The sequence below is a fragment of the Lagopus leucura genome, unplaced genomic scaffold, assembly GCF_019238085.1.
Source record: "Lagopus leucura isolate 7727_CA_CO unplaced genomic scaffold, USGS_WTPT01 Super-Scaffold_100004, whole genome shotgun sequence".
In the NCBI taxonomy this organism is placed as follows: domain Eukaryota; kingdom Metazoa; phylum Chordata; class Aves; order Galliformes; family Phasianidae; genus Lagopus; species Lagopus leucura.
This window is the reverse complement of record NW_024962264.1, coordinates 7,217,064-7,326,108: the sequence shown is the minus strand read 5'-3', so window position 1 is coordinate 7,326,108 and position 109,045 is coordinate 7,217,064. Positions and strand designations below refer to the sequence as shown.

The 109,045-nt window shown below is 37.5% G+C and overlaps 1 long non-coding RNA gene across 1 annotated transcript; it reads right to left on the bottom strand.

The window, feature by feature from the left end:
- Positions 1-16,031: 16,031 nt before the first annotated feature.
- LOC122180373 lies at positions 16,032-96,239 on the bottom strand. The gene is made up of 3 exons (XR_006179037.1): positions 96,201-96,239; positions 94,982-95,067; positions 16,032-16,483 (listed from the first exon to the last, which is right to left on the bottom strand). It is a non-coding gene; the product is annotated as an uncharacterized LOC122180373 (long non-coding RNA).
- Between the last annotated feature and the right edge of the window lie 12,806 nt (positions 96,240-109,045).

Below are 109,045 nucleotides of genomic sequence, written 5' to 3'. Positions count from 1 at the left end.
TTCCTTTCCTTTCCTTTCCTTTCCTTTCCTTTCCTTTCCTTTCCTTTTCTTTTCAAGAAAATAACTTATTTGGTTTCTTGAGGTATCGTAAGTAATAATTAATGCAGAGCTGTACCTTCTACCCTATAGCTGTTGCTATAAGGTAAAAGACAGCAAAAAATGTGGAAAAAAAACCATGTCTGGATAAACTAGATGGTCTTATTGAGGCCTATCAGCTTCTGAAGTCGCATGGAATCTAGTTCAAAGCATTCAAACACAAAATAATGATAGAGGATGAAAAAAATGGAATAAAACACAATCCTGTTTTCTCTGGGAGCATAAGAAAGCACACAAGAGCATAAAGTCTACAGAATTCACAAATCTTTTGAAAAGGCATGGATCAGGATCTACAAAGGTTATTCTCCTGCGTAACTCTTTGCAAGTCACTGCAGAATTCACACACAGCCCTGGTATCTTGAGCGTGATGATAAGAGTCGAAGTCCAAATTTATAGCATGAGATCTTCCCCCTTAATAAATACACTTCACTGTACAGATCCTAAACTTTCTAGATACCTCTTTCTTAATCTAAAATCATTACAATTGTTCTGTTTCCTGAGAATGCAACTCAGGTACATCACAATTCCAGTATTTTCTCATGTAATTAGATTAAGCTTTCTTAAAACTATGCCCTTTAAAGGTCCCCAGATGGTAGTTACGTTAGAATTGGGTTCTACACAAAATGCAGTAGATGTCACACTAATCATAGAATCAAAGAACCATAGAATGGCTTAGGTTAGAAGGGACCTCAAGGACTACTGACTTCAACCTCCCCCTGCCACAAACAGGGTTGCCAGCTGCTTGACTGAGTAGTAGATCAGGCTGCAGAGAGTCCTGTATAACCTGGCCTTAAACACCACCAGGAACAGAACATCCACAACCTCTCTGGGCAGCCTGTTCCAGCACCTCACCACTTTCTCAGTAAAAATTTTCCCCCTGGCATCTAATCTATTTAATTTAAAATCATTCCCCCTCGTCCTATCACTAACTACCCATGTAAGAAGTTGATTTTCCTCATGTTTATAAACTCCTTTTAAATAATGGATGGCAGCAATGATGTCTCCCCGCAGCCTTGTCTTTTCCAGGCTGAACAATCCCAATTATTTCACCCTATCTCCGTAGTAGAGGTGCTTCAGCCCTTGGATCAACTTCGTGGCCTTCCTTTGGAGCTTCTCCAAAAGCTCCACATCTCTCTAGTGTTCTGGGCTCCAGACTTGGACACGGTACTCCAGCTGGAGCTTCACAAGGGCAGAATAGAGGTCAATAATTGCCTCCATCGCCCTGCTGACCACCCCTCTTCCGATGGAACCCAGGACACTGTTGGCCTGCTGGGCTGCAAGCACACACTGCTCATCACTAATTGTGATTTTCTTTCCCTACATCTCTTCTCTCGAGTGGAAGATTCTTAGTACAAAAGGAGAATAGCACAAATGGATATAACTCCAGACAATACACGTTTATTCAGCTAGAAAGGGAACTTCAAATTCTGCCTCTTCTTTTCCAGAGTAGCTATGTATTTTTATTGTGATTTCCAATTTGCCATTGGAAAAAGCAAATAATAATAAAAAGCAAAGGAAATAATCCAGAATGCAAATGCTATTCCACCTCTCTAATGGCAGGTTACAAAATACACCTGTGGCTAGCGCTGGTGTCACTGATGGTTATGATTCCCCATTAGAAAGGGATCATTTTTAATACCTTAAACAGATAGCAGCTATGTCACTACCTGTACATCTCAGGAGTGTGTGCTTCATGTACTCTTTACCCCTAACGGCAATCTCTCCTGCTTCTTACTATTGCTGTCATTTACTAGGAACTGTTGAGATCCTGAAGCCTTATTCCACTTGAAATAAATTCCTGCTGCCAAAATACATGTCTTGGCTGAATTCTGATTTCATTGTTGCCAACAGCTTGCTTATTCCTCTTTCTCATATATTATCTCTCTATTAAACATCCTTTGTGACAGCAGTTAGTGACATTCAAGTTGGTCTTTGTCCACAGACACTCCCTAGACTGCTTGTATCAAACAAACGAAACACCCTTCTGTATGTGTATGAGCAAGTAGGTGACCCCATTTACAAATCTTCATTAAAACATAAAAAAGGATGAAACAATTTGAAGTCATTAACATATTGGGTCAAATTATGATCTCAATTATAGAGTAAATGTGAGGCAATTACATAGGCTCAGAATATGATCAAAATCTGGTGCAAAATAATTAGAACATTTCAGTTGCTCTTGGTGAAATTTCATTAGTGGAATAATATAAATAAATAAAGACTACCAAAATTGAAGTTGTCAGAAAATTCAATGATAATGAAGTCTCAGGTTGCACTGTTAACAGAAAACCTATCAAGTAAAGTAGACAAACGGAGCCTCAAGGTCCTGGTGATCAGCGATAGAGCTACTTATGATCTTCACCCTTTTGGTGGGATCACGACTAATCCACTTGATAAACCGAGCATCAACGACCTTTGTTAAAATTTAATCGAAACCTCAGTGAGTAAATGATAATTATTAACCTTAAATTATGTGGACATATAATTATCTAGACTGGATTCTCTGCATACCTATTTCAGGAGCACAACCTTTCTCCCCCAGATCCTTTCTTCATCACATATTCACATTAGCAAGATCTTACTCTAAACGCAATTACAGACATAAATACATTAAGTAAGCACTTCATTAATGTAAAAAGAAAAGAAAACGAAACAAAACACGACAATACCTTCTTCAGACAGGAAACATCAGATTTAAAATTGCAAATAAACATACACATCTCTCTACTAAAACATGCGCGTGGCTGCAGGTTCAGGCGTTCTCCCATGGGTGCCCATTAAGTCAAAAGAGGATGGATGGTAGACACCCTAGAGAAGTTTTTTTCATTTTCTTGTCTTCTATACTATTGCTTATGACTGCTTGCATTATTACAGATAGGAGGATAGTGACATTACGTCTTGATTTCCATAAAAATTCATGTACTTTGTCCAGAAATTTTTTAATGCTACTGGGGAACTGGAATTTCTGTCTAATAAGAAATTAATGTATCTGGAAAAAAGTAGTTATTCCTCAAAAAACAGTCAAACTTTGACATTCTCTACACAGGGAAGCGACCAGAGAATGCAAGCTTGTAGATGTGTCTGAAAACGCCAGTTTCAGACTGCCAAGAGAAGGATGATGGATCCTGTTCTCACACAAATTCTCAGATTCTAACAGCTATTCTCAGACTACAGCAGACCATTTAGCCAGCTTCTGGAATAGCCGATAGCTCCAGAAGATTTCTCACCTACCCCAAGAAAATCTGAAGAGGTTTGATGGTTAACTTATTTTTAAATAATGTGAAGTGTAGGGTAGGGGGACCCACAGACAGCTATGACTCACTGGAATGGCTGCCCACTTGTCAGATAGACAAGACACAGGTGCAGTGCTGGACATGGCATCAGAGAACATAGAAAACCTCTGCAGCTCCAGTGTGTCTCAAGGGAAAGCAGGGAGTGGAGAAAGCAATCACTATCATCAACTTTAAAATGAACAACTGTTGGACAAAGAGATTGAGGTAAAAATACGCAATAAATACATCCATGATTTTTAAAGGTGGTGATTTTCAGCCCTTAAAGTTATTCAAAACAAATTCAGTAGCCTTCAAAATGTCTCGTCAGCCACTTGGATTTTTAAAATTACATTTTTTTCATTTATTTTACAATCATAATAAATTTTTCCATGAATAATTTCACATATTTGCTTTACCTGCCTACCTGGCTTTTTTTTTTTTTTTTTTTTTTTTCTTTTTTTTTTTTCCTCCAAAGCATCTCTTTTTTTCTTTACTTATTTCCAATAACCCACAGACACTACTTTGTCTTCATGGATTCCAGTCTTTCTGTGTATCTTTCTACTTTACAACCACCAAAGCAGACATTTTAAAGACTGAAGTTTCCACTGTTTCAAAGAACAGTGTGTCCACTTTAAAAATTTACTGAAATGGACATATGCACAGCAGTTAAAATTATGGTTACACAGGCAGTCTTATTTGTGGCATTTCCTAAATGTTGCAGGTTTAAGTTAAACAGCTCAGTTTTTAATCCAAGATAATTTAAATATTGCCAACTAATAGCTAAAACCTAATATGAAAATGAGTACCAGCAGTGATCAGTGCTGGCTTTTATTGCTGTTGATCTAAACAAATAAAAAGCCAGCTTCCACACAATGCTTTTCTATAGTATTAGTGATTAAGAGCAAGCATCGTGTCCCAGCTCAGATAAGAACATTATAACTAGCACTTCAATAAGCTCGACTTTTTTTTTTTTGTCAATCATAATAAGAAAGAAACAAAATTATTAAGTTCATAGAAATACAGGATGCAATGTATCATTTGAGGAGAATGAATTTTTGTTCTTTGATTAGGAGTGCCAATTCATCAATGCATTTTTGCATTGTTCAAATACTGAGGATTCTCACAAGGTCTTTTGTTGTTGTTTTTGCTTTTTGTTTTTGAGTGTGTTTGTCTATTTTAAAGGAAAAAGAATTATGAAGAATGCTCAGAGTATTGCATCAATCAATGCCACAGTTTCCTGCTTAGAGGCAAACAAGGCAGAATAAACCTTATCCTCGTTCTGGCTATACGCTGCACTTTTTTGCATTTTTATGTAAATCACTATCCAAAAACAATTTGTCATCTTTCTTGAAGAAAACCATCACAAATCTACAAGAGATGCATTTTTAGTCATGAAATGAAAAATAAAAGCACTAAAGGCTTTAAAAAACCTCTGCTTTATGCAATCATCAGCCCTTCAAAGTCAATGCACACCTAGGCAATAATAAAGTTCTGAGGGAGGAAAGTAACAAAGCCCTAAGCAAGGGTGCTACTGAACTTGATTTTGCCAGAAAACGAAACAAAAATGGGTGCCAATGTAATTTTGTTGGCATTCCCAAATCTTATAATCCTTTGGTAGTACAGTTTTTTCACCTATCTTGGTAGAAACCTGACCTCTGTGTAATGATTTGTAGATTAAATAATATATATATATATATATACACACACATATAAGTACAAGTACACATAATTAATATAAAATATATAGCAAAGAAGTAGTATTATCCTTGCTCTCTTAATTAAATATGTCACATATAAATACACACTTACTCCAAAAAAAAAAGTTTCCTAATTTTTTCCATACAACAGAGAGCACAATAACATTATTTGATAAAGAACATTCTCGACTACCAAACATTATTTTATTATTTATTATTATGCACCTTTGCACTATCTGCATTTCCACGCCAGACATCATTTCTCAGACTGCCTCTCTGCTGCCATCTCTCATTCAGAAACAAAGTGCAATGAAATACCGGTGGGAAGGTTTATCTTCTATTCCCACCACCACCAACTGTCTCTGATGTCATGGGCCAACATAATAAAATGGGAGGCATTACTTTTGGAGCACGCTCACACACACACGCACATTTATTTATATATACACATATACACACACATACACGTTCTTTATGTATATGTGTGATTACTTTTCCTTTGATCATCTGTATAATATAACACTCTTTATCTTTTCCCATCAAAAGGGTTAAACTTGTTGCTCCTACCTAATGCCACAGTGTCTTAGCTACATTTCACGAGCTACATTTTACTGTAAAACTAAGGCTGAGAAAATTACTTTTATTCAATGCTTCTGCTTTAAAAAGAATAATGATTTCATCTGCTTAGAGCTGTCTGTCCCTACTTAGTTTATTGCAGGGAAGAAATTGCCTGTTCACTCATGATAAGATAATTTGTTGCCTTGGAAATTAAATTATCCATCCCAGTTTACCTTGAAGAGGAATACTATATAATACCTATTTGTTCCATTACACCCTTTAAATCAGAAATACACTTTACTCCACAAATATGTTCCGTGTAATCAGAGGCATTAAGACAAGGTAAAATAGCCTCTGACTGAAACTTAATTAGGCTCCAAAGTTGTCAGTTGTGTAAGACTTGAATCCAGTGGAACTAAAAGGATTTTAAATAATTTCTTTTAAAGAATAAAAGTAAGCCTGAAATACATCTTAATATTAGCTTTTTAAATTTATTTTTCTATATATAACTCTCAGGAAAATTTACCACAGAAAGCCGAGTCAAGCGCATGTATTCTCTCAATGAAACCAGAACAGTTATTGATATCTTCACAAGACAGAGCAATGGGAAGGGTAAAACCTTATTTTTCACGTAATATTTTTAACTCCATGATGTAGAATTAATATAGGTATGTAGTCTAACGTGTTTTCCCATTTCCAGCCAGTTGTACATGAATATTTAAATATAAAGTGATTTTCAGGGTTACTGGTTTGTAACAGTATCATCTCTTAGCTAGCTGTTAAGGCAAAACGGAGTGAAGGGGGCTTAAAATTTAAAACAGGTTTTTGTAATTAGCAACAGCCATGCTTTTAAGCTAAGGAGAGCACATCACAAATGATGGGTAGGGCATGGTAGGGTGGAGTTCTTAAGGCACTTTTTGACAAAAGGCATAGGAAACAGTTCAAATCTTTCATAAAACTCATTTATGGAACTGCATAATCCAAGTGATTCATTAACTTCTTTATATACAGAAAAAAAAAGAATAGGCTCAGAAAATTAGATTTTTCCATAGCATACTTTTCCACGTCTTTGCGGGTGATGAAGAGAAGCTGGTTTTATGATGGTTATAATGGATTAAGAAACAAAGCTTTCAGCAATTGGCTTCTACACAGGCTTGGAGTTTGACCTTGAACAAATTGTATAATCCCTCTGCTACTGTTTCTCCATTTCTAAAACAAGCATAATTCTTACCTACTTTGAAGAACTGTTCAGCTGATTAATTAGATGTTTATGGGATGCTTTAGATGTGGAATATATTAAATCATCTACTTTAACTGAGGCTTATGTATATTTATGCTTAACTGAGTTCTAGGCATAGAATTTTTCCAACAAAACAGAATTCTGCCCCACCAACCCTCAATAGAAAAGGTTTGACCATAAAAAAAGTCACAAAAGCAGACAGTTTGATGAAGCTCTAAGGAGAAAGATTGCTCATGTTCCTTGGATTTTTGCATCCATTCTAGCCCAACTTGGAAATCTCAGTTTTCCATTGACATACATGTTCACTAGGCCCACTTTCCAATTAAGAGAAAGTATACAACAACCTTTACTATAGCACTAACACTGAAATACTTTCTCTAAGATCTTGCTATCTAAAGTCTCATTTATTCTTTAACAACTGCTATTTGGAATATATCATAGATTACTATTTTTCATCTTCTTTCATCTTGCAAGTATGCACTGCATTATGAAAAACTTGGAAAGACTTCTAGAAATTCAGTAGCAGAAATAGTTCAGTCCATAGGTGGATTGAGGGCTGGAAAGGGGATTTCATACATCTTGGAAAGGTCCATTTTTAGGTTCACTTAGTAAATTAATAATAATATTTATTGACTTGAATTTAACAGGCGGGAATGTAAATAAACATGTTTAGATATAAGTAATTAAAATGTCAAAGCATCTGCGTGAAGCATAATAACAAACTGGACCAAAGAAGAAAAATTAAAAAAAATAAAAAATAAAAAATAAAATTAATTCTTCCAATGAACAGGACTTCTTCACCTCAGGATAGATAGCAAAGCATGCACACTCTGTAAGTAAGGAGAATACTTTATGGAATCTAAAAGCAGGAACAAAATGCATTGAATAAAATCACCTTTGGACACAAATACAGCTAGCCCAATTTATTTTGTGATAGCCATCTAGTGCATACGAGTGAGTGACAACAGTGGCTCAAGGAGTTACTCCAAATTTTTTATTGGATTGCTAGGAAAGGTGAACATCAGAGACTCATTAAAAAAGTCACAAAAGATCACAGATCTCAAGCACGTTGTTGCTTCATAGGGGCATTCTCTTCAATAATCACTGTGTTATTCAACACTATATTCATCTGCATTTTTGCACTTAAAACACTGCTTTTCCATTCTGAGACCACAATCCAGGGACTCTTCTTTTTTTTTAAAAAAATCAAAAATAAAAAATAGTTCAATTTACTTTCTTATATGTATTTATTTTTCCTAAGACGTACCAACATCAGAAGCATGGCATTTCGGTCTCAAGCAGTGGCTTTAGCAGTCTATACTGTTGAGTTACAATGGTTTGATGTTCATTATTTTTTTGTTCTGAAGCCATCCTGCTGTTCTCACCAAATGAGAAGCAGGTCAGAACTAAGCTATTTAATTAGCTGGGAAGGCAGGTGATGTTTAAACACATTGCTAATCATTTTCCAACTGATAATAATTTACCATCAGGGACAGATTGGCAACAGAATTTCAAAACAACATTCAGAAAATGGTAATTCATGACAAAGAGGTTTGAGATATAGATTACAATTGGATTTAGAAAAAGGAAAAGCTACAAATGAACAGAATATACAATATTAAAATTGTGGTACGTACACTTTGTTATGCCTGAACAGCTCTCAAAAATCTGTATCCAAATGAACAGTAACAAAGTAAAACAACAGATCTGAGTTACTTTTTTTTTTTTTTTTTTTAAATTTTTTAATTTTTTATTTTTTAGTCCCCTAGTAAGATCTCAGATTATGGAAGTATACAAAGAAGCTCAGCAGCAGATGCAATTTTTGATTTGCTAGATGGAAGAGAGCATGGACCAGGCCCTTAACAGAACTCCAAATGCAGACGTACTGGGCGGGCTATGCTAAATTTTGCATGATTTCTTCCAGAATAGTATCTGTATTGTTCACATTTTTCAATAATAAAAATATAAATAGCTCATTCTCCTTCAATTTTTCTCTTCAAAGGTCCCACTTTCAATATATCACAAAAGCTATTACACTCAGAAATTTCATTTTTAATTTAAGTCCGCTGCTCTTAGGGTGAAGTATTTCTAACCTCAAGAATTTTTAGTCTCCTATCCTGAGCGAAGTGGGAAAACAATTCAGGAGCATTTTTGGATTTCTAAGAGGAAATACAGAACTAAGGACTTTAATAATCAGAAATTAAATCTTCTTAGATGCAGTAACTTCTCAAGAGTCAACAGCTTGACTCACAGATAAACAAAAGCAGCTGATTTGAAATAAACTCACCACTACTAAACACACTTAAAAAACACCTGTGACTGATAAGTTTCAGTTAAGTGAAAACCAAACAAGTCTCTGTGGTGAAGAACTATTTTTCATTAATCAAAGATGCATATTTAGATGAAAAATAATCTTATAAACAATGAGGCCCTACCTGGTATAGTAAAAACAAAGTCTTTTCCCTGTAGTTAACAAAAATCAGCTAGACAGCTACACGATTAATAAGATTTTCAACATTTATTTGCTAGGTTAAGATTCCTAGTAGGTGATTCAGTTGGTAGTGTTATTAAAGGCCGGATGCAGAAACTTAATTTAACGCACTAATTAGTACCAAATCATGGAAGATTATTCTGTAGAAACAGGTATTCAGCATACAATATCCTTGTCTGTAAGGATGGTAAAAGCCATATCTGCTCATCTGTGGACGCAGGATCAAACGCAGATCTTATTTAGTCAGCTAGCAGTGCTTTAATAGTTATCAAAAGACTCAAATTTGAGGATAGAGATTTTGTCTTAAAAAGCAGTCCTCTGGGAGAGAGGTTTCGTGAAGATTCAGGGTTAAATAGAGCACTGCTTCTAATCTTGTACGTGAACTAAGTAACTGGGAGAATGCTAAGAGAAAGTTTAGGTTATCAGATACAGTATTTTGGATACTCAGATTATTTATTTTATCCACTGAATTACATTGTCATTTTGATTCCTTCATGAAAGTTTTTTTTTTTTTTTTTTGAGAGAGAGAAGAGGCATTGTTCTAGAATTCACAGATAAAATTATAATCCATTACAAGAGAAATTAAATGCTTGCGAAGAAGAAAACAGAAACAAAACAAAACAAAAAAACAACCATGCCAAGAAATTCCAATTCCAAGTTATTCAAACATCATAAACTCATTCATACAGACACACAGTTATACAGGTCTTTATTAAGTATGCTCCTGTATCTTTACAAGCTTGCCCCATGTAACTTTTACCTCCAAATCTCAACCACGCTACACCGAGTCATGATAATTATTGAGTCTATGGATTTAATTATAAGAGATTTTCACCTCACAGAGTAAAACCTACCTTATTAAAGTGAGAACTATTTGAGGATTTTTTTTTTTTTTTTTTTTTACTTTATTTATTTCATTAAAATAAATTTGCACACCTTTTAGTTGGTAGAACACCATTTCCATGTCTATTGGAAAACTGGGACCTTTAAAACTGTGAAGATCTTTATGGGAGAAAATCAGAAATAGCACAATTTTCTTCCTTTCAGGACGCTAAAGAAAACACTAGGACACTGCATCACTAGCAGACAGTAAGCACCTATTAACTGAGAATATGCCAGATATAAAAGAGAAAAAAAAAATAAAAATAGTCTTCTTCCTGGCCTCTGAAGTATGACATAGCTATTATCACTAACTTGTCATCCTCAATGTATATATCAGGCCCTTACAGCTTTCCCAGTATATTCATATATACATACTGAGCCTGGGCCTACAAAATAATAACAATATTTTTGAGCCTTCTAGACAAGTAGTTCATGCAACACAACAAATATTTTAAGTCACAGCCTTTTGAAACTCAACATTGAAGTTCTTCATAGAAAATTAGAGATGCTATTGATCACTTATCTCAGAACAGCCAGTTTCTGATGCTTCAGGGGAAAAGCAAGGTCTCACGCAAGGTATGTTAAACGATGATGTTCAAGAGAAAATTATATTCGTAGCTACTATCATTGTGTTCTGCCCTACTTCTTACTATTTTTAAAGCCCTAATAACTCTGGGTGTTAAAATCTATGTGAACATCCATTTCCTTTTCTAATTTGACTGAGCTCTTGACTTCAACAACATGTTGAGGTAACGACTTCTGTTAGCTTAGTGTGGGCTAAAAAAAAAAACCAACAAATCTTCATATCAATTTTAGATTTGGTGTCTTTCAATTTCTCTGACTACTACTTTCCTCTAATATTATGTGAACAGCTAAGTAGAGAGCCTGCTCTGACTTCTCTATAGTCATTGCTACTCACCATGTTTTTACTAAGTTATTTTTCATGTCCTATCTTGTTCTCTCTATTCTAAAGTAAACTGCTCCTGTCTTTTCAATCTTACTTCATATGGCTGTTTTTCCACTTCTCTAGGCACTTTTATTGCTATTTTCTGACCTCCTGCTATTTTTCCTGTAGGTTTTTTTTCAAAATAAAATAAACAGAGCTGAAAACAAGATTGCAGAGGCCACCTAATTTACAAGTAGCATTATAATACCATCAATATCAATTTATTAAAAATCCTAGCTCTAGATTTTTTTTTTTTTTTAACCATTACTACTCACTGACTAGAAGGGACTCAGAACTGCTTGGGTTTCCAAGCTGGAAGTCACAACTACAGTACATTTTATGCTATGTGCACTGTACCTAATAAAAACCTTTGAACATATTTCTCGATATCTGTGGATCTTACTGAATATAGGGGATGACATTTTTTTTTTTTTTTTTCTACTTTTTTATACTCTACAGCTTGAGTGTAATCACATGCACTGAACAAGGAACAACACTGTTTTCGATTCACTGATGTAGGTACGTGATGCCCTAGGCACTTCTCAGGTTATGTTCTTTTATTTCAAATAAGAGCCATTGACATTGAGTTATCTTTAGGACAGGCTATCTTGACTGATCTCCTGAAATACAGTTAGGTCCAGAGAAAGCATCCAAGTCCCTCTTACGAGACTAGACAGAAAAATTTACTGTTACCATTTTCACATGATAATGCACAACTGTTGTCGTCATCTTTTTGTATAGTACCAGTTCAGAATGACTGCTGTAAACATGATGGAAATATTGCCTGGAGCATAACCTCTCACAGGGGACATGTTTGTTGTCATTAGATCTTATAGTAGATCTGAGTTTGTGAGATTAATTTATTCTTCATAAAACAATCACAACACATCACTTCATAGGTACAAAATGCAGCTCTACATTGAGGTGCTTTGCCTTTAAACAAGGAGACTGCTGTACATAGTCCAGAAATAATTTCATACTCAGGGAAAACAATTGTGGAATCAAGTAAAATATTTTCCTGACTCTCTGAACTAAATACGATCACACCTCTTACGTTTAGAGGGCAGGCAGTTCTAAAACAGGCTTAAAAATTTAATCAAAGAAAGGGACTCATAAAACAGAATAAGTAATAGAATTTTTTTTAATATATAAATTCAAAATTTGTCACCTTGAGAACGCTAATTATGAAAGAACTGAGGTTCCCAGTCCAATACTTAGTCCTCTCTAAACATCTTGCTGTTGTGTTAAGCCATTTAACATAATTCTTTATATTCAGTTCTAAACACTTCGGAGCAATCTTGTGCAGAATTTGGTGTCTACCTACTTCTAGCCAGAGAAAATCAAAGAGATGGGGAGATCATAGAATCACCAAGGTCAGAAAAGACTTCCAAGATCATCCAGTCCAACCATCTATATATCACCAATATTTTACACAAAACCATGTCCCTCAATACAACATCTAAACATTTCTTGAACACCTCTGGAGTCAGTGATTCCACTACCACCCCGGACAGCTTATTCCAGTACTTGACCACTCTTTCAGAAAAGGTTTTCCTAGAGTCCAACTCGAACTTCCCCTGGCGCAATGTGAGGCCATTCCCTCTCATCCCATCACTTGATACGTGGGAGAAGAGGCCAATCTCCACCTCACCACAACCTCCTATCAGGTCCTTGTAAAAAGCAATTAAAGTCTCTCCAAAGCCTTCTCTTCTTCAGGCTGAACAATCCCAGTTTCCTCAGCTTCTCCTTTTAAAGCCTGAGAACCAGATCCCTCACCAGCTTTGAAACTTTCTATGGACATGCTCCAGGGTCCCAGTGTCTTTCTTGCAGTGAGGGGCACAAAACTGAACACAATACTCAAAGTGCAGCTTTCACCAGGGCTGAGTACACAGAGACTATCACTTTCCTGGTCCAGCTGTAACACTATTTCGGACACAAACCAGGATGCCATTGGTACTCGTGGCCACCTGGGCACATTGCTGGCTCATGTTCAGCTGAGTGCTGACCAATACCCTCAGGTACGTTTCCCCTACAGTCTTCCAGCTATTGTGCCCTAACCTTGTAGTGTCACCTGGGGTTGTTGTGGCCAAACTGCAGAACCCGGCACTTGGTCATGTTGAACTTGATCTCCCTGGCCTCAGCCCAGCTACCCAGCCTGTTCAGATTCCAGAGATGCAGCTGACCAATGGAGATTGCTTAGTGGAAACATATTGTTTCTACTCTGTGTTACCATTTCTGATGTATGAAAGTAATATCATTGCTGAGTAGGCTGACTTCTTAGAAATAAAGCGGGTGGTAAAGAGAGTCTGTGACCAAGTAGGAATGATTATAGTGATTAATACATTTGCCATAAGAGAAGAAAGAAACTGCTGCAAAGGTGGAACTAAGGTATTTTTAGGTAGATGAAAAGCTTTCTATTTGTATTTTATAAAAGAAAGCAAGAGGAAGAACAAAAACAGCTTTTTTTTCTCCAATATTCTTTGGAATTTTTTTTTCATCTGCAGACATGAAATCGTACAAAATCACCTTTAAAGTTCTTTTTGTTTCTCCCAAATTTGAAGGATCAAAGATCCAAGCACCTCCAATCACATCCTCTTGCTCTCCTTGAGAGGAAGGAGGCAGGAGAGGCACAACTGATTCCTATCGCTCCCTGGCATCACTCAAGAGACATAGCACATGTACGGAGATTGCTGCTCTCTCCTTGGATTCACGCGAGGAGCAGCACAGCTCAGGTGAGAGCTGAAATTAGATGCCTGGCTTTGTTACTGTGGTTTTTTAATTATTATTTTATTTATACTTATTTTTGCCTGTGACAACCTACATACAGCTCTCAAGTAGGTGACTGCTATATCATCTAACATTATCCTAAATAAAATAAAACTTGAAAGCAAAGAACATAACTGAAACCTGTTCATTTTTTAATGAAAATCCAAATTGCAATCTACATGTTAGCTTTGCATTTGGAAGTTAACATTGCCCAAGTACATGGATCTATGCCAACAGCTAAAGCAACATTACAACTTTTGTGGCATTCAAGCATTTCAAGCAGTTTTAAAATAAGCTAAATAAATTAAAACCTCACTCCTTTTTCATCTACGGCCAACGGTTATTAGAGAGAATTTGCTTCCTGATCAAAGAAATACAGAGGTGTTAGCAAACAGGGACTCTTTTTGGTTTTGGTAAGATTGTCAATGACAATTCTTTGATGTTATGATTGGATGAAATACAGTTTGGCTGTATTTCGCATCTATAATAGCATGTATATTTTTTCCTTCCAAAAACAGAAATCTTATAACATATTAGTTTCCATTTTCAGACAGCTTTAATATAAAAGCACACATTTTTTTCATGTCGTTTTCTTTCTGGAAATGACTAAGTGTGTCTGCTCCTGAATACTCTGTGACTTGTCTGCCAGATGCCTGATCCAGTTTCCATGGACCAAAATGAGGCTTAAACTACCACACTAAACACACACGTGCAATTTTGGCAAGCTCATGATATGAAGAGAAACAGCACTGAGCACTTTCCTACTGACCTGGGACAGAAGCTGTACTCTCCTTTATTTACGCTGTACTGTTTCAATAGCTTGCTAGAGATTGTGCTTATGCTGCCCTTCCATATTCACAGGAAAGCTTCTTCATGTTTATATATTCTACCTTCACTCTCTCACACAACAAAACTTAAGAAGCATCTGCACAACTGCCTGACTTAATCCTTTGGAGTTAGTCACTCACTCGTTAAAGACAGAGGATCCAGTCAGCTGCAGATCAGGTACGATCATTTTTCAGCTCTGGGCTTCAGGCTCTCTCCTTTACCTCCTTTGCCTCTCCTTTATGATTTATTAATCCTTTATGACTATTTCACACCAGTGGGGGAATTTCTTTTCCTCACCTTTCCCTTTTTCTCGTTCCTGAAGAGGTGGTTTATTCTCACCCAATTCCTTCCACTACAAAGCATTTAACAAGAGAGAAACTGCTACTGAGGTGTTGCTAAATCTGGGAAAAGTTCAGTATGATGCTTTAATAGTAATAAAAATTAAGTGCCAGTGCTTCTGAACACCAAATTAAGTGATATCCAGAAGCACTGTGTCAATAGAAATCATAAGAAGCATCAAAAAAAGGCAGTTTTGGTAGTTCTCTACACCTTTGCATTCTCTGCATCCTGCATTTAAATATACCTAGGAATCTGGTGACACATATATAAAAATAGATATTCCAATTAACAAATACTCCCAAGCATCAACTTCACATTCATTCTATTGCACATTATATAGGGCTAATGTTGCTGGGTTTTTTTGTTTGTTTGTTTTTGCCACTATGCTGCTTCTTTATGTTTATATACAGCATCTGGCTATATTTTGTAGAACCAGAAAATATGAGGCCAATTCATCAATGCCTTGCACCATCTGTAGTTAATCCATTTGTGTAAAGTAAATGCAAATCAAAGATCTTTCATTACAGTGTTAAACATCAAAGTTCCTAAATCAGATTTTGTAAAATTTTATTAATTTCTAAATACTAGAACACTTATATGATGACATTAAGAGGTTATCATAAGTACAGTAAATGTTTGCACATCCATAAGCAAACAGATTTAAAAGCAGTGACAAATTTCCTACCTTTCAGGACTTATCATTTGATACAGCAATGAAATTTTAGTCTCCCTTCCACAAAAAGCACAATGCACAAGAAAATCTAAACAAAGACAGAACTTTTTCAAAAATCCCAGCTCTTAAAGATGATTTTTTATAGACACAAATAGTACGTTCGAATTGAATTCAACATCAAGATCAATATTCTTACTTCCTAAGATTTCAGTATTTTCCTTGCAAAGCAAGTGCAGGAAGGCACAAGTGAGGATAGAGTCTGAATTATAGCCTTTATATAGGTTCAGTGTAATCATATGTAGTGTTAGCTCTTCAGATACATGTCAAGACACTTGGTACATTGCTAAAGATACAGCTCTTATGGGAAGAGAGAAAAGCAAAATAATTTATTTGAGTGATAGAACAGAGACAGGATCTGTTATTTCAGTGTCTACTACTCCCTTCCTTCCTAGGGCAGAAAAATCATTTCCTGATACAGAATGCCAAACTCATGTTACTCGTTGTCCACACCCCATCTTCCAATATGAAAAGATTTCTCTAGCATAATGTGACAGCATCATTAACTGCGAGAGAGACAACCAAGTTTCCCATATGGGCAGATACTGTCCTGATGGTGTGGAGTTTGAAGTCCATTTCCTGAAGACATAATCTATATCCCAAGGTATACCAAGGAACAGGATGATGAAAGCATTGACCTGGTAATTAATAAGCACATTTTATTTTTGACTCTACATAGAGACCTTGTACTACATTTCCCTGTATTTAAAATGAATATAATAAAATGCCTCCCATGCAAATCTGCTCCAAGACCATTTCAGAAAAAAAAGGTCTAGCTATTAACATTGCTAGATACAAAGTGGAGATCCTAGCCATGGACACAGTATAAATAACTAGTATGCAATGTTGCGAGCAATTGGATACCTAATTGTAAGCATTTATTGTCATTTTAAATGTCCTAAAGCCTTCTATATTGTCTCCTGCTTCAGCTCTGAAGAAAAAGGTCCTAACGTTGTATCTATCAGAATACCCTGAAGTTTTCTATACCACGGGGAAATCTAATCCATCAATAGAAGCCTATATTTAAGTGCCTACTTTGCAGCCAAATGTCGCATCATTCAAGTTCATTTTTACCAAGATAACTCCCTCTTTGTTAAAACTTCTTTTTGTTACTATGTCCTTCTTAGTGGTTATTTCTCCATATAAAAATGCAATGTATTAAGAAAAAGAACACCATTATTTTTTCTCTTCAGGTATGTAATCTTCATCAACATTAAAGGCACTGAAGCCTCTGCAGAAAGCACGCACAGAACAGACCTCCTTGAGGAGGGAGTGTATCAACACTGGTATCAACTAGTGAAGAGACATCAGTCTCCCTTTAATACAAGGACGTGGTAAGTTTTGTTTGTACTCTCTATGAAGGTAACTTCGTAATGAGCTAACAGTTCAGAAAGACAATCTCGTTGGAAAGCAACCCTCAAGGGAGATCCTACTGTTACATTACTTGTACATTATTTGTCATGGCAGTATAAACACTACTGTCAATCTGAATTCTTCACTGTAGTTTAACACATTTCTGATCTGATTTAAAAACAAACAAACAAAAAACAAAAGACAAAGTCTTTATTAAAAAAAAATAATATTATAGGTTATTTTTTACTACCTACTCCAAGAAGTGATTATGTTGTCTAAAATCATGAACTCCAACCTTCAGAGGAGAAAAGCCGAGAAAAACACTGTCTCTACCTCTCTATAGAAGAGTATAATCTACAAAGACGAGCTTTGCAGCAAATTAAATTAAATTTAAATTTAATTAAATTGGATGCACTTGGTCTGGATGATCTTACAGATCTTTTCTATGGTCCTATGACTGTCTTCATCTTCAACAGTGACTAAGACTTGTTCACAGCTATCTTTTGTGTGCACCTCCATTTTGTTAAAATAAGATAACAGTGATGACAGGGAAGAGTAGGAAAGAGTAGCTGAATAATAGTAGGAAAAAATAAAATGTACAACCAGCAACTCAAGACATATAGAAGGATTTTTTTGTCTCAGTTGTTTGTAGAGATAGAGGATCATCATAGAACACAATCACAGAGGGGCTTGGGTTGGACGGGCTTCCAACTTCTCCGTCATGAACAGGTTTATGAGTTTTAATCCTTTGCGACCAAAATCTTTTCAGTAATTTGCCAAGAACTGTATTTTACAGTATGAGAAGGAAATAAGTTATAGTCCAGACAGTAGGAGAAGAATATGCACCCCTGAACTGTAACTAGACAATAAGTTCAAAAAAACAATCACTAAGCCTTACCCAAAAGTACATTTTTGAGCTATTAACTTTTGAAAGTGGAGGCACCCATAAGTAAAACCACAGATCAGTGAGCATTTGAACAACTTCACATTCACACACAGAATATTACATTGTATGATCAACATACAAAAGATTAATGTCCCATTTTCTTTATATATACTGAGTTATTTTTGTAAACAGACAATAATGGCCAACCTAGTGAGTAATTGGTAACATGTCCCAAATGAGCAGTTGAAGATCTTGTTGCTTTGTGGCATCTCAGACTAATAACATGGCATTTGCAGCAGAGTGGCAACCCTGCAGTAACCAATCCCTTCTGCAACCAATCCCTTCAGCATGGTAAGGGGGCTGGGTGTTATGAACTGTTGTTTGAAAGGGTGATGGACTCTACCAGAATTGCAGCTGTATCATTCCGTTTAAAAAAGAGAACAAAAAAACCCAAAAAAACCTTCTGAATTTACTGAACATTTTCTTTACATATACAGGGACAGAAAAGTTGATTGTTGCTAATATACAAGTTCAGGTGTTTACTTTCATGAGAGTATTTATTCTCACATAATGCTGTTCTCCCTGAAAGTTATAAGGGAATAATCATTGTACTTTTAACTCCAATTGAGATAGGACTTTTCTTAGACATTCCATTTTAATACAGCACTGACTCAATACCTTATATAAGTATTACCAGGAAAAAAAAAAGGAAAAAAAAAATCCTACTACCTATTACAATACTAATTTCTCCTAAGCTCTATACAGGTTGCTTTTCTGAGTTTATTTTGCTCATCTGTAGTAAAGTACATTTAAATATTTAGGAAAAAAAAAAAAAAAGACAAACCCAAAAAGCAGTATTTCTTTAGCCTTGTTTTTTTCAGATATATTTATCACCAACAGCACTTCTGCATGCATACACAGGAGTTGCAGAAATTACATATTTGTTTTTTTGAGTCAGAGCAGTAAGACAGTGGTAAAACTCCATCTGGCAAGCAAGCAAAAGTTCATTTTTGTGTTTCTGTTATCGTTAAGTGTTATTCAAGATCCTCATTACGCTTGTCATCCTAGTGCAAGGTTAATTAGAATTAATAAATGCTGTACTGATCCAAAAGAAAGAAAGGGCAAATGGAGAGAAACATGCTAATTATTATCCATCCAAAGTAAAGAAACTTGACACAGGGCATGCTATGCAGATGGACCAATCTTGAGCTGAAGAGTCAAAATAATGTATTGGAAAAATTACTCTTCCTTTCGATATTGAATTTAAAAGGCATATTCTGTATCTTAATGCTCTATTTTAAAGAAAATATCAACCATAAATCTCAGCATAGAACACAAAGAGCATTTAATCCATTACTGAACTTCTTGGCAACTTATAGATATTCAATTAATTTTTATGTTTCCCTTGTTTTTCTTATCTGTTGAGGAGAAATGATTATGATTTAATCTACAATGTAAGATATTTTGAAGTTTATGGAACTTCAAAGAAAATTAGATACTGTATCCCTACCTGCTAAAGCACCACAAGAATATTAGAAAGTAAGAGTTAAGAGTGTGTTTAAGACTTTTTTTTTTTTTAAATAGTGATTGGTGTACTAATAATACAGAGATCAATCTCCCTAGGGCCCCAAATTCTCACACTTTTTCTATATACATATACACATGTATGAATACAGATCAAAACTGGGAGGCTGTTATGAGCTTAATACTTCAGAAAATAAGATTGCTTTTTAAAAATGTTCTTATGTAATCTTCCCCTTTCCACTGACAATTTATGCATGACTTTTTTGAAAAGAAAATTAAAACGAGAAGTTTCTTCTGAATCAAATACTCTCTAATCCATGGAAATATTTTCTGTTTCAGGAAAAAGAGCATAGCAAAGAGTTATTATGCTCAATTTTTTAAAGATCAATGAAGTTTACTCTAAACCAGTAGAAAATTACAGAGCCTACCTTTCTTCGCCAATACACTATCCTATTACTCTCCTGAATGGCTTCGTTTCTAAATAAGAGTTTAGTTAAAAGCTCCATGTACATATATGGTGTTGAAAATTCAAACAAAGACTTTCAAATACCTGAGATCCTTATCACTGTGCATCTCTCTGCATAAATGAATGTACTTTCTAGAAAAGTCTAATAAATTCACATTAAACTTTTAAGAGACATTGACAGCATAGTTTTGTTACCCAGCTCCTGGCTAGCACCATCATAGAACACCATTTATTTCATTTGTGTTTCTGTTGCATCCCAGAACAACCCCAGATTTGGATTGTAGAAATGTACTCTGAATTAGGAAGTTTACTGGGGAACAAAGTTGATTTAAAGAATAGCTAGAGAAGTTTTAGAGAAATGAAGAACATTCTCGTACACTGTATGAAAGCTTGACAATTTGGGGGTAAACACAGTGAAGTACAGCCACAGGCAATCAAAACCAAAATGAGTAATGGCAAAATATTTGTTTTTTTGCATTAAGATATGAACTCTCTCTTGCTTACTTGTGACTAGATACCATCTCAGTAGAAAAAACAAAGTCATGTATTTCACTAATACACTGTTTACACAGCATGCTGGAAAAGAAACTTACAATGCAACTCTTGGTAATATTTCAGGTGACACAAAGTGTTACCTCTGGAGCTTACCTGCTCTGTAAGCAATTTTTTCTGTGTTTGCCTTCAACAAAATCAGCTATGACTCAGCTTCATTGAAGTGTACACATCAAATGTCCAACAGATCTGGTATAATCAACTCCACACATTCTGTTCCTTGAAAGTTTCTAGTTTAGATTTATGACAACTCAATAATACTGATCTCTCAAACATATATTCTTTTTTTTTCTCATTTTAGACAAAATGCACTTTATGTAACCTGTCATACTGTATAACAGTCGGTGAATGACAAATATGCATTTCTACTTTAAGTAAAGGTTTGAGATCATCAACAACACATGCAATCCTGACAGATTGTTCTTCTGTGACCCTCTTCAGGGAACATATTTCAACTTCCATAAGTAACCAAGTGGAATTTTTTTTATTTATTAATGTTTGTGAGTTTGTATTTTAGGATAAACAATACAAATAAATGTTCAAGACTGTCACTGTGATATACAATTATGTTTTCATTTTTGATATTTGCAGTACTTCAAAGATAAAGTATTTCACGCAATGACACTTTTTTTAAAAAAAAAATTTTTGATAGTAAATCCAAATGTTCAGGAAAATCTTAGTAATTAGATTATTCAACAGCAGAACAATCAACTTCAGAGCCCTACAACAGGGTCTCCAGTCTTAATAATCCAATAAACCTCTACAGATTGCAGACTACATAGCGAGAAGGCTGAGATAACAAGTCACATGGCATTTTATCTTTGCATGAAATACTAGTTGGTAATAATTTCTGCCTATTAGTCACAGCAAAGTAGTACATTTTATTATGAACCCTCTCCTTGGAGATACCACCAACTTTCCCTTTCTATCTTGTAAGAAAAATAAGAAATTCCTCTTCTGAAAAACCCTATTTTCAGTCAGTCTTTACCTTGCGCTACCCCTCCCACACGTGTGATTATGTCACACTCACAGATGAGATCTCATTAACCTGCCTCATCCCTACAGTGTCAGCCTCTCATCCACTTTTAAGATTTTCTCACATAAATATTGATGCCGACTGTGGTGTCAGACCTGCATGGAACACAATTTCCCCTTAAAAATCTCCAAAAATATTTCTTGACTCCCTTTCTGGGATGTGCGCCATTAACTTTACTGCTACATTTGCTGACCAACAGCTTATTATATTCTCCCCATTCCTTCCTCTAATTATTATCTTTCATCTTATAGCAAGACCATCCATCAACTTATACAAATGGAAATTGTTTCTTTGTTCAGTATTGTGTGCAGCAGATAGTTAACTATTAAATGTCAGGATAATGCATAAGAAACAATTCTTAAGTCTGCTGAGTGAGACACCAATGTGTAAGATGTCAGACTGGGAAGTTTACTTGCATGAAGTTAAAATGTGCTTGAATCAAACCTGGAGTCATGTCATATCTCTGTCTTTTGTTCTCTAACTGAAAGAAATGCAATTTAGCCTCAGCTCGTATTTAGGATTTAAAGAGCAAAAACCTCTTTTCCTTCACAATAAGACAACACTCTTGCAAGATACTGGTGTTTTTTCTCTCTATATTTTGAAATGAACATTGATCTAAGCATTTACCATTTGCCATATCATGCAGAGAAGTTATCAGATGCATGGAGTTTAATTAAATATCAGGCAGAAGCCAAAACAGTGCTCAGAATTTTGGTAACAAGCTCTGAAGCAATTTACTTCAGGTAATTGGGAGACATTTGGCTCCAGGCTTCTGTCTAAAAGCCACATGGTTGACGTGAAATGAGCTAATCAGTGACTCAAGTCCAATGGCTAGAGTCCCCATTACCATCACACCCGCCTCTTTGTCTGCTGCCTCAGGATGAATCCTGGCTGTGAGTGGAAGCTAAGCACAGTGCAGGCTCTCTTCCCAGCTTGGTAAAGAAGAGACAAGCTGATCTGCGGAGGTACTGGTGGCAGCAGCTCAGACTAAAGGCTCCGTCCAATTTCAAAAGCCCACATCTTCCATGGAGGCTGGTAACAGGCCATATCATTTTAGGGAAGAGGGAAGTAAATAATTTTCCTAATCTGCTGATTTTATTTCAAGGAAAAGCAGATGGAATAGGTAGAAAAATACATAGGCTATTGACAAATATTAGCATGGAGCTCAGTAGTAGTTTTTCCTCCAGAGCTGTACGCATCAAGTTGTGATGAAGACACAATAATAATGAAATTCACTCAAATAACTGCCAATGAACTTGTTTTAGTTGGTTTCTGCCATACAATTTAATACCAGGTGCCCTTTAACAATATGTTAAAAAACCAGAGTTTATTCTAGAGTATCCGACTTACTGAATTCTTTTAACACCTCTCCTATAGTACCAGCCAAAATTTGTCAACTGCCTCAATCAGACACACCAGAGAATACAGTGTCTAAAGCCCACAGAAAGCGTCTGTACTGATATAGGTTGGTTTGCTTAGCAATAGCAATTAGTACATCAGTTTAAGAAACAATATATTAGTTTAGTAAAAGGAATCAATAACTGATAGTTCTAAAATTTTCCATTTCAGCTTTAGCGGGTGAACAGTCATTCTTCCTCAATAATTTTGCACTGGGAACATAATAGAATATTTTAATCTTTCACCTCAATGATTTTGCCTCACGAGAAGTACTAGTCACAACAGAATACTTTTATCTTTTGCCTCAAAATACGCAAGGATGTTTTCCTCAGATTCCACATAAATTGTTTTTAAGGAGTGGTTCTGTGGCCTAATAAGCAATGGAAATCTTACAAACTGGGGAAAAGCGAACAAAAGTGGATCTAAGGGTTCATTGATGAAGCTGATGGTGAAAAAGTTGAAGAAGTAGGTGGGCACTCGATCATCCTGACTACAACTGAGCATGCCCAAAGGGACATAAGCACATATCTGTGAGAAAGAGAGTGAACATGTATGCCAAAATACTGCATAAGTATGTCTTAGCAGTCTTAATGTAGAACCTGAAATCTGAGAGTGCACATTTGCTTGTCAAGTCGTTCAGTGCTTACTGTGAGGAACAAACGAATGCCACATTCTAACACCACATTGAAGTTAGAGAGTTTTCTTCCTGGATTTCAGATGACAATTTGGCAACCTGGATGGCACTCGAACCCAAAATCACCAGCCTATATCAGCACTCAGTCAAGGCCAGCTGAAAGGGAAACGCTTTACCCCTGGATCCAACCTTTCTCAAAAAAGCTGTAAATAACATGTGCTGGTAGGTCCTGTAAGCTTCTGTGATGCAATATTACTGCTTTCTCTCCAGACCTCCATATGCCAGATTTCCCTTAAAATTAATAATTTAATTCTGAACTTAACCAGCAATTTTAGTAACAAATCTTCAGAAAAATATACGCGTGATTATGCCAGTCTCTTTCTATTTTATTACATAGACTGATCAAAGAAGAGCTGCACCATGGCTGTGCACACTTTTAGCAGTTCTTTCAGACAAAGCTTTACTTGCTTAAAAAATGAATTTCGCACTTCACCAGAGGATCTAACTCAGCTGAAGCTAATGTACAAAGAATCTGATAACAACACTCCCTAAATGTAACATAAATTAGTACTCCACATTTATTGCTTTGGACAATTTTCATATTTGCAAACTTCAACAGAACTAGCATAAGCGATAAAATCAGGAAGAACTAATTTGTCTGTAGATCTCTGCTTAAATTATCACCATCAAGATTATTATGCATTATGAAAAACTCCTGAATGTTTTGCTATTTTTAATCATACCAGTTGCTTATTTAAAAATACACATAACACACAAATCAAAATATTCTTATGAACAATAAGACCGATGTGACAGGGTGATAGTCAGATTTCACAGATTAATTTCAATAATGCCAGCTCCAAAATTGTGTCCATCAGCATGAAATGCACAGTTTCTCAGGCAATTCCATTCTCAAGAGTTCAAAGCACCATGACTAAGATGTTTATAATAAGGCAGCCAAGATGAAGTTCAAATCATAAATGAAAATGTACTTCTCTAGAGTTTTTCAGAAACACAGCTTGACAAAGTGACCAAAATAAAAACGTCATTTTTTGCAGATCTCCTCAGGGAAAATCACTAAGATCCTCTTTGCTGTAATTGTAGGTGTTCTGAATTTTCTTTAACCTCTGCCACTGAGTAGGATTTGAATATATACATTATTACTTTGTTACTAACTCTGGAAGCAGCATCTTCTGTCTTTCAGAGATGCTACATTCAGTTGCTACAGATAAAAACACAACTCACAAAAAACACTTCGTACAGAATAATAAACAAAAGCGAAATAAATAATATAATTCCACTTCATAATTTTGCAGTTTATTAAAAGAATGTATGATTCTAGTGTATAAAACTGAATTTAGCTAAAAGTAGACCTGAATAGATGCAAGGAAGATACACAAGCTTATACAGATCTTTTAAGCACTGCTGAACTTCTAAAATCACACATCCAACTTAGCTAATTCAAGATAAATGTGGTTAAAACAGATCTTTAGTGTTATGTTCCAAAGGAACTTAAAATTGCTTTCCTTTAATCATTATATCAAAATACATTTTCAGTACTAGAATAATCAACATTGTTTAAAAGAAGCATTTTTTTATTTGTGTACTTAGTTTCCACCTCAATTATGCTTCATGTTATCTAGTTCTTTCATAGGTCTCTGTATGTAATCCAATTTTTAAGCAAAATATATTAATAAATGAGTGAAATCATATGCATATTCACAAACAGGAAAGCAAAGCTCAGACTAGAGCTGACACAAATCAGTTCATGAAACAATGAGTTTACAGTCCGTGAAACAGAGGAATCGATGGTTAGGATAAGAAATTAAGAATTCATTATCTAAGAAAGTAGATAAAATCTAGGAAGACAACAGTAATTACTTAAAATGGAATTAAAACTGGACTCCAAGGGTAACATATCGACTTCCAGAAAATGAAAAATTGCAATGAGATTTTTAATGATCATAAATATTCAGAATCTCAGGTTTTAATTGTCACTGAAAGATAGAGAATCACAAAGAAATTGGAAGAAATGCCATCTGTGTAGATCAGGGGTATTATAATGGGAGAAAAGGGTCAGGGTGGAGGGACAAAAACTAAAGAAAGCATTGCTTCAATTGAGAACTACACATTAAATTAAAGAAAAGTGACATTAGTCAAGGCCTTGTTAACTTCTACCACATTCGCACTAACCCAAACTTAATCAACATAAAAACGAGTTCTACATTAAATCTAATTCAACAGCATGCTCAAAAGTCTGCTCTCTCATTGACTTTTGTCAACTCTTACAGCACAGAGTTAAAACAAAAAGACTTCAGAAGACAAAAATTTACAATCTCTTATATATCCAAATATTCCTAAAACAAGTCCTAAAGACTATTTCAAGCAAATGATGACAAAACATGCCTTCTGGTCAGTTAGCCTAAATCTCATCTAAAGATTTAACTGTCTCAGGCAGAGCGATCATTAAAGAAAAAGAAACAAGGAACATGAAGACAGAAGAGAATAATCTTGTTCTTTTTCACTAGTCAGAAAGCAAAGATGTTGAAGAGCTGTTGACTATCAGCTTACACCAAGAACAGAGCTTGATGACACCAACACATTCCTGAGTTGTCCCGGGCTATTCAATGTGGAAAAAGGAAGGAAAGACAATTATTTTTCTTGGGCTTTGAAGTCCTTAAGACAGTTGCTTAAATTCACTGATCACATGGGCACCTCACTTTATAAACTCTTGAGCAGTAATACAGGATTCTGTTGTTCAGAGAAGTTTCTCAGAACCAGATCCTTCTAACTCTGGGAAATAACTGTTGAAAATCTAAAAATTTTTAGTTCTCATTTTTATTTACTCGTTTTTTAACTACAGGGAGATGAAGAAAAGCTGTTTTCAAGTGCTCTTCTTTACTTACGTCTTCAGGAAGGTTATTTAAATTCACTTTCTACATGCCTCTATGGACTTGTCTTCATAGTTCTAATCCAGAAGAGCTGTAACATTTTATTTAATTCATTGATAAACTGGGCATGGAGTTCTTGGCAAATTCAGCAAAACTGATGCAGCTGCGCAGAATTGAAGTCTGGCTTAGACTTTTACTTTCCTTACACTGGCATTGAAGATTATTCCAGGCTGCCACAAAACTGCTTTAAACTTTCATTCCATTCCTGCCCTTAGTTATGCTGATTGTTAGGAACTTGCCTTCAGCAGAGAGCTTTCACCGACTCCCAGATTGGCTGCTTGGATTTACAACATTATTTGGCCCCACAGTGTAATGTTTTCCTGACTTCTTTTCCATGGTAGGTTAGTCTTTGGTAAGGCTGACATAAGGTTATTTAGAGGAGTTAGATGTCAGAATGACAGGTAATAGCAGGATCCCAGGAGAGATCCAATTTCACAACCATTAGTTCCTTTTCGTACATTATTATAAAGCAATACTTCTGATGCCTTGAAGTAGCCTCAATAAAGCACTGTTAGAAGAGCTCCTTTCTCCTTCTTTCTTGCAACTCCCTAGCTCCACTTCACATTACCAGAAGTGAATTAAATCTAAGAGCAATGAATTCCAAATACACCACTGAAATGCCCAATTTATGTCTCATTCATTCACGAAAACTCTAGTTTTGTGCCAATATGTTTTCTTACTACCAATCATTTTGTCATTCCTTTCTTATTCCTGCAGGGTTTTGGGACAATATAGAATAGAATGAAGGCGTATACCTTGGGAAACTCATGTTCATTCTTTATCACCATCAACTGTAGAAATTTCTCACTGAAATTCAACATTTCACAAACATGCCTGGTATTTTACCAACTGTGGATATTATATGATACTATATTAAATGAGAAGAAAATATTCAGATACAACTGTTTTCATTATGAAAAAATTTAACAGAGTTGACAAATACCACAAATAGGTGGTTACTGGATTTTTTTTTTCAGAGACCGTAACAAAAATCATGTCCTACCAAAATAACTTTTAATTAAAGCAGGTATCCTTACAAAACTTTTTTATTTTAAAAGTAATGCAGACATCAATCAACTTCTATTCTATCAAGATATTTGTTCCAGATACTGGAAACTAAGAACTTTAAATCCTTCCGGTTTGGATTCCACAGACAAGTCCACACCCTAGAAGCTACTTCTCTCCTGTAAGATATACAGAAGGCAGTCCACTTGCATTTTAGACAGTATTTGCATAAATACATTATTTAAGTTTAACACACTACAGTAAGGCTTAGGATTATGCTGAAATTTTGTAAATAGTTTCAAAATATGCAGTATTTAAGGTTCTGCCACTAGTAATTAGAGAATACATTAATTAAACTGATAACTGAACAAAGTGGTTAACATCATAACAAATAAAATATTAGCAGCAGAGAAAATTAACGCTTTCAATTGAATTTCAAATTAGAGAAACATAAAAGGGGAAGAAAAAACTCTTCATGTGCCTTCATAAACAAAAGAGAGGTTGGATGTAGAAGTAAAGACTGAAGTAAAATGGAAAGGAACTATTATAGTTCATAACAGTTCTGTATAAGTTTCCTAGAATAATGAGTTTAATTGAAATAAGCAGGTTAAATTTTTCATTGTCTTGCCTTCCTTTGACTATTAAAGCATTTTAGTAACTTGTTTCTCCCTCCTGCACAACACTCTCCAAGCCTGGTCACACACTGAGCATACATATTATGTCACATGTATGCACAGCCTCGTTTCTCCTACTACCATCTGACATGACAAAAGCATAACAACCAACTGCATTCTCTGTCACTCATTTTCCAAACACCTCATACGTTAAGAATCACTAAAAAACTTTAAGTGGGTACTCTCACATTTTTGAGAGTGAGCAAAACTACGCATCCATTCAACCTCTGCTAAAACAAAGCTCCTCCTAGAGTTCTATGAAATGAACACCAAGATCAAGACTACCAAGCACAAGGCTACCTCCTGTAGTGCTCCTGGTTGCAAAACAGTCTTTTATGTTTTTTAAAATAATATATTTATTTCCCATTGCTGCATGAGTGCCTTTCATTGGAAAGATGTTTCAGTCTCAAGAGAAGCCATCCTTCTGAACCAGTGCAGAAGGAAACATGAGATGAAATTCAAGTAATGAGGAACTCCTTCATAGGATAAGCACTAGTTACCAGATTTCCATTTGCAAGTAAATCATGGTTTCTGTAAAAGGATTTTCTGTATTTATGTATAAATACTTTTTTAAAAACATAATCTGTGATTGTATTCTAACCCATTTCAATCGCTTAAGAAAGCCTTTAACTCAAATCATTTAAATCCTCTTGCAGAACTATTATTTTCAGGCTTCTGTTTCTAAGAAGCATAAAAATCACAGCACTTGCTTCAGCACTGCCCGACCCTGCTGCCCTACAAAGCAAATACTGAATCAGTAACAGGAGAACAAGTATACTTTAAGTTAGTAACGTTATGTGAAACAAATTTTCCCTCCTCTGATATTTAATGTTTTAAATACAACTGTTCACATGAGACATTCTGGCAAAACAGATTCAATCCACACCACAATGTAAAATGCCAGCGAGCTTGGAAACACTACCACTAAATCTGCTTCATCAGGCTTCCTTTCTGTGCCAATCTCTTTAAAAATTCAGCATTTGCTAGCCTGGTTTCTACATTACTTCAATCCAGCTGAAACAATGAAAAAGAAATAGCATAAGAAATGCAAAAAAAAAAAAACCAAAACCAGTATTTCTCAAATTATCCCCTTAAGTACACTATATCACTGACCGCTTGCTAACCAGCGCATTGAAAATTATCACAGCATCTTTTCTATGCCTAAATTCTCAAAGAGAGGATTTTAGTACAAAGCAACAAATAACGTCTAGCTGGGCAGTTCGACAGGCTTTTCATTGGTATTTTCACATCTTGGGAGCCAGGGGCAGTAATGCCTATTGTTTCTACTTTTCAATCTACCAACTCCCAGTATGCAACTCTAGTAAAGAGACTTTCTTCTGTATCAGTCTCAGTGTGAAAAATAAAAATAAAGATTGTTACTGTATGTTACACACAGTCATACATCTTAAAGGAAAGAAGAAAAAAAAACAGCAGATATTTTTTCACACAAGTAGTTCAAATAAGGAACTTTTTTCTACAGAGCTCTTGATCCAGGGCATTATAAATGCTTTACGTTACAAGGAGTAAAAGACTGAGTGACAAAATGCATGGAATAGAAAAACACTGAGGACCAAATCACTTCTCTGTGAAGTCCATAACCCACCAGTTTTGAAGGAAGCAGTTCCTAAGCCATCAATTTTGAAGGATCATTTTAATGCACTGACATAGATACTTTGTTTGGTTTACCGCGTATTCCAAATGCATATCTTCCTGGTGTGATCATTCCCATGACTAGGGTGTAGTTATTGACAGCTACAAGCTGTTCAGATGGGAATGGTGAATAAAGAGGGGAGTGTTGCCACATGCATCAAGAAAGGAATAGAACATGAAGAACGGTCCCTAAAGAATAGTCATGAGTAACTTGAAAGCCCGGTGACAGTTAGAGAGTGAGGCAGCAAAGGAAAACTTGTGATTAGTGCCTACTACAAGCCATCCAATTAAGTGGAGTCTGTCAATGAGGCCTTTTACCTCCAACTAAAGGAAGCATCACAATTGCAACTGTATGTCCGGCTGGGGGATTTCAACCACCTGGACAACTGCTAGAAAAGTAGCATGGGGAGCAGTAGATAATCCAAAAGGTTCCTACAATGCATTGAAGATAACTTCCTGCATCAAATAATAGAAGACTCCGCTAGGGAGGATGGACCTATTGCTCATCAATACAAATTAACTGATTGGCGACATCAGGATTGGAGCCTGCCCAGGCTGTAGCAAAACAGAGAGAAGAAAATGCACAAGCAGTGGAAACGGGGACAGATATTGTGGGAAGAGTACAAAGAAAATGCTAGGCTGTTCAGTGATGGGGTCAGGAAAGCCAAGGCCCAGCCTGAACTAAACTTGGCAACCAAGCCAAGAAGAACAAGAAAGGCTTCTACAGGTACCTCACCCAGAAAAGCAAAATCCAGAAGGGTGTTTTCCTCCTAATGAGCGACAGAGGCAGGCTGGTAACAACAGACAAGGAGGAGGATGAAGTACTTAACTTTTTTGCCTCCATCTTCTCTGATAACTGCTTGCCACACAGCCCTCAAATGTTTGGTTTCCAAAATGGGATCAGAGAGGGGATCTTACCACTGTAAGCAAAGACCAGTTTTGTGACCACCTGAGAAATCTGAACATCCACAAATCTACGGGTCTCAATGACATGCATCCCAGAATGCTGAAGGAACTGGCTGATACAGTCACCAAGACGCTCTCAGTGACACTTGATAAGTTGTGACAATCAGGTAAAGTCCCTGGTGACTGGAAAAAAGACAACATCACACCTATATTTAAGAAAGGTAAAAAGGAGGAGCCTGGGAATTACCAACCCGTCAGTCTCACCTCCGCACTGGAGAAGATCGTGGAGCGTATGTTCCTGGAAGCTACGCTACGGCACACAGAAGACAAGGAGCTGATTCAGGAGAACCAGCATGGCTTCAACAAGGGCAAATCCTGTCTGACCAACCTTGACCAACCCTGTAGCCTTTTATAATATGGTCACTGCACGAATAAAAAAAGGAAAAGCTATTGATACCATCTATCTCTTCAGTAAGCCCTTCAGCACAGTACCCCACAACACCCTTCTCCCCAAATTGTAAAGATATGGATTTGATAGACGGACTATTAAACGGACAAAAAACTGTCTGCAGGACTGAATCCAGAGAGCAGTGGTCAATGGCTCCACGCCTGAACAGAGATCAGTGATGAGTGGTGTCCCACAAGGGTCAGTGCTGGGACCAATACTTTTTAGTATCTTCATCAATGACACTGACACCCTCAGTAAGTTTGCCAATGACATCAAGCTGTGGGGTATGGTTGACATACCACAGGGACAACATGCCATAAAGAGAGACCAGGACAGGCTTCAGCAGTGAGCCCAGGTGACCCTCATGAGGTTCAGCAGATCGAAATGCAAGATCCCGCACTTAGTCCAAGGCAACCCTCTCTACCAATATAAGCTAGGGGTTGAAAGCATTGCGCACATCCCTGCTGAAAAAGATCTGGAGGTGCTTGTGGATGGGAAGCTGGACTTGAGCCAGCAGTGTGTCCTTGCAGCTCAGAAAATCAACCATATCCTGGGTTGCATCAAAAGAAGCACAGCCAGCAGGGTGAGGGAGGTGATCCTGCTCTGCTTTGGTGAGCCGTCACCTGCAATAAGGACTCCACCTGAATTCAGATGTGGAGTCCTTACGACATGACATGGACCGGTTGGAGGATGTCCAGAGGAGGGCCACAAAGAAGCTCCAAAGAATGTAATACTCCTCCTACGAGGAAAGGCTGAGAAAGTTGGGACTGTTCAGCCTGGAGAAGAGAAGGCTATGAAGTGATTTGATTGTGGCCTTTCAGTATCTAAAGAAGAGCTCCAGGAAAGAGACAGACTCTTTAGCTGGAGAAGAAGGGGAAATGGCTTCAAGCTTAAAGTGGGAAGATTTAGGTTGGATATCAGGAAAAAGTCTTTTAAAGAAAGGCTGGTGAAGCACTGGAACAGGTTGCTCAGAGATGCAGTGAATCCCTCATCCCTGAAGACTTTCAAGGAAAAACTGGATCAGGCCCCAGGCAACCTGATCTAGCTGTAGGTGCCTCTGTTCATGCAAGGGAGTAGAACTAGTTGACCTTTAAAAGTCCCTGCCAACTCTAAGGATTCTATGATCTTGCATTTTCCTTCATCAGTAAATTTCTACACAGAATACTCTGCTATGATGCATAATGCTTCATGGCATTTATTTAAAATTCACATCTTGGTGGTTTTTTTTTTGTTGTTTTGTTTTTGTTTTTTTTTCCCCAAAGCAGAAAATGCAACAGTGTTGCAGAATAATAAAAAGCTTTTTTTATGTATTGGTATTTAAAAGTACTAAACAGAAATTCACACCTCACTTGTTTAGCACCACCAAAAGTAGGCAGAGAAGGGAGCTCTTCCACAGAGCTCAGTGCCTGCAACCTTTTCAGCACATGCCCCTTGCAAGAAACAGAGATGGGGATAGTAGTTAAGATAGTGGTGAACAAAATTAACCTAGAAATACAAATCTTTATTCGCCATAGCCTCAATTCTTTAAACACAAATACATTAAAAGTTCATGTTACCACAACACCACCATTTGCAGATAGCAGAACAGTATTAATTCGAGTAACAGTTTTTAAACTAGGCTATCTTCTGTTTTACTGATACACAGTATTGCTTACCAAATTATTTTTATCACTTCCTTCTATTCTCCCCATTTCTACTTCCATTTGTCCATTAATTTGTAATCCATAATCATTGACATGATATATTATAGTAAGGATGCTGCTTTTGACCTTAAAATTACAGCCATTATTTTGGATAATGATTTACAGTTACAGTTGAGATATCTATCTCAACAGATAGTTTGATCTTGCAGCTCTTAATTCCTCCCATTAAAGAGCAACAAGACAAACATATATGAACTGAAAAAATGCTTTACTTATTATAGATGACTGAAGTTTTAGCAATGATCATTTTTATTTAAAGAAAATATGTTTACAGCAATGGTGTAGGTGACTAATGAGACTCAACTAACTACCAGGAGGAAAAATAGCATTCTAGTCTACCATTTACCTTTATTATCTCTACAGATAGCAGTTATCTCGGCATACAAATTTTTAGTAGGAGACATACATATTAAGAACGTTAAGAAGTAAAAGTTAAGGAAAGTACATCTGAAAAGGTAAGTCAAATCACATATCTAATTGCAAAATTTCATTTTTTGAAAGACTGCCATAAGGATAGTTGTTCTATACTATCGCTGCCTGAAATTAGTTAACAGTTTTGATTTATTTGTACATTGCTATTTAGAAAATTGTTTTCTAAGTATCCCAATTCCTATAACTGAAAAACTTATATTTGTATTGCTACGTGAAAAAACCATTCCTAACTTGATCTGACACTGGAAAAACGTAGACACTGGAAAACTTAATAAAGTGTGGTCTCTTATTTGACATCTGGAATTTGGGTAGAAAAATAGGTGATACCAAGTCCTTTCTTTTTACTTATTGCCAACACTGCTGTTACTGCTTTTTAAGGAGTTAGTTAACTCAATTCAGTCTCTAAAGAATTTGATCTTAAGCAATATGTCCTGTGAAGATCCCAGCCTTGTGTACTATGGTCTTATTCTGTACCGTCATTCAGGAATAGGATTTTCTTCACTGTAGATATGATGGATGTAAATTGGCCCTTGTATTTTCTTACAAAAGCAGCATGACCAAGTTTTATTCATACAGAAGCTATGTCGCACAGAATGGCATGGAAAAAGACTATTTCAGGCAATAAAATTGGATCTGAGTCATGGATAGCTAAGTAGAGGTGAAATAACAAAATCTTTCCATCTCAGAAATGTCAACAAGTCTCCTAATGTTTGCAAGAGCACAAATAAAAACTGGCATCACAGCAAACTGAAAGTGCAGCTCTGATGGAATTTGGACATCTTTTAGCACTTTCACATTAGAACTTTCTGCAAGAGCTTAACTATATCATGTAATAAATAAATATATTCTGTCCCATTTGATAATTCTCATATAAAAAAAGCTTAAAACAAGCCTAAAATAAAACAAGATTCCTTAAGTCTACCTGTTTATCCTAATATTTTGTTATACAAAAAGGTGTTTAAGGATCTCATAAGTTAAAATGTGTTGAAGAAAAATTAAAAGGAAAAGAAAACACTGGAGGAAATGCTATTGATGAGATCAATATTGCAGGAAGTGTTGATGACATCAAAACAAGGGTAGGGTGTTTTTTTGTGTGTGTGGGTCTGGTATTTTTTTTTCTGTTATTCATTCTTCAGAATCTACTTTTTCCTTTAGTTGTCCTAAATTTTCTTCTGTTTGTGATACAAGATTTATGATCCGATTTATATTTATTTAGCAATATATTCACAGCATAAGCAAGCAGAAAGTCTAGGCAATTAATATGCTAAAACTTAAGGTATTTAATAGATGGGAAAATGATATTGTGAATTATTTACGTTATTTCACAAAGCTGAGACCAGTTTTTTCAGTTTATCTCTAAAAAAAAAAAAAACACCCGAACAGAACATAAAATGAAAAATATGAAGAAAACATAGCTTTAATCCCTCAGCATTTGCTGACATTTGTGTAAAACAGCTCTGAGCTTCACCTCTGAAGGAAAGGCTGTGGAACACTCTGAAGATACTTTCTTTTTCTCTTTCATAAGAGGAAAAGGTGAGTGTAGTAGAGGCTGTTCAAAATATTTTGCACTTTTGGAATAATTCTGTAGAGAAATAACTAGACTAAGTGAAAATACTACTGATGAGGTATTTTTAGATGTGGAACAACGAGCAAAAAACATAGCACAGTCTTAGGGAGCTAGCAGCAAAATCAGTGCAAAAACTTGCCAGCTCTCAGTCACAACAATCTATGACTCTTAGGCCCTTTTCAACTGCAACACAGTTGTCAAAAACACTGCTAAGCAAGTTTGCTGTTGTACATAGCAAATCACTGCTGATTTCAAAGTTACACTAATTAAGGGATTTCCACTCCATTTCTCTCCGAGACGTCATTTTTCACTATATATAAACGAGCACATACAGTCACCCATGCACATTCCCAAATCAGCCAGAGGGTACTGTTAATGTAGCATGAGTGAAAGGCTACCAAAAGGCTGCTAGAGATGACAAACTACATCTAACATAAGAACTAATCTCTACTGCTTCCCATTACTACTCCAAGACATGAACAAGGAAGTTGGAAATGCTTCCAGACCCAGGAATGTCGCCAGCCAGGCGCCCGACTTGCAGAAGCCAAGGAGTTTCCCCTCAGAAATCATTTGCTAATTGTAGATGTACAAAATCACAGAGTTAAGCAGATCTGCAGAGTTATTTCATCCAAAGCATTACTGAGTTCTCACTGAATTCAAATGCCAACTAATTATCCATTGTCAAATATTTATCTAAAGGACCTTAAAGAAAGAGCAGGAACTGAAATAAAATAATTGATGTCTGAGATCCAAAAATTATCTATTCATGTGATCCAGAATGAAACACTCCAAATATAGTATTAAGTGTGTATATATATATATATATGTATATCTCAAAATTCTGATATTGCATCTGCAGGCCAGATAGCTCAGTGTCATCAGTCAGGACTACAGGAGGAGTACTGTGAAAGAGAAGGCAGGTTACTCTAACAGTGACCTGAGTCTCAGCAAAACACATCTGCTGAAGGTCTTCTGAAAAGAAATGGAAGCAGCAACCCTACCTTTCCTGTGTCACTGCCCCTCAGAAGCCATGCAGTCTTTGCAGAGCCCAGGGGGCATTACCCCCTCTGGGACTCTTGAAAGGAAAAAGCTGAATGCTGAGGACTTCCAGGCAGAAGTTAATACAGTCTGAATCCCTTCTGAGGAAACATATCTGTGCTCCCTCCAGTTGCCATTTAACATTAGGCTGTTATTTTCATCCATATTTTGCACACAGTTGAGAGACAGAAATTAAGACAGGAGTCAACAGTGGGTTTCTGTGGAGGACAGACTAACAGTAGGGTCCAGAACGACCTGGACTCCTCAACAAGCTCAGAAATGTGGGGAAAGCAGGTAATTGGAAGACACTGATAATAGTTAGCTGTGAAATTAAGATAAACTAAAATCACACCCAATTTACTTTTTAGTAATTCTGCAACATGGCACCTCTCTGCAATTCCATTTAACTGCCCATTCTTTCACAAAATATTTATTCAAATAAATGTGTATATTTTCTCAAACATGAAGGTGTCCCCGTACTAGCCTACATGGGGAGAATATCCCTGCATGCTTATGGTTCAAGTATTTTTTCCCCTTGTACTCACTGCCAGTACCTGTCAGAAACAACACTGTGGCTCTTGGTTTCAATTCTTAATGTGTTTGATGCCCAACTGCAGTTTTAACAACTTATCAGAAACCTTCCACCTTGAGGACAGCTGCAAAACAAGACACTTCTGCACTGTTCAGTCTTTTTCTGCCTAAAATAGTATTTGGATAAGTACAGAAAAAAAATACGTATTTTTTTCTAATTACAAGCACACTTTTTGTTCCAAAATTTCTTAAGCAAACAGCTCTAATATCTCACAGCCTTAGAAAACTTTTCTTCCCCCCTCTCCTCTAAGCAGTGAACTATTTTAGTAGCTTTGACATTGATGCATGGAAGTCTGACCTAATTTGACAAAGATATTAGGTTTGATTCAGTGAAGGCTTAATTAAGGGGGCACGTAGGAAAAGTAATATCATACTAGCCCAAGTGATTTTTTTTCTTTACATGTCAAGATTATGCTAAAAAGAATGAGAAATTCATTTGCATGTTTTTAGTGCAATTTTACACACATCTCTTAATGAAAATTACTCTGTCACTTACAGTAAAACCCTAAGACATACATGCAACAGTGATTACTTTTAAAGTGAACATAACTTTCAAATACGGAGTTAAGCAGCATTCATTTACACAATGTATATAGAAACCATTCTTTTTCTTTTTTTTGTAGAAGTAGTCAAATCAAAATTAAAACATTCACCACTTCTTCAATTGAAATACTCCTACAGAATCAGAGTTTAGTATGTAATTTCCCCCTCCTCATGTTAAGAATATCAGCATAGCTCTCAGTATTCCTGTATTTTGAAAGACCTTCCCTAGCCTTTTAGACAGATATTTAAAGATTTTTTGAAACGGTACAAGCCACAAAGAATCACAAACTAGTTTTCTAACAAAAAGTAAGGATACCTAAGAACACTTTAATTCGTGGTCCCTTGTGTTACTTACTGCTATTAATCCATTCAAACTGACAATCAGAGGCTACAATTCTATTTTGAGACTTTTTCCCAATACTTCTCAGCATTGGGAAGATTTCACACTCAATTGTCCTACTCTATTTCTTTGAGTTTCACTTTCTTACCAATTATTAGATCAGTTCAAGCAATGTCTCACTATCTGTACTCCCAGGAATGTCAGTGGGCTTTGTTTCTCTGCACAGTACCCCTGCCATCTTTCTGCATACACTGCGGCAGACCTCCACTTGGTAGAGGTTGCCACGATCCCATTTATTTTAGCAGGGATCTACATATTTGTATCAGAAAACTATTCACCCAAACTTGTCTGCCACCACTTAAGCCACATTCTGAAAAACATTTATTCCTCCAACTCTCGATACACTGATAAAATGAAAACCTATCAAATCTTGAGTTGTCCTAATTGCTGACCTACCTCATCATGTTTCAAGGTTAAACATTAAGTTTTAGATGCTCTTTTTCACTTTTTGCCTTTAAAAAACAAAACAAAACTGAATCTTGATTTTTCTTAGCAGCTCCTCACACGATAGTGTCTGTACTCCAGCAAGCTGTTTTAATCCTTGTTCTGAATCATTAATCTATTTTATTATGTGAGTAATGTAGTTCTACATTATATACGTACCTCATGCCCAAGGAAAAACAAAGGATAACTGGGAGCATAGTAAAGGATGGAGAGGAACATAGTCCTAACTTCTTCACTCTTACTTGTAAAGACATTCATAACAAACCAATTCCAGGACTCGTAGGGGTGAAAACGAAGTTTTGAACAGTCTTAACCTTTCTCTTTAACATGGAACAATGGGAAGAAGAAGGGAATCTAAGACTGAATGGGGAAGGAACAAAAAATTAAACAGCCTCCCTTAATTCAAACCAAGACTATTTCAAGTTTATTCATTTTTTAACACAATGACTTTTACGAAAAAAAAGTGAAAGAGTTTTGATGTTCCTAATTTTTTTTACGTACAACTGAAAATAAAAATTTGGACATAGATATGGTGACCAATATGGCCTGCATAGGAGAATTTTATAAAATTTCAGTCCGTCGCACCTGACTTCAACTGGGTCTTCGAGTACTTGTGCCATATTAATATTTCCCATTCTAAAGCAAAAGTTGCAGTGAAGAAAGACACACTTAGTTCTGAATCCCTATCCCCATCAGCCTTTTTTTGAGGGGTACAATTTTGGTAATCCAATATAAAATCTGCGAGAAGCATCCACACCAGTGAAAAACTGTTGGATTCAGCTAAACTGAAAGGATGAAAAAAAATCAGGCAAACAACAGATTTTGAGAGTACCTTAAAAAATGAAGCATACAAGTAAAAGCACTGGGCTGACCCATAAACTGCAATAAGCTATATTAAAAAAAAAAAAAAAGAATCGGAAGTGGCTTCAAAACAAGAAAGCACAACAAATCCTTTCAACTTAAATAATGCATTTCACCACCTATTAAGCTAATTAGTCTCATTCTTCCACTACAAAAACTGTATTGAGTGAATTTGTATTCACCAGAAATTCTCCACTGAAAGAATACATTCAATACTCCAAAGAGACTTGAGGGCACATTTTATGAGGCCATTAAAGTATTGCTTGGGTAGAAGAGGGCACTTGGCAGTATCTACAGAGTATGCATTAATAGTCCCATAAACCATGCCCTGGACCACATAGCTGCTTTTGGATATCAAGTTATCATGAGATCATATCAAGTTCTGTATCCACCCTTTACAGATGCATGTTAATTCAAATAGCACCTAAGCAATTAGAAATAAATGTTTGGAAAGGATAATTATGTTTTTAACAGATCTAATTATTTTGCATGAATGAAAATAATTTAACGTTATTATTTCATCTTATTTTCAATGAATGTGTACATTTTAAAGAAATTACTTTAAATCAAATTAAACATGCTGCTTCCAGCTACAGAAACACAACATCAAGTGCCTACTTTAACTAACATTTTTTATCAATGTGTCCAAATACATGGAGGCAAAAAGAGTATTAAGAGTTTCTGTGCTTCATTTGAGATTAAAAATTATGCATAAACTGAAGGCATTTCAATTGTCTCTGTTTTTGTCTCTATCTTTATGGTAAAGGTAGGTTTTTGTTTGTTAGCTTTCTGTTTTGAAGGTTGATGGTTTTTTGGTTTTTATTTTTTGTCTATTTATTTACTTTGATTTTTGTTGTTGTTGTTTTTCTCATTTCTTTTTCATGAAGACAGCTCAGTTTGAGGGACTGCTACTAGCTGGCAGGCTGAAGTTTGTTTTCAGTGCCCTTAACTAAGTATGTTCTTGTCAGAGTTTCTAAATCTCAGGAAAATAAATATCCTCTAGACATTTGCTCAGGGCCTCACTTTCCTTCAGCCCAAATCCCACTCTCAAGTAATGCAGCCATAAGAGTAGCTAAGTATTGACATGCTGGTCCAGATTATTACCAACACAGCTCCCTTATCTCACAACATAGTGTTCCGTGAAAATGATCATCTGACACTGATGAAAAAGTAACTGCTAGTCAGCTTCTTCCTATGTAGCAATACAACACACAGATTCCATTTTCCTGTGTTTTCTTAGTGCCATTTTGCAGGTTTCTACACTATATCCTCCACTTGGACCAGAAAGGATGCGCGAAAATAATACAAAAATTGATCTATATTACTGGCATTTTTATGGTATGTGGAAACATGCTTTGTAGCAGATGGCACTCTTTCAGTTATTTCTCTCCCTTGTTTCTCTACCCCCACCACTGTATCCTTTAATAATTGAACATAAGATCATAGAACCGTGCCTCACTGTGATCCTGTCATTTCTCTGTAATACAGTTGGATAGTGCGTAATCATCTCTGGCTCCAGATGGAAAAGTATTTTTTGTTGTTGTCAAGGTTATGTGAGTGTCTGGTGGTACCAATGAGTCCAAATGAATAGAAAGGCTAAGGAATGATTTAATTTAAGAGCAGGTGCCTACCTATAATGCAACTCACCCATAACAATTTCTCCAATCAGCCTTTTGAGTGGAGATGTAATATTTGATGATCAGTATTCTCACATACCAAAGAACAGGACTCGGAAATTTAATGTGGATGTACTCGTCAATTTAGAAGATGCAACAACAAAAGCTTTCACAGTACCTTAGTGCTAATTTAAAGACATACTACAAGTTTAGCATTAGCTGAAACATTTCTCCATCTTCTACCTCAGAAAAGTCACACAGCTGGTGTAAGTTTTTTAAGTCTTAGACACTTAACATACTGGCTTGAAAAAAAGTATGATCATATTGCTCACATTATCGCTACTAGTGTCAGTTCTCGTAGTCTCTTACCAAGGAGATAAAAACTGGACAGAAACAGCCTGCTCCCTTTCTGCCTTTTGCTTTCTTACCACATAAAGTAATAGCGTCAAAATTTCAAAAGTCTGTCCAACAGCGGTGTTCCTACAAGTCTTACTTTTGGAAGTGATCAGCATTACTGAAAGGAGAACATTTTTTCCCATTGTACATCTAACTGCCTATCAACTGCACACAAAGCAATCACAACACACTTTGTGCTAACAACACACAAGGAGCACACCAAGAGAAGGCATCTCTGGGTCCAGTGGGACTGTGGGGGCCAAGAGGTCTCAGCTCCCTACTCCAGTATTTCAGCCACTAACACTATATCCCAGCAGAAAATCCCTAGAAATAAATATGCTTTCCATCAGCCACAGCTGCACTGAAGTAACCCATCGTCACAGTTTTGCTCTGATAAGCTTCAGCTTGCAGTCATTATCACCAGATCTTTCTCCAGAGTTGCACAGTTTTTAAGGGATGCATTACATGCTGTGTGCATTTAACTTGTATGCAGGACTGAGCATGGGCTCTGAAACCACTGTTATGTCTGGGGAAACTTTTCAAACATAAAATAATAAAGAAATAAAACCAAATCCAACTCTGTCAAAAGAAGCTGTAGAATTTCAAATAATAATTTAAGCATTGAAGGGACTAAGAGAAAGTCTACAGCTTGAGAGAGGGCAAAGAAAGTAAAGCTACCAGACAGTCACATTTAGCAGAGGTCATCCTAGAAATAACTATGCACCTGAGCAGCTGCAAAGCTTCACGGTGGCAAAGCACAGGTATCACACTGGAAAATTATTTACATATGTTGCACATAAACAGATGCCAGAAAGAAAGCAGAGGGACAGCCATTGCAGAGATCTGGGCCACAGGTTTGAACCCTGAGCCCTTTTTCAGCAGGGGAGGGAAATGAAGAAGTGATTTTTAGATCCTTGCCAGTCCACATTGCGCTGTTCTATGCTCAGCAAAGCTACAGGAGACAGGTTTGCACACTTTCCTAACTGAACAAGTCAGCGTCTCTGTCAGGGAAGAAGGGGAGACATCCGGCTGGAAAGACCTAGTTGTCCATTAAGACACACAGAATGGGAAGGGTAAAAAACTTCTATTTTGGTTTTTATTATTTTTCCCTCTGTTCTATTCAAGTAGAAAGTAATTTAAGTTAATTCATTCAAGTCTAGAAAGTATTTTACCTGTCTACTTCAAGAACTAAGAATTGAAACAGAAATTTTCTAATGGAAATCAAGTACAAAACAAAGTAGTAGGAAACATGTTTTTGAGAGAAATTAATAAAAAGCTAAAATGATTTTGAATTATTGCCTGCAAAGCTTGAGGCAGTATCACGATCCCAGAAAGATGGGGTGGAAAACAAACATAGAAAAATGTTAAATCGATGTACAAAATACATGACAGATTACTCTGTCATAGTAAACAAGATATGATATCCTCAATTGCTACAGATTACTCATTCCATTGAATACACAAAATACCAACTAAGAACTTCAAATCATTTCCAGAACAACAGTCTTTTATTAAAAAAGGAGCACTGAAGATGTGCATAAGAAGGAAGAGATGCATGGCACTATGGAAGCCCGTGGAAGAAGTTGAAGTCCAGCCTGCTGTGGCTTCCATACTGCTCACTGTCTCACAGCAGCAGTTCATGAAAGCACAGACCCCTCCAGGTGCAGATGGCCACCGGGCAGGTCATCTAGTGGAAAGAGAAGCTTGCCCAAGGACTTCTGCCTGCACAAGGACTTCTGCTTGCACAGGCTTCGTACATGCCCAGCCTATGACCAAAAACATCTCTACACAGACTGGTATTCAGTTTTCTTTGCTTCCACATACCTTTGTCTAGAAACTTTCCAATATTTTACATTTACCTACTTGCATTAGGGCTCATTTCATGGATAACAAGAAATCCATAACTTCGGTGATTTTGAAATCAAGACATGGGAACTGCCTTACACTGCTCAGCACTTTGAATAAGGCTAACAGAGTGATCCTCACGAGCCATTCAAGAAGCTCTCATCACACAGAAGAAATGCATATTGAAGTAAACATCTTCCAGGACTCCTAAAGCAAAGTTGGTGCTCTGAAGAGCCCAGGAGAAATCTTGTTCCTGATTTTCTCTTTATAAGAAATCAGCAAGATGACCTGAATACGAAGTGGGAAATGCAGAAGATGAGGATTTGAAGGTAATGATGATAAAAGTGACTGTAGCTAGGATATTAAATGCAGCCAAACACTGTCAATGGGGAAATGAAATGAAAGGGAAGAGAAACTGAAAGTATTTTACATCTCAGTTTGGTCTACAGTCACTGAACATCACCAGCTTGAGCACTCAAGCTGAAAGGCACAGCAGTGAGGGAAGAGCACCAAATGTTAAAGCATAGATGTTTTGGTTGACTTTACTTAGAACTTAAAAAGGAATTCAACCTCCTCGTTTCTGTCTACAAGGTACAGACATAGGGTACCAGGGCTAAATTACCCAAAGAACAAGAATAGACACTGTGATAAAAAGTTAACCTGCCCTGGTGCTGTAAATCTCCCCTCCCCAATAAAACTAGGCTTATCCTTTGGTAGAGACAGAATTTTGAGGAGGGCTGGGGACCAAGACAGTGGGATAAATGTCTCCAGTAAAGGAGAACACCATTCTTAGCAAAGATTCTCTTTTGGTCATGTTTTCTCTAACAAATATAAGCAAGGAGACAGACCAATTCTGAAGTCTGAAACGAGATACTCTGCAGCATGCACTTGCTTTCTGAAAAGAAAATAAGAACAGCAACAGACATTGGACAGACTTGGAAAGCCCTAGAATACCATAGCAATGAACAACTATAATAAACCTCTTTAGGACAGAAGGGACTGCTTATTGTCTGAAGCATGAGAAACCATTCCCCTTTTATAATGCTTGTATACTGCAGTATTACACTGATAAAGTTATAATAGGAGTACTGGTTTAGAAAATAGCTTTAAAAAGCTTTGAGAGAAAAGATTATTCATCATACTATTTAGAGTGTTATTTTACATAGTTTTTAAAAATGCTTAATTGTGCTAACGTACCTAATTGTCAAGTTACTCTTTTGGCAAGCTAAGGTATGAGCAGGTGCAGCAGGGAATACAAAATGAAGTGGAAAAATCGTTGAGATTTGATGGTATTTGGCCTCCTATGAAAACCTACTTTCCATGAAAATATATAATACCTATTATACATGGTAACCAAAGCATTGAAGTATTGATCAACCTATTTTTAATACTGTCTCATTCTCCTGGAGAAAGAAAACAAACAGGATAAGCAGAAATCATTCTGTGACATTGCCTCACATGGAATCACATTTAGGTAACGCAGATCTGAAACTCTTGGTTGGAGTTGAGGTATGATGAATTTTCAGGATCTTCATTTAAGATTGTTGCTTTATTATTGCTGTTCTGCATTGCCAATCATAGAATCTTTGAAGTATTATGGGACCTTTAAAGGTAGCCTGGTCCAACTCCGCTGCAATGAACAGGGACATCTACAACTAGATCAAGTTGCCCAAACATACCCATGTTTGTTGTTTCTTTCTTCCTGCAGATAAAGGTGAGGGGCACAGGTACAATCTGTGCCTCTTCTAGAGGCAAACTATCCTGAATGTGTGCCTGTAAAACAGATCATTATTCTAGAAGGGGTTCTTGGTGCTTACATCTCAATGGAAACATCAAGTCAGGTTTTAAGTCTCACTGCTTTTTTAGGATTCCTTTGTGCTTCACCTGGTTAATGTACCAAAACCTCCAGATCTTTTTACTCTTTTCCTTTAGCTGTTCTTCAATACCCTATGACATGTGCACTGCTAAACACAACAAGGCATCACAAGTCCCATCGTCTCACCCTGTCTTATACCTGGAAATCCAAAGTCCAAATGTACCTGGGTGTTCATCTTGACCTGACCCTGGAGACATTCAAGGTCAGGTAGCTAAGAGCCCCATGCAGCCTGATCTAGCTGTAGATGTTCCTGTTTATTCAAGAGGAGTTGGGCTAGATGACCTTTGAAGTTCCTTCCAACTGAAAAGATTCTATTATGGTCCTGTCATCTTCCAAGCCCCTGCATGCTCTCCATCTCATTCATCCAAGCAGATTTTAAAACCAAAGTATGATTCCCAAACCAAACACCACTGATAGCCTCACGTCACATTCTGACTTTGCAGAAGTTCAGTGGAAAAGTAATTGGTATGCACAGCAGATGCTGTATAATATTTATGCGTGCATCTGTGTGCATGTATTCACTTACAAAAAGGCACAGTGTATCAGAAGCAAAAAGACTTTGAAGAAAGCAAGTGCTTCCCAGCCACTACTTAGCACAACATCGCACTGACAAACACTGACCTATGCTGCATTACCTCAAATGCTGTAATGCCTCATTGTGGGTGTTCAAAATAGTGATTACAAGATTAGTTAAGATGGCACCAATGTCCAGTACATACACAAAGATGATGCAGCCAATACGAAAGTGAATCACATACAGTCAGAAACTCTAAGCCAAGTAAATCTCTAGTAACACAGAGGGAGATAGGAGAAAGCAAATACATTCATCTCCACTCCCCGCCTCTCACACTGAAGATAATAGCACCCACCGAGGTATCTTCCATCATGCTGTCAGCAAAAGCATGTCTTATACATGTATTGAAAGCCATCGGACTGCTAAAAGTTTTCTCCACATACTGCATATGTGCAGTGTGCACATATGTATCCATAGGTAGGTGTCTGTGCGCATGCAAATGTGCAGAGGAAGGGAGAGCAACGAAAGTCTTTTTCTTTCGCTCTGCCCCCTGCAGGCACATTTCTGGTTCCCCAGAGTAGCACTGACTATGGCACTGTGGCTGCAAAACCTTGAACCACATAAAACATTTCACACACCAGATTTTCTGCTTCTGTGTCCTAGATGCCCCCAAATAGAGAAACTACTTCCATCCTACTCAGCATTCTGGTTAATTTCTACAGAAACACTACTTCACCCATCTTCAAAATGCACAAAACATGACTTGCTAAACACCTTTTAATACTGTGTAGTCACTGACACAGTCATTTGTTCATTCTTGGGGGAAAAAAGAATAGCCTCCCTTTATTTCTTTCAGCATCCATAAATCTAATCATTTCTCATATGCTCCTGCCCACATCTCTGCTAAAACATACTGACAAGCAAGCAAAAATACATACGTTTCCTATCTCTAACCTCTCTGATTTGATGTATTCAGAGAGATTTATTCTAGTACAAGAGAAGAACCATATTAGCATTTTGATTGTATTCTTCGCAGCATTTTACAAACACATAAGCAACTACACGCTGATCTTATTTCTACTAAAAATACAGCTTTGTGTACAGAACTGCTAGCATTAGCCAGTTTACATTTGAGAAATCCTAAAGGGGAAACATGTCGGTAAAAATTGGGGTATAGTCATGTAGTTTGAATTGGGTTAGTTAGGGTTAAGCTGGCTTCCTTGCCTTTTCCTAGCACTTACAACAAGAGTGATCAGTTACTCATATATGTACAAAAAACAGCCCTGGTTCTGTACATTCAACACTGACATTATTTTATACATATAACTGGTAGTCAGTGTTAGTTCAGCTTCTAACTGTGAGACTGCAGTATCAGCAAAGACTAACAAATAGGCTAGGTCTGCCTTCTTTCTCAGGGTTCATTTAGAGGGTTTAAGTGGAGGGGTTTACTAATAAGTTCGTTCTGCTGCTTCTGTATTCAAGCTAGGCTTCCTTCAGTATAAGCTTTAAAGACTTGAAATAGATGCATGTTCATCGCTGAAGTAATAAGCTTATAATCTATTGTTTCCAAAATAAAATTATAGCTACGTTACCAGCAGATTTATTTTTGAACGAGCTAACAAATTCCTGAAAGCAGAAAAATAACCTTCTCGTAATCCAGCTAGCAGCAAAATGAACACATTCTGTTGCAAAATATTTGACTTCTATTTATGACTTGTTTCAACTAGCACAGCCAATCGGAGCACAGAATTAATCTGTCCAGACGGATCTCTTATTTTTAATGAGCGCATCAGGCACGGTATGAGAAATAAACAGTCATACCAAATGTTCCACTGGCAGCACATTTGAATACATTTTATCATTCAGCGACCGTAGAGCACAACCAGCGACTGTCAGCTTCGATTAACGAAGCTCCATCTCCTAGGACCTAGTGCTTGCAGCATCTCAGTGACGAGCTCAGTCTCCTGGAAAGCAATCCCGAAGCCTGAATGAGCATCTCTGCACTTTGTTTAGTGGAAGGGCTGAGTTAAGCACAGCTTCAATTGCCAGCATAAAAGGAAGCCCCCAGAAAAGCTCCTGAGCGGGTGCTCAGGCCCTGCAGGCAGAGGGAATCATTGTGTTCCCACACCAGCACCCGGATGAGTGCTCTTCCTGCTGGAGCATCACAGGAAGGAAAGCTGCTTCTCAAGACAGCTGCATTTAGCAGAATGCAGGCACTACTGCTGCACATGGAGGCTAGGGTTGATCTTAACCAAATGCACTGGGCACATCTTGGAGTGTACCTCCAGAAAGGCCTGTCTCTGAGAGGCTCAGATGGGAAGATGATCTAGGGAATAGCTGGGGGCCCTGAAAGCCATGAGGGCTGCTCCCTGGGCTCAGGAGCTCCAGGCTTTGGGCAATGGGTGAGCAACTGTTTCAGGATTATAGTGTCTTGATTTACGGACTTCCTTTTTTACTTATGCCTTTTTTTATTTTCCATGGCCACTTTCGTGAACTTATTCTGGTGTACTGTGAAGTGAACACATGCCTTCAATGTAACAGCAACCAGAGGTGTTATCATGAACAGAAATCATTTCTGTGGTGCAAATTTAGCAGCTGACTGTACTCTTTAGATTTAGTCTTACCTAATTAGCAAATAAAAGCATTTTTCACACTTGCACCAGTGTGAAATTTAAAGAAAAAACTTGTAAAAGAATGTTTTTACCTAAGTCCTTACTACTAGATAAAACAGCTGATTTTTTTTATCATTGTTATTAATAAAATACATTAACTTAAAATTAACTTCAGTATATTTTATCAGTATACCTATACTCTGAACAGTAGAATCATATTACTTCTCTCAGAATTAAAGTTACCACTTCACTATGCAAAACAGATCTTCTTTCCACAGACCTGTTCAAACACTACATCTGTTCATAAGCACCCAATTAATTAGCATCATACAAAATTCTATCCTCATACCACTTATATACTTTTCACCAAGTTCAAGGTTGCAACTCTATTAGGCAAGCATATAAGCATCCTTTAGCCACAGGAGGGAAAAACACCCTGTGTGCTTGTAACTGAGAACCCCAGCATTACAAGATGCTCAAGCAAGCATACTGAGAAGTACCTGAGCTTTAACAACTTGTTTCAGTATTAGAGGGGGAGATAAAAAAAAAAAAAAAAAAAAAAAGAACAGATGAAGTGTTTGGAGAATTTAAAGAACAAGATTTGTTACAAAAGTTGCACATCACCAACAAGGCCCTGAGAAAGAAACATTGGTCAGCAATGTTCTTAGCAGGCAAGGGTATCAAAAAGCCACAGCAAATCATTGAGTTCAGGGGCAAGAAAGCAAATTTAATGTTACATTCAGATGTGTCCCACTCTCCCTCCTACTTAAAAATTCTTATGAGCATTTTTCATAACTACTAGAAAATGATTATAATAATTCAACAATTTTCTTAGGGTTTAAATTTAGTATGGTTACAAGTGATTTAAAGGCAAGTGATTGATATATATTGATCCTCAGTGACATGAAAATCTGAAAAAAAAATAAAAATACATGTTTTAAAAAAAATCATGCTTCCAACTCCAACTTCCCGTAACTCCATAGATTGTACCTAAAATACTTTAGCAATTTTCTCTAGTCATCTGAGGCTCACAGGGAATGCTCCCACTGAAACAAACAGGTCTCTTCCCATGCACAGCCACTGCCTGGCAATGGCTCAGCAGCAGCAGATCACACACCCAGATCCCAGGAGTGCTGAGTAAAGTTGTTGTCATGCTGCTATTTTCAGGGGAGGTTTTGTTCTTGTGGTTTTTTTTCTTTTTTTTTTTTTTTTTTTTTTTTTTTTTTCAAACCAAGTCTTGCTTTCTTTAGAGCTATGTTTCCCAAATGCCATTTTTTTCTCCCTCAGGAGACAACTGTTGTTCAGCCTTTCATAGCACCTTCTCTCTGCAATGTAAGAGCTCCTTTCAATGCCAAATCTCATTAGAAGTAACAGTTCTTAAGGAGAAAGCTCTCAGACTTACGAACTGTTTTTCTTCAGGGTAAGCTGAAAGCTTACTTTTAGACCAAGTCGTCAGCAGTTCGCACACAATTTCGCTTCTCTTAACTTACAAGTGGAAGAGCCACAGCCAGGTAAGCACCTCAATCCCAGTCACCTGTTGCTGTATGCCATGCCAGCAGGGACTCCAGATCAAGACAGACAAGTAGCATGGATACAAAAAAAAAAAAAAAACCAGTTCAGACTGCCCTGCCCTCCATGTCCTCTTTTTGACTAGCGTACATATAATATAGCAATTCTCTACACTGCAGTAACCAAAGCAATGTTACCGCTGAAAACTCTACCTTCAATCGATTTACCCTAAGAAAGTATTTTCAATTCACTAATTTGACTTCTGAAAATTTCTAAGACCATCACATTTCAGAAGTTTAAAATTGGGACCTATAACTGACAGCAAAATGAATCAAGAGCTCCACTGGCACTGAGTGAAACTGATGGCTTTTGGAAAAAGAAATAAAAAGCAGTATACATTTGAGATTCCGAAGGCTGGCATCAGGATGAAATCAGATCCTCTTCCCCATTTTTTTTCCTGTCTCTTCTTCTCAATATATTTAGCATCTGTTAAGCATTTATCACAATCAAGAGAAAAAAAACCTTATAGTTACACAATTTTCTGTATTCTGTACTACAGAAATATATATATATTTTGTGCATCAATACTTAGCTTTCAAAGACAGTAAAAGCAACAAAACTGAACCTAGACAATGAGAACAATCTCACCTCAACACATTTTTTCAAAAAAGGCACCTTTGTTTGACTTGGCATAACAAATAGCATACCTACTGCATATACACAACATACTTCTGTAAATAAGAATAATCAAAAGATTCTGATTGAAAACACCCTGAAGCAAAACAATTGTTCTCTGAGAACACATAAGCCATACGTAAAAATCAAGTCTCTTGCATGAAACAGAGAAAATGACTAACAAATCACCAGGAAGAACCGATACAGTAGTATCTCTAGAGATTTAGCAGAGGAAGTACAAAAAAATAAATAAATGGATTTTTAAGAAGTAGGAAGTTTTTTTTTTTATTCCAGCGACTGTTTAATATTGAAGTGCATAAGGCATTCAGACAAAAGGGAGAAGAGCCACTAACTTCGCCTTTTAAAACCCCACGTATGAAGCCATAATCATACTTATTCTCTCATTTTTCCCAAGTGGTCACATCCATCTTTTATTCTCTTCTACTGAGTAGCAGAACTTCAGCAGGAAGAGAGGAAAAACATCCTTATTTTCTTTCTTTACCCAAGAACCTCATGGTTATTGGGAGTCCCTCAGGAGATGCACATTTAAGCCCTCTCTGCTTGAACTTTACCAAAGCTCTCAAACCTCTGCTCTGGGGTATTCTGAGTAGGTGAGGTCCTTAACACCACCCTACAATACAATTTTGTAAGACAACAGATCAGACTTTTATTGTAGCCATGCTTTGAAAGCAGTCCATTATCTTGGGTCCCTGAGAGAGACATAGGTGTTACTCTGCCTATTTCTGAATTCCCACCTGTGAACAGAAAGTAGATGCACACACTGAACTGTGGACTTCTTTTTTGCGATTACAAATTTAGGCATCAAAAATCATCTTGGTTATATTTTGAAGGTGGCTTTAGAAGGCATTTCTGGTTGATCGGTTAGAGTATTCCAGGAGGAAGAAGCTGGGGGGAAGTTATTACTATTATTATTTTTCCCCTGCTCTTTTCTCATCTGGAAATATATCTACATTAACTAGCTTGGTTTCTTGAGACTACTCCAAACCCAACTGGGAGCACTTCCTAAAGTTGGTCTAAGTTTATTCTATGGGACTTTACTACACCACAGGTGAACCCAGAAGCACACATCCATGGGTAGCTGCCTTTCCTCAGACTGCAGAAAAACTCCATTTGGTCAGAGAAAAATGGGGAGCCAGATCATTTCTGCACATCATGTACATATATTAATGCAGTCTCATGGTATTTGATCTCTCCCCCAGTCATGGACAGTCTACCTCACATCTTCAAAAGCAAACATTCCCATGTGTAGAGCATGTCACCCATTTGTTTCTATCCAGACATGAAAACCAACCACGTCCACATTGATACTGAACATAATATGAACAAACTCACTGCCTTAGGTGTTAGGAAAACATTAGGAGGCTTAAATACATCCCAAAGAATATCATGAGACTAGGCGAACCTACATCTGTTTCTCTAAATAGGATTGATTGCCGCAGACAAGTCACCAGATGCACAGATACGTACATACTCGCCAATTGCTTTAAAATTAAATAATAAGGAAACATTGGAGCTAGTAATTTCAGTAAAAGGCTTAAAAAGCAACACAGCAGTAACTTGGAAAAAATACCTCTTAAACAATTCCATCCAACACACAGCATTACATCCAGCCTAACAGACCTGGGCATGCAACCACTGCAGTGCAGATGGCAAACTGAACTCTCGCAGAAACCTTGATGCTTACTTTTCCAATGCCTGAAACACAACATCAACTATGGCCTTGGATTAAAACCTGAGAGTTTTACTCCATCTCCCTGATCCTACCTAGGTTACAGAGAAGAAAAAGTACCACTCCATTCCACGCATTCTCTCAGGTCACAGAATCACAGGTTGGAGGAAACCTTTAAGATAACCTAGTTCCAATCCCCTGCTACAGGCAGGAAAGCCTTTCACTTGGCCAGTTTGCTCACAGTCCCATCCAGTGCGGCCTTGAATGCTTCCAGGGAAGGAACACCCACAACCTCACTGCTTCCATGGTAATTTAAAGGGGGAAATTCACTTTCCCCCATTGCATCTGCAGCCGTCTCCCTTAAACATACTGATTTTTGCATATTGCAAATTTGCGAAATAAGAATAATTGGTGAAAAGTCACATCGACATTCAACACAGCATGTTTTGAACAAATGATGAAGAGGGCCCAGCTTGTACAACACCCAACTATGCTGTACTGACACCTTGCTGGATGAAATCCAATCACCAGTGACGAATATTTCCAGCTCATACTGAAGTACGGAGGACTTACAGGCGCCTCTTAATGATGCCAAGACCTATGCACAGGAATCACTGAGCTAGCAGAGATAATTATCAAGAGGAACAGCAGCTTAGCATTTCTTCACATAGTTTTTTTATATAAACTTCACCATGATCTCACTGTGCAAAGTCATTGTTCAGCAGAGTCTGTTCTGCAGCATTAGGAAGAATATAGACCTAAGTATCAGCACAGCAAGACCAAGAACATAGAATGCAGCAGTCATTTACTGAAATACTAAATTTGATAAGGTCTCCATAACAAAAAAGAAAAATTTAGTTATCATAGCAAAAAATTGCAGCAGCCAGCAGCAGTCCATTGGCAAGGATCCCTCGAATGTTTTAAAACACTGAGCCAAATTACCAAGTAAACAGAATTTAAAACCTGTAGAAATTGAAAATTCTCATGTAATATTAGATTACCTTCTTATATACTAGCACAGAGCACTTTCTTCAAAACACCAGCCTGCACAAATTCCATCAGATTGCAGTTTGAGAGTAACAAATTCCACAAGCTCTTTGTTCTTGCAGGGCAAGCAATCAGTTACCAGTGTGTTGAATGTACAGTCTCTTAACTTAAGAAATTTAACAAAACAATAACTTTATCAATCAGAAGCCGAGCAAGAAAGATCATAAATTCATATTTCATCTAGAAGACATGTTTTCCCTTACCTAAGGAGTTTTAACAAAACCTGTATCTATAACTTAAAATCTAAGCCTGGAATTCATCTATGGCTTCTTTATGTATTTTGTTTAATGTAGTTTTAATGAAATCACATTTAGATAACTGATTAAAAAGTAAACAGAAGGAAGTAATTCTAGGTACCTTTAATCACATTACAATACCGATGTCTTTAGGCAGAGACTTTGGAGAAGAACTCTTTTAATCACCTTCCTGTTTGGGGAGGTGGGTTGCCATGGTGAGGTGATGCAAAAGAAATTTCCACATCCTCTTTGAAGTAGTGATTAGCCAACTTTAAAAGACGTGATGGTTCAGGTAAAAATACCAGTACTTTGCAACTGCATTGGCGCTTTCAGCGCAGAGCATCACACAGATAAATTATCACATAGCAGTCAGTTTATTAGATAGCAAAACTGCACCTGGGAACGCTCACTACTACAAAACAAAAAAAAAAATTGTGTTCAGTACTAAGAATCATATTTCCTTATAGCTTCAACTGCTCTGTAAGCATTTAATGCATTCAGAAGCATGGGTATGCACTGAACACACCAAAAAGCTCATATTGCATGTAAGTAAACCCATACCACAATTTAAGTTATCAAAGTTTGCAACCACCCCTAAACAAGGATTATTTGTATGTGAAAGTGACATTACTTGACAGACGGAGTGCATATTTTTTTTTTCTATCATTTTTAATCTCATTCAGAGCAAAGTCTAGAGTACACAGGAAGTCCTTAAGATTTTCATTCTTTTACTTGAAGCTTACTAAAAAGTCTCACTAGGATGTGGCAGACAAAAAGTAACAAGAAAAAGTTAGCAAAACCCGGTAGAATTACTTGCTCTCTTTCCCAAATACTTCAATACTTCTTATAAGTAAGCTGCAACATATGCTAGGTACCTAAAAAGCTAGAAATCAAGATGCTCTTCATTTATCTTTTAAGAAATGCTGGTCACTGCAAGCCTTTATTTCCACTTGTGCAAAGAAATTGAGTGCTGAAACATGAAGAAATACCATATGTCAAAATAAAGCTTTAGAGAAGATCCATCATTAAGTTTAGATGTGCAAGGATTTCTCTTGCATCTTCTCAAATAATTATGAACGTACCTGCAACTGGCCAAGAAACAGAAGAAGCAGAACAACTTAGGCAAAGTCTTGAAGCCAGTGATACTTTTTAATTGACTCTGTTGGTGCCAGCATTTCAAACAGTGCATCCAAAAGGATGCCAAGCAGAGAGAGATGCTTATCTTCTCAGAATGAAATGCAAGCTAAATATTCAGTTATTTTATTAACTGCAGACTAGGAGAGACATAGTATTCGCAAAATCAGGTAGATACAACACATCAGGCAATTAGTTTACATTACATCACTCTGGTAGCTGCATTTTTAACTTCTAAATACTTTAAATATGATTTCAAAATACCATGCAGTTTATACAAAGGTAAAAGTTCATTCATTGCACTTCATTCCCTTAAGAGTGCAGGACAGTGCCACAGCATTGGCAACAGCAAAGCCCAGGGGAAAGCATTATAAGGAGGGGAACTGGATTTGTTTTTAAAACAAAATCGATGTGACATACCGACCCTCTGGTTACCCTGGCAGCCCTGCCAAGGGGGCTGCTCCTGCAGCAGTCTATGTTGTCTGGTTACACCTCTCCTCACAGAGGCTGCCTATTCACACTCCACGCTCTTGGAATTGCTGATTGTAAACCCAACGGTGGGCACTGACACCCGTTCTACCCCTCCCTGTTATGCAAATATTGCTTGCTATTATCTGTAAATGGCCAACTTCACAGATAAATAGCCTCAACCCAATTGGTGCAGCTGTTCCCATTTTACTTGCAAGCTCAAATGCGCACTTTAAAATGTGTATTAAAATATCGCACTCTGGTTCTTCTTTTCCTTCTGGAAGCACACAAATCCCCCATTAATCCTCTAGTTTCTGTCATTTGAACTACTGTTACTTTCTTCCCCATTCTTTTATATACACGCAAGCACACTCAAAGGACTGGCAATGCTGTTTGTTTACCAGCCTTCTGATCTGTGTCCCAGTAAGCATTAGCTTACTTTCAGAGATAATTTTAAACAGATGAGACAACAGTAGCATCTTAGAAAACCAAGAGCAGTTGTTTCACTGACTTAAAGAATGTGCTATAGGCCATCACAGCCAGATATCCATGCTTCAGGGCAGAGCAGTACTCCACAGCTCCAGAAGACATGCTGGCTCTGTTTCAGCTCCTCATAAGGATTCATCCTGGGAACAAACATACTCTTACCCATACGTGGATGATGAAACAATGACAAAATGCAGAAATGCTGAAAATGATCGATGTACGATGGCACAGACTGCTTCATTGTGTATATCTACTATGAAGACTTGACATCCCAGCCTCTTCAAAACAACATTCATCATGCTCCACAACTGCTGTAGCGAACACACAACTCAAGCAGCAAAACACAACAAGCAAGATACACAACTCACCTCAGTTAAGTTTCAGAATAAGCAATCATTTTTTTTGGTTGTTTCTGTATTAAGTAACACTACAGCAAACTGTGTTAGAAGTATATGCCTTTAAATGCTTTTTATCTTCTCACCATGTTGAAATTGCATCACCCACCTTAGCTTCTCATTAGATATTTACAGCATCAATAGAGGCTAGGAAAAAAGAAAAGACTAGTACCATATCTACCAATGAAAGTGTACACTGGTATATAGAGCAGGTTTCAACTGTATACCTTTGTCTATTCTCAGATGTTGACAGCTTTGTTTAGCTCTAATCATTTATATTTACAAAAGGATCAGAAGAAAAATATCTTCTAAGCTTTTCACAGTGAAGTACCTGAGGCTATTTCTTTCCCACGTGTACTCAAGTTATACAGCCAAAATTTCTTAAGATTTAGAAGACTGGCTTTCTTAGGAGGGTGCTTGTTCTCTGCTGTTAAGAACAGGGTAGCTTGGTGACCCTGAGGACAGCTTGTCAGGCATACATTAAATTTGTGTCATCTGTGAAAGCTGGGTTGGATGTTGGTCAGTTTACAAAAGCAAAACACTAAATAATAATAATAAAAAAAAATCCACAGAAGAAAAATCAAAACCACTGTTGATATGTGTTTCGTGAAAGAGAATGACTTAATTAAGAGATATTTAACTACAAGGTAAGATATACTTGTAGTACAAGATGGTTACTTTGCAACACTGCAGCAGAGGTAAGAAAGACCTTTGTTCAAATTTGTATGCATCAACTCCAAAACACTATTGAAATGTAGGGTAGAAAGACTAATGCAGTTCAGTTTATTTGCATTTGCAGAAAACACCACAGGAATATTCATCCAAATGATCTTACAGATCTCCATTTAAGGGCTCCATGAGCTACCAGAGATCAGTCCTGCTAAAAGACTTATTGACACCACCATATCTGTCTGCTGCTACATTTCTAGTAGTTTTTCTGACAAATATGTTTTAACTCTGCAATCGTTCAGGAATCAATTTGAAAGCTTGACTAAACAATATTCCACTTGGGATGTTGTCCTAAAAGAAATTATCTATTGTCCTGGTTAATTTTCTTCCTAGTAGGTGGTATGGTGCTATACTTTGGATGTAGGATCCAAAACTGGAGGAGTTGGCCAGGGGTTGGCGGAAGCTTGGATGGAATTCCATGGGCTAACAAGCAACTACCTTGTGCATGATTTGTTCTGTGTATTTTATTATTTTCCCTTTGCTTCCCCCCCCCAAACTCTCTCTCTCTCTCTCATCCCATTGTATAGATATGAACCACAGGCTGTGTGGTGCTTCGCTGTATGCATGTCCAACCACATAACCTACAAATGTCACCAATCCTTCTCCCCTCTGCCAAAAGATAAAGGTGGGGAGAGAAGATGGGAGAACAGAGATTTCTTTCTCTCTAAATTACAACTGGCTTTCAGTCCTCCAAATTAAATAATTACAAGCCCTTACTGTTTTCCATTCACCCAGTTTCACATTCTTACATGTTTTTCCCCAGTAAGAACTGGATGGTTTGTATAAGTTGCCCTACTGCTTACCTGAAGCATACTGAAGTAACTAGAACAATTCATAGTGTCTGTGAAGACAGCACCTTTTAGCCCTACCTTTTCTTTTCATACTAATGTGTAGTTGTTGTTGGAAGCATCTATGTATGTCTCTAATGCATCTTAAGAATGAGAGCTTAAGATTTTAGGTATCTTGTTTGGCTGGGAACATTTTCAATCCGCATTTGCTCAACATAGAATATAGGTAAGGAATACTAGATTCCACAATATTTAAGTTATTTCTGAGAATCATAGAGTCACCAATACTGGAAAAGACCTCTAAGATCACCCAGTCCAACCATCCCAGTTGTTACCAAGATTGCACCAATAAACCATGCCTCTAAGTACCAATCTAAACATTTCTTTAACACCCTCCATGGACTCAAGCACTTCCATGGGCAGTCTGTTCCAGTATCTGACTGTGCTTTTGGAGAGATTTTTCTTAACATCCAACCTAAATCTCCCCTGATGCAACTTGAGGCCATTCCCTCTCATCCTGTTGCTAGTTATCGAGGAGAAGAGGCTGACTGCCTCTTCTCAACAACACCCCAGGTAGTTGTAGGTCTCCTTTCAACCTCTTCTTCTTCAGACTGAGCAATCCCAGTTCCCTCAGCTCCTGCCCATAAGGCCTGTGCTCCTGTCTCCTCATGAGCTTTCCTGCCCTTCTCTGAATATGTTCCAGGGTCTCACTGTCTTTCTTGTAGAGAAGGGTGCATAGCTGTACACAGTACTCAAGGAGTGGCCTCACCAGTGCTGAGTATGGGGGGGACAATAACTTCTCTGCTCCTACTGGCAAAAGTATTCCCAAGACAAGCCAGGATGCCAGTGACCTTCTTGGCTACCTGGGCACACAGAAGACTCACATTTAGATGAGAAATAAACACTAAAATAACATAAACGTGTAGAATGCCTCAGTAAATTTTTGATGTTTACTGAAAATAAATCACTACTCTAATTCTGCTTCTCTGCGCATGGATCTTATATAGTCTTTTCTATTGGGAGCATGTGCATATCAATGTTTTGAACACATTTTGTTGTTACTGAAGAGTTAACAAAATATTGCCCAGTTGTCACACAGCTTCATCACTGAGCCTAAGTTACAGAGCTATTTGAAAGGTACATGTCATTTTTACAATTCTAAACTTCCTGACAGTATCCCGAGAAGCACTTTTGGAAAGTCTGCAATTCTTTCACAAAACGTCAACCATTTCAACTTGTGGGAGAACACTGTTTAAGGCTAAGCATTTAAAAAAACAAACAAACAAACAAACAACAATACTGATACCATCTTACCAAACTCTAAACTAAATTGTTGTATGGAACCAAGTCAAGAGCTTTGCCAGATTAATACCACTTACTTATGCATTATTGGATAACAAAACCTAAGCAATTATAAGAAATACATTTCACTGATTTTTGCTTGTGCTACCTAGCTGTAGTTGTGATTAGACAAATAATGAAACTATTTCCTTAAATAACACATAAACACTGGAGTAAAGATGAGTAAGAAAGTGTTTCATGCAAGTGACAAGAAAATTCTCTTACAGTTTACAGTTCATAAAGGGAAACCCAGGTAGAAGTAGAATCAAGGAAAAAGTTTCAGATGTAACCTGGATTTAATTTGTGTTTTGATATTTTTCCTTCTATCTGACAACAGAAAGTTCAACAAATATCTTAGCCATTAAATAGCAATTACTGGAAAAATAATCCTTGATGTCAGCCAGTTACTATGTACAGCTGTACGTAGTTGCACAGACATATGCAGCTATACATAATTGTAAATTCATGACTGATATTTGTCAATCTAATTCTTGTCCATAGCTGATATTATTGCAGTATTTTTAATGTATCTTCATAAACATTAACTGTACAAACTAGGTCTGCCTATATTATTCATATGCCATTTTAGTGACTATCCTGTAACCATGTTACTGCCCAAAGACCACAAGCAACAAGGAATAGAAATCAGTTGTGATAACAGCTCTATGCTAAGTATGCATTTTGAAAAGCAGGTCATCCCAAACAAATTTGAATATCCTACCAACCCCTACTCTTACACATTACAAACTGCTGCTAACTTGAGCAGGAAACAACTGGCTGTGTAATTAAACAAGTTGTCTGTTTAAGCACAGTGAACATTTGATTTGGAATAACTGTAGAGGATAATGACAGTTAAAGCGTTCTGGGAGGATTTCTTGTTAGGTGTACTGATTTAACCTTACTGGGCAACTTGAAGGTTCCAGGTGTCAGCAAAGGATTTCACTTAAGAACCTCACAAATGTAATAAAGAGTACTTTGATGAGTTCAAATGTGATTTTATTTCATACTTTATTTCATAATTGTGGGATATGCCAAATATGAAAAGAGGCAGAGAACAGCTGAAATCTAAGATCTATAGATATCTCATCTATATCTTCCTGTGAATGAAATTAAAGTCATGTTAGAAAATAGTATTTTGGCTGCCACTCTCCTTCCGAGTGCCTGCCTCAGATGACAGATCAATTCACATTAGCAGATTACTTCTAATGGGAATCAGAATATGTTAACCGCCATTCTATATTTCTTGCAGTTCTTTTTAGCCTTCCAGATTTTGTACAGGCAGTGTTTTTGAAAACTAATTAAACTGTAATACTATTAAAAGAAGACAGATTAAATCATTTGTGTCTACTGCGAGGAACAAAACAGCCTATTGCCCCTTGTTTTATTTTACCATACCACTTCAAAAAGACAATGAAGTCCCCCAAGCATAACTGATTATAGTTGTCTGGGGGCAAAAAAAAAAAAAAAAGACCCTGGTAAAAACCTTGCCTTGCAAAGATTAGAGACAGACAGAGATACCAGAAGTGGCACAGGCAACATATGAAGAAGGAAGATAGCAAGTGAAAAGCACATGGGCAGAAATCTTCAATGGGTAGAGCAGTGTAGGCACTCGCTTACGCCTTGGTGTTCCTCCAGACCACTCCACTGATAGCCTCTGATATATTCAAGGAAAGAAAAAAAAAAAAAAAAAAAAACCACCATTTTTCTGGATTAAGTGGTGAGCAATACACCAGTATGATTATTGTTGGAGGAAAAGCAAGGAAAAAGACACCACATTTTCATACAAAACATTGCAGGAGAGAGGAGAAGGGTAAAGTGTTGTTTATATCCTTATCACTCAAGTGCTGGAAGGATGTAGAAGAAAAGGAAGAAGCATGGGACAAAACACAGCGGAGTATGAAACATTAAACGCTCTCTTACAAGAAATCAGCCTAACTTGCATAGTTATAAACAGTCTTTTGGGAAAATAATTAATTGAAATAACATGTAGAGACCCAGTCCTTGCCCACACACTGATGTCAAATTTTTTTCTCTATCCATAAAGCAGATACTACTCATAAGGTAAAAGTATAAAGTCAGTGCAGTTACATTAAGTAATGTTTAGCAGTAGATAAACTCTCTCCCTGCATTACTATGTTATTTTACACCATATTAAGTCAGTACGTTTACGTCTTTTTCTTATTCCTCAATCATTTCAAACCCATAATTTCAATATATGCAAATGTTTTTATAGGAGTTAAGTCTTCATTTGCATAGCGCTGTCTCACAAACAGCTTGATGACTTGGGTAATTCCTAAATCTTCAAGCCTGGTTGGTGGAGGTTTTCTGCTTTTACGTTTCCCTCATTTTACTGCCTTCCACAAACAGAGTGGTGCATATTGATCCTCATGGCCAGCACAGCTATCTGCATCAACAGCTGTCCTGGAGCTGGGGCACAACAGGCATGGGATCATCAGCAGCCCCACTGCCTCACCTCCAGAGCAACCAGTGTGAGAACAGAGCAGCATGTGAGCTGACATACGAAGCCACAAGGAGGGCCAGAGCCAGACTGCAGTCCCTGCACAACAGGGAAATGTTCTCCCTCCATAATTCTGATTTACACCTGCCCGGTTATCTTCAAGCCAGGGCTGTGGAAGCAGAGGGTAAACAGCTTCCCCGCCTCTCACATCTCTTATGCCAGGACAAACAGTGCTATACTTACCTCCACTGCACTGCACAGGCAGCTCTCTGAACTGTATCAGCATTTTGCATGCATTGTAAATTCAGGAAAGTTAATTTAAAATGTGCTGCAGTTTGTGCCAGTGTCATTAATGTCACTCTGAAAGAATTTCCACTCTTAGCACACACTTCTTGAAGTATTTACAGTTTATCTATGAAGCTCAAGACTTTCATTTCTCAGAAACCTTTGTTCTTTACCAACACACAGAAATCCAAACTTTCCCCGTTATTTTGTTGCTGCAATTGATTTGAAAGCCAAGCAGGATTTATACTAAGTTAAATTTAAGATTAGTTTGCCATCATGTAAGGAGAAATAATATTGGCTGCATAATACTGCATACAAAAATAAATTTGCTTCACAAACTGTATTTTAATCATTTTTCCACTTAGCCAAAGAAAACCTGCAGCGTTTCATTGCCAGACCAGTATTACATCAGTTACTGATCAAGCACTGACACAGGGTCCACCTCAGACTACACAGGCACACTACTTCCTGAAGGCAGATGAACTGCGGGTCAGCCCCAACCCACATTACCAAAAATGAGAAATTAAATATGAACAAACCCTTACAAAACTCTCAAAAGTATATGCTCATCCATAATACTGTTCAAGGATCTTGGATAAGTGGAAGCCACCTCAAACAGCTTTAAGTTTTCCTAGCAATTATGTTACCTGAAATCATCACAGCTCACCTTCCCTTTCCTCCTGTGCTCACTGGCTCTCCTATTTCCACTCATACACTCTAAACAAATTCTCTAGTGGGTGCAGATGTTCATCATTTCAAACTCATTAGAAAAATAAAAAATAAAACTAATCTCACAAGATAGTCTGAAATTTTTTTAAAAAAATTAAGTTTAAGTTGTTGACAATAATCCCTGTGGTTAAGCAATCAACTCCCTAGTTGTTTTCTACAATTTTTTTTTTTTTCCTGATGTTTCTCCTAGCCATACTGGAATGTAAACATATCGACTACGACTACTAAGCTTTCCTGCTGAGTCTGAAAAGAGAAAAGTGTTTGGAAAACAGCATTAAAAAGAATAACATGAAGTATTTTATTAGGTGGAAAGATTTAAAATTCCAAAAGTGACTAATAGTTATCATTAGCATTTATCATCTCCTAACAATCAACAGGAAGAGATTCAGAGCTAGAAACACTGTGAGCTACAGTATTTTTAATCATTACAGAATAATTACCACAGAAGTGCTTAAGAAAAACTTCACTCATTTACAAGTCAGAAAGAAGCAGAGAAAGATAAATGGTGGTCTTGCTTCTGCTGCTTTTTAAACTTTTTTTTTTGAGCCAATGTGTCAAAGGCAAAGAAACTGAAATCCAGTAGATGAGAGTCTCCTGGGAGCACAAGTAGTCAAGGGTTTTCTGATGAAAGTTGGCTGTTTTTTTCTTTTCCCCCATAAAAATTGGATTGCCTGAAGGAACGTATGAACCAGTTTAGATGAGAAGACCATCTCTGGCTAAATGAAGGAAAGGGGGAGAAAAAGCCCGTTTCCTTTTGCCTTTAAATAAGCAAAAGCTTTAAAAATTAGAGCACTTAACTGGAACACAGGACAACTCAACTTCATCCCAGAAATTTATTCTAGCCACTAAGCTGCAAAGTAAGGTTGATTGTTTATTGTAGGGTTGCAACAAATGAAAATAAAGAGCAAAAATGAAACTGACATTCATCTAAAAAAAAAACAACAAAAAAAACCAGCTCACTGGTCATCATGTTCCCTTTCAAAGTGAAGAATGAAGGGCTACAGTGCACCTAATCACTGTGTGCACCCTACTAGAATCAGGTAGTAGCTCACCTAATCTCCTGGTTTTAGTGAATAGTTTTAGGTGTCACCAGTGTGTTAAAAAAACGGACAGGAAAAACCCACTCCTTCAGTCTCTGCTATGAGTACCCAGCACAAGGCCAACCAGACTAGCAATAGCAGAAGTCCTATGAAATATATTCACAATTTGTTCCGCGCAGTTGATGAGGCTGTAGAATTTAAGGCTTGTTTCCTACCACTGTTGTTCTCTAAGAGGGCAGGGAGTGCGAGAGGGCCCTGCAGGCTGGGGCTGAGGTGCTAATATAAGAAACTATACATAGTCACTGCTGAAGGGATGACTCTCTCATGCACCCAAATGTTTTTCCCTCCTGAATCCAAGACAAACATTCGAGGGGACAAAAAAAAGTTGAAGAAATAATTCCACCCTCAGGTGTTTGTATGTTTTCCTCTAATTAAAACAGACAGAACATTGCAATGCTTGAAAACATTGGTCTCAATTTCATTTTTCCCATCTGTAATGGGCAGACTGCTAAAAGTCATGCTACTGCTGTGACTACATTGGCAAAGGCAAGTGGAGTAACATCAGCATAACAAGCAGAAATGCTATGAATTCAAACAGGCTAAGCTGAAGTCAGAATATTGGCCTACTTCCTTAACTAGTCTAATTAGAATATAGAATTCAATTTGGAAAGTACATTTTGAAAAAGTATGTGCTGAGGTGCATTACACTCTTCTTGAAAACGTTTCAGATGTACAATTATACTTTACAGATCTGTGAAACAAGAACAGATATGCCTCTGCTTTGAAATGATGTTACATAAACCTTCTTTCTTCTCTACATTAGCACACACACAAAAAAAACAAGATTAAAAGCATTTCCGAAATGAAGCACGATGTGTACAAAGCTGTCATTTCTATAGCCAGTATCACATTAAACCTAACACAGTGAACTAATCAGCCTGGGTTTTTTGTGTCTATATATAGCTTAAGTTGTTGCATTTTTTTTTTTTTTTTTTTTTTTGTTGTTTTTTTTTATATTATTTTTTAAGCACTGACATGGATCAGCTTATTTGAAAGACAACATAAGATGTCAAGGATATTAGAGTGACCTCTCAGAATCAGACCAAACACAAAGCACTAGGCCTCAAATAGTTTGCAATTGTTAAGCAATTTCAGTGTCTCAGAAAGGAATAACTGATGATGATGACTCCAAGCTCACTGCAACTGGGTGACAAATGTCTTGCATGTCTATAGCACTGATAGAAAAGCCAGCAGAGTGAATCCTTTCTGTACCCTACACGAGATTTATTGCTGTGCATTGTTTTAACATCTTCACAACAAACATCCAGCTGAGCAACAGACAAATAGAACACTTTGTATAAATTTTCTTCTTTTTTGACTCTACCCCCAACAGCTCAAATAAGCAGAGAACTAAAAACACCAGAAGTTCCCTTTATTAGAGCGCTAGCTGACACAATCTGAACTGTCATGCTTAATGACAAAATCCATAGGGAACAAACAAAAAAAAAAAAGGAAAGAAATGAAAGAACTCACTACATTGAGGAAATCTCTGTACAGAGAAGCTTTAGCTGAAGACCAAAGAAGCTCATATTACTCCACCTATTAAACTAACTCTAAAATTCTTGAAATGTTTTGAGAAGTGTAACATTCCACGTATTTCTTCACAAGACCTTCATCACAACTGAGCTTTTCCAACACTAAAAACAGCAGGTAGCCAGAGGATATTTTTGTACTGTTTATAAACTTGTGTCAATATGGCCTTTAAGGAGTTGGAGCACTCCAATACCCACAAATTGTTCATGCTCATGTTTCATCACAGTCATGTTGCAATGGAAAAGTACACGTGAGCTTATTTACTTGACTGGTATCCTGTTCTAAAAAGAATATTTTTAATTTATTTAAATGGTGTTTGGAGATCTTTACCTTAAACAAAATACTTGGATACATGGATTCCTGAGGAAAATGAAGGAAACTTTGGAAAGGAATGTATGTTTTTGTAACAGATACATCAAAAGTATAAAGGAGGACCCAGTGACACTTCCATTGTAATCTATGGGACAGTATTTCATCTCTCATCCACATTGATATTTTTCATTTATAACATAATTTGAAGTTTAAAAAAAAAAAAACAAACCTCTCTTGCTTTCTTACTCTGAATGTATCCGATTTATAATTCTGAGTCTAAATAATAATGTTGAACACTGAAAGGAATCCTGAAGTTTCTCTGTGGAAGCCATCTTATTCACATTATTTAAATTCTTTCGGCATTTACAAGCATCAACAAACCTCATCATCCCCTGTACAATAGTATGAAACTACAGATACAATAATTTTGATTAACTGTAACAGGATTAAACTGAAAAACAGCATTCTGATAGAGAAGTTTAGTTTTGCTATTTAAAAGAGATGCACAAGTAGCAGGACTAAGGGAAGACTCTTATCTCACCAATCTTTCATGTATAATCGACAGTTTTAATTTGGACAGAAAGGCAGCTAAGGAATTCTCTGAGATGCCAGTGTGCAATGAATCAACATATGCTTGATACAAGCTGAAAGAAAAAAAAGGTCTGAAAAAACTAGCATTGCTGAGCCTAAGAACTATATGGCATAGCAGTCTGACACAAACAAGTGGCTCTAACAGATTTCACCAACACAGCCACAGTTTGCTCAAACATTAGGTTAGCAAATTAGCCCTCACTTTTTTCAAGTTAACATGAGTAACAGATTACAGAGCACCCAGATACAGAAAAGCAATGTATTTCCTCACACAGCACTACAAGAGGCAGCTCCAGACTGAAGGAAAGCCAACTTAACATCCAACATTTATTCCACAGGCTTTTGTTTTTTTCCCTGAAAGGAGATGGAAGGACAGATTTCAACCATGGAAGATTTTTGGTCTTGTTCCCCAGCAGGCCAGTCCCCCATCTAATCCACTGCTGAAAAACACTGAAAAGCAGTGCAGCAGCTCTCCAACTGCCAAGCTTTTAGTCTATGAGGAAACAAACTGAAGTGGTTACAGTGTGGGAGGCAAAGCTTCAGGTACAAGGGCAAGATTTACCAGAAGAGAGTACTTGGTAATTCATTGCCAAGAATAAAAGCAGTTCGTGGTGGTGTTATCAGTCATCTCAGGGAGGAGTGAAGACTTGCAGCCAAAACAGCAGCACTTTGAATTTTCTGTGAAATGGCTAAAACATGATTTACATATGCTGTATAACTAGTAGTAGTACATGGACTTAAAATCATTTAAGCACAGACAAGTTAACACCACAGTTAAGTTTTAGAGTGAGCAGAAAGGCAACTATCATACAGCAGGGTCATCCCAATACTTGTCACTTATCATGAGATTTGCAAAAGATGGTTCAATTCATGTCTTTCAAACATCTGCAGGTGTTTTCTTTTTTTTTTTTTTTTTGCCATACAATACATATCTTCAATGCAAAAGTTACTGCTATCATGATGGACTTGTTAGTCCACACTGTTGATCTGTCCTATTCTTGAAATGCTGTATCAGATAAGTATCCCATTGCTACAACTAGTAAAAAAAAAAAAAAAAAAAAAAACTTCACTGATAAAAAGCAGAAGACAAAGTACTCAGGAACTAAGGTGCGTCCAAAGCTTCAACTTACTTTCTCAAGGCTATTCTTTGAATCGGAACCCTATATTGTATGCCACAGTGGCAGCCAGCTTCATTCAGGAAGCCAGCACCAGGCCTGGCCCTGTGGTCCTGGATGCCCCTGAGTTTTTTCACAATTTCTGCAAAAATGAATCGTTTTCTCTTTGTTTCAAAGACTTTGGAAAACTAAAGTTTTTATGTGGGCTTCATTTTATGAGGCTATGTCTACAGTAACTGCTACTATCTTTTCCTTGTACTGGGGTATATTGCCCTAGGCAAACACCAGATGCCTAGGGGTTTGTAGATAGATATTCAAACTAGTCAGAGAAAGCACAACTCCGGTCAAAGGAGCTCAGTGTCTTTGCACACTACTGCCAAGGAGCAAAACAGCAGCTGTGCTTCCACCACAAAATGCTGATTTACCCTCCCTAGGCAAGCTTTCATCTCTTTTTCAGAGTACACTTCTCAGAAGTTACTGATGGCCAGAGCAGGATTTCACGCTTTATGTGGCATTCTGCATTACTCAGCCAAAGATGGAACTGAGCAACAGGGAAGGCAGCAGGAAAGCAAATGTTGCTGTGCCTTTGCTTGCACTTTAAGGACGACAACACAAAAAAGCTCGAGTACATCTAACGTGATTTAATAATACGTACTCACTATAAAACAAAAATTAAGAAAGATAAGTTGAAAGAAGGTTAATAATAATGTTTGAAAGCTAAGAAAAAAACACATTAAAAGTGTCAGACTATGTAACAGTTGAAGACTACCTGCCATATCCATAGCGCTAAAATAGACACACGGGAATGACATTGAGTGCTATCACACTGTTAGCTCTGCTGACCATCCACTGATGTGGCATCAAGCCAAGGCAGTACTTCGTGAAGTGCAGTAAGCAGTTGCATGGAACTCGGATATCCTCAGTAAAGTCAGGTGTTGGAATACACACAGCAAAAGAATATATTCTACTTTGAAAGCAATTTTAATTTGCAAAATCCGCAATGTATACAATAAATGTGCAAGACAAATGGTCATAAATCCCTAATGAAGCCCTGCCAACGTAAATATTGTAAAAAGGATAAATGGCACTTAATTGCACTACTGGCTAGCAAGTTAGGTTTTTCCTCATCTCCATTCTGCTTTTCACAAGTCTCTCAGGCCCTCTCAAGCACACAGCATGCACAACGTGTGCCACTGGCAGCTCTTACTTAGTTATGCCTTTGCTTCTCAGTTTTTTTTCCCTCTTTTAGTGTTATTGTAGCATTTGTAGGACTAGTTTTAGATATAGAATCAGACAGCTGTCCAAGATTAAAAACTATTAGGGGCAGTTAAAAAAAAATCTCAAGCACAAACTAACAAAACCTTGCTCTTGTAGAAAGAACCATAGTGGACAAATAAGGCACTATTATAAGCACTGGGGGAAAAAAAAAGCTATAAAGACTTAGTTAATAATTTGTTCAAATCATTTGGCTTTTAGGGGGGAGATCTGACAGGGAAGAACAATTAGCTAAAAACACAACTTAGATGAGCCTCTTCAAGAAAAAATCTTTAGCCTCACTTCCAGCCTAAGCATGCACACTATTACTGAAGAAAAACAGTTGTTTGTTACCTTCTTCTTGAGCTGGGCTCTCACATTTACCTACCTTCAGCCCCAGGTCACAATGCCTTAACATACACCCTTATTAATACTGCGCTATACCTTCACTGGCTGGCCAAACAGGGAATAGAAACAATAGATTTTTCTGCTTCTCTTTGGGATTGAGAGTGGTGGTGGTGGAAACCAACCCAAAAATACAGCATGTTGGTTTTTCTCCTTTGCTTTGGAAAAAATAAAGGGGGGGGGGGATTAAATTTAGATGCTACAGGAAAATTCTTTACTCAGACAACTGTGAGGCACTGAACAGTTTTCCCAGAGAAGCTGTGGATGCCTCATCTCTGGAGGTGTTCAAGGCCAGGTTGGATGGGCAGTCTGATCTGGTTGTTGGCAACCCTGTCCAAGGGGTTGGAACTAGAGGTTCTCAAATGCCCCTTCCAAACCACAGCATTCTATGATTATTTGACTAATACCTCTGAGTTCTGCCTTCAGTGATTAGACATAAATATGAATATTGGTTAAAGTTTCGGTTACTGTGAGAACCGTAAGCATTAGCAATACCAATACCTTTGCAAGTGAATATTCCAGCATGCTTAATTAAACAGAACTGTGTGAAGGTCAAGGTATAGCTGTCAGGGCTTGACATGCAACCAGCAGGGCACCCGTGAGCTCCCTGAGGTAATACTGCTCCATACTGGAGAGAACCACAGTGCTGCCCAGGGAAGGGAACACAAGTTCCTGCTGCCATCACTGCAGAGTCAAGAGCTTGCAGCTGGCAAAGCTGCAACTGGGGCAGCCATATGGAAAGCTTACACGGATCTAAACAGCAGTAGGAAACCCTTGTGCTCCCTGATTTACCTTATGGAGCTTTAAGCTGGCTCTACATCACAACATTGCTAAAAAGAAAACAAAAAAAACCCCACAACATAAAAATAATAATATCAAGTGGAAGGATGGTGTTCTTGCTTAATCCCATCACTCACAGTGCCCTTTAACACTCAAGCCTAAAAACTCTACTTCCTTACGCCACAGAATAGCTTAGATCAAAGACACAAAGAACATTGAAGACATTAAAATCAATTAACTCAAACTTCAAAGCCACCTGATTTATTGGTAAATTATTTGGTCAATGATTGATTCGATGCACTTTGTTGTAAAGTGTGCCAGAATGGAAGCACACAGACATTAAACCGCAATTAGTACAATTAAGTGGAGAGAAAAAAATGGAAGAAAATATACTACAGTGTAAAGATTAAAGGGTAAAGAAACACGATTTCTTTGTTGAGAATATAATTGAAATGGAAGCAAGCAGAAAAGTAAAAGAGTGAAAAAGCAGAAGAGTAAAAGAGTGATTGATATTTCAGAAGATTAGCCTCATGAAGAGGCGAGATTTACTTTTCATTGCTGTGATTATACCAAATTCTGCTTTAGATACATTAAATATACAAGACTGTTACTCATCAGGAAAGAAGTGACATTAGTGCTTATTAATCTTAATGTTTCTGGTGGGTTTCAAGCTCTAGAACTGTGATTAAGCCTCTTCAGAGACAGTGGAAGATCATTGCAGAAAACTTAATTCCAGGAATAGTTTCAGGGCAACAAGTTCTGCACTTCCTTTTATTTTCTTTTTTAGCCAAAAGAATAAAACAGAAAGCAACTTTGTCTGCCATTTTAAGTAGCAAAATGCCTCCCAGCAGAGCAATACTTTCATCAACCGGAGCTCATGTCCTTAATGAACACACAGTCAATATTGCCACAGTTCTCTGGTGCACACCTTTATGGTTTGTTAGATCTGGTAGCTATTAGTACCACTGTCCTCTAGCTAAATTTCTTTCTTATCTCCCAAGTTAGGCACGTACAGGTTGGGTCCAAATTTTAAAGAAAGTGTTCCTAATTGCCTCCAGTTGCTTCTGGGCTTGGCCTTAGTGATTCAGACTTTAAAGAGTTGCCATCAGAAGAAGAGAAGTTCACCATTTTCACCTCAGGATAACGAAGAGATAAGATAAATCAAGGAAACGTAGAAAAAAGAGCAGTATGAAGGAAAGACAGCCACCTAACAAAAACCTTTCAATCTTACCTTGAGGTAAATTACATAAGGTCAGCTTTATACCTTACTCCCCCACTGGGAGGGGTTTTTGTTTCCTGATTTTTCTAGACCTAAAACTAAAGCCTCTCATCTTCTTTGTACGCTTACTTAGCCTTAGGAAAGATAACATATGCTAGTAATCTTAAAATTACAGGAAAAAAATGTCACTGGGCAGAATATTTTTTTAGTTTTACAGGAATAAAGGCTGTAAGCTAATAGTAAAGCAATACCCTAGCAGAAAACACATGTTGAAGAAAAGCTTTGAATAAGGACACCCTAACTTTTGACAACATGTTATCGCATAAGTTCTCCCAAGTATCCCCAAACATAAGCCCCAAATAAACAATGTTCCCCTGCAGGAACATTGCTAGGATAAAAATAATAAATGAAAAAAAGTCACAAATAAAATTAGTATCATTAAATGATAAGCTTCCCTAATGTTAGCTACTGTCATTAGTGTCTAGTCACTCAGTGACGATTATTATACGCATAGATTTGACTTCCAGTAATTGCTTTTCTCTTGTACCAAGAATCAAAACCTTTCAGCAGCAATCTTACCCATTACAAACACACTCTTACCGTCTGTTCAGTTATCTATCACTGCTGCAAGTCTAACTTACCTTCTTGTTTCCCCCTTAGCTAGCATTGATAGGCTCAGACGCATATAATTTTCCTATGGATATAGGCACAGGAGGAAGGAATTGCACACCCCCCAGTTTCCATTTCAACCCTCACACACTTCAAGGGTGGCTTCCTGTCCAGCACTGCTTTTGTAGTTTGTTAGACACCTGACTTTTAACCTGAACGTAACTTCATTCAGGTGCAAGTGTTACCCAAGTCTAAATTTCTGTTAAGTACGCTTACAGAAAAAAAAATATTTTAAGCTCTATAAGACACTAAGGAGTAAGGTGACACACTTGCAGGTTTAAAAGAAAAAGCCTTTATTTGCATCCTCCTTTAATAGCTTACATTATTTCATACTAGTGCTGTGAATCTTAGTTTGGTAGACAAAGTTTGACACCTGTATTATTTTTTTTTCCATCTTAGGTTGCTTTACCTTGCATACTTGAAGTCCTATTGCCTATTTAAAAAAACACTAACACAAAAAAGCCAACAAAGCTGTATTAATTAAAAGCAGAAATAGTCAGTTCCAAATTAAGATATGTTTTAGAGAGTGATTGAGCTATAAACTGTCTTCATGGGGTAAACAGACATCCTACCTCTAATCACTTGCAATAAAGTCAATCAATCAGAAATAAGATATTATTGGAGACTAGTATCGGGGATACAACCTCATCACTCACTTTTAATTAAAAGGTGCAATAATCACAGATTAATACAAACAACACTGGAATAAAACAACGCTGTTGAACAAATTTCAAGAAGTAGCCAAGAAATAAACAGAAGAGCAATAAGGTTTGTCATTCCAGCAATAAGGTTTGTCATTCCATTCATTTTGGAGTTTGGCCAGCTTATGAAATGAAACAAGTTAGGAATCCAATCACGAAAAAGATTATCACTGGAAATTCATAAAACATTTGCCTTGCCTCTGGTCAGTACCATCATAGAATGTAGAGTGAACATCAAGAATCACACTGAAAGGTGCTCACCCAGATATTTGCATAACACCAGTTAAGTGGCTTTGTCTTTGTTTTAAAATAGAGTACATTAACAGCCCATTCTACCATCTATTTGTGGTAGCTTCAGAAATAGAGACATCAAAAAGTCTGATTTTATGTTAGTTTCAAGCCTCATCAGCTTTACTATATTGTTTTTGTTTTCACAGCCTTCCCAAAGTGGAATTTACAGTATCTCATATTTCTGCAATGAAAACAGATACTTAAATGATACCTTACTGTCTACACAAATAATACTGTCTGCTATGACTATTATCTGACTACTTATATATAATATTTGTCTTCAAGAAACAGAAATTCAAATGTTGAAGCAATGCTAACAAAAAAGTAAAAAGTTGTTTCCATGGTTTCTTAGGACTCATAAGCAGTCCTCATGTATGTCAAAATTGACATGCAGCTAAAAGGCAGTCTGCTCTATTATAACCACTGCATTTTTTTTTGCTTCAAATTAATACAGCTATATCCTTGGTTTATGAACCTAATTGTTACATGACTTGTACTTCATCAAGTATAACTGAAAGAAAATTCAAGTGCTTACTCCCCAGAATAAATCATGTAATTCCATCCTGATTTTTAAATAACACAACTGCACTATAAAGACTTCAGAAAGCCAATTTGCAGTTATTTCACATGACAGTTGTTTGAGGCTTTCTGCAGACTCATACAGTGGGTAGGCAGCATTTGCTCATACATTCCAGGCTCCAAAACAAATGACAACACACTTGGAAAAAAAGTACCAAAGTACCCTGGAAAAAAAATACCAAAAAACCCACTACGTTATCTGTTGCAATTCTGGCCTTTTCTTTATAGTAAATCCAGCTGGCTGAAATAAGACTTTTATAAGAGCAAAATCATGCCCAGGGTGCACTATGACAATACTTTAAAGCATGCAACACGGAGAATAAATAAATCAGTATTTGAGGAGATGAAGGTAAGAAATCTCTTCCTTCCTCCAGCTAACCTCTGCTTAAATTACTCAGCAAGAAAAAAAAAAAAAGTTAAAATTACAAGGAACAAAAACTCAATTGACCAAAAAAATTATCAAGTGTTTAAGAAATATAATTTTGGTGAAAAACTAGTCAGTTAAGTATGTTGTTTGGGTAATGAGTAAAGCATTAGTAAAGCAGCAGAGAAGGCTGCACAGGGCAAAGACTGAGTCACTGAAAGCCATCATTGTGTGAAGAATTGGGCTGTCTCATTACAGCTTAGGCTTTCTTCTTAAACGTGACAGAGAATGCTATAAAGTACAACACAGAACAAGCAAGAGAGGAGAGAGACCTGCTGATGCAAACATTTAGGTCAAATATTGTTTGGTTTATTCCGAAAAAAAAAAAAAAAAAAAGAAATTTGGCAGGTTTTTTTTTTTTTTTAAGGGGGTGGATTTTGAGTGTAAGACGTAACCATGAGCAGTAAGTAAGTGAAATACTGAACTTCCTGATCTATGTAATGTTGCACTTCGTTGCATGTGAAGAAAATTGATATCAATTGTATATGAAAATAAGGATGCATTCAAATTGCAGCTTGGAACATTTTAAGTGTAGAAAGTTCAACAGTATTAATAAAGCAGGATTAAGCAAAAAGACTACACATACATTGAAGATTCCCAAAGAGTTACACTTAAGAATGTCTCATAGCATGAGAGCAGTACAGATACTTCAGTTACCAGAAGCTGTCGTTCTGTTTCTAAGAGCTGAATTTGACTACATCCTGTCCAGAGTATTTGTTGAATAGAAAGCGTTTTACTTTGCAGGCAGCTCTAAACTATTTGCTTTTAAATAAAATAGAATTTATATTCCTCTGACTTCACACAGAACCGAGGAAAAGTAACTACTACTCATTTTGAGCTGCAGGAACCCTTATTCCACTTAAGACTAAAGTCGTATGGACAGTGACTGTTCAGCAACCCATAACACAAGCAAGGAAATTTGCTTCCAGTCTCAGTCATAAAGGATAAACTCCTGATGACAGCATTTTAGGTAGGTCTAAATAAATCTAACTTCAATAAATTTGTCCAGAAACATAATCTGAGCTCAAAGTATACCAATCTTAAGATACTAGAAATGATTTTTATGACTGTATTTTTGTTGCACAATGGTATATAATTGTATTTAATGTAGTCATAAAACACCAGATATTCAATTTACAGTTTCTAGATTACTAAGGTTTAAACAAAATTTCTTATTTCCCTTTTTTATTGGGTTTCTATTAAATATTAGGAAGAAAACATTCAGTGGTATGACTAACTTTCATAAACCTAAGGAACAGACTGTATTTTCGCTGAAGCCCAACTGCCAGAGCCAGAACAGTGCTTCTCTTGCCTCTCTCCTTACCCCATCCTTCCAAACACAAAACAGAGCTTTATCTTACTCTGCAATCCAGTGCCCTAACCCAGATCTGTCTGTTTCAAATGTATACAGAACATCATAAAAGACAAACTGAGCAAAAAGATAAATGGATGGTGATATGGACAGAGAATTTGCTGCACTGATGGCATGGGACAGAAATAGGCATACGGATAAGCAACCAGCAAAATGGGCCACCATCACTATTGTAGACTTCAAGCATCTGATGTGATAAGAGACTTAGGAGTACCTGGTCTAAAGAGCAGATTCAAGGGTGTGGAATATGGCCCAAGCACAGCCAGCTGAAGAAGATGAGGATTAGGCCCACTAGCTATTCTTTGGACCATAACAAGAACTGCCCCTAGCTGGGTAGGTTGGATAAGGCTGAAGCTCTACCTTTGTCACCCATTTCCCTCCACCCACACTACCTATACCTAAGAACTTGCAGCCTAGTACTCATGCCAAGGGTCTGAGCTATAACCAGAAGTCACCAAGGAAATGAGGAAGAACCGCCTTTGGCAAAAACAAAGAGACCATAAAAACCTACGATAAAAGGTTTGTAAGAAGATTGTTTTAAAGAACAATCCCTCAAGGTTTTGGTAACTGAAAATGAGATGTAAAGGAACCAATAAAACCATTATTTTTTTTTTGCTCTTCTGCAAAGCTGTGCTTCTCAAACCATCATCTCTATCTCAGCTTGCATACCTTGTAGCAGTTCAAATCTCTTCATTTATCATGGCAAACCACATGTGAAAGGAATACGAAATCGAAATGCTGCAAGACGGCTTTCAGAGCCCCTCTCAACTACCCTGAGACTCCTCAGCTTGCAAGACCATCCCCTGCAGATTCCATCCCGCTCCAATGAGATTGGTCACACAACTTTTCCTGCCCTATGTACCTTCCGTGGTACTCAAAATCTTACCTAACCTCCCCCTCCCTCCTGCCAAATACTCATTAGTCATAGGCTAATACATTGTTTGCTTAGAATATACATGATCATAGATTGTTTTTGGTGCACCTCATCTGTTGCCTGTGAAATGTGCTATAATCACTCTTTCATGCTGGATGAAACCAACTAGAGAATGGGGTGGGACAAGGAAATCTTACCAATGTGCTGAAATGCTCAGTGAAGTTGAGCAAAGACAACTGAGTTAGACTCTTCTTAACAGTGCCCAGTGAAAGAGCAAGAAGCAAATGCTGAATAATAGAAAGTTTCATTTAAACAACATATTTTCTTGAGCTACTGGGATGGTCAAATGCTAGAGTAAGTTACCCAAGCCAAAAGGTGACAAGACATAGCTCAGAACCACCTATACTTGAGCTAACCCCACCCTGAGCAGGAGGCTGGATTAGGTCATCTCCAGAAGTACATTCCAACCTCAGCCACTCTGCAGAAGACAAGTGTGCAGTATAAGTGCACATGTTCTAATATACTGGGATGGATGACAATACTTGCATCACAAAAAGAAGATACAGCAGAGAAGTAAAGAAAATGTACCCTGTGTACAATCACTAAACTTCCAAGGCACTGACTATATAATACGCTTGAAGTTATTAGTCACAGTAGCTCCCTGGAGAGAGAAATTAGCTTGAATGCTTAGCTGTCCATTTATCATGGACATTTTATCCTAGTGAACAAACACCCACATTGTGCATTTTCTCTCCTCAGCTCACGGACCCATGGGGACACACGCACTGCTTCAAAATTGAAGGTTAGGATCAAAAAAGAGGATCCTGTTATCCAGCAGATGGTGGGAAGAAAGAGCAGATGGAAGATAAGACAGAGCAGAGCTATTCTAGCAGGTGGTAAGCAGAGCAAGCAAGCAGAGTTTAGTCACACTACCCAGGAGAAATCCAGAGATAAAGGAGTGAGAAAAGTTTTGACTGGTGGAGTTAATGAAGGAAAAGGTAGGGAGTACGATGATGACTGAAGGACACCATCATGATACATTGACATGGGACTATCTTGTTCTTGAAAGGGATAAACTTATGTAGTTTAGAGCGCAAAATGTCTAGAGTGCTGGGAGACTGCAATCAGGCCAATTTAATCAGTTTGGTCTTCTAACTGTAAGTTGATTCAGGATAAAGACATAAGTACATCCCAAACCACAGCACTTGAGGTGAATCTGCATTTCACTGCTTCTTTTTTAAGCCTCCAGGAGAGAAAAGGATCACTTCATCAGCTCCACACCCTGAGTATACTGAAGTATTTGACCAGCTTTCCTAGAAACCAAAAAGGATTTTGTATAACATTCTCCTATTTTTCCTGAAACTGCATGAATGCCTGGATGGAAGGAAGCTATTTCCCAATTCTCTTGAAGAAAAGCACAGACACTGCTAGCCAGCTCTCCTTGTGAAGCATATACAGAGAACCATTACCCATTATCATCTCTATACTCATTATACCTCTGCACCAGAAACATTTGTACTGGAAGTGACAGAATAGCATGCAGCTTAGTTTTCTGTGAAGTCAGGCACTGGAAAGGGCTGCCCAGGGAGGTGGTCACTATCTCTGGCAGCATTTAAGATATACTAAGGGATATGGTTTAGTGAGAAAAAGTTGGTGGTAGGTTAATGGTTGGACTGGATGATCATAGATGTCTTCTCCAACCTTGATGATTCTATGATGTCACTCCTGAAGTAATGCTTCCTATTTATTTTCACGTAAACTACAAATACGAAGAGCACAATAACACTATCTGATGAGAAAGTTCTCAGCTACAAAACATGGCTTTTGAACATAGTCACCACTATTACCTGTGCATTTTCACTAGCTATCAACAAGAGCATGCATGCTACATTTTTAATAATCTGCACCAGAGGAGGTGACCAACTGTTACACAGCTGCTATGACAGCTCTGCTGATAGGAGAACATTGACAACACAGTTCATCTTTCATTGGCCTGAACAAATTGAAGTTGGAAAGTACTGAATCCAGATTACGCTGTGGGTGTGGTAAGACAATCCAGACAAGTTTGGCAATCTGTCTCAAGATCGTCAAAGCGGTATGTTGCCTGATATTTATCACAACGTAATAAAAAAATTGTTTTCTCTAGACTGCCTCTGGAAGCAGCCAGAGCCTTCAGCTCTGCAACACTACAATGCTGACTGTCAGAATCAATGCTCTGTTCAGGTTCCAGGCAATCCAAAACAACCATTCATTTCCTATCCCAAAGGACAGTGCACATTGCTTTACCCACTGAGGGCTGCATCTGGAACTTGCATGGGGAATTCACACGTAACCACCATGGACTGCCATTTTGACTTCAGCTTGTACAGGTGAAGTCAGATGTCACCACATAGCCCAGGAAAGTCCAGCCTCATATTTATTTGATAGGTCCTGAAAAACTTACATGCAGGGTCCTTGCCGCTCTTTGTGAAAATTTGCGGGACCCACCTGATGTGAGTTTTGTGATATTGCAACATTGTCACCATCATCTCCAATGCACTGAAGAAAATAAACAGCTCCATACATAGCTGCCTGGTCATAATCCACTGACTCACATAGATGAACTCACCAAGATGCTCTTCATTTCATAGTGTGACAGCTGTGCATGGTCAGAAAGAACGTCTTGGTTTTGTTTTTTTTAATATTACTGTTCCTGCTGCTGAAACACACCACCTACTCCTTCACTGCTCTAATACCCACAATTTGCATGGCAGGCACCATAAATGTCAATGAAATAGGAGGTATTACTTTCAAAGCAGCCCTCATACTTTCTAGTAACCACTTTAGTTCAAGTTACTCCACCCCCTTTTGACAGATCCACCTAGGACTATTGGAGCAGCCTAATGAAGCTATAACCTTCTAGGTAACTTTGATGCTACTTGAAAGGGCTTGGAAATTCATCCTTATTCTCATGTTATGGAGCTCACTACTGCATTACCAATTGCATATGAGGAAATTGGAAGTATTATTTTAAGAATTATTTGCTAAGAACAACTTAATTTTGAATACGTGATGTTTTCTAAAATTCACTTTTTATATATTCATTTCTGAGTTATTATTAACAGTAAGAAAACAGAGGTCTTTTTTTCCCCTAATAATGGTCATCGTATTTTTGAATAAGAATAGCTTATGTAGTTCAATTGTGCTGCATTCCCATCTTACTCATCTGCTTGCATTCAAAATAAAGCTGTGGTTTTTTGCCTAACTCATAAGCCACTAAACAGTAGGTAGTCATAAGACGCTAGTACAATTTCCAGTTCAGCCAAGATCATAACCCAGCTAACTTTAGTCATCACTTACAATTGAAGCCAAATTGGCAGTTCTTCAGGGTTTCTACTTAAAAGGACTCTAAAATAAATGAAACAGGATGCTGGAGAGAATGGAAGCAAGAAAAACCACAACCCTACAGTTCTGAGAGAGAGAAAAACAACTTTCCACTGTTCAATTGTTGCTGTAACTTAATCTTACCAACAGTTACTTAATTTTTGAAGAGTGAAAGAGACAACTTATTTCTTTACTCCCTGGATTGTAGACTATAAAATTCATTAAGCCTCCTGAAAGACCAAAGCAGAAATTGTTTTAGAGAAGGAAGAACTGAGAAAGAAAGCATGGATTATTTTCAAGAGATTACTCAGGAGAGATATTCATTGTTTTCAAACTATGCTGTGATTTCGTGAATGAGGTAACATTTGCACCTATTATAGGAACAGCCTTAACACTGGAAGCAATCAGATGCTGACTATCATATTAACAAGCTCTGCCTGATAAATTAGGAAAGGCATTTGCTATCCAAACTTACTTCACCGTAATTGCCAGGAGCTACTCTATGGCAAGATTCATAAGAAGAAAAAGTTCTTCCTTAAGTGTCATGCAATATCTCAAAGTTTTTTTGTTTTTTTGGTTGGTTGGTTGGATTTTTTTTTTTTTTGAACTTCTGCTCAGCATTCAGCTGATCATGGTGAAGAAAAAACAAACCTGTAAATTATGGACATAAATTGTTTTTTTTCCCCACATACTCCTCTTTTCTTCTAGTCTGTACTACTAACTGTTATATCCATGTAACTCCGAAGATTGCTAATTGGCAGCAGCAAAAGACAAAAATTCTTCCTAGCAGAATATCTTTTCTTATGACAGTACAAGCCACATTTTGAAGGGTAGCATGGAGACATATTCGGAAACCTTGTACTCTACTATTTCCATCACAACTTTTACATTTTTTCATAATGAAGTAAGAACTTGGATAGAAGTTTCTGTTGGCACTTCAGGTGCAGAATGCAATGTTGGATGGCCTGTGTCTGAGCAACTCCAGCTTCATGCGTGTTACAGAGACAGCTCAGTCTGCCACATTCTGACCTCTAAAACCATTATCAAATGTAATTATCAATTGATACTTCCCCTGAAGAAAAGAGCATGTACAATCAGTGAATGTACAGATGTTATAGTTATGAAATATACCAGAGGGTTTGGCTATGCAGCTATTACACCAAAACAGACTAGATAAAATGCTTACCCTTATCCTGGGCTCGCTATGAAACTGCAGAGGAGGCGATCTCCAGAACGGGATCTCCTTCCCCACAGCTAGTGAGCTCTTAAATGGGTCTTAAGAGAGGTGGAGCCAGACTCCACCCCTTCAGGCAACACAGGTTAATTGCGTTCACCTTAGCTCCCATGGCTGACTCATTGCTCACAACCGCTGATCAATCAGTTCCAGGCCACGATTCAGCAGTTCCCATGCAGAGCACAAGTATAATTTAAACATAGTTTTTCACATGTTATAAAAAGGAGGAACATTAGGGAGAGAAAGCTACAGGTGTCCTTTTGATCTGCTTTTATATAATTGTTTCATTGATTATACAAAGCAGTTTCCCAGACCTCTGGAGCTACCCCAAACCTAGCACGGAGTTCACTTGGAAGAAGACAACACATTATACTAGTAGTGCTTCTGTAGTACTTCTTGCATTTTGCTACATCTCCCAAGTTTGGATGAGCACACTAGCAATAACTGAATAAATGAAGAAAGGCTAGGCAACAAACCTAAAGCAAGTCAGTTGAAGAATTTAATTTGAAATCCGTGTTAGGGTAAACTATAAATGAAGTTTTTATTACATCCATTATTAAGGCACTTGATAGCTGCATATAGAAATTTAAATCATCCAAACACAGCACAGCTCCTTCCTTTTTTCTTTATATAGAAAATAAAGTTTAGCCTGCTTCTTCTTCGAAGTCAGAATTCCAGCTCTAGCATAAAAGAATACACACTACTCTGGAGCACGCTGTAAAATAATGAAGTAAAGTGATTTCCAGGGACTTCCTTACAAGCCTTGCTAAAGAACTTGTGGTGCAGTGGAGAGAAGCAGAGTCATTTCGGTGCAAGGAGACTCACATTAGTAACCCTAAGGTTAAGCTGCACTGCCAAAGACTTTTTCTTATGTCTTGTTGCCTCAGTGTTCCTACTTTGGGGTCAGAAGATGAAGGAGCAATGCCCCTCACACTGAAAGCTGAGATAAGGTCAGCAATCACATAAGAAACCTGAACATCCAGCAATCCCAAAAGCATTCCAGAGTTCTTAGGGAATTGGCTTATCTGATCACCAAGCCACTCTTGATGACAAATAAAAAAAAGTCATGGTGGTCAGGTGAAGTCCCTGGTGATCAGGAAAAAGGCAATATCACTCCCATTTTCCAGAAAGCGAGCAAGGACAACCCAGGGAGCTACTGACCTGTCAGATTCACCTCTGTAAGAGGAAAAAAAATGGAACAGATCCTCCTGGAAGCTATGCTGAGGCACACAGAAGAGAAAAAGTGATATAGGATAACCAGAATGGCTTTATTGAGGACAGTGTGCCTGACCAACCTAGTAGCCCTTTGTGATGGTGTAACTACATCAGTGGACAAAGGAAGAGTCACTGATGTCATCTGTCTGGACTTGATTAAGACCTTTTACACAGTCTCCCAAAACATCCTTCTCTCCAAATTGAAAAGACATGGACTTGATGGATAGGGGACTGATTACAAGATATACTCAAAAACTGGTGCCTAACAAGTCAATGTCCAGATGAAGATCAGTGACAGGTGGTGTCCCTCAGAGGTCAGTACTGGGACCAATGCTCCCTAGTATCTTAATCAGTCATGCTGACGGATTGAATGCACTCCCAGAAAGTTTGTGGAAAACACCAGTGTGACACAGCTGATATGCCCAAGGGTGACAACGCCATTCAGAGAGACCTAGACAGATTCAAGTAGTGGACCCAGGAGGACTTCCTAAGGTTCTACATATCCAAATGCAAAGTCTTGCATTAAGGTCATGGCAACCCCCACTATCAATACAAGATGGAGTGACATAGGAATTGAGTGCAGCCCTGTCAAAAAGGGTTTGGGGATACTGGTGAATGAATGATAAGCTAGACATAAGCCAGCACTGTGCCATTGAAGCCCAGAAAACAAACCATATCCTGGGCTGCACCTGAAAGAACTGTGGTTACAAGGTTGAAGGGCTGTTCAGGTCTTCTCCAGGCTGAACAGCCCCAGGTCTCTCAGCCTTTTCTTGTAAGGAAGATTCTCCATGCCTTTTTCTTTGTAGCCTTCCACTTGACTATCTCTAGAAGTTCCCTGTCTTTCTTGAACTGAGGAGTCTATGCCTCAGTACAAATCACAACAGCCGGAAAAACGCAGGAGATCCAAAGAGTTTTCAAACAGATTAAAGTATACCTACTCAGGTTTGTTTTTAGAAATATTTTCTGCCTATAATTTAGTAGAAAAGGCTAAAAAAAACACAACACACAAAACAGTAGGGAAAATGCTATCGGGCTTGAACTGAAATAGATGCTGTTAGTCTGCAGAACAGCAACTGAAATAATTGGGCTAAAAGCCATTAGACAGTTTAACACTGAATGCTACCACCTCCATTTACATCTTGGTCAATTGTTTCAGAGGATGACGACAATAGTAGTCATCTAATGGGATAAGGGAATTTAATCTTTTTTCTTGGAAGTCCACAAGTGCACTTTTTATGTCTATTAAAAGCAAACTAACTAAAGAAACCCACACCATCAAGAAAACCAGACACACAAACAAAAAAGAAAAGTAGTAAAGAAGCAAACTCCAGAGCTGTGAATAGAGAATATTGGGTTCACACATCTCGGTTTAATAGATCTCCTGATAGAGACTTCTCTGACATAAGAAAAGAAATCTTTGCTGCAGAAGCATTTTTGTAGAGTTAAAGTTTCCCCCCCCCTACACAGCATACAAGGCTCATCTCTCCCTGAAGATCTCTGAATGGGAAAACTGAGTGGCACCACATCCCAGCAGCTACATTATCAACAATTTACTTGTGGACATCCTCAGGTGATAAAAAAGAAAAAAAAAACACAAAAGATAACCATACTGAAAGACTGTATCTTTTCTGAAGCTCAAGTATATCATCCATAACACTGCTTCGATGAATTAGTTCAGTTTAGCTGGTCAATGCATCTGCTGTTGAGTTGTGTGTGTCCACATTCTGACAGAACCATCTTACAGATGTTCTCTGATCAGATAAAATGCTACCACTAATTTACATAGAAAAGAAAGCACAAGAAATGTCACTTGAAAGCTAAAACGTAGAAAATATTTTTAAAGTTTAGTCATATAAAGAGACTATCTTAGTCGTAGTGCTCATTTAAAACTAGAAAGATTTCCATAGCAAAGAAATAAAACAAAGCATTCACTGAAAAACTTATTTTCTACTGTTGCTGTAGTGTAAGGTAAAATTGAGCTACTCACTTGAGCATTCTCACTCAAATAATCACTGTATCGGATGAACTTATGTGACCTGAATACGTTGCAGGTGCCAGCAGGCAGTACGTGGTAAAAGGCAATAGACTGGAATTACTGAAGGAGATGCAGAAAACAGTTATAAATGAGAAAAATATCTTGAATGACATTTGAGACAAGTCTAACATTTAAAACATACAGAAAGTTCCTATCAGCCAAGAGCAGGAAAAATGAAAATGAATGTTATGTTCAATTATATTCAAGATATAATTCTGGGACTAGCTTGGAACTTCCTGAAAAAGTGACTTTTCTCAAGCAAAATGAATAACTTGTCTGAAATCAGAGATTAAGATGAAATTGTAGATACTAGTTTTCACGATTAAGACTTCAATTTTTAAAATCAGGGAAGGAAAAGTCTTCTTTAAAAACATATGCACACACATTTCTGTATTATGAGTTTATTTCCACCACTTCAGGATGACAGCTCTTATTAAGTGTACCCCAGTTTAAAAACACTCCTCTTTCCGAGCATCATCCTACCAAAAACAATCCCTTAGGGCAAAACAGCACACATAATGCTCAGAAGTAAGACAACCCTGTCATAGATTCCAAAAGTTTCAAAAATGGAGAGTCCTTACTCTTTAACTTTTACATTTACTGGAGACTCGATTTAGTTATAAAAATCAACCAACAGCAGGCTAGGAGACACAGATAAGAGGCCACATGCAGTTCAGAGCTGTTACTTATCTGTGTCTCATTTTCAGAGCAGGCCATTGTAAGAGACACTCACTTTAGAAGGAAACTAGCAGCTTGTTATTAGCTACTGCATTAATTCTTGGTTGAGCATATGGCCATTAGGAGACTATTAACTCTTAACAAAAAAGGGTGAAACATGCTAAGATTAAAAGAGATTCAAGCCTCCAACACAAGTAAAAATCTACACCAGGGGGAGGGTAGGTACTGCTCCTAGACAACTCAGTCTCTACAGGAAGGTGATACTTGCAGTGTTTCTACCAAAAAGATAGATGGAGAGGATACATTTTTGCTGAATGGTCTGAATGAGAGCCCTGCAGTGAAATTATTGAGCCAGGATGTAGTTGCACATTGACAGCTTATAGCCTATTACCAACTAAATCTGTCAATGACCCTATTTTATCACAGTTTTACATACTATTAGAAATTACCACCTATTCACTATTATGATTTAAAAACCTCAAGGAAGGACCAACAGAAGTATTTCATGAAGCTTCCAGCTCCTTCTGCACTGCTGTACAATCAAAGAATTTGTCTTCAGGCAGTAATAATTTTAACCATATACAGGGTCCATTTTGCAGAATGCCGCCTGCATACCCAACTGCAGATGTTGAACAGAAGGAGCTATACAGGCACATTACTGTAGGGAGAGAATACAAGTGCCCCCAGCCGTCACTCCTCCTAAGCTTCCTCAAAAAAGAGCAGCTCCTTTGTCAGAACCTGAATATGAAGGACAACACCTTAAGTACAAACAGGACACTCCATCACGTGGTATATTATCAGAAAACTGGGGTTCCCCACCCCTACCCCCAAAAAAATGGCAGTAAGATAAGCTAGCATACCTTGGAAATAGCTATTCTGTGATTCCATATTAATAGTACAAATGTTTACTAGAAAGCTATAAATAAGAAAAGCAACAAAGACTGTTTGTAGAACAATCACAGAATAGGATTGGAAGACTACAGGGTTTTTTGAGACTTGAGGCTTTTTTTCCTTAGAAGTAATTAGGAAAAATAGCAAAGTACTTGGTCACTTAAAATAGGCTGCAACCATAAAAAGGTAAGAAAGAACAGGGCACAGTTAAGTTTTATCCAAGTTCTTCAGAAGGAGGCAGCTTAGAGTCAAGCCATAAGACAAACTATTTGACACAAGCACATGAAGTGCCAATAGATGCAAGTAATAGTTCTCTTCTTCATCAGCCCAGCCAATCAGCAGAGAGCAGAAATTATCAAGTCAGCACCAGGGGCTGACATCCTAGGAGATGGAATGAAGTAGCCTACACAGATGCTCATCCACAATTTGATCTCTAATTATGGAAGGTGACAATAAAGAAAAGCTCTCCATCTAGACTGCATTTTCTTGCTTTGCCAAGCATGGCTGCCATTTAAACAAGATGGCCTGGTCTGTCGGTTTTCCTAACAAGTGAAACACATCCAGCTCATTCTAAACTACTGATCCCACCATAAGAGTAGCTGTCCACGCCAAACAGGTTTGCTTATTTGTTTCTTGAATGAGTGTGGTTGTTGAAAGGGGAGGGCAGGAGGGGGCGGGCATGGAGGCAAGTCTGCATTATCTTGATTTATAGAGGGAAAGATAAGAATCTTAAAGTACATTAAAATAAGTCTCAGTCAATTTTATTTATTTCTTCTACAAGAAATATTTACTTTGACTTGCCTGAGAAACAGATGGCATCCTCTCGAAAGGAGATGTAGGTCTTCAGGTTTTTCAGATACTAGTTACTTTGTATCTCTCCCATTTTCTCTTCATTCTCCATATAACAATATCCATTTAGTTTTAATTTGTCCTAAATAATTTTTTTTCCAGGTCACTGATGGGATACAGGATATTTTTTTCTTCTATCTTTGATTTTTTTTTTTCTTATTTTTAAATCCCTCTAAGCTCTTCAAGTATTATGTACTCAATGGCATTTTCATCAGTGTAATCCCCCATTCCATTCCCGATTTGAGCAATATTAATGTTTGTGAGTAGTACAGCAGCACCAACTGCAAACAGAAACATACCCTGGATAATCATGTCAGCAAAAACACATCACGTAGAAAACACTCAAATTGTCACAACACAATCAAATGGACACATGCCTGGGAAATTCTGTTTCTTATGGTGGTCCATCCATAAGTAAATATTTCTCAAGCACTTATGACAGGCGCTCAAGAAATCAACTAACCAATCTCCTCACAGAGGCAAAAATTCTGCCCTATCTCATTAATATAATTCTCAATAAATAATTACATTCTATACATTAAGTCCTGCTTATTGAAACATATTCATTAGGGAATATGAAGTACACGGCAGACTTACTGAAAACAGACACATGAAAATATGCTTAATATAACAAAGATGAATACAGACACAGAAATTGAATTCAGATGCTGTGTCCAGCTATCAGACATCAGACTGAGCTGCAGAGCCAACTTCCCAGCACGTACCAGTACCCTGTTCCAAAGCAGCAGCAGCAAGGCTAGTATAGTATTTTAGGGAAGGACTACATAGTATACTGATACTGCATAGCCTACTGAACAATAACATGAACAAGCCCATTCCGAGGGGAGAGACAAGCAAGGCACTACCCACAGCTCTATAATAAAAACAGTAACATGGTCAGTTATTTTAACTACACATCTTGATCTCAGTGCCAGAAATACATTTCATCCCCAAATGGAAATTCAACTTGGGAATTATCTTTAGGCAAACACCAAGTAATTATTACTACTACTGACACCTAACTGAATGAGTGAAAGAAACCTGCACTCTCCAGCATATGGCTATCAGCAGCACGTGCAAAGATATTGTAGTATCAAATGAAACAATACCCTGGAATTTCTCTTCATTTCTGGGCTCAGTTGTTATTCAGTTTTGTTTTTTTTTTTTTTTTTTAAACTCCGGCTCATTTACCAATTTCTAACTAGGGATGTTCAGTAAGGTAACTTAAATATCTTTTTACTTATACTTTCAGTAAAATGTGTTTCACTAAAAAAGTAAAACCACTGTTTGATTTTTGTTTACACGGGGTTTTTAGACTTACTGTATTTATTCTTAAATAACAGCTCAAAAGATCTGTTTTAGTCAAGATGAGAGGATCCTACAAGAACAATTTAATAAAGTCAGCTTTCTTGTCCATGTTTTTGAACGTGCAACTAACTTGCCTGAACCCACAGTGTCCATTCATAGCTGCCCTCTTTCAAAGCTTGAATCGAGTTTGATGTCTGGAAAGGATGATTTGTAAAAGGAAAACTCAGCTGCTTTTCAAAAAAAATCTTACATTTACTTCTAATTTTTGAATCTCAACTCTTAATGAGTGATAATGAGTGTTGGAGAAGACACAAGGAGAATTTTTAATGCAAGATCAGAGGGAACTCAGAAACTCAAGGACACTAGATAAGTCAAAATTTACCTAATAAACGAGCTGCATTCTTGATGCATTTTGATTATGTTACACTTTGCTTTAGTTTGGACTTTCATGACAGTTAAAAGCAAAGTTATCTGTATCACAGAAACATTTAAAATTAAATTGGTTTGAAAAACAACTCCACATTAAACTGCAAATTTTTCTGAAGTTTCACAAGAACAAAAGGTCAGAAGCACAGCTTATGTAAATTAGTGTTGTCTCTGATACTAATGGAGCTGTACTAGTTTCCAGCGATGATCTAGCCTGTTCTGCCCTAAACTTTACTCTTGGAAAACTTAAGATCTGCTATCACAAATCCAGATACATTATATTAATTTACTGAAAACCACTAATTTACAGGGAAAAATCACTGATACTGAGCATAAGCAAAAGAAAGCAGAGATGCATCAAACAGAAGTCTAAAAAGGAAAACAGTCCTTTAAGCCTTTCTTTACACTCACAGAAAAATCCTCTCATTCATTACCTCATTTCTTGCAATTCTGGTTTTCTAGGAAGCCTCCCAATGAAGATGCAAGACTCGGTTTTCGTCTTTCAGTTATTTCTGCCTCAGTTTCTACAGGACTCTAAACACCGGAGGTTGTGCAGCTATAAACCTAACATTAGATGGGGCATAGATATTAGATATAAAGCATCACAGACATACAGACCACGAGAGGAGCTGAATGAGCTGAACAGCAGATCCAGACAGGTTATGCTTCGTTTGACACCTGATCTAATACAGTCAATGTTCACTGGGGAATATAGTTGCTCAAAGGCTTGCTGAAAAGCTTACAGAAATATATATATACATAGCTTGCTTTAAACACTTAATGAAACACTTAAGACTGAATAAAGACAAATATAAACTGTTACAGCAGTAGCCAAGCATACAGAAAGACTATATTACAGTACAGTCTTTCTTTGCCCTTTTAAAAAAAGAAAGTCTTGAGTGTAAAAGGCATTCTTAATAGCAAGTATTCTAACAACATTTTTCTGTGTTCACAAGATCATGACATACTTCAGGCTGATCAAGGATCAGCCCACCAATTAGCTTGTGCAGCATGGCTTCAATCTCAGGGACTTTCAAGGACAGCAGCTAAATGAAAACTCAAAAGCACATCATTAGATTACAGAAAACAGAGCCAAGGGGAATAGGAAATGCTCAAAATCAAGAGGGAAAAAAAACACATGAAGACAAATCTAAGCCACTGCCTGTTTTTTTATCAAGTATTTTTGTACAAATAACATTCCATTAAGACAGCATTCTGCTACCTACTTCATTAAAACAAACAAAAACAACCACAAAAAAAGCCCAAACACAAAGAGCCAACCAACCAACTTGTACCACTAAGTTTGCCCATAATACTTATCCTACCCACAATTCTTCAGAAGCAAATATTTCTCACAACTTTTGTCACCAGCATCTCACTTTCTATAGATTCAGTAGACTTACAGATTTCGGTAGGCATGAGAAAAAGAGAAGAAAGGAGGAGAGAGTTAGCAGTGAGTGGCTTAAATAAATTAACCCAACATTTGTTACCCAAATCTGCATAAACTGTTCTGTATAAAGGCTTGCCAGTGCTAAACAGAGAAGGATTACTTGAAAGACGGATGGCACTCATCCATTTGTCAAGGACATTTATGAAAGACCTCATGCTCAGCTTGTTGCCTGTTCTTTTGTGCAAGATTTCCACCTCACTGGTACCTTCTTCCCATTTGTACAGCAGAAAATTCAGCTGGAACTAAACTTCAGGCTTGCCGTCAATTCACATGCCAGTTGTTTAAAGACACTTCCACTTCACCTATTCCTATCTGTATCTGTCATTTTTCTTACAATAGTATTATGTAGTAACTTGCAGGCTTAATGCTTTTTCTATTATACAAGTTGCTAAAAAAAAAAAAAAAATAATGAACAGAACCAAATGCAGAAGGAACCAATGAAGATCACAACCAATGCAGCTTCAAGTTTGACAGATAAATACTCCCAGTGTTTTTCTTAATTAGTTTTGCACTCACCTAGAATTAGTTTCCCTAATTTGTTTATGAGAATATCACACAACTATTCGAAACTTTACAGCTTCTCTTTGGGCTGCAGGGCTCATTACTCAAGCACAGAAGGAAATCAGATTGACTTGGCATAATTCGATCTCAGCAACAACACCTTATCTTCTTAATGCTTAAACTCTTTCAATATTTCTCGAGAAGTTGAAGGTGATTTGACTGCAGTTCGAAGACCTCTGCTCAAACACACAGGGATACTCAATTCAAAGAGAGCCAGAAAGCATCCAAGCATCAAAAACTTCAGCAGTTCTTCTACTGACTTTTTTTTTTTTTTAGTATCTAATCATGATGTTCTATGACCACCAGAGAACGTCTTGGGTTGGAAGGGACCTCAAAGATAATCAACTTCCAACCCTTGTACCATTGACAGGGTTGCCAGCTGCTAGATCAGGTACTACATCAGGCTGCACAGGGCCCCATACAACCTGGTGTTAAACAACTCCAGAGATGGGGCATCCACAGTCTTTTCAGGCAACCTTCTCCAGAACCTCGCCATTCTCTCAGTAAAAAAGAACCCTCTGACATCTAACCTCAACCTTCCTTTAAAATCATTTCCCTTTGTCTATGAGGAACTATCTACCCATATGAAAAATTGAATTCCCTCATGTTTATCAACTCCCTTTAAATACTGGAAGGCTGCAATGAGGTCTCCTCATAGCATTCTCTTCTTCAAGCCGAACAAGCCCAGTTCATTTGGCCTGTCTTCATAGGAAAGTTGCTACAGCACTTACATCATCTTCCTGGCCCTCCTTTGGAGCCTCTCCGAAAGCTCCACACCTTTCTTGTGTTAGGGGCACCAGACTTGAATGCAGTACTCCAGTCGGGGCCTTACAAGGGCAGAACAGACAGGAACAATCACCTTTCTTGACTTACTGGCCACCCTTTTTCTGATGGGGTCCCAGATACCACTGGCCTTCTGGACTGCAGGTGTAGACCACTGACTCGTGATAAGTTTTTCATCAACCAGGACTCCTGAGTCCTTCTCAGAAGGGCTACTCTCAAGGACTTCACCCAGTTTGTATAAATATTCTGATTACCTTAACTCTTGCACATGGCTTTGTTGAACCTCAATAGGTTCACAAAGGTCCACCTTTAAACTTTACCAAGGTCCTTCTGAAAAGCATTCCTTCTTTCTGCTTCATCAACTGCACTGCTCAGGTTGGTGTCATCAGCAAACTAGCTGAGGTTGCACTCAATCCCATTATTTATGTCACTAATAAAGATTTTTAAGAATATCAGATCCAAGACAGACACCAGGGGATGCTGCTCATTACCATCTGACACCTGGACATGAAGTCATTGACCAAAATTGGCTGTGTCCTTTAGAACAATTCTTGATCCACCAAACAATCCAACCTTCAAATCCAAAGAAGGGAACATGTTGTAATTGTTTACTTAATTATAAAACAACGTGAAAATACAGCACTATGCTTTCAAGACTCTTGATGGAGCCCTATCATAATCCTACAGACCCCAAGCTATACCAACTACCCATGTCATGTAAGACCATCACACAACAGACTGATGTTTACCAAGCTTGTGGTAGTTACAGACAACACTGGTAGCTCTCTGAGAATGTAATTAGTTCCACAACAAAAAGAATACTGCTACTACTTTCAACCAAGTAGTCTTCAGAAGTCTAGCATTATTATAGGTATGACATACTGGGTGGTAAACACATTTTCATGATGAAAACTCATTATTCCAGTTTAAATTATATCTCAGTCTTCCTCTTCCCCCAACAGTTTGAATTTCAAGTTTACTCAGCTAATTTGATCTTTTAAGAGTGTTTTTAATTTAGTTATGTATATATTGGTGCTATAAGTACAACACACAATTCCAGCTAAAATAGAACACGGCATGATACTCTCCCTCCTTCAGAGCTTTATTTTTTGCAAAATCTTAAGAACTTAAAAATAACAATATACAAAAAGGCTCCAAGTGAATAATTTAATGCAAAGGGTAAATTAAAGTTTGAATAGCAGAAATAGGCTAGAACAGAGAGGGGAAAGGAGAATAAACAAGCTTGATTTCCTTCATGTCTGGATAAGCAATTTGGCCATGAAACCGAATTCATTCATCATACATATGCCAACTCCACCAGTGCTCAGAGCAGCTACTCTTCAAGTCTAACTCCTGAGAACCTCTAGAGGAAATAAAGAACTAGTCTGGGTGAAGTGACAAAAATGATTTTTATATTAACACGTATTTTGCTTCTAGAACATGTTTGAGTACAAATTTGATCTTCTCCTTCCTTCTTCTCCTTCAGCTATTACCCTGTGTCCAGGAGGAGCAAAGCACGTCATGTACTTGACTAATTGTCCTATAATAATGACTTAAGACTATCCTGTTCCTGAGGATCACTGCTAGTGATATATAGTTGTTCTGAAAACCAAGCAGTAAGGATTTTTAGCTCCTATACTAATGCAATTCTTTTTTCTATGGATGTAATAACCTTTAATAACTTCAGAGATCTGGGCTTTGAGACTATTGCACAGCTTCTGAACTTAGAGGAAAGTAAAGGTCAAGTATTTTTAATTGCAAGCATAAAAGATATTTGTTTAAAATAACAGACAATTCATACATACAACCCATTTGTGCATATGCATCTCCTATTGTTTTAATTCTTTACAGAAAGAGGAAACCTAATCTTACTCTCAGAAACTCGAACTCTATTCAGTTCAGATGAAATATTTCCTCCCTTTCCCCTCCACTCCCCACTTTTATGTTACAAGGCATCAAGAGCTACGTACACACTTCATTTAAATGAACGGAATATAAAAAACTGAGCAAGTGTTGAGTTTATGACTGTTTACTAAATAGAGACAAATGAGCACTTACTCTTCAGTAAACCCCTCACTAACTATGAGGATGTTTTACACACAGGGACAGCTACAATTTCAATTACCTAATTCAAGTCAGAAAAAAGAAAGTACTGTTTTGCTCCTCAGTTGTTTTGTACCTCCTAGCCAACAACTAAATATATTCACTTTTTTCGTTATGTTCTTTGAAGATTAAAGACATGTCTGACTTTGTACTGGATCTGCCTGGACAGCTGACAGCCCATTAAACTAAAGTAGTACAAGACATACATTTTAAGGTCCTGCTTTCTGAAGCACACAGAAGACGACTTACTGAGAACATGCAAAAATACTCATAAGACACTTTGAAATCATACATTTGAATTTGTTAGTGAATGGATAAGATTCTGCTTCTATAAGAAACTAGCTAAACAGCAGTTAAGATATCCTTTTATTTAGGATCTTTACAGAAGTGTGCAGAGAGTTTATATTATCAACACCAACTTTAATAGTAAGAAACTGTACTGAAAGTAGCTTTAACCTGTAGCATTTCCTTCTTTTAGGTTAAGAAGGACCAAAGAATCCTTATCATGAACCAGATCATGTTAATGAAGTCCCTTCTGCTTTCTAAACAATTATAAACCACATGAATCTCACACCTGGCTTTGTCTCCTACTTTTATATATTCACTGTGGAGAAAGTACAATATTGCAGTTACTACATTCCACTATTTTCACAAGTTGTGGTGCTCCTTTTAGAAGAGCTTCCTGTACTAATACACAGAAAAGGGTTGACTACACACCTACTGCACTCACTTCTCATTGCATTGTGGCCTTAGGACTCCCCTTCTTTCATCCCTTGTAACCTCCGATTGCAGTCAGTGAACAAAAAAGAATGAAAACTTCAAAGAGATCTTTCACATTTCTGGCAAAACTTTCACAGTAATATGGCTGAAGTCTTGAGGTGGATGTAGGAAATCTCAAGTTTATGACAGATGTAGTGCAAAAAATTACAATAATATGTAACATTAATTTGGTTGCAGACTTTGGTCTAATTTCCATGAGGAACTGATTTATAGGTTTTAAGCCACAGAAGTCATTATTCAAGAAGCTAAGACTATGTGTAACACTAAAAAACTCTCAAGTCTTTATTTGCAACTGGGTTGAATATAGAGAAAGTTCAGAAAAACAGCACAAGAACAAGATCTCTCAAGTCAGCCTGTTACTTCCATCCCATAAACATAAGGCCAATCAATACATACATACGATACTTGCAATACATAAATACATCCACTCATAGGTTTGTGGATAATACTTAGTCTCTTTAAACCAGATTACTCAGCATTGCAAATGAAGTTTAGCACAAGTTTTCCCAGCCTTTTGATACTAGCACTTCGAGTCTTTCCTAGGATGCTTTTCTACAAAGCATCCAAGAACTCATACCTTCTGCACTGGGATGAGGACACAGCAAATGTTGCCTGTAATTATCCCAGATCATTCTCACCTCAACTTCAGTCTGGGCTGCAGATCAGATGTTACAAAGCTAACAATACATAGTCATACTATATAACAGCAGGCCCAGTGGGAACAAACAGAGCATCAGCCATAAGCACTTGAATTGTTGCTTGCTTTCAAGCAGATACACAGTTGCTTGACATTAAGGCTCTTGAAACCTCCCTTGACAAATACCAATGTAGAAAACATGCCATACACTACCAAACATAATGTAAGGGGGGAGGGGAATAAACCAAAACAACCAAACAAGCAAAGTTGCTAGTTGTACTTTTTAGAACTGCAATATTACAGATGCATTTCAAAACTTACTATAGTACTGAAAACATACTAGATAGAATACAGAACCCCATGCATTTCCAATTTGTATTACATTCAGGAAATGAGCTCTATGAAGTCAGTAAGTTCACTTCATAACAGCTTTTTTCTAAAGCTACAATTTCATTCTTGCAACTGTAATTCTTAAACCATGGGATACCAATTGTTCACTGAAACTTTGTTGCACCTTTTCAGTTACGAGGTACCACCTCTCAACACTTAAGGAGGATGCAATCTGTAATTAAGCTTCTACAGTCTAGAGTTTACTCTATCCAAAACTCCACATTAAATTAGCTACAATTTTGAACAATCAACTAAAATTCAGATGTCCTCTCTTTCTCTTTCTTCAATATAAAATTAATAATAACCAAAGTTGATCAGATATTGAGCAAGCCTCCACATGGTCTGCTACTCTGCTAAGTGCTATTCCTTGATTATTTTCAAATCTAGTCTCATCTAGCAGAAGGATGAAGTGCATAAAAGGCTACAAAAGCACAAATTGTATAATAGATTTAAGAAAGAAACAAAAAAAGTTCAAGCAGTTTTTGGAGACAGAAACAAACAAGCAAACAACTAAGAAGCATTTGTAGTATCAGGCAGAAAAATAGTTATCAGAAAGTCATCAAATTACATGTTGATTTTCTTTTGAATAAAAATAATTCAGATAATAGTTACATTTCTATTCTAGATCACAAAGAATCTTAGCAATTTCTCTGAAGTTCTTATTTTCCAACATCCTTGCCTTTTATCAGCATATCACTTTCTGTAATTCCACTGTAAGTTCCACATTTTTTAATACTTCATTTCTCAGTTTTTCAGTAATCAACTATAAACACCACCTTTCCAAAGTACCTCATCAGGTACCCATAAGTTCTATTATTTGCCAAGCATGTCCATCCAGATCTCCTCAAAACACATTTATTTCAGATCAGGCAACTCCCTCTCATAAACATGGCCTACTTTCTTTCTACACCACAAACACAACACACAGCAGTATTTGAATGGATTTTCAAATGAGTCCATCTAAAAAAAAAATCATATCAAATTCATTTAGATTATCATTCATTGCAACCTATCACCTCAGTTCTCCCAGAAAGTGCTCACAGCAACTGTTTCACCCAGTGAAAATACAGAGCAACATGAGGTCAGGAAGAGGCCGTAACTAAAACATAGCAAAGATACTTGCAGAATTACAAGACAGTTCTTTGTTTTAGTTCTTACATGAGAAGCTACACTCAATCAAACCCTCAGAACTCTACAATAGACACTACCTCAGCTACACCAAAGAGCACTTCTACCTGCATTTAGGAGCCACAAAACAAATTATCTAGCATAACTTGAACATTATTTCTAAGCTGAGTTAAAAGATGCATCTATCAAGCATACCTTCAATTTTCAGCTCAGTCATGCCTTCACATGTAGCACCAGACACTGTCTTCATATCCACACCAGGTGCCCCATACATCAGCAACCTTGCAACAGAGGGCAGGTGTAAGTCATCATCTCACTAAGTGACCCCACCAGAATGAAACATCTCTGGACTCTCATTAGAGACCAGCTGTGCTCATCTTCTCACTTTCCCTTCATCTCAATTTAAGTAAAGCTTGCAAAAAAAGGGAAACCAAAAATAGATAAACAAAAGTATAAAATCCCATGGCCCATTTCCCCTTTAGCAGTTGCCTTTCCACTTGCATTTTTTCTGACAGAAAAATCCTCCCCAGCTCTCAAGTGTTTCATGTAATTACTCACAGAACTACTGGTGTTCCCCTGTGAGCAGGTGTAGGTATCTAAATTGCACCTGAAAGTGTTTTACAATAACTGAGTATGTATGGTGGGTTTCTTTGTTTCTAAATAAGTCACACAACAAATTACATAAATTAACGCAATGATTTTCAATAAATTTACAGTTTCCGTAAGAGCAAAAAGCCACAGAGCTTGTTTGGTGTGGCTAATTTTCCATAAAATCTAAATGATAGAGGTGAAGTCCACTGCTAATTTTAGGCCATCATGCCTCATATTAGCAGCCATTTTGTAAGAAGCTATAGTAACCACAGCTCTCAAAATCAGCCTGGTAATATTTTCTAGGAAGTTCTACACTATTACAGGCTTGCATCAATTTACTAACACATCACCACACATTCCCTGCTGAGGCCAAGCTAAGCTCATCATTGGATCACCTGTGGAAAAGAAGTGTGCAGGAGAGCAACTGCTCTGCACCAGAGCTATGTTGTGCCTGTGCAACACCCCTCAACAAAATGATTCATCAGTCAGTTGGAAACCCACTCTGGCTAGTTTGGTTGTTTATCAATCACCACCTTCACTTATTTTCTGATCTGTACAAATTATTATTACCATGCTACAGGATTTCTTTCTTTAAACAAGATTTATTTACTCAAATGCAAGGCTTGGGTCAATGTGATTAAATAGTCTTTCACATTTAAAATATGCATATTATTCTTACACATTTTTTATATATTGTTACACAAGAACAGTCTATTTCTCATCCGTATAATCAAAAAATATTAGGATGATATAATCACAAAATAAACAAGAGAACTAAGCAACCCAAACTAAGATAACAAAAGAAAATAAATACAAGGCTTACCCCGATCCTGAGCTCACTCACAAAACACCAGTAGCAGTGACCTCCTGAAGAAACCCTTCCCAACTGGCAGCCAGCTCTTAAATAGGTCTAGAAGGGGTGGAGCCAGGCAGCAGAGGTGAATTGCCTACACCTGTGCTCCTCTGGTTGACTCATTGCTTGCCTCAGGTGATCAATCAGAGGTTCAGGCCGTGACTCGGCACCCATCCCAGTATTTTTGTTCAAAGTTGCATTCAGCTCTGTAAAATGATCACATTTAAAACAGTGCATTTAGTATGGTTTGATTAGATAGAAGTGTACCTTCATTCATATACAATAAAAGCACTGAAAAGTTTTAATCAAATAAGTGTTGCCCATATTCACAAAAAAAAAAAAATTTGGTTTCCATAAAACTATCATGGAAAAAGGCTGATTTTATTTCGCATTCTATCTCCGGTATATTTACTGGATGGGTCAAGGAGAATAAATAAAACAAAGAAAAAGCATACACGTTTCCATAAATGTTTTGCTAAATAGGAATTGCTCCTGCGCTACATTTCTGTGGGGGAAAAAATCAGGGAAGAGATGTGGGTAGCAACAAAAGAGCTCTCTAGAAATAGAGTGACCACGCTACTGAGCAGAACCACCACAGCATCTGTTCTGTGAAAAGCGTTTCTGCTCCAAACTGGAATACTGCTGCCTAGGCCAAGACTCAAGCAGATGCACCCACAGGGCACAACAGGCATTTCTGCAGAAGCAACAGACCCTGCCATAGCACAGCTTGCTGTTCTTACTGAGCAGGGCTGCACTGCTCACCAAAAGGATGTACAGATGCCAGCAGATGGCTGCATGGCATGCCCTGGGATATCCAGTCCTGGAGCCAGAAGGACATCTCCACGCTGGTCATTCAGAAATGCTCAGGCACACACATTCTTTTCTTTTTTAGTTTTGTGTTGACATAAGTTTGTTTTCACACAATTTGAAGGTTTTTCCTTAGCTCTTTGCCTAGCTCTATTCACAAAAGGAAGAAAACAGTAACGGAACTGATATAATTTGAAGTAGCATATTTAAAATAGAGTCAGGCAGCTGTATGATGTTCTTGTTAAATGGAACATGATTACATCACTATTCTTTTACAAATAAGCACAAAAGGTAAGTGAACATGTGAGCAAGTGAATGGAAGAAAACAAAATTGGGGTAAATAATAGTTGTTTGTGTAATTTAAGCCAAACACTCATCACTTGCTCTTCTTTGGAAGCATCAGAAAATTCATGATAGCTAGACTGCTGAAGAAGGAATAATATAACTATCATCTTTTAGATAAACAAATGCAATTATATAGGCTATACCACAAGATACAAGCAGTCTATTCCATCCCAAATATATCTTTGACATCTTTTTAAATCCAGTAATTTGAAATTAAATATTTCAGTTTCAGCATCTACTAGGATATCTTCAGGTATTTTCCATGCAATACTGGGCAGTATCTGTATCAAATACTGGGTTCCTTTATACTGTCACCTTTAAACACTTTCCATCAGCAGTTCCAGTGATAAGCAGTGGAATGATAATAACGTCATATTACTTCAGCAAAGTAGTCTGGCTGAGGAATTCCTGAATTCCAAGTAATGCTCTTCCATTCTAACACTAAACTAGGGTAATCCAGCTCTCTAGTTATTTCATGTCCAGTTCTATGCTTTAAATATGCCACTTCATATCAGAACAAGTCCTTGTGCTCAAATTTGGTCTGCAGATGTGGAAGTTGCATTTAGAAAACAGGACTTTCATTCCTTTGTTTCTGTCCTTGACACTATCTTCATTCAACACGTAACATCATTTTGACACAATGCAGTAGATAATACGTAAAAGCTAATACAATGAAAGTTAACCAGCATACACAGACACAAGGAAGATGTCTGACACTACAGAAATTCTGTTCAATTTTCACTGGCTGCATTTCAGATTCTTCACCAAACTCTAATAACACCTCTCAAATCCTGGCTCCAGAAGTTGCTGCTTAAGTCCAAGTATCATACAAACACCTGATTTTCTTGCTTGCCAATTTCTTTCTTCCGAGTAATTTCTTCAAGTTCCATTTTAGCATAAAATCTATTACTCTGGCTGAAAAGCAAGGTTTCTTTTTCAGTAGGAAAAATATCTGGTCCAATATGATACACAAGAAAGGCTTGTACAGGCAAAATGCCCCCACCACAGCATGGCAGGTCCCCTGACATGTTCAGATTGACTTCAAAATGTTTGTAAGGAAAACAGGAAACATTCCTTGGAAGAACGGTTTGTTCCTTACAGAAATTAATCTTCAAGGAATTTTAAAAGGCTACCTTCCTTCAGAGTCCATAAGAGAGATATTTATTTATTTATTCATTTACTTATTCATTTATTTATTTTCTTCTTTCTCAATTTTGACAGTTTTATATTCCAGGGAAATAGACTGGGTTTATGCAAGAAGGGATTTACATAATTTGACTGGAAAAAAAAAAAATTGTATCAGAGGGCTATAATCTTCATTCTTCAATGAACAAAGTAATTCAGCTGCAGAGGTGGGAAGACATTGTTGTACTAAGGCAAGGAAAGGGGATGGAAGAAGAAAGCAGAAGAAAAGTTGCAGCGCAGTTCCAGGGACAAACAACTAAGTGACAATTTGGGAAGAAAAATAATCAATTTCATGTGTACTAGAAAAACACTTTGTTTAAGTCAAATAACATCTCTGATGTTGTATTTTTGTACTGTAAAAAGTAGTTTCCTATGAGCAACCCAGGTGAGTGGTAACGAATTTAATGCATAACACATTCGTTCTGTTAGGTGGTGAGGAACAGAGGAAAATGCACAGTGATTGAGCACCATCTTAATGTCATGTATTTGTCACTCTGCATGATTTAAAAAGCAACAGGGACACCGTGTAGTATTTGCTGTCTCTGTATTTTGATTCATGGTGTTAGTTGAGTTAGAATTATTAATGATGATATCTGGTGAACTTTTGAATTGGTAGTGCTAATTAGAGTATTTTCAACTAGGAGCATCCTTAGAGTAAATTTCTAGAAGGTTTAATATGCTCAGCATAACCTTGGACTGCTAAGACTGAACACCTCCATCAGCAGCACCTAACAGCAATGATCTTATCGTTATTTATGTATACAGCTAGATTTTTACTTTTATAGCTAAAGTCAGTGCCTGCAATGTCACTAGTGATAATGTATTACCATTTTTTATCTATGGAAATGAAAGGAAAATCACATAGGCTTAATAGGAAATATTATGGTAATCCCCATATATCAGTTAAGATAACTGTATTTCAGCAGGGCATAAATTGCCACAGGCTTCTTCTGTATTCAGACAACTCTGAGACTTAAAAGCAAATGCATATGTGTGTTTCCCTATTCTTGGTGTTCATCAACATAGTATAATTGTTGATTCAACCAGTGAAGAGGAAGGAGACATATGTGGGTCACAGGGAGTTCAGAGGGACGGAAAGACACTGCTGCGAAGTGTCATAAGCAATGTTGTCCACATTGTGTGATAATGGTGGCTGTTAGGTATTAATCCATTGGTCATGCAGAAAAAAATCAAAGAAAAATAGCTGACTAAGAATTTGAATGCCATGCAGACAAGAGATTTTAGGGTGGTTGTCTTTGGTGTTCACTTCATTAAAGGTGAAAACCTGTGTATTTAATAAAAATCATAAACCACATCAGCAATGTGTAGACACATACACATATGAAATATACTACAGTATTTTTATTCATTGCTTCAACTATGGTAAGAACAGCGATGGAAATCTTATTTTAATGAGAGAAAATAGCAGAGGATAAAGTGCAGTACAGCCATAACTCAAAGTTGCTGCAGATTACAGTGCTGTGAAATAGGGGAGGAGGTGACATGGCTTCATTACAGTTCTGGAGCCCATCAGCCCTCGCAGTGTAAGGCCATGCTGTGTTGCACACTGTATCAAACTCTGAACCGTGGTGAATAATAGCCCGAGCTGCCTATGAGCTGCTCCAAAGGAGCAGTGGTGGCCACAAGATGCCCATGACACTGCTGCTCTGAACAGTGTATTTGAGAGGAGTGCTGGGCATGAGGGTGGGGATGACTATGAAGCATTATCCGACTGCCACGATTCTTCTTCCATGTAATTTTATGCCTCTCAGGCATTTTCCCCAACCTTGTGATAAATTCCTGCGTTTTGTAGTTTCCCTCTCAATGTAGGAGCTAATAATCATAGTGCTCAGATCCACATGTGGGATGGGGCAGGAGATGCATGTTACCATGGAAACCCCTCGCTGCATTGTTCTCTGCCCAAGCTTTGGTACCAGATTGGAGCAGCGTGCTCTAACTTTTATTATCATCTGGTGACAACTGCAAGTGTTTGTCCATTACGTTTTCACTCTTTTCCCTTTTGAGTATTACTTCTCTTTCCAAGAAGCTGTAAAAACTTCCATTCACAAAGGAAAAAAACAAAAAAATCAAATTTTAAGTATTAAGCTTTTATAAGACCTGAGCCTATTCTTATTAAAAATAACTTCAGTTTTTTTGTTGTTGTTGTTTGGGAAGTTGTTTTTGTTTGTTTGTTTTCGTAAGAAAAAAGCTGGTATGCAAAAGAGGTAGAAAGCCTTCAGGGTATCTTATTTATCAGCCACTGCTTGCCTCATTTAAAAATACAGCCTAACCACTGTAATACAAAGAAAGAATCAGAGGATTCAGAGTTGTTCCATATTAATCTCCCTTTTGTTAACATTTCAGGATCTTCTTTAGTCACGTGAGGCCCCTGCTGAAAGTCAGCTTAGATTGCTCACAATAGAAAAACAATGGTATGAGAAGAGGAGGTGCTAAAACCTGTTGTGAAGCCACTACAAAATATATGGTTCTCTTTTGCTGCACAAAACTGACATAATTAATGCATCCTTGAAGTATGCAGGACTTATAGAATCTGGACATATGCATATATGCAACTGTTAGGCTGTATGTGACAAATGTATCTACAAACATAGTTAATGCACATACTAAAAAGACAAACATTGTGATTCTGTTAAGAATATACAACAGATTTTAATACCATTTATAAAAATTAAAACAATAAATAAATTACTTTATTCTCAGCCACAAGGTGCAGAATGAGTGTTTAGCCACTGATGTTTTAAGGCAGTTTCATGTGTGTTTACGCATGGAACACATTCATTCTCAAGGTGCATATTGCTGTTTGATGAGCCTCTTCTAGATGCCTTTAAGTTAACAAGTCACATCTCCAGTTCAGACTGCTTCTGATACAGTGTGAGCTGACAGTTCTGACCAGGCCAGAATATATCAGCTTTCTGAGAAGGCTGTAGTGACTACCTGCATGTGGAAAACATGACTGCTTGTGCTCAGCTGCTGGCAACCTCCCGTCTAAGATCAATAAGTATACAGATGTTGTAAAGTATTGGATGATCAATAAGTATGCAGCAGTTAGGCTGGGAAGATTATCACGTTGAAAAAGATAATCAAAGATAAATGGAAAATGCTCACCAGTGTTACAGGCTCACAAGAAACTCCACAAGGAGCAATCTCCAAAGAAATGCCCTTCCTTTGTGGCAGTCAGCCCTTGAATGGGGTCTAGGAGAGGTGGAGCTAGGCTCCATCCCTTCCGGTCACACAGGTGAATTGGCTTCACCTCTGCTCTCAGGTGACTCAGTCCTTGCCTCAGGTGATCTATCTGAGGTTCAGGCTGTGATTTAACACTTCCAAAAGACCCCTGTAATGCCTGAACCAGGAGTGGGCAGCCAAGCACTCTCAGCCTGTAGGAGGAGAGCTGATGGCACAAGCGGCACTCGCTGTTTGCCTGGCTTACAACTGAGAGAAGCAGAGCAGATGGCTGGGAAGGGACAGGGTGAAGAGTAAATATCTGTAGGGTAACAACCAATTTCCTTGGACTGAATGGGCACATCAGGCCAGCACATCAGGATTCATGCTTTATTCTGGTCTTCTAGATATGACGGTAATAATAAATATACCTTAAAAATAACTGAAATACCACTCACAAGGCACCAGAGAAAATAAAATCAACCATGTCCTTTCCATTTCTATGTAAGTAATGTTTTAATTACAAGTGGATTATTTTGTGATTGTAAATGAGCAGAAGAATGCCTGAGACAGTGATTGACATGATTATGATGAGAAGTGTTCCCTGTTAAGTATCTCACCTCTGAGACCCTACTGCTTCCATTTATCTGGTTTGCTCATCTATCTAAATGAAGAAGTTTTCCAAAGATCACATACTATTTTAGACATGCCAGAAAATATTTACTTTCTCTATTCCTGCTGTACAACTTCGTAAATTCTAATTGGCTTGGTTTTACTACAGAAAATGAAGATGCACACTTTCTATGACCACTGACCTGGATGGAGACACACTGGCAGTTTCCCTGACCGCCACAGGGCTGCACACTACTGTCTTTTTGGCTATGTGGGAGCAGAAGATCATCACTGTTACAGATCACTGTTGTACAGATATTACTTTGGCTTGAAAACAAGTACAGCTGCATTTAGATAATATGGCACCAATGATAGGCTCATCCTTTCAAGATTTGTCAGCCTGCTTGTTTGTAGCCACCAACACAAATGTACAATGGAGTACCGACACAGACTCACAAAGGTAAGCACTATGAAGTGTAACTGACGACATCCATGTGAGGGAAATGTTTAATGTCACTTAGCTGATGAGCAAGCACTGTGGCTACTAGACAAACTGGCTTTTCTGGAATGCATTGAGAAAATGACGAAGATGCAGTAACACTATTTTCTCTCACCTTTACTGAAAAAAGTTTGGTTTCAGATGATATCTTACAACTATCTTACTATTAAAACAAATGGGCAAAAAGGAAAAATGAATAAATAATTAAAGCATACTCCAGCACAATCAAATAGCTGGTGCCTTTGTTTCCATTAGACCAACTGCCCAGCAACACTACACTACACTGTACCAAGAAAGAAGGGAAATGGTACCTCTCCTATGAAGAAAGGTTGAGGGAGCAGCTTAGCTTCGAGAAGATTTCAGGGAGACCGCAAAGTAGCCTTCCAGTACTTCAAGGGAGCTTATAAGCAGGAAGGAAAGTGACTTTTTACACAGTCTAATAGTGATAGAGGACAAGGAAGAGTGGCTTTAAACTAAAAGAGGAGAAATTTAGGTTAGATGTTAAGAAAAAAAACTTTATTCAGAGGATGATGAGGCACTGTAACAAGCTGCCCACAGGAGTTGTGGATGTGCCATCCCTGGAGGTATTAAGTCCAGGTTGGATGGGGCCCTGGGAAGTTGGCAACCCTGTCTATGGCAGGGAGGTTGAAGTAGATGATCTCTAAGGTCCCTTCTAACCTGAGCCATTCTGTGATTCTATAATTTGCTAAATTGAACTGTTTGTCTCTATCGTTTACACCCTGAAAATACAATATTCTTGCAGGAACTTCAATCCAGTATATACTATTAAGTCCTGAGCATATTTGTCAAATTCATCAGTACTGTTACCATTGACTCTTCAAATGTGTTTAGACTTGAATAACAGTTTATGGGGTAAGGGGTGCTTGTCAGTGAGCCTGGGCAACTAGAATCTGAGGATTTTTTGAGTGTTTTCTATTGGCAGGTCAAAAGGTGGTATCATTATATTAGAAGGTGGAGAAGGGATTGCTTAGTCTCACAGTTTCCATCTCACAGTTTGAGCTGGAAAAGTCACCCATATGATATTCAAAATCCTTTTCTGGAGAATTTTGCAAGACATACAACACATCTTTCCTCCAGTCCACAGTTCTGTTCTGTGGATGGGGAACAGGTAGAGAGAGATGTGAAACAATCAGGCCTTATAGCCTTTTGGGATAAACAACACCACAGTAATGGTCCTGGCTGACCACAGCCTGCGCTTGGGGTTCCACTGTGGCCCTACTGGAGTCTTCACCAGCATCCATTTCTGCACGCAGCCTCCCCTCATTTCACATCCTCAAATACTGGGAGGTTTACAAGAAGAAAACTAAACGCAAAAAACAGATTTGACCTGGCATGCTCATTTCTGGAGAAATTCTTTTTGTAAAAAGAATTTGCAGCAGCAATTAATTTGGGAGCAGACTTTTTGAAAACCAATGAAGAAGTGTAAGCACACACAGTATTTTCTAGATACAGTAATGTGGGAATCAAGTGTTGTTTCTGCATTAGAATTGTATAATATTATTTTTATTTTATGATCTCCGCTATCATAGTTCCCAGGAACACACTCTGTATATGTGTATATATGTGTATTTTGTCATACACACTGCAAGAATATCCTGCACGAGAGCAAACCAGAGAACAAGTCATGGCATGCCCGAGGAAGCGCCTGAAGAGACATTGGGAAGGCCTGACATCATCCCCCAGTGCTCTTTGTTTAACGATGATGACTTTAAAGAAAATCACCATATCAATAGGACAAGGAGAGCACCGAGACATCTTGGAAACAACAGGATGACTACTGACTGGCACCAGATAACAAATAAATTAACAAGTAAATAGCAAATGTAAACCTTCTGATAAGATTGTGAACTTGGAGTACCCAGCCATTGGGGAAACAGGGGAGGGGGGAGGCAAGGGGGAGAAAACAGGGTATAAAGGCTGTCACGTTGTGTCCATAGGTGCGCTCCTACTTGTGGGATGCCCGCCATTGCAATCGCGAATAAATTTTGCTTTTATCAGAGATACCGTCCTGACAAAATTACTTGGATTATTTCCAACAGTAACAATTCAATTTTATGTCCAGTTTCTGGCCTTTTATCTAATGTTAGAATAAACATGACTTTTCAAGCCTATTAGATAAAACATTAAGCTGAAGTGTGATTTTTAAAGTTTCATATTTTCTTTCTCCTTAGGCTGTGCTGAAAAAAAAAAAAAGCAAAGAAAACTGAGATTTTAATCTCCAAGTGGTTATCCTGATAACTAATAAATCTAACCTTTCCAAGCAGACGTATGAAGTTAAGGGGACTAATTGATCATGTTGGCACAAAGGTGTTGTTCATTCTGCAAAGGCCAAGTTAATCCACATTGATGTGATTCAAATTAACCTTAATCAGCGACGAGGCTGACTGTGATTTCATTACTGGATATGCTACAATTAGACATCTCCTGTCTTTAAATGTCCCTCAGCTTTATTGCAGTGATTTTATTATTTTTTTTAATAATAAACACACATTTACACATCAGATGCTATTAGTGTAATTGGCTTTAAGATTGACTTTTTTGTGTAGTCACTTTTTGGTTCTGTTTATTCTGAAAAGGTCAAGTAATACAGATTGATGTGATCTAAATTAACCTCAAACAGTTACTTCTCAGAACGATATGCTGTCATGGTGGGAAGGATCAGACAGTTCCCTTTTTTTTCCTTTCCTTGGGCTCCGCCCCCCCCCCCCCCCCACTTCCAGATGCATAAATCATATGCATTTCATTCCTGGAGGCAGCTGCAAAACACTTACAATCCTATAAATTATCTTCATAATAGAATTCAAAACCAGTTGACTGTTTATCAGAAAACTTTATCTTTTCCCATTGCAGCAAGGCAGGTATGCCATACACTGTACAAAACACATAGATTTCAAAAATGGGGTATTAAAGCCTGATCCAAAACCCACTTTCTTCCTTTGGATTCCATACCTCACACGGGCAGTGTGAACACAATTTTCAACTGCAAATTCATGGGTTCTATGCTTGATTGTGGCATTGAGGAAGTAAAGCAGATTCCTTCATTTTATTTGGTTTCTTGAGGAAAACAAGTTCAATTTCCTCACCTCTCTTCTTCAATTATCTCAAGCTAAGAGCAATGCTTCTTAATGCTGCCATGATGAAATGGAAAGATACAGTGAATAAAACACTCAAGAAGGGCCACAATAAATACAAGACTGAAAGGTTCTCTTTTCTTCTGAGGGAGAGAATTCAGTGCAGAAGGTGAGGATGGCAAGCATCATCTACAGTGTTCTCTCATGCTTTCTCAGTGGCAGTGTCCCCAAAGGCTGGAGGAAGCCACATCGAGACACCTCTGAAGCCTCTCTAGGAGCTGTGTCCCTCATGCTCCCAAATGGGTATGAACTCACAGGGCTTAGTGTGACACACTGGGAAAAGAAAGAAGAAAGGAAGGAGGACAGCAAGACAGGCAGGCCATCCTCCTGTCCTCCTGTTCTATGTATCTTATGTCTTCCGTGTCTCTGCACTCAAAGAGCCTAAGCGGCACACACATATGAGGAAATCCAACTCAACATAGAGAATAACCACAACTGTCACATCATTTATTGATCAGAATAAATGTTTAATTTTGCTTTTATTTAAAGATCGTGCTGCAATCAATAATTAATTTGACAGTTGCGGTTATTTTACAAGTCCAGTCACCTTTCTACGTGCAAGATGACCAGAAGCGTATCACTTCCTGACTCAGCCTTGAACCTGCATCTGAACAAGGCAGTACAGCACACGAATGCTGGCAGTGCTAGTGTGGCTTCAGAGCCATATCCTCCTCTGACAGCATCTGCTCACATATCAGGTCCACCCTCCTGCTTCCCTGTTAAAATCCTCAAATTTGAAACTCAACTCTGTATAGTTCACGAGGAGAGTGCACTATGCCAGAAACAAATAAAAGGAACATTTTTAATCCCATAGAACCCTCTCAAACATACTAGAATGTCTGCAAGGAGAAATAAATACACAGACAGAAGACCAAGTGGTACTGATCGTAAAGACATCTTAAAAAGGAAAAATGTTCATTGGATCTCCACTGCAGTGGAAAATCCAAACTCCTTCTCTGAATAATGCAACACCTTGAATAAAGAATTGTAAGAAGCTGCAATTACTCTGGGAGATATTCCTAAATCTTGCAGCTTTGGGGGCTGGAAGAAAAGAGCGTAGAGGCAGCTCTATCTTTCTAACGTTTACATAACACTGTGGTTGCTCCCTTAATAAACCTTGATGAGCAAGAAATATGAAAAGCCTCCTTGTAATTCTTTGGAAAGTTTCAGCACTGAACTTTATTTAGGATGCATCTGACCCTTAAATTTGGATACACAGGAGAGATCTCTCTTCTCTGCCTCCTCTTTGCCACTGTGTTTCCTCAAGTGTGCAAAATCTGTAAGGTTTTATTGATTTTTCCCTCGCTGTTCAGTTTGAAATAGAAAGGGTTGAGATGGACTCCAGATGAACCAATCCACCATACATACAGGGACAAACCTTTTTACTTGGGGTATCAATTACTTCAATGTTCAACGTATAAGCAGTATTAGAGACATAATAAAACTACCTAGCACAGATTGCCTTAGTGACCAATTGCATATGATAAACTTAAAATTGACATAATACTTGTAACATAAACACTGACACTAATTATGAAAACATAATACACTCAACATATCATATGAAAACATATCACACTCAAGGCCAATTGTAGTAGGGGTTTGTAAATACAATCAAAACTGCTGTTTATGGTGACATAAATAATATCATGAGTTTATATGAAAGATTATCTGCAGATGTGATGAAGATTATGCTTGGCAGAACTCAGAAAGAGGAGCAAATTGCAGTAATTTCTTTTATGCAAACTACAGAAAGTAGTATTACATCACCAAAAATGAGCTGTAAGACTCAGGTAAAAGACCGACCATCTCTTGCCCTAAATGTCAAGTAACAAATAAGATGACAGTATGAAAAAAAAAAAACAAAAAAACCTTTATTTATGGATGTGTGAGTGTGAATGTCTGTATGTAACTACAAGAGCCATGTTTTCCAGTTTGGATAAAAATGTTAAAAAAAAAAATGGATGAGCTTTTAGTTTATATTTCTTTGGGCCTTCTTTGGAAAGATTTGATACTAGCATTCATGCAGAGGAAACTGTTTCAAAGTAGTTTTAATAAAGTTTTGAATTCATACGTCAAAAAAAAATAAAAGAACCTTTGGTATCAGTGAATGACCAGAAATATGCAGACTCATCAAATGGGTATATGGCTTCATATTCATTAGGATGTTATCGAATCTGATTTTTGCAATTAGGAGTTTTATCTCTCCTACTTAGATTCTTGTCCCCCATTATAAACTGAGATTAATTTAACTACATCAATTTATAAGCAACAAAATGTGTAGAGTCAGTTATCATGCAAATACTCACTTGTTCTGCCATTCCAGAGTGTCATTTGCAGACATTTATTTTTACAAAGGCATAAAACGATCCCTAAGTAGTTTATCGCAAAGTGATGAATCATACTGCAGCTCTTACTACTCTGGTTCCCTAAGTTTCAGTACAACGTGAATAAGCATGTTAATGACTGTTATCAGGGGTTTGCTTTTGTTAAGATTTTTGCTTTATGACTGTGTGTGTACATTTGTCAAAATAAAGCCTACACAGCTTAGAGTACTTCCTTTGCTGCCCTCTGACAACATTTACGCCCTACTACCTTGCCCAGCAGCACTTCAAAAAAGCCAAGTACAAAAACGTTTCAGTTTCACTTTAACATACCCAATTTAGCATGTTAGCTGAATGAAAAACTTGAAGGCTGCCAAATTATCTTTGGAACGCAACAGCTATACTGGAGATGAAACCTGGACGTTTTCTTTGAAGCTGAGCTACCTGCTAAGTACTCTTGACCATGGGTGTTAAAAACTCAGCTGAAAGCATGATTTATCTCCCTTCTGGTTGCTTTGTACTCAACAAGATCCTGGGATGCTTCAGAGTAATGTTTCATATTTAAACCTAGATTTGAAAAAGGGATCAGCCTTTATAGAGAAGTGAACTAGATTTCAGAACAACAGTTTGATGACAAATAATATTCCATTCAAGCACCAAAATCACAGACAGATTTCACCACAACCTCTTCTAATACATCCTAGTCACTTA